Source organism: Natator depressus, chromosome 2 (genome assembly GCF_965152275.1).
Source record: "Natator depressus isolate rNatDep1 chromosome 2, rNatDep2.hap1, whole genome shotgun sequence".
Taxonomy (NCBI): domain Eukaryota; kingdom Metazoa; phylum Chordata; order Testudines; family Cheloniidae; genus Natator; species Natator depressus.
Genome location: NC_134235.1, coordinates 255,289,116 through 255,428,952, shown reverse-complemented (window position 1 = coordinate 255,428,952; position 139,837 = coordinate 255,289,116). Strand labels below are relative to the sequence as shown.

Genomic DNA, 139,837 nt, shown 5'->3' with positions numbered 1-139,837 from the left:
GTTAAAACAAATCTTTCTATTATTATCCTTTGTATTACCATAGCCCCTGCTGGTGCCAGCCAAGATCAGGGGCCCAGTGTGCAAGGTGCTGTACAAACATAGAGTGGGAGACAGTCCCTACCCTGAAGAGTTTACAATCTAAACAGACACAGGGTAAGAGGGGAAATGGAGACACATACAGATGAAGTGATTTGCCAAGATCCTACACGTGCTCCAGTACTGGGTCCTGCTCCAATACCCGAGCTGCTAGACCAATCCCTGACTTCCCTCACAAGGCTATTGCTGTGCTTAATTAGTAAAAGTTTATAAAGGGCTTTGAGATCCTCAGATGGGGAATGCTGTAGATATACCAAATATTGTAACAGGAAGAGATCTGGTCACTCTGCATTGCTAACAAGGCTTGCAGAGGGAGTGCCTTATTTACTGGCAGTCATGGGGCAGAGGCCTGTGGGCTTTCAATCACTTCTTGCTTGTTATATGGGCTGTCGGTATCCCTGCAAATGCAGCTTTGACTGCACCTGCTAATTACAAAAGGCCAGCAGTGACTCTGTGTAACAAGATTTAGAGCATGTCTCGGAGGGATATGCTCACTCACTTCCCCCTCATCTCATTCCCAAAGTCGGAGGTGGATTTTTTTTTTATTTTGTATCTCTTGTTCTGCTCTAATTTGCATGAGACTGAGTGGGTGGTGGGAATTTTTTTCTTTTTATTGTCATCTTTCAAAGGGAACGCGTTATGAAAGCAGATTTTATCCTGCTTTAGCTGGAAAGCGGGTCGTAAATATTCATATACAGAGATCCTGCCTCCAAAGCCTGAGGAAATGAACAGTGCTGAAATGACATAGGGCCCAACTCTGTCCCTTGGTTACATGCACTCATTGATCTCAGCGTATAACCTAAGGCTGAATTTGGCCCTTAGTGAACCACTCATGCATCCCCTGTGTTCTGCCATGAAGAAGCCTGCCTGGTCACTGGTGCACATTAGAGCAACCTCAGGGTTGCTCTAAATTATGCTATACTTCCCAGGGGCCAGCTGTAATGCAATGCATGCCAGCCATACCTCCAACAGGTCTGCGAGCAGGTACAGGTGCTGGGAGCAGCATAAAGGGTCGTTAGGGCCTGATTCTTGATTATCCTATGTCTTTCTACCTGTGTCTTAGTTACCTGCGCTCCTAGAAGCTCTGCTCTGCCGTTCTCATGCTGGCAAAATTCCCATTTCTTCAGTGGGCTCTTGCCTGGCATACGGTCTGCAGTTCGGGGCCCCTTGGGAGGAAGCTCAGGGAAGAATCCAAATTGACGCCACATTCACCAAAGGGGATTGCAGGCTGTGAAGGGTCACGTGCGTGTGTACAAAATAAACTGCAGGCAAATCTGCTTGATCATCTGAGCAAGGGCAAAGGAGTTCACTTAACACCCCCGCCCCCCCGAACGGCTCACAGTTACAGCCTGGTCTTCCCGTAGCTGAAACATCCAGTAGATCTAGGACAGAGAGTTAAAGAAATTGCTGCAACTCAATAGGAAATTGTTAGTAACACAGACAGCAGGAGCTGGAAAAGGCTATCTAGGCTAACATGCTTGCTCGCTTTTTGCTTTATCATAGTCCCACCTTCCTGACTTGTTTTAACCACACCCTTCTCCTGACACAAACATGGTTACGTCTTGCACATGTTTCGATTCTACTTTGCTTGTCCTGTGCAGTAACTTATTCCAGATGTGTTACTCTTTACATAATGTCATTCTAGCCACGTCCTGTACTTATTGTTTCCTGATTTAATTTGTTAAGTCCCTTTGTTTTTTTAACTCTGCTCCAGTGGAAGAAAAAAACCCGTTAGCGTTACTGATGGCTTTCACCATTCAGAAAACTTTATCGAGTCTTCCCATGAGAAATAGTTTGAACACATGCAGCAGCTTTCACTGTGGAAAAAAAAAAATCCAAAGTGCTTTGTAAGCTACATACAGACACATCACTGAAACGCAGCCTCCTCTGGGCTGTATGGTGGCAGCCAAGTAGTACAAGTGATGGTGAGGGAAAGTGTTAATGGTGCATGAGCCACCAGGGAATCCAGCTCATTCTGCCATGGCTATATGACCTCGGCAGGCTACAGAGCCAGCCCGAGGTATCCAACAAAATAATTCTCTTTGCCTCTTTATTATCACTCTTTAGATTGGAAAGCAGGTAGCTACAGCAAATACAAAGGAAGAGGCAGTTCCTGCCCTGAAGAGTTTTCATTCTAATCTCTCTTTTGTGGAAGAGGCAAAAAAAAAAAAGCATAAAATTATCAGGCACTCACACTTTACAATGATGCAACCCATCTGCCTTGATCCCCTGGCGTTAGGCATATTAGAAGACCACCACCAGAGTGAGGCATTGCCTTCCCAGGGTTACAGCCCTGCATGCCACCGTCCTTTTCTGAGAAATAGGACCATCAGAACATGCATTCTGCAGGGGTCTGATGCACTGGCTGGGCCACGGGCTTATTTTGCCTTACACGCTGGCTACACTGGTTGAGTCCCTGGTGGTTTTCCATGCGTGGATGTAGCACGTGCTGAGTTCATAAGCGAGCCCTGTGCTCAGCCTGGTGAGGCTCTGAGAAAGGGGAGACACAGTCCAGCACGGAGAATCAGGAGAGCTTCATTCTGTTCCTGTCAGGCTGATACTCTGGCCAAGTCACCGGCGAGTGTCCCTCTCTCTGAAATGGTGGGTTAATTCGTTCCTGTCCCTACAGCCCATGGGGATCCTCAGGGGTGAAGGGCAAAGCACTGGGATAAATGATGCAGCCTTGCTGGGTTATTCAAAGTCCTGTAGGATGTTGCTGAGATAGACTCAGGAGAAGTCCACCTCTATAGTCTAAGGCCTACAGTTTATAATGGCCTCTTCCTCCCTTCCCCGGCTTCGCACCAAGGGGTACGGAAAGCAGCTGCCTCAGAGGCCATGGCCAAGGCTGGTTCGCATGGGTCTGATGCCCCATCTGCACAGAAAACACACCCATGTCCTGGAAAGGGTTCCAAGGACCTGGTGATTTCCGGTGACACCATCTGACACAGCTGGGTTACCTGAATCCATTTTCAGAATCAGGCTCTCGAAAGCTGTTTCAAGACACAGCCTCGTTGCCTGGGCAGACAGGCCTACAAGCGGCTGGTGCTGTCCTCCCCCTCCCATGTGCTGGCATACAGCTCAGCCCCAGCCTGACCATGCAGGCGAGGGGGAGTTATCACCAATGTTTATACAAAAGGAAAGATTATGGCCCCAGCCTGGGAAGATGTCATTGCAATCTGAAAGGCTGCCATGAATGTCAAGTCTGTCCTCCCCCTGCTGCTAATCACAGCTCAGGCTGGCCCAGACTCTCGCTGTCTGAATGGGCAGCAGTGACCTCCCAACTCTGCTGGAGTCATATCTTATCGTAGGGGTTTATCCTGCTTCCATCTGAGCCCCTTCCACATAAAATTGAGTGATGGCCCCAGTGGACTCCATGTAGTGTCAGACACTTCTCCCTTTATGGGGTGAAAACAACTAGGGGAGAGGTTTTATTTTTGGAAGGGGAGAGTTACTGTTGTAATGGCCTGATTCTCAGATGCACTCAGCACCCCTGGCTACACTCAACACCCATTGGAGTGGGAGGTGCTCAGCAGCTCCAATTTAGTTTTAAGTGGCTGTTGTGTGTACGTCATTGTGCCTGCCAGCTGGCGGCCAGAGACTGGGGCGGATGTATCCAATAACAGGTTGGATTTATTGAAAGCTTTTTAGGATTGCAGGTTCTCTTTTCTATTTGAAGAGTTTTTAATGATTGTTTTTTACCCTGAGAAGCCAAGTTCAGGAAGCACAGGTCTGCCTTTAGGCATTCAAATCTATAGGTCATAGCGAGGGGACGAGCTGAATTAGTGGAAAAATTGGAAAATTTCTTGCCAAAAGTTTGGCTCTTCTTTTTCTCTCCATTGAAAAACTTCTGCATTGGAAATTTTCCAACCATCGGTCAGTCCAGACTCTGAGGATCCAAACAAAGAACCAATGTCTGGAAGTTGAAGCTAGACAAATTGAGACTGGAAATGAGGTGCAAATTTTAAAGTGAGGGTAATTTCCATTGGAACAATTTATCAAGGGTTGTGCTGGATTCCTCATCACTGGATATTTGAAAGTCAGGATTGGATTTGTTTGAAAGATCTGCTCTAGTTCAACCACTGCTACTGGACATGAAGCAGGCATTAATTCATGGAAGGCTTATGGCCTGTGTTCTGCATTAAGTCAGACTACCCAATCAGAATGATCCCTTCTGGCCCTAAAATCTAGGAATCTATAAAAAAAGGCATCTCCAGAGCAGAGACAAAATGAGCTAGGATTAAGCTCCAGGCTTGGAGGAGTGCCTGTTTGAACATTAAGACATTTAAAAAATATTTTTGTTCACATTTATAGCTGTTTTGACAAAGCTTTTATTTGCTGAGCTTTTACTGTCTTCTCCTTCCCACTAGTTTAACTACAAAGGAGACATCTGTGTACAATACCGCTCCTTCCAGCACAGAACAAATCAGAGACTGTGCTATGCGGCGGGGGCAGGGAGGGGGAGAGGCACTACAAAGCGGCTTGTATTTTATGTAGCTTCGCACTAGTTCATGTCCCTAAATTCACAATTGCTGACCAACAGAAAGGATCTTCTTTCTCTGCTTCTGTTTATATACCCTCATCTCTAGAGTATCCAAGCACCTCACAGTCATTAATGGATTTTATCCTTGCAGCATCCCTGTGAGCTGGGGATGTTTTATCCCCATTTTACAGATGGGGAACTGGGGCATAAGGTAGATTAAATGACTTGTCCAAGGTTCCACAGGAATTCTGTGGCACAGCTGGGAAATGAACCTGGACTCTTAAATCCCAGCCACACACAGATTATTAGATTAAGTGTCCTTCATGTTCTGCCATCCTGCTGTTTAAAATTAACAGCCACTTATTTGCTGTCATGAAGAGGTTTGATCTTTGTTGTTCCCTTTTTTACTCCCCAATTCAGCAAAGCACTTAAACCTGTGCTCAAGTCCATCCTTATTCGGCAAAGCAGTTAAGCATATGCTAAAGTCCCACTGATGACAGTGGGACTTGTGGCATGCTTAGGTCCCATGTCTTTAAAATTAATCATGTGCTTAAATACTTTGCTGAGTTGGGGCCTTAATGCAGCGACCAGCCACACTCACAGGCAAACCACAACTTTCCTCATTTTATATTTTTAAAAATGCCTCTCAATATCTATTATAGTGGATGCAGTAGCTGTTAGAAACTAAAATAAGTTGCTAGAAAGATCCATTCATAGTGCATAACAAGATTTATTCGTCCCACATAACTCAGGAACTATGCTACATATTCTTAAGTGGCACCTACTGGCATTTTATCTGTTAACTATTTACATATACACATACACATCTCATTTCCAGAGCACTGCTGTAATGTAGTGACCACTATAGTTAAGATTGCATGGCAGTTGCCATTCTAAGCTCCTGTCTTTAGTCTCTGAGGACTTATTGAAATGTTCCCCCGTCAGACTGAAATTTTTCTGTGTCATGGGCACACTTAAATTTTTGCGGGTTGTTTTTTGGAAAGCTAGAACAAAAATTCTTCAGCCATTTTGAAACAAGAGAGTGGGGAAAGTATATATATATATATTATATATAGGTTTCAGAGTAGCAGCCATGTTAATCTGTATCTGCAAAAAGATATATGTTATACATACACACACACACACACACAATTATAAAATAATTCTTGCATATTCTTTTTGAACAGCTTTGCAGCAGAAGCGAGATAGGAGTAAAAATCCAAAGTTTAGGCCCTGACCCTGCCATGAGATGATTTCAGTCATACCTTTCCACTCACGTAGAGGTGCTGGGACATAATCTCGTTGCAGGATTGGGGCCATAGTAGGGAAACAGCTCCCATTGAGAAGTGTCTTTCAGTGCTGTGATGAAAATTGTTTAGATGTCAATGAGTGATGAGCTGGTAGAATCTGCACTCTGCATACATGTGATGAATTTTGTAATAGGCTTTCTTGCTATGCTTATGTATGCGCTTATGTTACCCATACCCACTCAGGGTGGTGCTCTGTCCCCCTCTAGTGGTGGGTAGGCCACATATAGAGGTTGATGAGCCAGCTACAACCTTGGATAAGAGAAAGCTGAGTCTTTTAGCTCATGCAATAGAGCAGGCCTGCACAACTCGTAAAGCGGCGAGGGCCATATTACTCCAAAGAAAACAGCTGAGGGCCGAAACCCCCCGGCCCCACGGAAACAGCCCCCCCCCCACGCCGCCCACCCCGCGGAAACAAACCCTCCTTCCCCAGCGCCGCCCCACTGAAACAGCTGTAGGCTGAAAAGGAAGACTGGGTGGGGGTGATACTTTATTAAGAATTTTTCAATTAAAGCAAACAATTTTTTTAATTTTGTTTTTAATGAATCATGGAAAAATGAAAAACACCTGTTCCGTTGAAAGAAAACATTTGTACTTTTCAAAATTTCCTTGCAAATTTAATGAGAGATATTACATCTCTTTTTGGCAACAAGCTTGTCGTATTCAGGGGACATATTTGAAGTGGATATTTTCATAATGTCTTTCAAATGGTTGTCAGTCAGAGAAGAACGTTGCTTGTTTTTATTCGTGTTCATGATGGAAAATGTTTGTTCACATATGGAAGTGCTTCCAAAAAGGCTGAACGTTTTCAGTGCAACTTCGATAAGATTCTTGTATTTTTCATTGTCCAGACTTTTGTAGACGTCCCGCAGGCTGCTTTCTCTGTGCTTATTTCGGTAAACTGCCGAACACTGAAGTTCAATAACCTCCAGCTGCAAATCTAGTGGCACTTCCTCTGGATCCACAGAAAAGGGATCTTCAAATCAGCTTCAACTGGACGTCTTCTTCTTTAGACAAAGTAAGTCTTCTGTCAAATTCTTCAATCAAAAGATTAGTGTGCTTTGCATATTTTGCTCCTAACGCGGCGTGTTTGTGGTGAGGGATATGCTGTGCACAAGTGGGAAAGTGGCACATTTCGCCTTTTGACAGCTGACTTCTGAAAAGTTTCAATTTCATTTTGAAAGCTTTCACTGCTGCACACATTTGAAATATAGGTTGATTTTTTCCCCTGAAGTTGAATGTTGAGATCATTCCGGTGTGCTGTAATATCACAAAAGAAAAAGAGATCTTGACTCCAGGACTCATTTTCAAGCTCTGGGAATTTTATTGGCCCTTTTTCCAGGAATTTTGCTACCTCCTCTTTCAAAGCAACGAAACGCTGGAGCACTCTTCCTCGACTCAGCCACCTCACTTCCATATGGTAGATTAAGTCGCTGCACTCGACATCTACCCCTTCAAGAAAGGCTCGAAATGTCCTATGTTTCAGTCTTCTAGAACGGATGTAGTTTACAATGGAAAGTACCACTGATATTACACGCTCAAATTTTAAGACTTTGCTACACAAAACCGGCTGATGTATAATGCAGTGATGTTTGGTTATTTGTTTCCTGATAAATTCTTCGAGTAACTGCTCCAACATTATTGCCGCACATAGCTGGAGCCCCATCAGTACAAATGCCAAACGGCCACCAAGTGTGAGGGGGTGCAGGGGTCAGGGTGAGCGGGGGGGGGTGGGCTGGGGTCATGGGGGTGTTCCCGGCAGGGGCTGGAGGGGGTATGCCCCGATTCCAGCCCCTTCCCCAAGGCCACGCTCCCTCCTCCTCCCCAGAGCAGCAAGCGTGCTGAGGCTCCGCTCTTCCCCCTCCCTCCTGCTGGCAAACGGCTGATTGGTGGCAGGGAGGGGAGGGAAGGTAGCATGCTGGGGGAAGAGGTGGGGGAGGAGTTTGGCTGCCAGCAGAACCCTGCTGCAGCAGGAGCCCCAGCTGCCGGCAGCATCAAGCTTCTGCCCCCACAGGAGAGAGCAGGGGGACAGAGAGGAGCGGGCCGGGCTGGGACCCCGGCGCCAGGGGCGCCATGGTAAATCAGATATTGCCACCACTGCCCACCCGCCCGCTTGGCTCGTCATTTCCCCCCAAACCCCCTTGCCCGGCTCGCCTCCTCAGCCCCCCTCCCCCGCCGCCAGCTCACCTGGCCCCCCTCCACTGGCCTCTTCACCACCCTGCCCACCCGCCGGCCGGCCGGCCAGCCAGGCATTGGCTTGCCCCAGCCCGCCGTTGGCTTGCCCCAGCCTGCCTCTTGCCTACTCACCCCCCGCGGGCCCGGGGGCTGCATGCTGTGCAGGCCTGCAACGGAGGCTCATGCTTTAAGAACCAGTGGTACCAATGCGATCCCTGCCGCTGGCAATCCACCCAGGGGCACGGCCTTTAACTTAAAGCAAATATTTAAGTACTTGGCTGAAATGAAGTAGCAAAAGAAAGCAAAGCTGCTACTGTATGCTCAGAAATACTGGTTTCTCTTGTGTTGGTCGCTGAAAAATGCACTCTTTTCACAGTACCACATTCCTTTTGGGACAATTACACCCTCTTACCATTGCTGCTCCATACTATGACTTTTCACCCAAAACACTTTACATTTTTTGGGCGTTCTTCCATTTTCAAGATGAATGGAACATAGTCGCTTCAGAGGGAAGAAGAAAGAGAGGGGAAAATATGGTTGATTGTTCCTTATTGGGAGCCTTAGTTAGAAAACAAATCTTTAGGGACACAAGCCCCTCAAACCTGATATTTAAATAATGTTATAATTTGTTCAGGGAATGTCCTATCAATTGTAAATAAATTAAAATTAAGCCACTGCTTAACCACAGGAAAATAATAGGGGTTATCTGGGACCTACAATGGCTTTGCAGCAGTTCACTAAATTCATTGAGTTCTATACTGCTTTCTCTTTCTGTGTGTGTACAGGACCTAGGGCAATTGGCCCCTGTCCTTGGCTGGTCCCTAGGCACGACCATAATATCAAAGCAGGGGCCTATTCTAGTATTATGTTGGAAGAGGTTCCATCTATAGAACCCAAGGTTAGATGCATATTCTCATCACTATTTAAGCGTAGGACAATTTTAGCACAAAGTATTTGCAACAGTGGTTGCAAAACCTGACATCCTCCACTAGAAAGATCTAAGTTGGATTTCCTGCCTCCTAATACTTGTTCTTCTGCACATAGGGGAACGTATGATCCTAAATCATTAAACAACATTTATTGGTTCTCTTTTGACCATTCTAGTTTTTGCTATTTAATTGTCTCTGTAAAAACAATTGTAAAAACAGAACAGTTGAAGAGTTGAAATGTACCTAATGAACACTGAGTTTTTAGTATCCAAGTCTGTATTCACTTGGGCTCCAAAACTGCTGAAAGTGTTTGCTTGCAAATAAAAAATTCAGAACATAGACTAAAAGCTCTTAGAATCTGTGCTCCAAGTGACAATGTCTATTACTTCACCAAAATGGAAAATAATAGTGATGGGACAGGAACGTGATTGTTAATTGTTACTAAAAGTAGACTGCATTAGGGATACAGCCAACAATACATTTCAAGCCACTTAGGTCATTAAAGATCCCTTGCAATTTTTGTAAAAGCAGAGGTGTTTACCTCAGTGTATTGGCCATATTCCAGTTGCTGGGTAAAATGAAAGAAAAGTGCTATGACAAATAGGATTACAGGTAAGCAATCTTCACTTCTTTTTACACTTTCACATTTACAAATTGTAATCCTGATCTGCTGTCAACCTTGGGGCTGGAGTCATTAAAGAGGTCTGTGGACAACCTGCAGTATCCATAAAGATGACATCTCTAGTGTGTTTCCTTGGAATCTCTTATGTCAGATTATTGACAGTGATTCTAAAAGAGATATAAACCCACATGCATCAACTATAGCAGGTTACACTTCTCCAAGAACAGATTATCTCGTAACTGCCTACATCTGGGCTTTGTGCACCGTCCTCTGAAGCATCTGGTGTTGGCAGCTGTCAGATTGGATATTGGACTAGTTGGACCAGGGTCTGATCCAATAGGTCTCTGAACCCATATGCACAGAGATGTTAAATCTTCCCCTTGTTATAGATGTGCATATTGGGAGAGTAGGGAGCGGCACCTTGTTCCGGTCTAATTATCACTAAGCCTAAGATTTGGTCATGGGTAGTTTTAGTAAAAGTCACGGACAGGCCATGGGCAATAAACAAAAATTCAGGGAGTCCGTGACCTGCCTGTGATTTTACTAAAATTAACCGGGGGCACGGCTAAGTATGGGGAGAGGAATGGAGTCCCATGGGGGGGGGGCAGGGCATGATTGACAGGCCGAGACCCCCGCCATGGTGGGTGGCACAGCCCCAGCTCCAGCCGGGGGCGCAACCACGGGGGGTGCACAGCCCCCAGTCCAGAGCTGGCCGCAGCTGCAGGACAGGGGTGCACAGCCCATCTGTAGCCCTTGCTAAGCCTGGGCGGCAGCGGGGATAGAGGCACAGGGCTCTGGGAAGCCGAGAATGGGGCACACGGCACCCACTGCAGCCCTACAATACACAGACTCAGCTCCAGCCCCTGGCAGAAGCTGCAGGGCTGGGGCATATGGCCCGGCTGCAGCACAGCCCCAGCTGCAGCCCCTGGCCAAAGCTGCAGGGCTGGGGCGCAGCAGGGGATGCAGCAATGGGAAGGACGCGCAACCCCCACTCCGGAGCGGGCTGCAGCTGCGGGACAGGGGCACCCAGCCTGGCTGCAGCCCCCCTGCCTGCAGGCTGCAGGGCAGCAGCTGCAGGTTCCTGGTTCCAGCCATCCAGCCCCAGTTGCAGCAGGGCAGGGGCGCACAGTCCCGCCTCCTGCCCCAGCTGCAGCTGCTGAAAGCTGAAGCGGAAGAAGTCCCCGAGGGGTCCAGTAAACGCACAGAATCTGTGACTGCCATGACCAAATCGTAGGATTAATGATCACTTCCACCAGGTAGTGGCAGAGGTCTTTCAACCACCTCTCTGCCTTTGGAGACTTCTAGATCTTGCTGGACTCCCAAATTCTCTAGGGCAGCCAATGCACCAGTGAATTGATGGGCTGGAAGGGCATTAGAAACATCTGTTGTCATCAAAGCATTAGCTCTCAGATGTCCCCTTCCTTGGTCTTCACAAGACACCATGATTTATGGATGCCGAGACAGATACAGCACAAGAGGAAGCAGGGTCTAGTGTCTTTGCCTGGGACTCGGACAAACCTGGTTTCAATTCCTTGCTCTTCCACAGGCTGTGTGAACATGGGGTATGTGACACAATGTGTCTATGCCTCAGTATCTCCTCTGTAAAAAGGGAGCAATAAATAGCACTTCTCTACCTCACAGGGGTGTTGTGAAGTCGAATACATTAAAGATTGTGCAGATACTACGGTAATGGAGGCCACATTGACAGAGAGAGGGAAGGGGACAGGAACAGCGGCAGGGAGCACCGATTGCAGAACTGAGAGATTTTACAGTCGAAGGCCAGGGCTCTGGTGAGGACTTGGAGGTCTCGTCTCTCCTCTGTTACATAACAGCTGTGAATTCCCCAGCACCAGAACAGCCACAGACAGGGAGCCATCTGATTAAGCTGGGCTGTCTTCCCCAGGGCTCAGTCTAATATTTCCTGCCATCAGGAGCTTTCATCTTACTTTGCAGAGAAGATGGACCGGATTCATGACAGGGTCCCTATTGTCACTGTGGGGCAGCTCGAGGAGCCCTTAACTCATACGAGTGAGCACTTGGTTGGAATGGACTGACACCCATCAGTAAGTGATGATCACCAAAACAAAGGTTTCACAATTCAGCCGTTCGAGCAAACTAGAGCAAGCGCACTGAACAATTCAGGGGGAGTTGCAATCCTAAACCCTAGCAGCTCCTTTAATAATCCCAGCCACAGGTCCATCCCATTTCACAGCAGGGTAAGCAGGGGAAATCTGCTCTACTGGGTGTGATGATCTATTGCTCCATGACTGATGAAAGCTAATGAGAAATGCCTAGATCTACTGCTGATGCGGGGGATCATTAACATTTCCCTTAAAGATGGTTTAAAACTTTTACACTTTTTTTTTTTGGGGTGAACTTTAATTTCAGTGACAATTAACCCTTTGGTTACTCACTCTATGCATTAACTGAGGTTCTTTGAGATGGCTGTCCAATGGGTGCTCCTGCACTTGTAAACAGAGATTTGTAGTAGCAGTGCCTGGCTGGGTATCACATGTGCTGATCCCCTCTCACACCGTCTCTGGCGGTTACATAGCGCTGTGACACCAACTCCCACTCAGTTCCTTCTCTACCGCAGAGTCACTAGCATGAAAACTCCGAAGTAGAGGGGAGGAGGGAGGGTAGTGCAGCACCCACAGGGACAACCATCTCAAAGAATCTCAGTTACTGCACATGGTGAGTGTCCTTCTCTTCTTCTTCAAGGGATGTCCCTGCGGATGCTCCACTTTAGGTGACGGTAGAGCCGTGTCCCTCAGTGGAAGGGAGGGGCTTCGGAGTTGCAGTCGTGGCAGATGATAAAACCACTGATGTCGAGTGCTGCTCTGTGGCATAGTGCTGTGTGAACATACGAGCTGGTACCTAGGTTGCTGCTCTGAAGATGTCCACAATGGGCACATTGTTGAGGAAGGTGATTGATGTAGAGAGAGCTCTGGTGGAGCGTGTCCAGGTCCCCGGGGAGGGTTGTAGCCATTGATGGCGATAGCAAAAGTCAATGCAGCTGGAGATCCATTTCAACAGCCTTTGTCTGGATACGGCGTCTCCCTTAGATTGTTCTGTGATGGAAAGAAGTAACTTTGGTGACTTTCTGAAAGACTTTGTCCTTTCAATGTAAAAAGCTAGTGCCCTTCGGATGTCCAGAATATGAAGCATTGAGCTTGTTCCCGTGAGGATTTGGGAAGAACGATGGGAGATGGATGGGTTGATTCAAATGGAATGATGGAACTATTTTAGTTAGGAACTTGGAATGTAGTCATAGGGTAACTTTGTTTTTGAAAAAAATTGTGTATGGGGGATATGCCATGAGGGCCCCCAGTTCTCCCACTTGTCAGGCGTAGAGTTGCCAACTTTCTAAATGCACAAAACCAAATATGCTAGCCCCGCCCCTTCTGAGGCCCTGCCTCTTCTGCAAGTTCCTGCCCGCACTCACTCCAGCCCCCCTCCCTCTGTTGCTCGCTCTCCCCAACCCTCACTCACTTTCACTGGGATGGGACAGGGGGTTGGGGTGCGGGAGGTGAGGGTTCTAACTGGGGGCTCTGAGATGAGGCCAGAAATGAGGGGTTCAGGATGTGGGAGGGGGCTCCAGGCTGAGGCAGCGGGTTGGGGTGTGGGCTCCATCTGGGGGTGCGGGCTCTGGGGCAGAGGGGTTTGGGGTGTAGGACGGGGATCCCAGCTGGGGCAGAGGGGTTCAATGTGTGGGAGGGGGCTCTGGGTTGGGGCAGCGGATTGAGGTGCAGGGGGGTGAGGGCTCCGTCTGGGGATGCAAACTCTGCGGTGGGGCTGGGGATGAGAGGCTTGGGGTGGAGGGAGCTCTGGGTTTGGGGAGGGGGTGCTCTGGGCTGGGGCTTGGGCTTACCTCTTTGGTGGTTTATATAAAACATACAAGTGGCATTGTCTGTCAGCACCTTTATGACCTTGTCCCTTATCATGGGTAGGAAATGTGAACATGCACTGAGGACTGCCCAGAGTTGCAGTAGCTTTATGTGTAATGTTGCTTCCAAGGGGACCAACAGCCTTGGATCACGTGGTTGCACAGGTGTGGCCGCCCCTCCCCACCAGCAGAGAGACGTCTGTTGTGAGTATCATCGCTGGATGGGTCTGTGCGAAGGGAACTCCTGTATAGACGTTATGTGGTTGAGTCCACCAATGGAGAGATGATTTTTTATTTTTATTTTTTTACCTTGCTTGCCATTGTAAGATGCTTGTTTGTACTGTGTCTATGTGGAATATATACTGTCCTGAGCCATGCTTGCATTGCATGTGTAGTCTAGTATGCTGGATGACAAATGTCGTTCCTGACATACGGCCTAAGCGTTGGAGGAAGATCCTGGCCAATGTCTGTGGGCTGCTTGTGTTATAGCAATTAAGTTGACTAGAGTGGGCAATCTGTGCTGGGGCAGAGAGGCTGTTGCTTCCAGAGAGTCGAGGTAGGCCCCAGTGAACTCCAGTCTCTGCACAGGTGTGACCACTGATTTTTGTTTGTTTATCTTTAGACCCAGCTGTATGAAGAGAGCTACTGTCTTTTGGGTAGCTTCTAGGGTCTCTTCCTGAGTTGAGGCTTTGAGTAAGTAATCGTCCAGATAGAGGAATATTATGACCCCTTGTATGTGGAGGTGAACCGCCACCATCGTGAGGATTTTCGAGAATACCTGTGGAGCTGTAGACAAGTCAAATGGAAATAAGTTGTAGCAGTAGCGATCTTTGCCAGAACAAATTTGAGAAACCACCTGTGTGAAGAATGTATCATTATGTGGAAATATACATCCTGTAGATCGAGGGCCGAGAACCAGTCTCCTTGTTACAGTGCTGGAGTTATTATTGCTAGTGTGACCATCCTGAATTGCTGGGTCTTCATGAATTTGTTGAGTCTTCTTAAGTCGAGAATGAGCCTCCATCCTCTGGTTTTTTTCTGGGTGAGAAAATAATGGGAGTAGAAACCATTCCCTCTGTGTTATGTTGGTACTGGTTCTACTATGCCCAGGCATTTGAGATGGTTTACCTCCTGTCGTAGTAGATGTAGAGAAGAGTCCCTGGAGAGGGACGGGGAGGGATGATGGGTTGCGGGGATGGAGGTAAATTGGATGGAATAATCAGTCTCGATGATTTCTAGTACCCATTTATCTGATGTGATGTTTCGCCACATTGGGTGGATGGAGTCAGACAGTCTCTGAATGGGTGGATGGTATCGGATGATTCCAGCAATAGAAGACATGGGAGATGTTTCAGGTCCTTGACCAAAACCCTCAAAACTGTTGTTTAGAGGGAGGCTGTTGGGATGTCGAGGGCTGAGAAGGGAGTGGTCTCCTCTATTGGGTCTCTGCCTCTGTGGGTCATATTGCCTCTGAGGTTGGGGGTAGGGCACAGATTAGGTTTTTTACGCTGAGTAATATTTCCCCCGTTTTTTCCTTTTGAGCAGGTTTGTAAATACCCAAGGATCTGAGGGAAGCCCTGGAGTCCTTTAATGTGAAGCAACTCATCCGTCTTGGCTGCGAATAGCTTCAGGCCCTCAAACAGAAGATCCTTGAAGGTAGATTGTACCAATTTTGGGAAACCCAGAGATGGAGCCAGGAAGCTTATTGCATGACTATAGCCCTGGCAATGGAACGTGCTGCTGTGTCTACAGAGTCCAGTGAGGCTTGTAAGGCTGTTCAAGCAAGAAGGTGGGCCTCCAAGACGGTTGCTTTGAATTGCTCCTTTTTGTTCTCAGGTAGAAAAACCAATACATTCAGACATTTTTGAATAATTTGTGTAATTATATTTGGCGATCAATGCCTTGCAATTGGCAATCCTAAATTGTAGGTTGCTGACGAGCAGGCCTTATGTCCAAAAAGGTCCAACTGGTTCCAGTCCCCGTCATGTGGGGTGGTTCAGGAGTGTTGTCGTCTGTCCCTTTCTTTCATGGCCTCTACCACCAGAGAGTTTGGTTTGGGATGTGAACAAAAATTCCATGCCAGGGTCTGCCAGATGGTCTTGGTCAGGTCCACAAGAGCCTCACATATTGGTAGGGCAATCTTGGAAGAAGTTGAAGTCTGGAGGATGTCCAACAGCTTTTGTTGGGACTCTGCAACTTCTCCCAACATAAACTCTAATGAATCAGTGATCCTCAAACAATTCTGGAACTGTTTAAAGTCATTCCCAGTCATGGGTGGTGAGGGTATAATAGCTTCATCCGTAGAAGGAGGAGGAAAAATTGGTACCTGGGGTTACCTTCTTGATCCAAAGTCAACCCAGTTCCTCAACTGCCTCTTCTGGAGGTTCAAAGGGTCCAGGTACAGAGGGTGATGGGGAATACCTTACCCTCTCTCTCTCTCTCTCTGTATGTGAACTGGGAGGCTTAGCACAGAGTTGGTGGTATGCTGCCCATGGGCCGCAGTAAGGCCACTGTGATGGGAATGGCATTGGTGGTGGCATCCATGGGTGTCTGCAACATCCTGGAATTTCAGGTTTGGGTGGTATTCGTGGTGCTCTAGTGGACCTGGTCTGGTAGTTGTGTGGATAGACAAGGAGTGATGTGAGGAGTAGATTTCCCCTTCGTCATTATCATCCTCGTTGCTGGATAAAGGAAAGCCCGTCAGAAACCAGGATTGATGACCAGCAAATGAAGCAATATTTAAAACCTGGGGAGCTGGCCATGCCCCTTAGAATACGGTTTCTCCCATGAGGGAGGGTAACTTTTCTATACTATGAGGTGTCCTAATAACTGAAACTTAAATTCCTAAAGTTAAGAGGTTTTTTTTTAAATAAACGGGGAAGAGGTAGGGTAGTAAACTAAATTACTAATTAACAAACTAGTATTCTAAAGTTAAACTAGGATAAAGATAAAGCGCAGAGGCACTGCCAAATGCTCCATCTCAAACCAAGGGCGGGAGAGAAGGAATGAGGCGGGGTTGGTCACAGAGCACTATGTAACTGTCAGGGGGCGGCGCTAGGCGGGGACAGTGCATGTGTGACTCAGCTAGGTACTGCTGCTAAAAATCTCCGATTACAAGTGCAGATTCTCCTAAAGTGGAGCACCCACAGGGACATTCCTAGAAGAACAAACCTTTGTTAAAGAGTAACTGTACTACACGTAAGGTGCAAGTGCCAACAGTCTACATTCTCCAACAAGTCTTCCAGCAAAGCCAGGGAAGACCAGAGCTGCCGTTCCTGATGCCCTTAAAGGGCAAATTAAACAAACCAAAACCAAAACACACTTTAATAAACCCTGACTAGAATTTTCTACATCATGGGAAACACAAAAAGGGCCACTGACCTGTCTCCTCCATGTGCTTGTTTGCCTCAGCCACCTATTATGTCTTGTCTTTTAGATTATAAGCATTTTGGGGCAGGGACTTTCATTTTATATTTTTTACACAGCACTTAGCATAACGGGGGCTCAACATGGCTGGCCCCTGGGTACTATCAATGTTAAATAAGTGCAATTAAAAAAAAACATTTGCAGATCACCTTTAAGGGCTTTAAATATGACAGATTGCAAAATAGTAAGGAATTATATATATATATATATATACACACACACACACACACACACACCCTCCCCTCACCCAAGTACCAGTGTTTTAGCTTTATAAAACACTAGTACACATTCTAGCTGGTTATACCCATGCAATTCCATTGACTTCAGGTTGAATGGGTGTAATTAAAGGCAGAAATTGGTCCCTTTAATTAACAGTTTATAAAATTTTAATATGAGATTTAACCTCCTATAAATAAAAACTATCCTAAAATGCAGGTGGATAAGTGTGTTTCACAACCATATTAGTGCAAAAAGTTGTTGGTACTGGTGTATGACTGGAGGAAAATTTGATGCTTTATCTTCTTAGGATTAAATCCTAGGCAGCATTCATGTTGGAAATTACACCAGATGGGTTCCAGCACACTGCAGCTCAAGGTCATCTAAATGCTGCGTTCTGCTCCAAATGGTAAGCATGATCATGATGAACCACGTAAGGCCATCAACAGAAATTTAATACACTGTCAGACAGTGGATGATCCTCAGCTAGAGCATTTTAAAATGCTGCTTACCACCCAGAACAAGGACACAAATAGCCCTCATGTAAAGGTGATACTGGAGGAACTAAAGACCTCTTCATGTGCAAATCTATTTAAAAAAGAAAAACTGCATTTATGTTGCTGCTCTTTAAACTGTTTATAGCACAAGAGCTAGTTATTCATGTGATGGATTCCATTATGCCCAAAGTTGTTATTTTCCTCCCTTAGGCATATTAAAAAGGAAATTGCTTACCTGTAATTGTATATTCCTGAAGATAGTATCCTCTACAGAGCTACATTGCTAGAGTAGTCTGGATGCCATGTAGCTGATCATCTAATAAAAACAGCCAGAAATATGAAGACATAACCCACTGAACCAAATTTAGCTTTCTTTAAAATGGGGTTCTACTATATTTGAACATAGGTACTTACAAAGTACTTTGTAAGAGTGTTCTAGGGTTTTATATTTCAATTTTATGGAATGATGCCCTAAACTAACAATGCATCCCTGGATGACAACTACGTTATTTTTTTAAGCTGTAAAACCTACTCTGTCCACTGTTTATCTCCAGGTACCATTCTAATTTTATAAACAGTGGTTAAGGAGAAATAAATATGCAGGGCTGGATTCTGGTCTTATAGCAGTGTGCTTTTCAGAGTGGAAACAAAATGTAAATTTTTAACAGTGAGAGTAATTAATTGGTGGAACAATTTACCTAGGGTCATGAGGGATCTTCAATCACTAAATTTTCAAATCAAGATTGGATGTTTTTTGTAAAAGATCTACTCTAGGAATTATTTTGGGGAAGTTCTATGGCCTGTGTTATATAGGAGGTGAGATTAGATGATCACAGTGGTCCCGCCTGGCCACAGGATCTATGGATTCCACTGACTTTTGCTTGCAGTTTATACCAAAAGACAGAGATCATGTTTTGGCCCACAATGTAGAAAATGCAGGTCTGCCAGCTTGTGCCAGAGACTAGATCTAACACCACAGATGCATGCTGCTATTTGCCACTCCCTGCAGGAAATCCATTTTTACTATATACAGTGGCAATTAGCCTTTCCATTAAGACAAAGCTGATATTTCCAATAAAATCTAGTTTTTCTGGAACAGAAGTTCTAAAAGACTAGTGGCTTAGCAAACTAAGACATTATATCTGCTGACTACAGCTAATCCCCACGTTTCGAGTATTACACAAATGATATGGCAATGTGTATTTGGGAAAGAATATTTAGCTCAGCATTTAAAGTGAGACAATTTCAGCGAAGATCTGTTAAGTGTATTCTTTCACAAAGAATATGCACATTTTACATATCTTGATTTGGTGACTGACCACTTCCTCACTTCAAAACTTTTCAAAATATTTGTTCCTCATGCAGCTATTATGTAAATTCACTACACAGATGTAAGAATCCTTTCCTATATAGATCAGGAAGAGAAAAGACAACTTGTAGTCTTTGAGAGAAAAAACCACACAGATGGATATAGAACTTGAAGTATACGTTTAATTTCTTTAAGTTCCCCTCTTAAGTACTAGAGGAATTTTTTCAAATGTAAAGAAATCAGTGTTTGCATATATGTACAAAAATTCCATTGACATTTTTAACCACCACCTGCTTCTGAATAACAAATTTGCAGTAAGTAAACAGAACATTATAAAAACGCTCAATAGTGCATTTTCTATTAGGACAATTCGACGTAATACCATATTTAAAATAAAAATCCTAAAATACAGAGTGAATCCCTTTATAAAGCTGACAATTGCTGATGTGAACCATAAAAATATAACGTTCTAGCAGTATGCTTTGGACTTGTATAATTATTAGCTGACAGTATTTCTACTGCACCCCGTTTTTCTAGCTTTAAAAGTCAACTCTAGCATGAAACGCGACAAAAGTTATAGCCTGGGAACACTTTTTGTTTTTACCCCATGTGATATGGCAGTGTTTAAGATTTTGGATGCCTTATTTCATGTTTAGCACTCAAAATAAAGTGAAAATTTAATATGAATTAATCCCTTGCAAATAAGGTAACATATTCACTTACTTTTGCATTTAAAATGATGGATCTGCACCAAATAATGTTGTTGTTTTGAGTTAGCAATGACATATTCATTCATGATTCTGATTAGCAGGTTGCAACTTTATTAGAAAAATTTCTGTAAACCTGCATGACCTGCTAGAACACAACTCTTTTTAGCTTCAGTTGAATGTATATTTCAAGAACTTACAACATATGGATTTAAAAGATTGTGGGTGTGCTTTTTTTTTTAAAGCTACCATAAGTGTTAGAAGGGTTTAATCCTAACTTTTGGGATTAAGAACCTGATTTGAACCTATGTCTGAAAATTGGATATTCAGATCTCAATTAGTTCAGTTCTAGGTATCCCAGGACCTTGCAAACTAAATGCCCCCTCTTATCTATGCACAGAGGGTAAGTGGAGTATGACATTAAATTTTCAAGCTTCTTTTTGAATTTCCTTTGCATGTTTCAGTTGAGCGCCTGAAGACAAATTTTTAGTAATTTAATACTATCAAAAATTATTGTATTAACTAAGAAAAAAAGACAACTTTTTACAGTTCAAAGCTCCTGATGAGATACAAAAAAAATAATTTTCACTATTGCAAAACGTTTGAGAAAAGTAAACAATCTCAAAATATTACAGGAAGTTAATAAAGCAAGCTACTATAGTACATTGCAGTACTCATTAGCACTGCTAAAGCTGTATTTGTCAGCTTTTCCATTATAAACCCAGAGTTTATTACTGCCATTTCAATTAAAAAAAATCATTTCTTAGTATACAAATTCTTAAACAATGAAAAATGTATTTATTTACAAGTAATTTTAAATCAGTTGAACCAGAGTTTTGCAAAAAATTATTCAACACAACTTTTGCAAACCACTTGTCCATAATGTGGACTCACTTTTGGTATTAAAACTTCCAAAGTACGGTGGATACTTTTTATTAAGCATATCACTTTTATAGCAATGCCATATTACAGATTAATAAATAGTCCAAGAACCACACAATGACATCTCCCGAAGATGGAAGAGATACATCCTAACTTAGAAGACAATGTTTTACCCACAAACATTTTGGAATGGGCCAATATGATTTAATCTGTCAAAACTAATTTTCATGTTTATTTTCATGGACTCGTAATGTGACTCAAAGATTTATAATGTCCAACTTCAAAGACAAACTGATGTGCTCCACGCACAGCAGCATGAATTGAAATAGGACTGCCTAGAAGCAATTTTTTTCCTGGGGTCTTAAACATTGGGCTAATTATCACAAAGAAAATCACTTAAAAACATTTAAGTTCTTAGACAACAAGTTGGATATTAAGAATGAACTCTGATTCATCACCCTTTTCTTTGCACATTGTGCCTAATTATTACAATCGGCATGGTATACAATATCTCACCCGTTTCCTCATACCTCTGCAATAGCAAGGTACAAAGGGGTTGAGTGTTAAGACAGTGTGGCAGTCTGTTTTCATCACCTTGCTACTGTTAATCAAATCTATGTTTATAAGAAGTATGTACAAGACACCACTGAACTGACAGCCAGCTTTTAAAAATTAGCATTTTAATAAAATATACAGATGGCAACCTTTACAAATATTTTTCTTCAAAGTTTTATAGTTATCAGCATTTATTTCAAAATAATAGGCTGAGAGCCCTCCGGTATTTATAGGGATATTTTGAGACAGTACAGATTGCTGCACTCAGAAAAGGAATAACAGCAAATGTATATAAATGTAATTTCATGGCTTGGAAAATGTGATTCAATCAAATAAAGTTAGTCTTCATAGTTTGTTACAGTAGCATTTGGCATAAGGGAAAAAACCCAAAACCTTAGTGAGTTGTGCTCAAAATGTCCATTCGTCAATGCAGCCAGTCAAATGAATCCACTGCTAATAAGGAAGTTTCACCTCACTCAGTAAACATCCTTCACTTTCACTTGTGACACTGACAGAACAAAGGTATTACAACATTTACATAGAATTACTAAATACAATCTACATTGCTCAGGAGACATTTTCAGCTAGATCTGCTGCTTTCACTGGGGCTTCGGTTGTTAGAGTAACTGCGATCACTTTCACTGTCAGAGCCATAAGACCTACAATTTAAAAAAAAAAAGAAAAAAGATTAAAACTCCTTACAAATCAGATTTCCATCTTTTTGTTTCAAGTTCAAAATTGTGGCAATCCAAATCTTAGGAGATGAATATAGGTGAGAAGAAAAGAAATCTGCGGAAACTTCTACAGGAACACAATGTATATCCATTCTGAAGCACTTGGAGGAGAGGAAGGTGATCAGGAACAGTCAACATGGATTCACCAAGGACAAGTCATGCCTGACCAACCTGACTGCCTTCTAGGATGAGATAATTGGCTCTGTGGATATGGGGAAAGAGGTGGACATGATAGATCTTGACTTTAGCAAAGCTTTTGATATGGTCTCCCACAGTATTCTTGCCAGCAAGTTAAAAAAGTATGGATTGGATGAATGGACTATAAGGTGGATAGAAACCTGGCTAGATTGTTGGGCTCAACGGGTAGTGATCAACGGCTCGATGTCTAGCTGGCAGCTGGTATCAAGCGAAGTGTCCCATGGGTTGGTACTGGGGCCTGTTTTGTTCAACATCTTCATTAATGATCTGGATGATGGGATGGATTGCACCCTCAGCAAGTTTGCAGATTACACTAAACTGGGAGGAGTGGTAGATCCGGGGGAAGGTAGGGATAGGATACAGAGGGACGTAGGCAAATTAGAGGATTGGGCCAAAAGAAATCTGATGAAGTTCAACAAGGCCAAGTGCAGAGTCCTGCACTTAGGACAGAAGAATCCCATGCACTGTTACAGGCTGGGTACTGACTGGCTACGCGGCAGTTCTTCAGAAAAGGACCTGGGGATTACAGTGGATGAGAAGCTGGATACTAGTCAAAACAAGTGCCCTTGTGTTCAAGAAAGCTAGCGGAATATTGGACTGCATTCGTAGGAGGACTGCCAGTAGATCAAGGGAAGTGATTATTCCCCTCTATTCGGCACTCGTGAGTCCACATCTGGAGTACTACATCCAGTTTTGGGCCCCCACTACAGAAAGGATGTGGACAAACTAGAGAGAGTCCAGTGGAGGGCAACAAAAATTATTAGGGGGCTGGGGCACATGACTTACCAGGAGAGGCTGAAGGAACTGGGCTTATTAAGTCTGCAGAAAACAAAAGCGAGGGGGAGATTTGATAGCAGCCTTCAAGTATCTGAAGGGGGGTTCCAAAGAGGATGGAGCTTGGCTGTTCTCAGTGGTGGCAGATGACAGAACAAGGAGCAATGGTCTCAAGTTGGAGTGGGGGAGGTCGAGATTGGATATTAGGAAACACTATTTCACTCGGAGGGTGGTGAAGCATTGGAACGGGTTACCTAAGGAGGTGGTAGAATCTCCATCCTTAGAGGTTTTTAAGGCCCGGCTTGACAAAACCCTGGCTGGGATGATTTAGTTGGGGTTGGTCTTGCTTTGAACAGGGGGTTGGACTAGATGACCTCCTGAGGACTCTTCCAACTCGAATCTTCTATGATTCCATTGAAAATGTGATCATTTTGATAGAGCTTCATCATTTCTAAGCCTATTTGTTACATCCAAAACGTTGCTAAATTTCCACAGTGAAATCCTGTTTGCGGTGAGGTCAACAAGGCATTTGCCATTAACTTCAGTGTGGCCAGGATATCACGCACAGTAATTAAATTTTGGAAGCAGAACTAAAAAATATATTTTGTTTTGCTTCAGTTCAGTGAGCTAGCACAGGCTGAACAGGCAGTCTTTTTGAATGGATCCTTACAGTTCGTTTACTTGTGTTTTCTCCAAGGGCCTAATCCTGCAAAACCCTTACCTCATGTGAGCAGTATCAAATCAACAAGTGAGTAGGGGTTTGCAAGACTGGGCCCCCTGAAATGATAAAACTAGGTTTTGGAAATATCAGCATATCAAAATGAGAATAGGCACTTCCGGGCTGTATAAACCAGAAGTGTTGAATATTTGGCCATCGGCCAGGATGCAACTTGCTTGATGTTCTTTTTTGGCCCTTTTGGTTGTGAAGAAAACCTTCCAAATGCAAATAAATGTACCCTGATCCAATGTTGTCTTCCTGATGTTTGCAGGCAGCCTGAAACAATGATTCAGAGGGGTCTACTTCCCACTCTCCATTATCCTCATGAGGATGTCAACATTAATGCATAATGAAACTTAACTTTAACAGTGTGGTAATGCACACCAGTGGGGTGTCAATTCTAGTGTTGTGCACTAACTGACTGAGGTAGACCCTGTTGATGTGCACTATGTGTTCTCTAGTGCACAGTAGGAAACTTTGAGCTCACACCAGCAGGGTCTACACAGGCCAGTTAGCATGCAACACACTGGTGAATGTTAGAATTCATACCTCACTGATGTGCATTACTGCACTGTTTAGACAAGCCCTATGTCACCAATGGATGGGATGGGGAAGGGGTGGGAGTAATGTCCACAGGCTAGAAACGGAATTGTTACAAGGAGAGAAATACAGAGGAAACAAGAAAATTGGGGAATGAAAAAGAAAGGAAAATGCAGAAAGAAGAGAAACAGTGATAATGCTAAACACTGACACATTTTCCCACCAAGTGATGCTGGTTGAGAGAACAACTAAAACTTAAGTTACTACCAAAAGATCATATTCCACCCTTGATCTTTGTGCAAACCTCCCAAGGAATTCCATTGTGGATTGAGGGTGCTATATAGTCCCAAATTTATACCATGGACCACACTGTACAGACAGCAATACCAGCAAAGCACTAGACTTGTAGACAACGGTTCTTTTTTAAACATGTGCTAGGAATGTCACCTTTAACAGCAATTGGACTGTGAAGAATGTAGCCAAAGTCTATAGAAGTGTAACTGTAATTACACTCACAGTTACTTTAATTGTAGCTGTAATTACATTGCAGGAAGCATCATTTCGATTGTCATTCCTGTTAGCATAGTTATTTTTCATCTCCCATTCACAAGTTTTTTGTATTGACATTGAGGTCTAGCTAAAAAAGAAGATCTACCATCCAGTAGAATCTTGACACAAGGTAGTTTTCAGTCCTTTATACCTATGGCTTTTAAGCACAAGCATGGTTAAATTTAAATCCTGCAATTACTATTCCTGATTTAGCCAATGGGAATTAAGTGACAGATATTTAAAAAATACGTATATGCATGTGTAGAGATGAACATACCCACATACACACACAATGGATTACATATAATTGTACAATGATTTGTCTCTTCTCTTAAATTCCTCTGTGCTCCTCTTTCCTTTTGAATTCTTGAAGTAGGGATTGTGTGTGTTTGTGCTATCTTTTTATATTTCTGGTTCTTAATTTACCATAAAACGAATTTGCTAGTAACAGTACATTTTATACTTGAAAAAGACTGCATCTGTTGAAAGGTTGTTCCTTATAAACTTCCAATAAAGCACCTAAGGAAATTAATTGTGTACAGTTAAGTTTATGAAGTTGAGGCACTGAAAAATTACGTACCTGGACCGTCTGTCATAACTTCGAGATCTGCGGTAGCTGTCACTCCTCTGACTTCTACTTCGACTTCTGCTATAGTAACTATCATAAGTATATGACCTACTTTAACAGGAAAAAAATAATTGAAGACTTTGGAAAGTTCTTTTCTAAAATGATAAAAATTAGAATTTTGGATGTTTCTTGTGACGACATTTATATAAGGAAAGATTTTTGTTGCTACATTCCTATTACTACTTGAAAGATTTGGCAAATAAGCCAAAGTAATTGTAAATGTAATAAAATGTTTATCAGGAAGAGTATAAAGTTTCTTCACAACGCAGTGGTTTACCCAAATAAGTGGTTTACTTTTAAAAAATAATTCAATATATTTTAAAACAAAATAAAGAATTTTATAAACCTGTCTACAAATTTTGCACAAAGTATCAAGAATATCAAGCCTTGACTTCCCTCCTTGACCATACTCTTGTAAAATAAACAGCAGAAAAATTTGGGGGGATTTAAAATGGAGGACAAAAGAGTAGAAAACAGCAGTAAAGGGCACCAATCAATTCAATTCTTTCCAGCGCCTAATACCATGCCCATGCCTGTGATATCTGGATACTCTGATTGCTCTTTTCCTCTTTTAAAACAACCTGATTTAATTTCAGGAAATTAAGTTTGCTATATTATGGCTTACTATAAAGATGTACTTTGAACAATATCACTGTCTTAATATATTTGCTCATTATAAAAATTACTTTGTTCTCAGTGGTCGTGTAGTATCATAATCCATACCTGGATCGACCGTGATGATCATATGAACTGCTTCTGGATCGACTTCTACTATAGGTTCGACTGTGACACAATCAAAGAAATACATTTTAATCATTAAATTCAGACCAAGTACTGAATTAGAAAAAAATTTTAAGTGACTTGCTTGGATATTCCTTGTCCACATTGCATGACATTTAAACATATTCTTCAAAAATAAGCAGTTACAGTCTGTTTCTCTTCGTAAAAAGCATACATATTTCAGAGTAGATGGCTTCCAGGATGCACTTGCATAGCTACAACTCAACATCAAAAAAAGTAATTTAACTTACTAGGATGTGTCTGATTTGTAGTTTGTGATAAACACATACTCAGGGCGTTCTTATCTCTATCACAGAAACTTACCTATGATTAAGGTTAAGATTTTGTCACAGGAATTTTTCAAAGTCATGGACAGGTCATGGGCAATAAACAAAAATTCACAGAAGCCCATGACCTGCCGGTGGGTGGGGAAATGACAGCCCAAGCCCCGCTGCAGGGGGTGGGGCTGAGAGCCGCTTCAGCCCTGAGACTTCAAGAGGGGGGCAAAGAGCTGAAAGCCACACTACTCCAGACCGGGGGCGTGGGGAAAAAGAAGAGGGGCCTGATAAACGTTCCAGCCCTGCTGTTGTGGCAGGGCTGAAGCCAAAGATGTCACTGACATCCACTGAAGTCACAGAATCCATGACTTCTGTGACCTTCCTGACAAAATCATATCCTTACCTATGACTCTTGTAAGTGTGGTAAGATCTACTTCGACTTCTTGACCGATCTCTACTGTACCATCCTCTGCTTCGGCTTCTTGTATAGCTTCTTGATCTATAATTGATAAACAACTTTGAAAAGCATATACTGAATTATTATTAAAATGAATAGTGACGGAAACAGAATTAACACTTCAAAATAAACTTGAAAAATAAAATGCTTTACTGAAAATTAGTTAGTGAAGAGATATATTGCTAGTTTCTAGTTAGCACATTACTGTTGGAAAATGAGAGATCCTGTCAACACAGAACTTGCAGTTTTATCTCAAATTTGTTTGCTTACTGTTTAAGTAAAACAGTAGATTACTAAAACAGAGATTACATAACAAATTGCTAACCTATATGAGTAAGTGGAACTTCGTGATCGACTTCTTGAGTGACTATAGGATAGAGATCTTGTTCGATGTCTGGATTTAGATTCAGATTTACTTCGTGACCTACTTAGACTCCTGGATTGGCTGTTGTCATCTCTACTTGGAGGAGACTGTTCATCACTTGAACTCTCTTGGTTCCTTGGTCTCCGATTTAACCGTGCTGTCTTTCTAACTTCATCAAACAGAGATCCTGGCCTCACTTTATTTTTACTTTTTATTTCTATTCTTAAACCTTGTGGCTTAGAGTCAGGTGCTGACGTACTGTTTGTAACTTCTGCAGCACTGCTAGTAGTAGCAGATTGTAGATTACCTACACCCTGTAACGGTTTCCATTTATTATCTAGCATACTACTTTGTACATTTTCAGTTATTTCACTTTTCAAAGTGTTTTCCACAGTAGTGACCATGGTGACGGAGCTACTGTCTTGTATTCCTACTTTTTTGACTTCTTTAACATTGATCAATTGTTTAATACGGTTTCCTTGTTTGGCTGTATCTGGTCCAGGGTTCTCATTCTGTAAATCTTTGTTTGCATTAATATTTAAATTTTGAGATTTAGCACTCAGGATGACAGGAGACAAAACGTCCACAACCACCTTCCCAGGAGAGTTACGATCTGGAGTACAAATCTCCATGTTATCATCTGTCTGCATAACATCCTCTGATCCATTTTGTTTATTTTCTTCACTATGTTTAACACCTTTCTTTGAAGTAGCCACATTTATTTCTGAATTTAATGTACTGGCTGAATAGTTGTGATCACTGTTGTCTTTATTAAGGTGACTATGATCTGGCGATGTATCGCACGTAGTGTTTTTATTTGAGAGGTTCTCATCTTCACAAGACTTTTCACCATTTCCAGTTTTATCTTTGCACATTTTGTTGTTTTCATAAGCTTGTTGGTTTTTATCTTTACTGTCCCTGGTAAGTTGCTTTTGTTTTTTATCATCTCTGGTAACAGGCTTTTCATTCATGTCCTCATCTTCCTCCTCCCCAAACTCCAGTGGAGGCTGCCAGTGAAAAAGCTCTTTTTGTTTCTGAACCTTATGCTTCTTCTCTTTTTTATCCTTTGATTTCTCTTTGGCTTTTTTGGAATGTGACATTTTGAGGTTCTTTTTGGACCCATGTTTGTGTTTTTTTGACTTTCCTTTAATATTTGCCAAACTGGAGTGGGAATTCTCAGATGCAGAAGAGGAGGACTGTTGTTTGCTTGTTTTCCAAGTATGGTCAGAAGAATCCAGAAAACCTTCTGAAGAATTTGATTTAGTTTTCACCCTGCTTTTGGTAAGACTGAGCGCTGTTTCAGATCCTGATGTGGCCTCACCTTCCTCTTTACTGGATGAGGGCCTAGAATCTTCTCTACTATTTCTAGTCTCGCCTCTTTCTGAATTTGATTCTGAGTCCCATTTACTGCCTGAATAAGTCTTTCTTTTTGTCTTTGAACCACTTCTATGCTGTTCAGAAGTTTTCTCCCTCAAAGATTTCTTTTTTGAATGGTCACTGTCCCATTCAGACTTGGATTTCTCCTCACTTCTGTCAGCAGTCAAATTGTTTTTATTCTCTTTCTGGTTGTCTCCTTCTGGTTGAGAATGTCCTCCTTTTTCTTGGACTGGCTGTATTTTAACAGAATGCTCGCTATCTGTAGAAAAGTCTAAAGATGATCTTCTCTCACTCTCTTTTCGTCCTTGAGAAGACTCATCATAGGCTTTACTCTTCCTGACAACTGTGCTACTTTCAGAGCTACTCTCTTGCCTTTTCTTCAATGATTGGAAATTTTGCTCACTGGATTCAGATTTCCTTTTGCTTCCATGTCTATCGTCATCACTAAGAGAGTAATAAGATGATGAGCCACTATAACCTGACTGGTCACTGCGGTATCTATTTGGTGACCGAGATCTGCCAGTTGACCGAGATCTTGATCTTGAACTAGATGGACTCCTTGATCTTGAATAAGATCTAGAGTAGGATCTGCTTCGGGAAGACCTGCTCCTTGATCTTAGCCAACTATCCGAACTTCTCTCACTATGAGACCTTGAATAATCACTTCGATCACTATCTGAACTCTTTTGTCGCTTACGGGAGGAGGAGGAGGAAGGATTAACTTCTTTAATATTTGTTAAATTGTAGCTACTTTGGGTAGGCGTTACATGGGTTGTTTTAGCTTTCATTTCCTGAATTCGCTCATAGGATGGTTTCCAGGGCTTTTGTCCAGGTTTCCACCTAGAAGGTGGAGGACTGTCACTTAAGGGTATAACTGGAATATTTTCAGCTACAACAGGCTGTACTACAACTTTATCACTCTGTGGTATTACTGCTCTTACAGGTTCAGTCTTGTTTGGCTTATTTTCATTCAATTCTGCTGTAGTATTTCGTGGTGAATTTGAAACTGTCCTGTGGCGCCTGGAGTTAGTGCTAGATCTTGATCTGCTTCGAGAATGAGACAGTTTAGATGCTGTTCTTGATCTAGAACTTCTTCTGGAATAAGACCTTGATCTAGATCTGGATCTACACCTGGACTTGTAATATGATCGAGAGTCTCTGCTTGATAGAGTTGATGAACTCTGGTCATCTTTGTCAGATTTAGACCAGTCTCTTCTGGATGAGCGTCTAGAAGATAATGAGGAAGAAGGAGACTTCCTCTCACGATCCCGAGATGACTTTGTCCTCCTGATAGAAGAACGAGAGGATTCTACCTCTGATGAGGGTGAGGGTCTCTTTTTTTTAGTTTGTTTATGTTTCTTGAAATGCTTTTGCTTTTTGGCTTTCTTTCTGTGTTTTGTCTTCTTTTTCTCTTTTCGGTGCTTTTTGTGGTGGCTGGTATACCTCAGGGTACTGAGATCAGAATAGCCATTATGTGACCAAGACCTTGATCGCTGGGACAAACTTCTTTCATCCCATCTGCTTGAGCATGGGTCACTCAACCTTAAAAAAAAAAAAAAAGTACACAATATTAAAGGAAATTCCCTAAAAATTAGTTTGCTTATTTTCTACATCCGATATAGAATATCAGTACAATTGGATCTTCCGAGTGCTGAATGAAACTAGGTACAGGAAAATGCTATATTTGGTAATAAATAAGGGTTTCTGTCACAAGGGTACATATACATCTTTAAAAAAGCCTATTATACTATAAAAAAAATTCCCTTTCACATATGAAATGGCTTTATTAATTATGAAGTTATTAGATTGCTACTTCTCATCTGGGAGATAATAGCTATCAAATATCAGTTAAAATAATTAGTTTTACAGCATGCAGATAAACTAAATGATGTAAATGGCTTATATAGTGCACAATCTCACCATCCAAAAAAAAAATATGGTAGCTTACCAGTACAGTAACTGTTGTTCTTTGAAATGTATTGTGCCTATATACACTGCATGTGTTTGTGCACCCAGTGCACTTGAGTCAGACTTTTGCGAGGAGTATCACCAGGTGGAGCACGTGCTCTGCTCTCCTCATGCTCTAGGGTGAGGGCATGAAACAGGTATGGCTACTGCCTCCCTCTTTGTACAACAATGCGAAGGAACAAAATGTCCAAAGTAGCAGAGAAAGTGGCAGGGTCCTAGAATGTATATGTGCACAACACATCTCAAAGAACAACTGTTTTTTCTCTTTTGTGTGATTGTGCACATATACATTCCACTACAGGTGATGCATAAGCAGTTCCCTTACAGGTGGAGTGACTTCAGATCATCTGAACAGAGATTGCAACATTGACTTGCCAAAGTTGGCATTGTCACGAGATGCTTGAGAGATGGTGTAATGAGCACAAAAAATATGGACAGACAACCACATTGCTGCCTTGTAGACATCAGCAAATGCAACACTGCTCAGAAATGTTGATGAAGTAGACATGGAGTGAGAAGTTATTCCTGGTGGAGGAGAGACTTCAGCAAGATTGAAGCAGAACTTAATGCAGTCAAAAATGCAATGTGAGATTCACTCAGTTGACACTGATTGACCCTTAACTTGCTCAGCATAAGCTGTGAAAAGCCTGGGAGAACTCTAGTGAAATCCAAGTAGAACACCAAAGCTCTACGAACATCCAATGTACAAAGTGTTCTCAGCTTTAAAAGAGAGGTTTCAGGAAAAACTCTGGCAAATGAATAGATTGACTCAAATGGAAAGCTGACACAACCTTAGGGTGTGATCTAAAGGAAACTGTCTTAATGGAAGTCCATGAAAAGAGGATCAGCAAGAAAATTATGATGTTCTACAACCCTCTTAGCAGAAGTGACTGCCACCAGAAAGTACACTGTAACGGTAATGAGGTGGTAGCCAGAGACTCGGGGGGGGGGGGGGGGGGGGGGCTTATGGATTTGGAGAGGACTAGACTGAGATCTCATATAGGTACAGGATCAGGCATAGGAGGGTAAACACTGAATAGACCTTGCAAAAAAATTATGTCCAAGCCAGCTGCTCTCCCCATTACTTTAAACAAGACTAAGCTGAAATCCTGCCCCCACTTTAGTCAATGAAAAGCTTTCCTTGCCTTTAGTGGGGCAAGAATTGTACCCTAAGCTTTTCCAGTATTATTCACAAAAACTTTGAAGGTGCCTCCCAGCCCATGCCACTAGACTAGCACCCCTCAGCAGAAATCTTTCCAGCTGGGGAAGGAAAAGGGGGGAGGGGGGAATGTCAAAAAGCTGCCTCTGTGCATGTGCCAGTAAGCAGAGCTCCTCTATCAATCCAGATTCTGGATTGGTGAATGCACTTCTGACCGAAGCAATATACAGTAAGAGAAATTTTATTGCTGTTTTTTTTTCATCATATGCTTTAAGCTTCTGTTTGGTTGATTGCAACACTAGCTGTTCTTGTGCTTGGAAGTGAAGACAGGCTGTGGCTCTTTGTACAAAACATTTTTCTTCTGAAGGCGTATTTCCACAACTCTTTGGTAACTTTCCTTGGCATACTAAGGAACAGTGCTGTATTCACGTATGGATTAGTTCAGTCATCTCTATTATGCAGGGACTGAGAATACCAAAATAGCTTCTGAATTACAAGTTCTTTCAGAAAACTGCTATGCCCAGTTTTCTTAATTTAAAAAACTTTTTAAATTTTATAACATACAATTTTTAACTGATGTTCTTTCAGAAAACTGCTATGCCCAGTTTTCTTAATTTAAAAAACTTTTTAAATTTTATAACATACAATTTTTAACTGATGTTTACTAGGGATGTAAATAGCATGTAAAAATCCTACTCATGTAGCTGATTAAAATTCTATCGGTTAAACGTTTTACTGGAGAACTAGGGGGGATCCCGGCTGCTGGCCCCGCGCCCAGGGATCCCATGCACCGCTACAGACTAGGGACCGAATGGCTAGGCAGCAGTTCTGCAGAAAAGGACCTAGGGGTTACAGTGGATATGAGTCAACAGTGTGCCCTTGCTGCCAAGAAGGCCAATGGCATTTTGGGCTATATAAAAGTAGGGGCATTGCCTGCAGATTGAGGGACGTGATCGTTCACTTCTATCCGACATTGGTGAGGCCTCATGTGGAGTACTGTGTCCAGTTTTGGACCCCACTCTACAAGAAGGATGTGAAAAAATTGGAAAGCGTTCAGCGGAGGGCAACAAAAATGATTAGGGGACTGGAACACATGACATATGAGGAGAGGCTGAGGGAACTGGGATTGTTTAGTCTGCAGAAGAGAAGAATGAGGGGGGATTTGATAGCTGCTTTCAACTACCTGAAAGGGGGTTCCAAAGAGGATGGATCTAGACTTTTCTCAGTGGTAGCAGATGATAGAACAAGGAGTAATGGTCTCAAGTTGCAGTGGGAGAGGTTTAGGTTGGATATTAGGAAAAACTTTTTCACTAGGAGGGTGGTGAAGCACTGGAATGCGTTACCTTGGGAGGTGGTGGAATCTCCTTCCTTTGAAGTTTTTAAGGTCAGGCTTGACAAAGCCCTGGCTGGGATGATTTAGTTGGGTATTGGTCCTGCTTTGAGCAGGGGATTGGACTAGATGACCTCTTGAGGTCCCTTCCAACCCTAATATTCTATGATTCTAAAAGCAGGAAACGAGAGGGTTAGAGCAAATGGAACCCCCATCTACTGGTGGATATAGTGCAGAAATAGAAGCAGGTGAACTCTCACAGAACTAACTGAAAGCCTGACCATTTTGGGGGCAACAAGTACTCCAGTACATATGTAGCCTCTGTGTGAAGGGGTGATAAATGTTAAGATTGTGCCCAAATCAAAAACCTCTTCCATTTTCCTGCATATGTGGCTCTAGTGAATTCCTTTTTGCTGTTCACAAAGATGGTCTGAACCTCTCAAGAGCACAATTTCTCATGAGAATTCAACCAGAGATAATCCATGTCATGAGATCGAGAGATTGGAGGTTTGGATGTAGAGACTTACCTTGGTTCTGAGACAACAGATCCTCAACTAGAGTTGAAGTTAACGGAGCTCGAACAGAGAGCTGATGAAGGGCTGTGAACCAATGCTATCTTGGACGTGCTGGTGCATCAAGACTGAAGTTACTTTTCAGTTTTCTGAATACTCTCGGAATGAGAGAAATTGAAGGGAATGCACATAGAAGACAACTGGACCATGGAAAAAGAACAGAATCTGTGATGGAATCTGGGTTGCAGCCCATCCTGGAGCAAAATCTCATACACTTGTTGTTCAGGTTGGTTACAAACAAATGTGTTACTGGTGAAAAAATCTGGAAGAGAACGTCCTTCCTGATTGACCACTTATGTTGGTCTATGAAGGAATCTGCAAGTGTGTTTCTTAATCCTGGATGGTGAAAGGCCTCCAGGGAAACATCATGATGAATGCATAAATTCCATAGGAGCATAGCCTCCTGGCACAGTTGGGACAATCTTCCACCTCCCTGCTTCTTCAGCTAAAATATGGCGATGGTGCTGTATGTAAAATCTTGTACCACCTGGTTCTCGATGGTGGACATAAACATCTTGTAGGCAAATGAATAGCTTGTAGCTCTACACATCTATGTGGAGTGAAACTTCCCGGGGTGACCAAAGAGCTTGTGTCCAGAGTTGACCGAGATGGGCTCTCCAACCTTCGGCAGATGCATCTGTTATCAGAGTCATAGTCAGTTCTGGGGACAAGAATGGAATAATCTTGCACTCATTGTGGGGATCCAACAACCAAATGATAGACTGAAGCACTCACAGTAAGTACGCAAATCCGTATGTCCAGAGGGTTCTGGGAAGGACTATATATTAAATGGAACCAGGCCTGCAGATAGGTAAGGTGAAGTCTGGCTTGTAGAGTTATGTACATGCATGAGGCCGTGTGGCCCAGAGCTGAAGGCAGGCATACACTGTTGTCATTGGGTAGGAATTCAGGGTTTTGGAAAGGAAGGCTAAAGACTGATATCTTTTATGTGGAAGATAAGACTTGGCTGTCCTGGCATTAAGGTCTGCTCCTATGAAGGATATGCATTGATTATAATTGTGATTTGTCCAAATTTAGTTTCAGACCCAGATGGGAGAACAACTGCCTGATTAGAATGCTGTTTTGGACCTGGTCGCTTGATGCTCCACAAACTAGCCAATCATTATGGTAAGAAAATATCTGAACACCCCAGCACTAGAGATGGGCTGCTACAACTGCCATGCACTTGAAGACCCTTGGAGCTGATGATAGTTCAAAGGGAAACATTGCATACTGGTAATGATTGATGTCTGCTAAGAATCAAAGGTACTTCCTGTCAGGAATTTATCGCCACGTGGAAGTAAGTGTCTTGTAAACTGAGTGCTGCATACCAATCTCCAGGGAAGGGATAAAAGCAGTGAGGGTAACCAGCCTGATCTTGATTTTTTTTTTTTTTTTGATGAAATGGTTCAGCTTTCTTAGATCTAAAATGGGGTGAAGGCCACCAGATCTCTTTGGGACCAGGAAGTACCAGGAATAGAAACCTTTTCTTCTGTGTTGGTAAGGAACTTCTGTCACTCAATTCTAGAAGAGACTGGCGTTCTTGAAGTAACAGTCTTGTGAGACGAGTCACCGAAAAGGTACGCGGAAGGTGGGTTGGGAAAAGGAAGGGAGGTAAATTGGAGAACATATCCCTCCTTCACTCTGCTGAGCACCCACTTCTCTGAGGTGATGCTTTCCCAAGCACACTGAAAGCCGGACAGGTGTAATCCAGGGAGGAGATGTAGTTGGTGTGCTGTCCTCGACTAAGAAGTCAAAATGATTGCTTGGAGGATGAAGCTGCCTCGTGAGAAGGGTCTCCCACCGATTAAGATGGCTAGTTATGTCGGGAAGGGCTTGACCTTCTCTTGAACACATACTATGACCTCTGTTGGAAAGAGGATCTGGAGTAACACTGGGGCCTAAACAGTTTCCTCTTGGTAACCAGAATATAAATGCTTAATAAACCAAGTGTTGCATGACAGTCCCTCAGTGTGTGCATAGCGTCATCTGTTTTAGCAACAAACAGTTCAGAACTCTCCAAAGGCAAGTCCTCTATTATGTTCTGCAGCAACCTTGAAATGCCAGAAACCTGTAGCAAGAAAGAACACAGCATGGAGATTGCAATGCCTTTGGAACACAAAGCTGTATCAGCAGCATCCTGTAAGATGCCCCTGAAACCAGCACTAAAAACCATTCCTTATATTCTTCTGACAGCTTGTCAGCAAATTTAGAAATTGCAAAGAAATTAATAAAGTTATATTTTGACAAAACAGCCTGATAATTAGCAACTCTTATTTGAAGTGTGGCAGCGGAAGAAATATTTGGGCTGTATAAATCCAGCCTCTCATATTCTTTATCCTTGGGAGTAGCTAAGGGTGAGACTGATGGGACTGTTCATTAGCACCTGTGAACACCAAAGACTCAGGAATTGGATGGGTAAAGAAACAGTCAAAATCTTGTTGAGGGATTTGGTATTGTCTGTCCACTAGCTTGCCCATAAGTGGTATAGAGGCTGGAGTTTTCCAGAGAGTTTTCGCTACCTACAGTAATGCTTCATTGATGGGAAGTGCAACTCTTCCCGGGGGAGGGGGCTGTAAAGTAACTAGGACAGTGTGGTGGATTCTCTTGTACAAGTTTCTACTGCACCCCCCACAGAGAAGTGTCAACCCTCCTAATCAGGTCGTGAAAAACTCTGAAGTCCTTGGAGGGGAGATGAAGTCTCTGGTGTGACTGCCTTACCTGGTGAAGATGAAGAAATAGGAGAAGGAAGATCTAAGGATTCTTCCATTAATTCCTCCTCTTCTTCCATGGGATTCAGCACAGCAGGTTGAGGGATGGTAGCAGGACGATGAGTAGAGGTTTTTGGCAGCAAGGGAGTAGGAGACTTCTTTCTAGAGTGAGGGAGATCTAGAGTCTCTTGGAGCAGCACAAGACCAGTAAGGGGGACCCCAGGCAGGGATTTCCTTATAGGACGACAGATTCTTCCAAAGGTGAGACAGATTCTTCTCTTTTTGAGTCAGAAGAAATGTAAGCCATCTCATAATATGGAGGAGCAGTTCTCATTGGTGTTCTAGGTGGCCTGGATATGAGAGACATTGGGCTCCAAAGAAAGCAGGGGTTGGCAGAATGTAGATGAAGTGATCCATGCCAATGATGCCAGCATAACTCATAAGAACATAAGAATGGACACACTGCGTCAGACCAATGGTCCATCTAGCCCAGTATCCTGTCTTCCGACAGTGACCAATGCTAGCTGCCCCAGAGGGAAAGAACAGAACAGTTAATCATCAGCTGATCCATCCCCTGTCGCCCATTCCCATCTTCTGGCAAACAGAGGCTAGGGACATTTCAGAGTATGGTTTTGCATACAGTCATGATAGAGATGATTGTAACAGAGATAGTGCCCACAGTGCCAGGTACGCTGATGGCCCTGAAGACAGTGTCACTGGTTGCAGAAGAGGAGAGTCTGGCAGGGAAAAACAAAGGAGATCGCCTGAGGACAACAAGGCCTACATGGTGGAAGGTACCTCAGGTAAGTGTGTCAATAGTGCCAGTGGAGCACAGGCAGACTGAAACAGCTGAAAAGAGCTGATAAATTGTATAGTCAATTGCATGACCACATTTTGGTTCGTTATGAAATATACTCAAGAAACCAAATAACCAACCTTAGTCAAGTTTAACAACATGGTACAGGAAAAAGGTCCTATAGGATACCTCTGAAGAGCAGTCCCATGAAGCAATGTTATATTCATCTTATGCAGAAGGTGTGCCCCCCAAGTTACACATTTCAGCTGGTATTATTTATATGATTTTACAAGTTACACATTCTTACTACATGTAACCAAAATCCAACCCATCACTTTCTTCCACGTCCCTAACTTGTTATTCTGTTCCCTCCTTACTTTGGTTTTGGGTACTAGCATTCCAGGTACTGATCTGTGAAGGTATTTCCGTAGCTTGTACTGAAACACAAAACCAATATATCTTGATTTTGACAAGTTCCCTATCTGCTTGTGACAAATGCTGATTTCAGCAAATGCAAAGTGTTATGGGACACTTAGCATAGGAAGTGAACAAGATTATGGTAAAGGCCTGTTTAGGTTATATCACTGTTACAGTATTTGTGCTTAATGCATACCACACACACAATATTTACATGCTAACCAATATATATTAGTCAGCGAGAACAAAAGACCCATCATGGGTGAAGACACTGGACTTGACGGTGCTCCCTCATATGGAACTGGTGAGCACTTACATTTGTGAAGCCTCAAATGGGTACCAGAGGACTTACCAGAAGATTTTCTGGGGAAAGACCAAAACTTTGAGGTCTTGTTAGCATTGGAATGCCCAGGTCGCTTTGTTGAAGCTGACAGAGAAGACAAAGCATGATGTTTGTCAGTGGACTTGCGTTTTGAAACAGGAGGAGCTGGAGGGGCACTTCTGCCTGAATCTGAGTCCCCTGCCTCATGGTCAGGGCTCAACTATGATGCAAGATGCATGGCCTCTTTCACGAGGTGGACCTTAAGTCAAAAGTTCCTCTGTTTTTGGTCCTGGTGGGGAAGGAGGTACAAATAGAGCATTTGTCCCTCATCTAAACCAGACAAATCAAGCAGCTCTTGTGCCTATCTGTGACCGGGATAACGGCCCCACAGGTTGCACACCTGGGGATTTTTTCCATATCTTTTAGAGATGCTGGCTAATTGAAGCAAATGCTACAGGGAGTTCCAATGCTTACTGTGGGCAGTGAGAAGGAACTGAGAGGGAGGAGGTGGCCAGGCCCCTTTTATCTCTTTGCCTCAGAGAACAAGAACAGGGACACATGCACTGCATAGTGGGACTGCTGGCAAAAGTCTCTGACTCAAGTGCATTGCGCGCACGAACACCTGCATTGGAATGTATGTGTGCACAATCATTTGAAGGAGAACTATAGATTCATAAGCTATGTTGAAATCCAAGCTTAACCATTTTCTCATACTTTTTTTGTGCTTCTCTACCAAACAATCTTACAATATATTAACAGGCAGAAGGAATTCATAGCAATTGGGATGTTTTGTTTATGACGAATATGTTACTATTATTCAATAACCATCAGATACATAAACGCAGAAAACTGAATAAGACTATACTCTGATGGTATAACAAGATTCACACCACAGTTACCAAGCCATCAGAATTTTTTCATAGAGCTGCTTCTGTTGAAACATTTATAACTGTATAAGGACTATTTACAAGATCTGATATATTTCTTTTTGACTGTGCTTCCAAGAGAGACCGTGGCATAGTAACAATACGGAAAGGTTATGGAATAAGTCTTTTCTATTTTTATTATTCTGAACTTGAAGAGAGTATCTTCTCATTTTACAAGACAAATAACCTATATAACAATTTAAAATTTGTAGTAAAGATCTTACTTATCTCCTTTACTCCACTTCTCCCCACTGGGTGGTCTGTATGTTCTTAACCTCTGCATCTCCTCTTTCCAATGAGGAGGGGTTTCACTGCTCTCATCATCATCTGATTCAGAACAGGATCGTGATCGAGGTGGTGTGTGGTATCGCTGGAAGAGTACAAAAGCAGGCTTAAACAAAGGCAAAAAGGAAACCAAGTACCCTGCAGGAGAGAACTGAGGCAAAAGTATCATTCAGCAGGTCTCAATAACACAAGCAAAATCAGGAGTTTCTTCCATAAATTCATAGATTTTAAGGCCACACGCGACCATGGTGATCTAAATAGGCCTTGTCTACACTACTGCGGTAAGTCGACCTAAGTTATGATACTCCAGCTACATGAATAAAGTAGCTGGACTCAACGTAGCCTAGGTCGACTTACTGCAGTGTCTACACTGTGCTGCATCGATGGGAGACGCTCTCCTGTTGACTTACATTAATCTTCTTTTTCCGGTGGAGTACCAGAATCAACGGAGAGCACTCTGCAGTCAATTTAGCAGGTCTCTGCTAGACCCGGTAAATCGACCCCTGCTGCATCGATTGCAGCAGCGTAGACATGGCCTTAGTCTCACCTTCTCAATAACACAGGACAGACAACCTCACCCAGTAATCTCTGCATCATAAAGCCCATAAAGAACAGTTACTTACCGTACAGTAAGTGTCGTTCTTAAAGGTATGTTGTGCAGCAAAAGTGGAACCCATGTGGACATGTGTCCCTTGTGCATAAGGTCTGATTCGCTTGGTCAGCAGTATTCACTTGAGGGCCCCCATCGAACGGCATAATGGATTAAGCGAATCCAACTCTCTCAGTTTCTTTGCCAAAACAGAACCCAGAGCAGTAGGATTCCATAAAAGCAGAGAAGGAGGGAAGGTTGCGGAATCCATGCAGACAACACATCTCAAAGAACCACAGTTACTGCAGGATAACAAAACTTTCTTCTTTGAGTCTACATGTATTTCACTAACAAAGCAGTTGTCTGTTTGCTTGGAGGAGGGTGGTAGAAGTCCTATTTAAATTTGACTGCAGTACATCTCTTCCAAAATGAGCATCCAATCTGGAAGCCTATATTAAGGAATAGCATCTTGTAAATATGCAGACCAAGCTCAAAGTAGCTGTTCTACAAATTACAGACATAGGGCCATTTGTCAGATAGTCTGAGCTCTAGTGCAATGAGCTCCAATATGGCTAGCTAGATCAAACTTGACTAACTCATAACGTGTCTTTATACAGCCGGAGACCTCCTTAGATAACATGAGTGTATATAGGTTACTCCTTAGCTCTATCAGCAAAGGCCACAGATGATCTGGGCGGTGCTCCTGAACAATTTTATCTTGTCATTGTAAAGAGAAAGTGCCCCTTCTGTGTGAAGTTTAGCTTCTCCCACAGTTAAGTGAGACTTGGGAAAGAAAACTGGGAGATGAATGCAGTAGTTTATTTAGAACTCTGAGACAATCTTCCATTTAGCTTTGTAAGTCTGTCTGGTTGAAAATTTCCTGCTTTGGAGCAGAATATTCCAAACCTCAGCTGAACAGCTTCTTTTGGTGTGTGTCATGCAGCCAGGATCCAGCCTGTCAAATGTAACGAAGCTGGGTCTAAGAGGCTATTGCTCTGCAAGACTATAGCAGGCAGGGTCAGCAGAGTGGGGGGCGTTGTGTTAAAAGGTTTGTCAGATCTGAATACAAGAACTGCCTGGCCCATGCTGGGGCTATCATAATCTGAGTCTTGCCTCAGTTTCCTCAGTACCCTCAGTATCATGGGGATCGAGGAAAGGCATACATCAGTCTCAGCATACAGCGGATGAGGAATGCATCTATCAGGGAGCCTGGACTTGAACCCCTTCGGGAGCAAAATGTCTGACACTTCTTGTTCCTGGTCTCGGGCAAATAAGTCTATTTCTAGGAATCCACACTTGTGAACAATGTTCTACAGGATGAAGTCTGACAGAACGCCCCGGCTGTCTGAGGATGCCTGCTGAATTGATCTGCCAAGGTGTTCTGAAGGTTGAAAAGGTGGAGAGCCACCAGTTTGATCTGAGTCAGAATGCACCAACTACAGAGCCAAATGGTCTCCTGACAGAGCACAGACACAGTCTTTCTCCTTCTTGTCTGGATATATAATGCATAGCTATGGTGTTGTCTATAAGCACTACTATCGTGGATCTCCAGAGCAGAGAAAGGAATATTCTGCATGTGAGATGGACAGCTTTGAGCATTAAGACATTTAAATGGAAGCAAGCTTCCAGAGAGGTCAATAGGTCCTGAATTTTAAGGTGACCTCGATAAGCTGCCCATCTCTGAGTGATGGAGTCTGCCATCAGAGTCATGGTAGAGAGAAGTCTAGATAGGATACTCTGTTGCACACCTGAAGAGAGTCTCTTTCCACGAGCTTAACGAAGAGAGGACTTCTTGAGGGACTGTAATCACTATGTCCATTCAGTGTCTCTTGGGTAGATACAACGTGCATAGAACATAGGTGAAGTCTGGCAATCACTTCACATGGGTACATGAGACTGCATGTTCTAGAAGCCTGAGGCAGGTTTCCACTGATATTCTGGGTGATCCTGAAGTTGGTTCATGATACCTACTATCGCTTGGAATCTATTTTGTGGAAGGTACACTCTCCACTGATCTGGAGTCTACCAGTCCTCCTATTAACTCTATGCTCTGAGTCCAAGTCATTGTAGATTTTTGTCTGTTGACCTTGAGGCCCAGTGAGGCAAACAGGTGTGAATTACTTGAACTGAAAAGATGACCAGTTGGAGTGATCTGCCTCGAATTAGCCTGTCATTGAGGTAAAGGTAGAGTTGGATTCCTTGTCTTCTTAGGTGAGCTCCTATAACTGCCAAACACTTGGAGAACACCCATAGTACGGAAAGACCAGAGGGCCGGACTCTGTACTGGTAATTAAATGTCCCACAGGAAATATCTCAGATTTCTTGTAGGGCTAGCTGGCTATATGTAAACAGACAGCTTGCAGGCCACGAGCTCCAAACCAGTCTTGAAGACCTAATGAAGGAATTATGGGGGGTAGAATCACCATCCTGGACTTGAAATGGTGGATATAGATATTGAGATATCAAAGGTCCAGGAGGGGCCACCAACCTCCTTTCTTCTTTAGGATAAGAAAGTAATGGAAATCAAAACCCCAGCCCTGAACTCCAAGGGCAACTCCCTCCACTGGTCTGAGTTGAAGAAAGGAGTCTCTTACAACATTCAGGACCCACAGGTTCCAAATAATCCAAAGGGGTGGGGAATCTTAGAAAGTAAAAAATCCTTTAGTGGTTCTATTAGGCTCTCAACATTGGCATCAAACTTGATGTTTGGTGGAAGCCCAAGACTGTGAGGCAACAGATGAGGAGGCAGAGGGTCATCTGCGATGGCCTCTCTGGCCAATGGTAATACTGGGCAGAAGAATGCTGTCTGAAGGATGGCTGCAGCTGTGGCTACTTCATTCTTGGAGCTGAGTCATAACGACTCAAAGTATACTCAGTTACCTTTGAATCTTTCAAGGAGTAGAGGGCCTGAACAATTCCAAGGTTAAAAAGTTTGTTTGCCTCAAATGGGAGGATCCACAAGGGCGGAAGCATGACGACGGCCTCATAGCTATTGCCATGATCATAATATGCACCATGGTGCCATTCAAAGAACTTCTGTCTGAGTGATAGTATAGCTTCTAGAAAAATATCCAGTATTGATTTAGAGATTTACTGATGGAGAATCCAACATATCCCTATGCAAATTGCTGCAGTGGCTAATTACCTTCACTTAAAAATCTGCACCTTATTTCTAGTGTAAATTTGTCTAGCTTCAGTTCTAACAAACTTCTTATGCCTTTTTCTGCTAGATTAAAGAGCTCTCTATCATAACTCTCTTTCCCCACATAGGCTCTTGTAGACTGTGATCAAGTCACCTAAAACTTTTCTTGGATAAATAATGTATTTTGAGCTTCTGTGTCTCATTATAAAACATGTTTTTCCTAGACCTCAAACCATTCTTTCAGCTCTTCTCTGAACCCCCTTCTAATTTTTCAACTTTCATGACTAAATTATAGGTGAATGTGACTATGAGATATTGACCTTGCATTAAACAACATTAAACTTCACTTGTGGCTCATGTAACTCATTGCACAGTGGATCTAAGATGAGACCTATATTGACCAACTGACCTACAACTACATATGTCTCTTACTTTGGCTACCCAAACCCATCAAAATAGAGACTGAAAGGCTAATACATCCAAAGATCCTTCCCCCATACCACTGAATCCTCAGACCCCAACAATGTCACTCTACTTTCTCGACTACATATATACAGTAATCAGAAGAGCACAGTTACTACAACTGGAGACATGATCAACAGCCATCATAACAAAAGGCAAAAGAGACAGTACTTCCTTATCTCTGCACCTGACAATCCTGGGGTTCAACTAAGGCTATTGTGGGGCACCCTGACAAATGGAGAAAAGTAGCAGCTATTGTCATTGTGTCTGGCTGCTTCTGTAGTCTATCGTCCAAGGTGCCATAAGTTGGGATCCAGCGGTGATTATGGGATGAATCTAGCGGGCATTATTTACCCTCTAAGTATTTCATCCTTAAGTGATTTTGATACCCACTCATGACGAAGGGGCAAACATCCTGCTTTTCCCATCAATCTAATAGGTAAGCCTGTTTTTAGTGTAAGAGGTATAAAAATGTGAGGGTTTTACAAATACAGTTTTAATTTTGCTGCAACATTTCAACAGATCAACCAAGTAAGCTATGGTCCTTCAACCTCAGTTACAATAAAATCACATGCAAACCATTAGAGTTATTTAAAACTCTGGGAAGAAAGGGTGGGTAGGGGAAAGGGTGAGAGAAATACAAACATACGATTGTTCCTCTTCCTTTAATTTTCCTTCCAGATTTAGAGACTGACGGCTTCTGGTCAGTCAAAGCTGGTGCAACATCAAGAAGTTTCCTAAAATAAGAAGAAAAAATGGGTTTAATGTAACACAGTAATAAAAATATGAATTTGTTCCTCACAGATCATTGTTAAGCTAATAACATACAAAATATTCACCAAGAGGTCCAATAAAACAAATGGAGAAAGACTGAAAGTCAGTGTACTGAGAAAGCAATATTATGAGGAGAGAAAGAAAAAATAAGTGAATAGATAGCTTCCCTATGAAAGGTGGATCACTACCATAGTAATTTTCACCTAGCTAACAAGATTAGACTATCTACAGTAAATAATGCTGACTTACTAATGAACTTGCAAAATGATGTTAGAACAGTGCACCCTTTTTCTAGGACGCAGTCATTTTTATCACCTGTCTGCTAACCATATGTGCACTGAGTAATGCTTGGATCTCCGCGTCCACAAATATATTACTTTAAGGGCTTGTCTACACAGACATTTAATTCACAGCAAATTGGGGCATAACTCTAACCCACACTGCGCCTGCCAGACACTAAGGTCCATGTGTACCCTGACAATGCACACCGACTAGAGAACTGTAAGTGTACATCAGGACGGTCCACACTGACCCTTATCGTGCAGCAAGCTAGCATGGGATAGAATTACACCCCAGCTTGCCACAAATTAAACATTCATGTACACAAGCCCTAAGGGGCATCACTAGTTTGCCACCTATGGACAACTGACCAGTTCTAATGGTTTTTAGCAATGAAAGGCAATTCAACATTCCTGTAAATGCAATTCAACATTCCTGTAAATACACTTCAGTATGCTCAGTAGAAATGAATAATTGTCAAAGCTTGAAGAAATGATTTATCATTTCAAGCAGGGACTTATCTGATACTGTCAACTTTATTATGTTCCTGAATATTGTTTGAGTGTAAACAGGCTCTGTAGATGATTGACTAGTATTGTATATTAAGCCATTCAGCCCATTACACAGAGTATGCTATAGAAAGAGCATTTGAACTTTGTATAATATTTCTTTTATATTTAATTTGAAACTATTTTACAAATTCATGATTATTTGGTTTCTCTAGAAAGATAGCGTTTTTGGAAAATAGGGAGAAGCATATTAACATCAGGGTCTTGACCAAATTCCAACTGATCACAACACTGAAATCAAATTCCCCTTACTGTTTAAATTGGAAAGGTAATACTTCATTTTCCCTCTTAAACTACTCTGTTATATTGCTATGCACTGCTAAACAAATTACTGCATTTTATCCTGGGGTTTCATACAGAAGCAATGGATGAAGTAATCTATTTGTATTGTTTATATTTCAATTTAGGTTTGTAACACATTTGGGATCCTTCACAACGAGTGGCACAATGTAAAGTTATTACTAGGGATGTCAAGCAATTAAAAAAATTAATCTTGATTAATCAAGTGATTAATCGTGCTGTTAAACAATAACAGAATACCATTTATTTAAATATTTTGGATGTTTTGTACATTTTCAAATACATTGATTTCAATTACAACACAGAATACGAGGTGTACAGTGCTCACTTTATATTTATTTTTTATTACAAATACACTGTAAAAAACAAAAGAAATTGTATTTTTTAATTCACTTAGTACGAGCTCTGTAGTGCAATCTCTATCATGAAAGTTGAACTTATAAATGTACAATTATGTACAAAAAATAACTGCATTCAAAAATAAAACAGTATAAAACTTTAGCGCCTACAAGTCCACTCAGTCCCACTTCAGCCAATCACTCACTCAAACAAGTTTGGTTACAATTTGCGGGAGATAACACTGCCCGCTTCTCGGTTACATCACCTGAAAGTGAAAACAGGTGTTCACAAGGCACTGCTGTAGCCGGTATCACAAGATATTTACTTGCCAGATGCGCTAAAGATTCATATGTCCCTTCATGTTTCAACCACCTTTCCAGAGGACGTGTCCATGCTGATGATGGGTTCTGCTCAATAACAATCCAAAGCAGTGCAGACCGACGCATGTTCATTTTCATCATCTGACACAGATGCGACCAGCAGAAGGCCGATTTTCTTTTTTGGTGTTTCAGGTTCTGTAGTTTCCAGAACTTGAGTGTTGCTCTTTTAAGACTTCTGAAAACATGCTCCACACCTCGTCCCTCTCAGATTTTGGACGGCACTTCAGATTCTTAAACCTTGGGTTGTGTGCTGTAGCTATCTTTAGAAATCTCACATTGCTACTTTCTTTGCATTTTGTCATATCTGCTGTGAAAGTGTTCTTAAAACGAATATGTGCTGGGTCATTATCCGAGACTGCTATAATATGAAATATATGGCAGAATGCGGGTAAAACAGAACAGGAGATATACAATTCTCCCCCAAGGAGTTCAGTCACAAATTTAACTAGTGCATTAATTTTTTTAACAAGCATCATCAGCATGGAAGCATGTCCTTTGGAATGGTGGCCGAAGCATGAAGGGGCATACGAATGTTTACCATATCTGGCACGTAAATACCTTGCAACGCTGGCTACAAAAGTGCCATGCGAACACCTGTTCTCACTTTCAGGTGACACTGTAAATAAGAAGCAGGCAGCAGTATCTCCTGTAAATGTAAACAAACTTGTTTGTCTTAGGGATTGGCTAAACAAGATGTAGGACTGAGTGGACTTTTAGGCTCTAAAGTTTTACATTGTTTTGGTTTTGAGTGTAGTTATATAACAACAAAAATCTACATTTGTAAGTTACAGTTTCCCAATAAAAAGATTGCACTACAGTACTTGTATGAGGTGAATTGAAAAATAGTATTTTTGTATCATTTTTACAGTGCAAATATTTGTAATAAAAATAATATAAAGTGAGCACTGTACAATTTGTATTCTGTGTTATAATAGAAATAAATATATTTGAAAAGGTAGAAAAAATTCAAAAATATTTAATACATTTCAATTGGTATTCTATCGTTTAACAGTGCAATTAATCATGATTAATTTTATTAATCACGATTAATTTTTTTGAGTTAATCATATGAATAAACTGCGATTAATCGACAGCCCAAGTTATTACATAAGATTCGATCTGATGAGATTAGAGACACAGACTGAAGTGGAAATTCCAATGGAAAATGTTACAAGCAGCTAAGTTACTTAATGTTAAGAAACCTTACTTACACCACTGGGTGACCCTCCGAGAGTCAGTACAGAAAATCCTTTATTAATGGAAAGAACATCCCCACTAAGTTAATACTATAGTGTAACAAAAAAGGTTAAATCTGCAGCTTACGGCTCAGGTTCTACTTTGACAACAGGCACATCTCTTCTCAGCAAAAATCTATTTTCAGGCACTGGGGGAATTTCTTCAGGTCGAACCACAGGTTTGTCCCTTTTTGTGCTCAAGTCAATTGATTTTCTCTCATTTACATCACTCTTGTCAGAATGGCTGCTGAGGGGTAGGAGGGGGGAGAAAGCAATTTACAAAGCAAAACTATTATCTAAACCTAGGCTGAAAGACGTACAGATTCTCAAAACTGATTTAAAAAAAAATAACCGTAAGTGACATATCCAACATTAAGGATATGTCACATTGTTAACTCATCACATTGTTCTATCACATTGTTAACTCATTTAATTTTATGCCAACATCTACAAGTCAAGCTATCAAAGAACTAGAGAAACAAGGCTCCTTTCACATTTAACAGACAAAAGTTATATTTCCTTCTTGGATCATCAGTTAACTTATTACAGTGTCAACAGGTATCTTAATATTCTAAAATATAGGAAATCATAATTGAAAATAAATATCACATTTTAATATGAGCATCCTTAATACAGTACAGTAAATTTTCCTCTACTTTAAAAATGATCCCAAATAATTAAATCTTGTCTCCATGCATTAGTTTCTCCTTCCAATGTATGTAAATATATTACGTCCCAAATGGCTGTCAGTGTGCAGAGATGCAGTTTATTAGTTAAGTTATTAATAGCTTCTCTATATTTAGTAAGAAATCTTTAATTAAATCTACAGTAAACTTTAATTTTCAAGGACGAACAAAATCAAACTTCCAGAATTAAATACATCTTAATAATGTTTTCCATAAAGCACCTATATAATTAACATGGTAATTTCACACATGATTTCTTTGGGATTCTTAACAGATTAGTCACCCTCTTTGGTTTGATATCCGTTTGCACCTTGGCTCCTCTTTCTTTCTCTCTTCCCGTCTTCGCTTTCTTGATTGTTTTATTTTAGTTCTTCTCTTGCGCTTTCTTCTTCTACTTTTCTCATTTTCAGCTTCACTTTCCGATGAAGATTCTGAAGAGGTTGATGAGCTAGAGGAGGAATCTGAAGCTTCTGAGTGAGTAGACGCTTTCCTCTTTTTCTCTAAAACTTGAGACGACACTATTATAGAAACATGATTCTCCAAAAGAGCAGAGTGTAAACTATAAACAATCATCAGATCCCTTATTTCCCGATTAGCCACAACAGAAAAGAAACAGGACACTTAAATGTGCAATTACATTAAGTAAGTGTTCGGACCATACATATTAAATGAATGAAATATCAATGAAATGATTAACCTGAAGTATAATAATTTTTTATATCAGAGTAAGGATGAGTGTGGTAAAATTCTTCAGTTTCTACCAAGTGAACTATACAGCTCTCCAATTTACATCTCTCTACCCTAAAAAACAGAGTGTACCACTTTATAACCAACATTTCAATTATACATAACACAGGAGGATTTTTTAATATTTCAATAAACAAATTATAGTATATGAACAAGATGAAAAGCTTGCCATATCAACAAATAAGTGTTTTATAAAAAAATGTTAATAAGTAAATGTGTGGATATTTGGTCATATGAACAGAACAGTTAACTCATGCGATTAACTCAAAAAATTAATTGCGATTAATAACATTTATAATAGAATACCAATTGAAATTTATTAAATATTTTTGAATGTTTTTCTACATTTTCAATATTGATTTCCATTACAACACAGAATACAAAGTGCACAGTTCTCACTTTATATTATTATTTTTATTATAACTATATGCACTGTAAAAATGATAAACCAAATAGTATTTTTCAATTCACCTCATACAAGTATTGAAGTGCAATCTCTTTATCGTGAAAGTGTGCAGCATGCTTTCAGATGTCCTAAAAGAGCAACACTCTGATATGGAAACTACAGAACCCGAACCACAACCAAAAAAAAAAAAAAAATCAACCTTCTGCTGTTGGCATCTGACTCAGAGGATGAAAATGAGCATGTATCAGTCCGCACCACTTTGGCTCATTATAAAGCAGAATCCATCATCAGCCTGGACACATGTCCTCTGGAATGGTGGTTGAAGCAAGAAGGGACACATGAATCTTTATCGCATCTGGCATGTAAATATCTTGCAACACCAGCTACAACAGTGTCATGTGAACACCTGTTGTCACTTTCAGGTGACATTGTAAACATGAAGCAGGCAGCATTATCTCCCACAAATTGTAACCAGCCTTGTTTGTCTGAGTGATTGGCTGACCAAGAAGTAGGACTGAGTGGACTTCTAGGCTCTAAAGTTTCACATTGCATTCAAAAGTAAAACAGTTTTTGTTTTAACATAATTTTACATTTGTAAGTTCAACTTTCATGATAAAGAGATTGCACTATAGTACTTGTATGAGGTAAATTGAAAACTTTTGTTTTTTTAGTGTAAATATTTGTAATAAAAAATAAATATAAAGTGAGCACTGTACACTTTGTATTCTGTGTTGTAACTGAAATTTAATATATTTGAAAATGTAGTAAACATCCAAAATTATTTAAAATAAATGGAGGACTTGTGGCATCTTAGAGACTAACAAATTTATTTGAGCATAAGCTTTCGTGAGCTACAGCTCACTTCATCGGATGCATTCAGTGGAAAATACATGGGGGAGATTTATATACACAGAGAACATGAAACAATGGGTGTTACCATACACACTGTAACGACAGTGATCAGGTAAGGTGAGCTATTACCAGCAGGAGAGCCGGAGGGGGGTGCGGGGCGGCTTTTGTAGTGATAATCAAGGTGGGCCATTTCCAGCAGTTGACAAGAACGTCTGATTTCAGAGTAACAGCCGTGTTAGTCTGTATTTGCAAAAAGAAAAGGAGTACTTGTGGCACCTTAGAGACTAACCAATTTATTTGAGCATAAGCTTTCGTGAGCTACAGCTCACCATCCGATGAAGTGAGCTGTAGCTCACGAAAGCTTATGCTCAAATGAATTGGTTAGTCTCTAAGGTGCCACAAGAACGTCTGAGGAACAGCGGGGCGGTGGGGGGAAATAAACATTGGGAAATACTTTTACTTTGTGTAATGACCCATCCACTCCCCGTCTTTATTCGAGCCTAATTTAATTGTATCCAGTTTGCAAATTAATTCCAATTCAGCAGTCTCTCGTTGGAGTGGTCTGTAATTGAGTGACCTAAAAGTGGCAATTCTTCAACAAAAAAACTTCAAAAACAGATTCCAATCAGACATTCTTGCCAACTGCTGGAAATGGCCCACCTTGATTATCACTACAAAAGCCGCCCCGCACCCCCCTCCGGCTCTCCTGCTGGTAATAGCTCACCTTACCTGATCACTCTCGTTACAGTGTGTATGGTAACACCCATTGTTTCATGTTCTTTGGGTATATAAATCTCCCCCATGTATTTTCCACTGAATGCATCCGATGAAGTGAGCTGTAGCTCACAAAAGCTTATGCTCAAATAAATTTGTTAGTCTCTAAGGTGCCACAAGTCCTCCTGTTCTTTTTGCAGATACAGACTAACACGGCTGCTACTCTGAAACTTAAAATAAATGGTATTCTATTGTTGTTTAATTGCACGATTCATTTTTTTAATCCCTTGACTACTTTAAAATAAATTTTAGCTTGCAATACTGTGACTTCATGTCATTGGTTCTTCCTAGGACAAAAGAGAGAGATGAACAAGCACCATCCACATTCATCTTTTTTTTGTTTTTTTGTGACTCAAACATCTTAGATGATCAACGCACAAGTTACACTTAAAATCAATATCAAGACTCTCAGAGTCAGTCCCAATATCCACCTCTTCTCGTAGAAACCACATCAGTCTGCTCTATCATTCATCTTCATACTTGTATAGAATTTGTCCACTACCCTCTAAGACAGGGGTGGGCAAACTTTTTGGCCCAAGGGCCACATCAGGGTGCGAAACTGTATGGAGGGCCAGGTAGGGAAGGCTGTGCCCCCCAAACAGCCCCCCTGCCCCCTATTCGCCCCCTCCCACTTCCTGCCCCCTTACTGTCCCCCTCAAAACCCCCGACACATCCAACCCCCACTGCTCCTTGTCCCGACTGCCCCCTCCTGGGACCCCCTGCCCCAAACCTCCCCCTGGGACCCCATACCCTATCCAACCTCCCTACTCCCTGACTGCCCCGACCTATCCACATCCCCGCCCCCTGACAGGCCCCCCGGGACTCCCACGCCCTGTCCAACCCCCCGTGTTCCCTGACCCCTAATTGCCCCAGAACCTCCGCCCCATTCAACCTCCCCTGCTCCCTGTCCCCTAACCGCCCCCTTGGGATCCCCTACCCAACCCCCTCACTGCCGCCCCCTTACCATGCCGCTCAGAGCAGCAGGATCTCGCAGCCACTGCCTGCGCAGCAACCTGGCTGTGGGGTAGGGGAAGAACAGCGGGGGGAGGGGCCAGGGGCTAGCCTCCTGGGCCAGAAGCTCAGGAGCTGGATGTGGCCCATGGGCCATAGTTTGCCCACCTCTGCTCTAGGACCACACCCAATCAACTAGGGGGAAACGTTCACAAATGGGAATGTCACCCTCCTCTCCTCCTGCAGGAATACTGTAAGCTGTCCCTCAGGCAACAAGACCAAAGTCTCTTTGTTCTAACCCTTTGAAAATGAAGCTTCAAGAGAGAGTGTTTTTCCTCTCTCAGACCTGGTGTTCATTTTCCCAACCAAGCCAGGAAGACTCAACAAATCTCTGCTAATCTTCACAAGATGACAGAAGGAAGTCGCTGAACCAGCAGTCACATAAGAAAGACTTTCCCTCCAATTCAAAAATCCCTCCATCTTTCTTCCTCGGGTCAGTATCATGTGAAATATTTTTTTGCTATATTGTCTGCCCATCTGTAGTCTCTCATTCCATAACTCTTCACAATTTTAAACGTTTGCACCATTTTAAAAAAAACAACAAAATCTTATATTTCACTCAAAATTTAAAGGGACTCAGTTTAAATACACAAAATCAATTTTGTCCTTTTTCAATTTGGCAAGCTTATTATTGTAGTTTATTCTGGGTAATTCAGAAACCTATGCTGTCTTTAGTTTATTTGGCATGTAAAAACAATTTCATCGACACCAGCAAGAACGTATTTTGCACAAGTGTTTTGCAGAGCATTGAGGAAGTCTGCCTATCATATTTTGGTGTACTGTCACTAAAATGGTAAGTGGTTTTGGTTAAGTTCAATTAAGTTGTGGAGAATTGGTTGTGGGGGAGGAAGGGGATGGATGGATGGGAAAATATTTAGAAGCCGTAGGCCTACCCCCATCTTTTAACAGTTTTCAGAAAGGTCAAATCTCGGCCTATACAAATTTCCAGTGATGCTTTGGATATAATTTTTACAAGTTATGGGATACCCAGTAAAGTTTGGTCCTCATACATTTTCCTCCGATGATTTAAGGGGAAAAAAATTCTGTTAACATTAATTTCATGACTAGTTTTATGTTAACAGCTCAGATATCCTGAAAGGTCTATAGTTTGTGCAGTACCAAGGACTATATTTAGAGCTCCACCTCTCAAATACTGGGAGAGAAATCAGTGTTCAAGTTCAGTATGGCAGTTCACAAAAATAAATGTAAGCAATGTTGACAGGAAATGGGCATGCCCTTTTTCAAGTGAGAGAATCTTCAGTTTAGAAAAAAGTACCTAATTCTCAGACATCTTTAAATCCAAATTAAAACGCCAGAGAACCACTAAGTTTTTAGAAATAAGTAAAAATTTTGTAATCTTTGCATAAGACAATTTTCAATACGTTTCAAGCAACATGTTTGCTTACCATTTTTTGCTGATTTTGTAACAAGCACCCCACAGTCAATAACTCGCACGTCTGCATATGGCCTACTTGCAGTATCAGTTTTCAGATTTTCTATTTGTTCTATCACTTCAAAACCAGAAATAACCAGTCCAAAGACAACATGTACACTGCAGAAATACAAGATTCAGAAAGTACAACTGTTTAGGTATAGCTGGGATTCTTCTCCACTGACTTCTTCATAGACTGAAAGTCATATTCTTACATGGAATAATTCAGTTCCATCTGTATTACCAGGTTGTTTATGTCCAAAATTTAGGGTTAGTAAAACAATCTTTCAAAAAAAAAAAAAAAAAAACCCCACAAAAACACCCCAACATCATGTTATCAAAAATGTAAGGATTTCATGCACTATTTAAAAAAAAAAAAAAAAAGAGGGTCATGTCGTGCATAGCTTCTTCTGGAAGTCAACAGCAGCTTTGGAAGACAAATCCACCTTTGCATGTGCACTTTATTAGGCCAGAATTTTGCTCCTAATCACAATCAGGGGCAGCACCAGCCTCTTCTCACTGGAGGGGCTGAGATGGGCTGGATAGAAAATTGGGGGTGGGAGGAATGCTCCCTCCCTCGCCACAAGATTCTGCCCCCTCTTGTGAACCGACCCCCGGCTCCTCCTCAATTAAGTGCTGGCACTGCCTCCTCCTCCACCCCCCTGCAAGGTCTTGCCCCTGGCCAGGTCAGAGGCCAGAAGCCAAAGCTAGGCAGCTGCTGCCATGATGCAGGTGACTATGGCACTCCCCCATCTTCTCCTGCTGCTCAGGGCCCTGGGGCTGAAGCTGCTCCTCAGCTCCCCATTGTCCTTTGATGGGGTGGGGATGAGTTGGGGTTTAGTCCAGGGTTGAGGTGCTGCAGACTATGGCAGAGGGCAAATCCTTGGCACAAGGAGAGGCGGGGGGAGAATAGTTATCCTGATGGAGTGAGCCTCCTGCTGTGTTTGCAAAAATAGGGTGGGTGGCAGAGGGCCTTTTTTATTTCCCCTCTCATAGGGCCATATGTCTAAGCACCCACTTCCCAGGGCTGTGTCCTTAAAGACACAGGGCATCCCAATGCCTAGAAACAGCAGCTCTTCTCTATCTGATATAACATACTGAGGTGCTAAAGGAGACCCGATTCAGTGAAATATTTACATACACCCCTCAAAAATTGCATGTCACACATTGAGTGTTTAAAAGAGTCCCTTATTAGATCCCAGCCTGCCTAGCAAAAGGGTATAATGGCTCAGGAAGGTAGGGAAGGCACAGCCTGCTGAAAGAGGAGCACAATGACAACCCAGCAGACAGCTGTGTGGGTTGCCCTTGCCCCTGACAAGCCAAGGAAGAGTGGCATCATGGAGGCACCCTTCGGAGTGTTCGCAGGGCTCTAAATTGCCTTTATTGAGAGAACTATTCAATTTAGGTATTTGATATCTCAAGGCATTGACAAACTTATTTCTCACTGCATATCAGTAAGGTAGGTAATCATTATCACCATTTTAGACAGGAAACTAAAACAGAAGTTAAAGGGCTTGCCCAAAGACACATGGTAAATCAGCAATATAGATGGGATTATTCTTTACTCGCTATTCATTAGAGCACAATGACTTCTAAATTCTTCCTCCCATTTTCTAGTCCCATAATTAATATTTGCAGTGACTCTAAAGTATTTGGGGATACCATCTATATTGAAGACACTACAAGAAAATAAGTTTATTATAATTTTATTTTTATATTTTTAAACCCAGAGGCCCAAGGGTTAACAACAAAAGCTGGAAGTTAAAAAACAAAACAAAACAAAAAAACAAAACAAAAAAACCCCCAAAAACCCTAAGTTAAAAATAAAGAATTTGATTACATTCATGACTATGTAGGTTTTTTTTTTAAAGATAGTAAAAAAAAGCTGAAATGGCAACCCTCCGCCACATTTTTCTATCAAACCAACCAATTATTTTTTGTTTCTAAGTTCTGTCCACCTTTAAATTGAGATGTGAACTACTTATTCCTGAATATTAGAATTTTATTAACAGTACAAGTTAAAAATAGAAGTCTTACCCATCAAGATGAGGAGCAGGCTTTGTTGTTCTAATTTGACATACATCAACATGGATATGATGGTAAAAAATCAGGGATTCAGATGAAGAGGTAAAAAGCAGAATGGCAGAGGAAACAAAAAAGTGAAGGTAAAAGACAAAAAACAGTGAAAAAATCCAGTTAAAAATTTGATAAAAGTCTAAATAAAGATTAAAATCATACTAAGTACAGGGAATTGTGAACATTAGTATAAAAAATAATTTACATTAACGAGTACAACATTTACAAGTCCTATTTTAAAAAAATCATTAAATGCATGCAATAAACAATTTTTTCATGTATTAATGTCTGTATAAATATATACTCCAAGACATCTCATGGTAATATTTTTAAGGATAAAAAAACTATACCATTTGGCAATAAAAAAGACTGGGTGAAGTACTTCTGAAATTATTACAGTACAAGAATGTAACTATTATTTTTAAGTGAGTTCTATTAAGCAACACACAAACCAACCCCCCCGCCCCCCCGCAAAAAAAAACAAAACAAAAACAAAAACAGGAGTTACAATACAGGAAAGCACATTTTTCCTACTTTCTCATTCTCCTTCTATTTTGCTGGCTCCATGAATCAGCTTCCAAAACAATACATCTATATATAACATCAAGACTACAATACTGCCTCTCACATATTAAGTTTGCAGTTCTCCCTACAGCAGCAGATTGCTCTGCTGGGTAGGGAATCAGCTGTATAGTAACAGAAGCTAACATTATCCATGATTAATGCCTCATATAGATACCTCCATTCATTTAGGTTAGAAATAGCTGGGTGTGTAGGAGCCAACATAGAAACAGTCACTGCACTACATCCAGTACAACAGAGCTACGTCTGTCACATTTCTTATTTCCCTTCAAGATCAGAATATTAATTTTAAAAGATGTGACTCAAACAATTTTGTAAAAGAGATTTAATTTTATCATAAAGGATTGGAGTCACTCTTTAAATTCTCTCCCAGTGAGGAAAGGAAATTACTTCCAAGTTGCAAAACACTAGCATGACATAATACTTGCATCCAAGTTCAGTCTGTTCAAAGCAAGGCTGCATTAAAAGATGCAAGAGGAACTGCGCTATTTAGACACAGAAATTCAACTAGGGACATCATTTAAAACAAACAACAACCCACCATCACATTAATTTTACTCATCAGAGTATCAACATGACCTGTACGTGAATTTCTTTTCTCAAATTATTCCCTGAACCTACAGAAATCATGATTTTCCCTTTCTATGCCCCTTCCACCAATTCTTTTCAAATCCTGGGGGGTCCACAATAGATGTTCCATTTGAGGTTTCATTAAAGCAGACTTGGTATCAAGGATTCAGTACTTAAACTATCACTGAAAAGTTACTTTTTAATCAGACAGTTCAAAACTAGATTGGCGGCCATGATTCCGACCAATAAAATCAATGGGGTGTTGCAGCACTGGATCACATCTGCCAAAAGATGGAACTACAAAAAAATATTCATGCCTCACCTTTATTTGTGTCCAAACACCACCACTCCCCTCTTTCCCCACATTACATAGTGCAGGAAATCATTCTAATGTAACTCCAAGACATGAGCTGCTTACATGGAAGACATTTAATTTATTTTCCTGTTTTGTGTGTCCCTTCTGTTCGTTCATAAAATAAATCTTACTTTCTTGATGAAATATATTACTATGGATAAGCAATCTCTTATGGCCATTGTAGTTTGATAAACAAAAAAATTAATTACATTAACAATCTACATTCAAGTAAATATTTTATTTTAACCAAGTTTAATTATAAAACTGTTCTAAAAGATTGAAATTGAAACAAGCGGTTACTTTAGTGAAACCAGCACTGAAATGTATACTTTTAGTTTTTAGAAGTCAAGAAAATAATATGCAACAGTTTAAAACACAATGAATATACTAGTGACTACCGAGTGACAAGAAAGATTTAGATACTGATTTGGCAAAGCACTAAGATGGGCTCAGGTACTTTGTTGAACTGGGGCTTTAGAGTCTTGGATTAACAAAGAAAAGGGCAGCCATTGTGGCAAAACCTATCTAGGGGTTTTTCTCCCTTATTTCATTGGCAGTTTGAGCCTGCCAAAATGGATAAACGGTTTTCTTCATTTGCTTGCTCATGAAACGAAAAGAGGAAAAAGTCAAGGGGGAGATTTTCAAATGCACAAATGAAAGTCAGGTGAACAAAACACAGGCCTTTAATGAAAGCTGGGTGCCTAACTGTTCATTGCGCCATTGAATATCTCCTCACAAGACTACTTCAGATTAGATTTATTATACTTCAGTTAATTTTTTAAGGTCGGCTAATATTTCCATAGAAAGAATACTCTGAAATTTCATCTGTCTCATTTCTTGCACTATCACTTTTCAAGAGCAAGAAGCAGGCTCTGTCTATCCACAGCTGTGAATAGAATTCATTCCCCAAGAAACATTTAATTTCATATAGAGAACTGTATTTCTACATAACTTCATTTTACTAACAATTAAACAAATTTCAAAAACTGCCATATAAGAGACAGTATTATCCAAGTTAATATTTACAGAAAAAAGTAACCATAGTCAGTGAAGATAACTAGTAAATAGATTAAAAATATTATTGCCACACAGAAGAGAATCCTTCTGATAAAGCAAGTTTATTTGTATTCTTAAAAGGACTTCAGCACTAACATAGGATTCAATGCATGTAATAACATGATCAGAAAAAGACAAGAAAGAAAGAGAAAAACAAGAAGAGAAGAAAAGAAGAAAGGACAGAGCCTTAGAGGAATGAGACATTACCTTTGGAGCGCACGATGTAACACTGTTTCTGTAAATTTTACACAAAAATGGCAAGAAATAAATTGTAATACATTTTCAAACAAAATGGAGTCTGTTTTATTAAAATACAAATTTAAAGTATGCAAAACAAGGATGCTTTAAAAATAGAGGGCTCTAAATTTTCTATAGAACAAAAAGGTATTTGGAAAGCTAGAACAAGTTTTGTTTTTAAACACTAAAGAAATGCTCTGCTTGAGCACTGAATTACAAAGATAAACCATTGTGAAAATGGAATCCACTCATACCCTTAATTAAATCCTCAATCCAGCAAAGCACCTGAAAACAAGCATAATTTAGCAAATGAGTAGCTGATTTCAATGAGACTTCTCAGATGCTTATAGTTCCACAGGTGTTTAAGAGGTTTACTGAAGCAAGTCCTAATTCTATACTTTATAGGATGCCATACTACTACATTTCTTATATAAATAGGATACTGAAAACTACTGATTTACCAGTAAAACACATTAGAAATCTGTTAATCTACACTTTCACAAGTTCCAGCAACTGGCTAAGACCTCTCTCATGTTAATAAGTTTTCCTTAAAAAGGGAAAATAGACACTGTCATTAAAAAGCAAGGGAGGGCTATCATTTAACTAGAAATCTAACAAGGAAATCAAGATTGAAGATGCAAACGGAGGAAGTATTTTTACCCTATGACTTTACATTTTTGTTTTGACATACTTCTAAAACTGCAACATTATTTCAGTAATACAATTAACCTATTTGGAATAAAGAAGATATATTGAACAGCTAAATATTGCTTAGTTAAATTAATCTACAAATTAACAACTAAACAAAGAGCAGGTTTTTTTTTTTTACTCTGCCTTGACGCACATAGGCTATGATCCTGCAGTGCATAGGTATGTGCTAAACTTTACTCATGTGAGTCGTGCAAGTCAATGGGATTATTCATGTGTTAAAATTAAGCATGTATAAGCATTTTGAAGGACTGTGGTCAAAAACACTGAAATACTGAATCCCCTTTGATCTATTTAGTAGTTTAATATATTACTGTAAAATAGTACAAATAAAATTAAATAGAAAATTTTACTTCAAAGTAGTAATAATGGAAAAATTCTGAATGTTATTTGGGACACTCACATTATAAAACCTTAACTGAAAAGCTTAGTAATTAACTGTTTCCAATTAGTCATTAGTAATATACAGAAGTGGCTGTAACAGTGGTCATATAGCACAACCCTCAAAATGAGTTTTTTTCTTCTTCACTCAGGAGTTCAAAGATGTCTATTTATTCTATTTTTGTTACAAAACATGGCACTGTGCTTCAGAAATGTGACTTTCTGAAATGTTAAAATTCTACCAGGAATTAATTTGTCAGCATGAAAAAGTAGACACGTAATTCCTGTGGCTCACAGCATTAAACTGATACTAAGTAAGAGTTTTTCCTCAAATGATGTTTAGTGCAGAAACGAATGGCTTCAAAACTTCATAAACTAGCTCTAAGATATAAATGCAAAAATTCCAAACACTCAAAATAATGGGGAATAATATTTAGGACTTTTCACACATCTTCAAGAAGCTTTGGAAAAAAAAGTCACCTGAATTCTCAGTAGGCTAACTGGTTAGTTTAAAGAAATACTGACAAGATCACAATATGAAAAATGCGTACCTATTATTGTTACAAATAGTATCTAGACTACGATAACGAAGAGAAAATGTGTTTTCTAGCTTTTCAGTTTGGGATTTTTTTTTTTACTTTGGGCCTGATCCTGCAATCAAACACGTGCTTATCATACTATTTCAAGTAGTCCCACCAAAATTAATCAATGAGGTCTGTCTTTGGATTCTTGAACTCTCCCTCCCCCAACTGTGTATGAGAAAGGTAATGTTGCCAACAAGTGTTTGAAGGATCAGAGCCTTTGTGAATTTTATAACATTTTGTATGTACTCAGTTTCACTGTTTTGTTGATGGTCAGTTACACTTGTAGTCTCAAGTATTACTAATATAATTATTACCACATTATGCCCATGCACCACTCTAGGATGGCTCACACATGTTCTTCCCCAGGCGTTGCAAGACGATATTTACCAGTAACAGCAGCAGCACAGCTAAAACTGAGCAGGCACTGGGCAGTGAGGAGAAAGACGGGTAAGCCTAGTATATCCACTATTGATTTCTGTCCCATCCAAAAAACACTTCTGAATATCAGCATGGGATCAGGAAAATCTTTGTTTGTTTTTTTCAAGGTTTAAAAAAAAGTCAGGACAGACTATATTTAAAGGGTGTTCTCCCAGAACCCTGAATTATCTGAAAGTGGTTAATATAAAAAATTGAAGTTGGCAGTGGTCCTTTATGAGAAAAATATCAATGGGTAATTTTTAGCTTTACACTATTGCTTTATAATTTGTTTTCAACTTGTAACAGCCAAATCTAAGAACCTGCACCATAGTCTCATGAAATATTAGGAGTAACACCTTGAATATTTAAAATCAAATGGTATAGAAAGACTTCTTGAACATTTACTTAATTAAGCAACAACGTGCTTCAGTAACACTGGTGAACAGAATAACTCCTTTTAGTACATTTAAAGATTGGTTATTCCAATAAATGTGATCTTGTCTTCAGCTAAGTATTTTCAATTCATCCCAAATCATTCCCTGCATTTAATAATCATAATACAAAGTTAAATGGCAGAAAATTGTCTAACAATAAAAACGTTTTATTACCACTTGTGACACAGAGCACACTTCATTACGCTTCTGTGACCATGTCTTATTCTCTACTAAAGGGTTTTTTTGCCCTGTTTGTTCTTCTCTCAAATTGATCCTTAATTTTCCCCCCTAACCTATTTCTTCAGTCTTTTCCATTTAAACTTCTCTAGCAGTACTTGATAAGAGACCAGTTTCTCTGCCCTACTCATTCACACCCATGACATTCCAGATCAATAAACTACAACTGAAGTGGTCTGAAATTAGTAAAATTCTGTGCTTATAAGATCAGAGCATTGGTGTCCAGTATAATCAATTTCAAGTAACTCACAATATAATAATTCAACTTAAATTTGTTTCTCATTGGGCATTTGATGGAGCATCATACTGGACAGTAGCAACTGTGCGTTAATCCAGTCTACCAGCCAAAAGAATATTCACAGCCTCATAGGTTATTGAAAAGTCCACAGTTATACCAAACAGCACTAATGCCTGATAAGAGGAAAGGCCCTCTTAAAATGAGGCCAACAAATAAGTCATTTTGAACAACCATGTCTTTAAAGTTGTGCAATCCTTTATTTCTACTTAGGCTTCAGTCCTGCAAACACTTATGCTTAACTCCAAGCACTAATCCATGGTTTTAGAGTTCAGCACGTGCATAAACACTTGACAGACTGGGGCCTCAGTTTGTCTGGAGAAACAGGGTGGATAAATTTAAAAAAAAAAAAAATCAGATTTTTTTTAATATAAATTGGATTTTTTTTTATAAAATGCTTTTTGAGGAAAAAACCTATCTAAAGATAATTTTAATTAAGATACATTACAGCTCAAAGATATCTCATCATGGAATAGGGATTATTAATTCTAATTCTATAGTATGAGACAATATATTCATGTAATGTTTAAGAAAAGCTTTGTAAATGAGTTCCAATCGTTCCTGGATTAGGGACCCAATCTTATGGGGTTCCACAGGCTTCTGTATAGATTATTTAGGTTAATCTTTCTATTTACTCAGTGCTGAGTCTAGAAGATACCATCAGAGATGCTTAGTTTTGCAGTTCTCAGACTGTGGATTTGTGTCTCCAGAGGTAACATGCTTGTTAACAGCAAAAATGGTTTTAAATAATATATAGAGGTGAGAATAGTTAAATAAAACAATTGAAATGTCTGTCTGGTGATGGTCTCCTCCTAATACAACATGGCAAGAAAATCCTGTTGAATTGGAGATAGTTCACCTCCCAATGACTTCATAAATATCTGCTTCAATTACTTTTGGTAAATGAAATAACCAATCATTCATTTTCTGATATAGCTGTAAAACTAATCTGAAAAGTTTTCAAAATAAATCACTGTTTAAAAATGTGTGTACCTTCAAAAAATGAAACCTGCTTCTAATCTCTGAGCTGTGAAGAATATGTATTTAGGTTGTAACAACCAACAAGAGTGCACTTTTACGTAGAAAACCATGATTAAATCAAGTCTTCCTGACTAGTGATTTAAATCATGATTGAAAATCAATTTGATTTAAATCAAATCCACCCTATGGAGAAATATAAAGCTCTTGACATCAATACAAATATGTGCAATATCAGAATATGCTATCCAATCATGCACCAAACCCTGTCTGTGCAGGACTGAAAACAAAAATTAAGGAAGAGTTGACATATATCTCCTTCTATAAATCCAACAAGTTGGATGTATCATTTCAAAAAGGTATGACTGTGTTTTATTTAAAGTCTGAAAATGTCCTTTAAAACCTACCCAATAATCTTTGATTTGTCATCTTTGAAGAATTTAAATCCTTTTAGCTATATAAATGGAATTATAGATTTTAAAACGAACATTCTATTTAATATTAAATATTAAGATTATATTATATTATATTAATTTTGTCTCTCAAACAGCTTAAAGGATGAGGCCAGGAAAGGACTATTTTGGGTTTCAAGAATTGTATACTTTAATAAGGGTAAATCAGGCTGTACAAACTTAATGGCATTCAGCCTGGAGGAATACTGTAAGTTGAGGTAACTTTGCTGAGCAAGAGCAACTACTTTCATATATTACATTTTTAACTTTTAAACGATGAAATCATTGGGAGTGAAATCTGGAAACAATTACTTTTATGAGCTATCTAAATCTGAAACTGTGCATGTTAGAAGCTATCTTATGAGCAGTTGCTATGATTTGTGAGTTTATACACATAAAGGAGAGTTTGCATGAAAAGAAAGCCATGGTTGTAGTTTGTGGTCTTTCGTGACCCATTCTTGCCCAACCACAAATCAAATTACGAAAGACGACCCCGCCTCTGCAACTGATCATGCATAGCCATACTGCTGCACCTGTGTAGCGTTTCAATGCAACTTGTATGGTTGCAGCCATCCCGCCCTGTGAGCTATCAGTTGCAGGATTCACGCTTAACTGTAAAACTTTTTCTTTGAGAGAGAAACAAAAGTGATATCAATTAATGCAGTTTTTAAAATACACGTGCTCTTAAAAACATTTCATATGTTTGAAAAATATAATAGAAACGTTTCTTTAAATATTTATCTTTCAGTGATTAAATCAAATAATTTAAATTTTGTATTCAATGTTACCTTAATGTTCTTTTTTATTTAAAAAAAGTTAACCTAAACACACCAAACATTCAGCTTGTCTATTTAAGAAAATTTGATTCCCATATTATATTTAGATATGTGTAAGATAAAAGAAACTTTAGAGCCCTCAGATGGTAGCTTCTTGATTGATGTAGCTCATTAAATTTTCAAGTTTACAGTTCAGATAAACTCAAAAATGGAAAATTATGACTTGAGAATCAAAAAGCAAGTCACTATATATTACACTTAAAAGGAACAGTGAACTAACCTGTTTTAAATACTTATTTGTAAGTTATGTAATTTTATATATATGTAACATATGTTATATATACACAGCTAAATGTATAAAATGTACTGTATTCAGTAATACACAGCCATCTTCCAGCCAAACTGACAGAGATAACAGCAGGTGCCACCACAAAGCTGCAGCTTTTTGAGGAGCGGAGGGTTTGAGTGTAAAATCAGAAGTAAATCAATTTCCAAAGATTGCCTCTTGTGCTTCTGTTTTCCATTTTTAGGACATTCTTTAGGAAGTGACCTAAAAATGTCTCTTATCTGAACCTTATTAGATTACGTTGAAGAACTCTTTTCAGGCAAAGAAAATGGGCATCCTTTTGGACAATTTACACCTTTATTGAAGACAGTGAAGCGCCATTCATTCTTATCCATCAAGAAAGATAGCAAAGTAAACAAAGTTTTAATGTAGCAAACTATATGACTATTTAATTTCTGAAGAATAACAATGTAAAGATACTTCACAATGAAAACCTCCTCCCTAACATAAACCCAAAGTTAGAAAACAGATTTTTTTCAGATATGCATAGCTCAGTGGTTTGAGCAGTAGCCTGCTAAACCCAAGGTTGAGAGTTCAATCCTTGAGGGGGCCATTTAGGGATCTGGGGCAAAAACTGGCGATTTGTCCTGCTTTGAGCAGGGGGTTGGACTAAAGGATCTCCTGAGGTCCCTTCCCACCCTGATATTCTATAATTCTATGAAATGTTAAAAAGGGGGACAATTTTTAAAAAGATAGTGAAGTAGATGCATAGTCAAACATTAGCAAATTTTAAAGAGATATTAGTGAGCCTAAAATTTGATATCAGCCAAAACGTTAGTTATTTCTTTCAGTATAGAACAGTTATTCCTGTTAGAACTGTACTTTAGTCAAATATCTTGTATATTGTAACAGAAGCATGCTTATAAACTGGGGTGTTTTATAATAGAAATAACTGTACGAGAAGGGATCTTCTACAGTTCCTTCAACAAACACCCTTAATTTAAATCCAGTTTAACCAGTGTTGGCAGAAAAGCCATTTGTACACAGATATGTACAGTACTATGCAGCAACACAGAAGGAAGGTACTTCAGGGATAGACTAGAATAGTAAGTACGAATACCCCACAAAGACAGACCACATTTTGAAAACACATGCAACTGTTGACACTAAACTATCTATATATTAGACATCTTGTCCTTTTTCAAAGAAAATTTTGAAGTTTGGAGTTTACAGTTGCTCAATTATAATTTATTTCATGTGCATGATATTGAAGAAGAACACAAAGCAAAAACAATCTACCCCAGGGACACTAATGAACACAAAAGTCTAGGCCAATGTTATTTTAGAAAAACAAGCAATAAACAAGTAACATTCATATATGATCAATTCTCGTGCTCCAGGAAAACACAAATAAATTGAGACTATCATATTTAATGTTTCCTAATTACAACAGCTCACAAACAGCAGGTACCCATTGGATTCTAGTCAAACATCCATATATATATTTAATTTAGCAATACCATCTTTCTCATGAACAGCGCTTCTCTGTTTAAGAAAAGTTCAGCTCTCAAACTACATCTACTTACATGAAGAATTGGGAACCATTGGTATGTTTCCCTCGGTTTGCCATTGACAAAAGGAATGCTCTGTCATGTTTGAGAACAAAGTTTTCATCTGTTTGAAGGAAAAAAACCATGTCAGTCAGTTTCCCCCATAAATGAATACAAGTATAATTTTCTTAGCAGCACATGGACAGTACAATGAGAAATTCTTCTTCTGCTCACTAAGGAAACTTGAACACTTTAAAAAAAAAAGAATTCTATGCAAAATCTCTCAAAAATTAAGAGCGGAGACAGATTTATATTTGTTAAGTTAGAAATACCAAGTAAAGAACACAGGAGTTTATTTTTTTTTTCTTAAGTCACAACTGCTTTAGAAACAGTCTGAACCATATTGCTAAGAATAAATGTATTTAAAATGTTTTGTTATTGTCTTCCAAACAACTTGAACTCATCATACGCTTCCAAAAACTTAAACCCAACAGTGTCTCCTGAAAGAAAGCCACTTTGATAACAGACTCTCCCTCTCCCATCCTAAAACATGGCTGAACATATTCAATGCTATCATTTACACATAATGTTGAGTATTACTTAGGTAGGAAGACACAGTTAAACAACTTTTTCCCTGCCAGGGTGTTAACTTGTGTACTACATCAATCTGCGGAACTCAAACTTGAAGTTTCAAAATCCGAAAGGAAATTAATTTAATAGCGACACTTGCATGAGAGGAGTAAAACACGCCCTCCTCTTCAACCCAACTGTAAAAGACAGATTAGAGGTTGAAAAATAAGAATGTATTATTTAATCCAATAAACTAAGTAAAGAGGACCCATAGTTGTGCAGTCAAAATATTTTCAATCAGCAAAATGAAATAACTACACAACTAATTTACCACAGGCAAAATCGTATTAGACTTAAGATTGTACCATTAATGTTTAAAAATGCAGACAAATATACAGTACCAGATTTTTAGCACTTACCAATCCAAGTGTAATCTTTAGAAACAAGAGCTCAACTTTTTAGAGTAGGGATCTGTTCATATAGCTGCTTCTGATTAACAGCTGTAATATTCTGACATCTAACTATGCTTCCTTATTACATATTAAAGAAACTTCACAGCATGCACCTAACTACAAAGAATTGTTCACAGCACACAATACATGAAACACCCAACAGCTTATGTACAGGCTTGTGTCAAGACTGGAATAGCACAGTAACTTCCCATTTTTTACACTTAAAAATTATACTGTACCTTGTCTCCTAAAAGCACTGATTACCATTACAAACTCTCACACCTCTTTCTTTCCAAAAAAGCTTTAGAAAGAAGGTGAATGGTGTACATTTATCCACTCTGTGCAAATAAATTACTTGCACAGAGTATAAATACAGCCACATATTTTTAGAAACCAACACTAAACATACAAACCTCGGAGGGAAAAAATGGACAGTGTTTTTAAAGAAATAAGAATGGTTTTGAACTGGGAATAATTCCAAGTATTTATTCTCCAAATAATTAATTTTCCCTCAAAAAAGTTAGATACAGAATTCTCCACGTCTCCAAGCAACACAGATATCCATCCACAAACTGATACATTATCAGTTGTCCATATATTTACTAGGGAGGGTGCAAGGGAACAGAGTTTGAATTTGTGTTACTGAGCTTGTGTCTCTTACCTTTTCATTTTGCAAAAGACCACATTCTCTATAAACAAAAGAATATGTTGACAGTTTTAGGCAGGAAGATAGGAGTTTTCATGAATCAAGTTGCCTAACCTCCATGCTGAAAGTCATGTTTAACCAGTAAAGTTAGCCTTAATTAATTTTGTCAGTTAACATTAAATATCTCAATAAATGTATCTGAAATCCATGCATATAAAAATAACTGTCATGCAATATTAGTTTCATGCAAAAGATGACCTATAAGTAGACCTTTCCACATTAAATATCTTGGGAATCAAAACTTCTTTTATCTCCGAAATGAAGCAACAGACCATAAAGACATATTAGCCCTTACCTTTAAAATATCCACCATAAATAGATTCACCTCCTTTTCCATTACCTATGTAGTAAAAGCATGCATGAAATCTTATCAGAAGATTTTAAGTTTGCTTTATAAGCAAACAGTTTTAGAATAGTAAGTAACAAATTATTTTTAAAAGGTATCATTTGCAAATACACCTCTACCCCGATATAACGTGGTCCACGGGAGCCAAAAAATCTTACCGCGTTATAGGTGAAACTGCATTATATTGAACTTGCTTTGGCCTGGAGCATTTCTGTTATTAATACAGTATTTGACACAAGAAGTTTTATTCTTGGCATTGTTTTTAGAAAGGGCGCATCAGATGTCATCCTTCACATCAAGCCGGGGGTCGGGGCTCACAGCCCCGCACGCGATCGGCGCTCACAGCCATGCATCACAGTTGGGGCTCACAGGCCAGCGCAGGGGTCAGGGCTTGCGACCCCCCACATAACCGGGTTGCGACCCCCAAAGGGGTCACGAACCCCAGTTTGAGAACCAATGTTGTAGACAAGACAGAAAACCACTTTTGCTTTATCGCGTTATATCCGAATTCGTGTTATATCGAGGTAGAGGTATAATATGAATTAAAGGGATACACTCAAGTATATCAAATACCCAACATTTAGATTTTGTACAAAAGTTTTATAAAGTCTTACATGAAGAGTTTCTTTTAATTTCATGAAATATTTTTGTTTGGCTTTAAATATTCCCCTATGGAGTCTGCAACCCAGACCTTTGCACCAGTGATGTAGTTCACAGTCCAATAAAGCTCGCCCTGGGGTTGGAGGGGACTGGAAAAAACTCAAGTGAGGCTCCAAAGCAGTGGTGGGTAACTTGCGGCCCGTCAGGGTAATCCACTGGCGGGCCGTGAGACAATTTGTTTACATTGACCACCCACGGGCACAGCCGCCGGCAGCTCCCAGTGGCCGCGGTTTGCCGTTCCCGGACAATGAGAGCTGCAGGAAGTGATACGGGCCGCAGGGACATGCTGGCCGCCATTTCCCACAGCTCCCATTGACTGGGAACAGTGAGCCGCAGCCGCTGGGGGCCATGCTTGCGGACGGTCAGTGTAAAACTGTCTCGCAGCCAGCCTGCCACTGGATTACCATGACGGGCTGCAGGTTGCGCACCACTGCTCAAAAGGCTACTCCTCTCCCTTAGCACTTAAGGATCTCCAAACAGGAGGAAATAGGAAAAAGTAGCAGCAGGAATCAGAGAAGAGAGCTAACAAACAAGGTTGACAGCTTTCTACGCTCACAGAAATCCAGCTGTGGCTCAGATGCCACAGAAGTGAAAAAGTAGCTACCAGTTCTTTCAGAGCAACCCCGCTCTATATCTGTTCCCTAGCTTCTTCGTTGGTACAACGTACCTGCAGAGGCAGCCTTTTACCAGTTGAGAGAGTTCAATCTGCAAGGCCAGTAAGTAAGAGTGCAGCGGTAAAGAAAAATCCACTTTGGGGAGGGCAAACATTTTAAGGAAGGGCTGAGGGAGGGACCCTAAGTTGTGTGTATATTGGGAGAAAAGAAGCAGAACAAGTCCTTGTTGCTTTGAATTTACATTTGGAGGCTCATCCAATACGTATTTTCAATGCACCTATCACCATTGTACTTATTCACACAGTTACATCCCTTTAATGTAGTATTGTACCAGCACAAAAGAATCAGAGTTAACATTACCAGCATTGCCCACACTACGTAAAATGCAACAAGGAAAAGATTTAAAGTAAATTAGATTTAAGGTGTTTTCTTTAAACAACAAAAGATAGCATTAGCAACTCAGGCAAGGAAATCTGTGTTTTAAAACTATATATTTTTAACATCTAACAAGAACATTTTAGAACCTCAGTATCAAAAAATACCTAAAGGGATTCTTATGGTATTCCAAAAACTCCACAATATGTGCAATTCTAAATGTAATCTTAATAATAATATATAAGAATGAAAAATAATGTAATATTTGGTTTTAATATCTACAAAGTATAAAAACATTTAAGGAATTTTCTGGCAGTAATTTTAACTTCGTAAATTAGAACTTCAATTAAATCTCTTAGCACAGAGAAAGAATTTTCTGTTTTACCTTCACTGAAGTCTCCACCCTGAATCATGAAGTTTTTAACCACACGATGGAAAGTAGAGCCTTTGTAACACAGCTTTTTTCCAGTTGTTTTTCCAATTCCTTTTTCACCTGGTAAAAGGAAATGTAAAAAATAACTACCACCAATTTATTTGCTAAAAAAGTCATATTACTGCCCAAGCCCTTAAGCAGGGATTTTTTTTTCTGGGAAACTCAGAGCTTAAGAGAAGCCATCAAAATGGGGAACGTAAGACAGCCTCATACAGATAAGGAAAAAGGGATGAAGCCCCAGATACTATGACAATGCACACAGCATCTGGTCACAGCACAGACAGTGCACCAAAGAGTATTTTAAGGAGGCAGACCGAGGAGGACAGCAGCACTGAGCACTGCTCCAGACAGGAACTATCTGCAAAAAGGTGATCATCTCCAGAGAGTTCAGAACGGCCTTTGTAACAAAGAAAGGCAGTATAGGCAAAGCAGCTTTACAGAAGGCAGTTCAAGCAAGTACCGGTGCATTGGGCCCCTGCTGTAAAATGGGGCCTCCTCCCAGCACCCTGCAAAACCACAACAGGGCAGGGGAAACTCTCCTCTTGGGGTCCAAGGACCCATGGGAAAGAAATTGCAGGATGAATCCAGTTAGAGTCTGAAGCCTGCACAGCAGCTGCAGAAAGCAGGGACCAATGGACACTGATGTCAAACTGCTTTCTGCGGTTCTTTCTGAACATTATCTTCCTGTGCCGATTCCCTGTTTGCTCCAGTTCCCTCCCAACTGCCTTCCTCATGCTCTCCAACCCATTAATCCCCTCCTAACATAATCCCAAAGAATTTAAACACAAAACAAAAAAAAATTGCAGAACAAATATGATGGTAGTAGCCATTGTATTGCTCACTCTGCTTGTATATTTTATCCCTTTTCACTTACCCTTTGTCTGTCTTGTTTGGTCTCACTATAAGATATTCGAGGCAGGGAATGCCCCTTATTCTGTTTGTACAGTGTCTAGCATAATGAGTTCCTATTCTCAGTTGGTGCCAATGCACTACCATAATGATGATGATGAATTAATTAATTAAAATAAATAAATAGGAACTGGAGGGAGAAATACATGGGGCATCACTATGGATGGCTCAAAAAATTAAAGTTTTAAAGCTATCAGTTCTCCACCGGGCCACAGGTTGGAAGAATGAACCCAAGAGGAACAGAGATGGGTATTTTTGAAGAAAACAATTTTCTCAGCAGAAAACTATTCTAATCCAGAGTTTACTGTAAAAGATTAGAGTATAATCATGCCCTACCAAAGAGAGAAAAAAAGTGTGAAAAGTAATGCACAAATATGAAAATTAAAGGCCACGTTCCAATTTCCCCACTACCTTTGGCTAGGTGATTTTCGACCTCCCCTAAAGCATTTAACAATTCTAGATAACAACTGGCGTTTCTGGAGAATGTGCTAACCTCTAATATTAATAATAATGCTGGAGTTTCCCTATTGAGAGAGCATGCAAAGATGTCCCACTGAGGGGAAAAACCTGGTCAACAGAGTAGGTGTGCATGGCTAGGGCTCAACTCTGTGCTCTGAAATGAATTTGTCTAATGGAAGCAAGTAAGTCTTCAAAAAGACACTGTGTCTCAGGTTAACTAATCAGCTGTCTATTTAATTCCAAAAGAAAAAAAGGCAACTGAATCCAATCGTGTGAATGAAAAGTTCTACACTGCCGGCCAAATGAATACTCTTCTTGGTTAAAAAAAAAAAAAAAAAAGCAGTTAAGTGCACAGTAATCAGAAAAGCAGAAAAAGAGATGATAAAATACTAGAGGATTGCACACTTTACTGCTTACGTAGGACGAGCTGCACACCCAATGAGACAGCAGCATTTACACTGCTTCCTGTGATATGTACATGCATTGGGAGGGGGCACCAGAGAGATTCCTCTGTCTGCAGCACCAAATGGATACACTGGGGCCTGATATTCTTTTCACAGCAGTGGAAATTGGGCTTTCATTGACTTTGGTCAAAATCAACAGGGTTATGCCTACTGATGCCTAGAACATCCCCTAACATTTCAAAATTGATCTGATGTTCAGCACCACAACCCTTCAGGCCATGTTACTGCTAAGGAGTCAGCAGAATTGTATGTTACAGGCAGGTGGTGGGAGGGGCAGAAACAGAGTCTATCCCTGAACCCGAATGCCCTACCCTTAACCTTGTAGATTTCCACCCACATAAGAACCTAAAAGCACTTTATAGGGCTGAGGAAATTCACCTTCCTGCCTCCTTGGGCCAAGAGGAGAGAATGTAATAACACTTAATTTCCTGTCAGTTCCTGACACTTTGACCCCCTCATGTTCCCCCGTGTCCCCACTACCCAGACTTGTAACCTCAATGTTGCCTTTTACTCTCACACACATTCCCACCCCAAACATCCTGGCTGCCACTGAATCATCTTTATTCTCCATCACAAACACAATCCCAACAAATCCTGACAGTTCTGCTTATGTAGGCCAAGCTGTATACCCAACAAGAAAGAGCAGCCTATTAAGCTGCTGCCGGTGATGTGTGTACACAAGAAGCAGGGAGTGACAGAGATTTATGTCTGCAGCACCATATGGGCATTCTGTGGTACTGACTAGTGGAAATCCGGCTTTTCCAATTTTCACCAAACTCAGAGTTCTGCCCATTGATGCCTACAACATTCCTTGAAATTTTAGAATTGATTGGATGTGGTGTTCAAAAGTCATCACATTATATACACAGAAGGACATGCCCCTGAGCTGAGTACAGGGTCCCACTTTACTTAGCCAATAGGCCGTACAGATAAACATACTGTTAGCGAGAAAAAAGCTGATAGTTAATGTTAAAACACTGTCTTAAAATCTTCTTAGGAGGTTTATATATTCAAATATGTGAAAAATATCTATGTATTTCACACAGTGGGATGAGATTTCAGAATACACCTTTTGTCAATTGCTCCACTCAAGTTAGCTTTTCAACCCTCAAAAGCTGGAGCAGGAGTATATGCAGTCTCAACGAAACAGCAATGAGTTACTGAAAATGAGTAATTCATCTATGCTGCCATTCCCACCATAATATAAATGTGAGTAATGCTACATTGCTAGTGCTCTGATCTCCATTTTCAGCTGTCAAACCCATGCATAACCTTCCTATAGTCCCCAATCCATTCTCTGGTACCAAACCCTCACAATCTTTTATTCCCCCAACAAGCACCAGGCAATAACCCATCCGCAGTCCCCCCTTACCAATCTAGTATTCTGAATGTCCTGGAAAACTTCTAAAAACACACCTGTTCCACAAAACCTACCAGCGATAATATCCACTCACCACTGTCTGTTCTCTGTATGGTATGCATTTATGCATTTAGATTCTTAAATTTTGGGGGCTGGAATTGTGCTCTTTGTTCACGGTATTCTGCACATTACATACTATCAAACCAATTATGGTGCTGTAGTTAATACTAAGAAACAACTGTAATGATAATTAACAATAAATGATTGATAATAATGGGGAAAATTACTCACCTGAACATAAGCAAAGAAAGTTTTTGCAAGTTTTTGGACATACATCTGAGAACAGCTGAAACATAATTCGACCAACTGGAAGAAAATATAAGTATATGGTGTTACAAAGTTTTCAGTTTGCCAATTTTTTGTCATAATAAACAAGCAAGCATGATTTTTATTTACCATTTCACTGAAAATGTATTTTAACAAGTAGACTGCGAACTGAGCAAGTTCTGAAAATGTGGTATTAAAATAAGTGGCTGGAAAGAGAACAGTGACTGGAAAAATTTACCTGAAATTAAAAATTAAATAACTTCACCATATGTAATTTATGAAAAAATCCTAATCACTTAATATTGGCTTGAAATTAAGAAATAAAGGTCAAATTATATCTACAAAAATATTTTATCTTGTTTATAACAATGGTTTTGAAAAAAGGCACCTAAAAAAAAAAAAAAAAAAAGGCACCATAATTGCTTTATGCCTTAGATAAATATTTTCAGTATCACAGGGGCTGTGAGAATATTTTTTAAGGTAGCACACTTTGTACAAGGATAGATAAATTTGAAGCTGTAAAGGTTATTTATATTTCGTTATCACCCAGAGGCCTCAACTAGATCAGGGCCCCACTGCATGAACTACTGTACAGATGTAAATCACAATCTCTGGCCCAAAAAGCTGAGTGCAACACCTAACTAGCTGCTTTGAGACAGCTTTTCTCTTTTTGCAGAGAGCTGCACAACTTCCATTAACAATAATGGAAGAATCATGGAAACAGAATAGGACTTGAAGAGACCTTAAGACGTCATCTAGTTCAGTGTTTCTCAACAAATAGTCTGTGGAGCAGCAACGGTCCGTGGAAGCCTCCTTGCCGGTCCCTGAGATTTCCCTGACACAGTTTAGGAAGGCAGCAAGCTGGTCTCTGGTATCAAAAAGGCTGAGAAACACTGATCTAGTCCATCCCTCTATTCAGGCACAGGCCAGTCACACGCATTCTTAGAATTAGGGCTCAGAATAAGTGGTAACTTATGGTGCCTTATATCATTACTTTATCTAGGCACATATTAATATGTTCGAAGGCACAAAAAGTTTTTTTAAAAGAAGTTTTCATATTTCATTTTGTATATTCCAAGCTACCTGAAACTGCATTCTGTAAACCAAAGATCTGCAAACATTGTTTATGAACAGTATAATGAAACGCACAATTTGTGAAACAAAATTCACTTGATAGACTTTATTATAGCTTGTGAAATAAAAACCACAAAAACTAAATCATTGTCAAATGTTATACAGATCTTTGTGATAACCTATTAAAGAGTACCCTCTGGTGGTATAAAACAGTAACACTTCAACACTGACTGTAAAAGCAGCAAAAGATTGTATTGCTCCTAGTTTGCTGAAAAGCTACTATGGAATTAGTTCTACTGTCCTGCCATGAAAAGAGTCTCTTGAAATTGACACTGAAATTATTCCATACTGTGGCATCTAGGAATATTTTCAGATAACTTCCTTTCTAAGAAATTCATTAAGTTTTAATTCTGATTGTCTAAAAATATATGTAATTGTCAGAATGTCTTCCCAATAATTTACTGGTTTGGAAAGTCAGGAGATTCTCTACCTTAGTGTGGGCACAATGGTTCATCCAAGACAGATTGGAATGCCCCACCTCCCTCCCTTCTCCCACCAGCAGTCAAGGAAGAGAGGAGGGGAAAAAAGAAAGATGAGCTCACACTTCAGCAGAATTTCCCTCCCATTTGCTTGAAGTTCCCTCCACAGGACCAGAAGCTGCTCCTGAACCTGGTTAAGCGCCCTTTTTTTAATATTAACCCTAGCTAGAATGTTTTTAGCAATTTTTATTAACATTAGTTAATAAACTATTTTGCTTAGTTAAGAACACTTGTAAAAGTCTTGTATGTAACATTTACTGGTTAGTTTAATCTTAACCATCATTATGCAGTTCTTATTTTTAATTCCACATCCTTCGTGAGAACTGTCTCCCTTTCCGCATCATGACAAGGGCCAAGGAGATGTGTAAAAGAATTTGTTTAACACATTAAACTGTGGAACTCATCATCACAAGACACCACGGAGGTCAAGAGTTTAAATGGATTTGGAAAAAAAAAAAAAATCAACGTCCATAGTTACATTTGATAGTATAAATAAAATATTTCTAGAAGAAAAACACTTCCTATGGAGGTAAATTATTCCATAATTGTCCACAACAGCATTTTTTCCATCTTGAATCATCTGGTACTGACCACTGTTAGAAACAAGATACTGGACTAGATGGACCATTGGTCTGATGTGGTGTGGTAATTCTATGAATATTAGAGCTCAAAATTGAGAATTTATAATAGAAAAAAAGACTACCCATCCTCATTGTACCACTAGAATATATGTTAATGAATCTAACTCAACTACTGTATATCCCAAATTTTGAACATTTTTCTTCATCAGCTTCCAATATTACACCATGATTTTACTTTATTTGGAACACCTACAGTCAGACCAGTGGCTCTTCATAGTTGTAGACAGATATTAAAAATTACTTAAATAACTAAAGATAGAAAAAAACTGCATGGTTTGTAGCAACATAGATGTAAATGGTACCCAGCAAGGAAACAGTTTCATTCAAGCAGCATTTCAAACATAAAGGCAAAAACAAATATTGCACATTTCCCCTACCAGATAAAATGTTAAAATGCTCTTAAATGTTGAAGTAACTCTGTCCCAATAATTGTTTTTTTAAAAGAGTGCATAACAAGGGTATAATTAAAGACACATGGGGGAAGAATTGGGACATAAATAAGTCTCCTCCTTAGATAAGCCCTGTTCTAGGAGCTAAAAAGTCACGATGTTGGGCATAGTATAACAAAGCCTTGTATTGATTTGAACAGAACTTTAAAAAGCATCTGTCACGGAGTCCCCGGGCGATGCTCTGGGACTGCTCCCTACAAAGCCAGTCAGGACTCTGGGGAAGTCTCCTTCCTGTGAGCAGACTGTCTGCAGGACACACAGCTCACACAACTTCCACCTTCCTGGGTCTGACCTCGGAGCATTCAGCATCCTCTGCCGCTCCGTGCGCTTCCCATAGCGAGTCCGCCCAGGCGGGCTCCTGGGGAAGCCAGAGGGTCCTGCACCCCAACTTCGCAGTCAGACATGACTCTCAGCCAGCCAAGGTTTATTAGACGACAGGAACATGGTCTAACACAGAGCTTGTAGGTGCAGAGAACAGGACCCCTCAGCTGGGTCCATTGTGGGGGGCAGTGAGCCAGACAACCACGTCTGCACTTCACTCCATGTCCCCAGCCAGCCCCAAACTCAAACTCTCTCCAGCCCCTCCTCCTCCGGGCTTTGTCCCTTTCCCGGGCCAGGAGGTCACCTGATTCCTTTGTTCTCCAACCCCTTTAGCTCTCACCTTGCAGGGGGGAAGGGCCCAGGCCATCAGTTGCCAGGAAACAGGGTGTCGGCCATTCTTTGTGTCCAGACCCCTGCACACACTGCCCTGCAACGATCATACACCCTTATCCCACCACCTAGATACTTAAGAACTGCATAGGGGAAACCGAGGCACCCCCACACTATTCAGAGGAAACATTAAGAACAGTCCCGCTTCGTCACATCATCTATTATCTGGTTTAAGTGCCCTGCCACAAATTAAAAATTCATTTCTTAAAACAAACAGTCTCACGTCCATCCACAACACTGGACCAACCAAAACTATGGCAAACAAAGACAGCCCTCTTTCCCCATAAACACAATTCTCCCTGTATCTCCCCCAAACCTAATGAAAATAGCTGGGGATAGGAACAGGATGCAGTCAACTTGAAACAGCCAGGATGGGCAACTGTGATGGAAGGATATCTGCTCCAGGGCTCCCTGGGTATGTCTACACTGCAATAAAATACCCACAGCAGAGCCGCGGCTGGTCCAGGCCCGCTGACTTGGGCTTTTGGGGTTTGGGCTGCGGAGCTAAAAACTTCAGGGCTTGGGCTGAAGTCTGGTCTCTGAAATCCCACGAGGAGGGTCTCAGAGCCCAGGCTCCAGCTCGAGAGGGAATGCTGACACTGCAATTTTCAGCCTAGCAGCCCAAGCCCCTGAGTCAGCTGACCCAGGTTCTGAGACTCGGTGCTGTGAGTTTTTTATTGCGGTGTAGACACACCCCGAGGCCAGAAGGAGATCTGGGTCAAGGGCAAGCATTTTCTCTACCCTTCCAGGAATTCAACATTAATATTGGGAGATGGAAGAAAGACATACAAACTTTCCTCACCCTGCCAGTAACCCACTGAGGTTCACCAGCTAATGACTCAAGGAGCCAGAGCCAGAGGAGGGCATAGTTGAGGGATACTGTGAAGAGCACAGAGAGCAGGGGTGTTGAAACTGTCTCAACCAGCAAACTAAAGGAGATTCAACAAGAACAGAGCTGGTAGCAGTATTTTTAACACGCTCCTGTACTGTGAGGTCAATCTGAACAGTGTATGCAGCATCTCTGTCCATACTCACAAACAAGTGACTGAGTCTGGAATGACTGAAGCTCAGCTGTTGCCAAGCCCTGCAAAACTAAGGAGTTTCTGGAACATTACAGTACTTAGTCCTGCAAAATTCTCTGCTGTAGGTAATGCTAAAGGTGTCTTTGATGTCAAGACCACAAACCAATCCCATGGATTTAGAGCTCCTATAGCTGAGGCTGTCATAATACCCAATTTGCATTTTCAGATAAATTATTGAGAGCTCTCCAGAATAGGACAAAGTCCTCCAGTTCTCTTACGGATAAGAAGATAATGAAAGCATAACAACTCCCTTCTTCAATGCTTCTGAAGGACCATTTCTGTTGTAGAAGAAGTTTGAATTTGTCCCCTAGCAGATTCTTTATCAAATAGAGATCCGTGAAAAAGGAGTGTGTATTAATCTGGTGGTATGCAGTGGAACTGTATAGAATAGCCTCTCTGAATGATTTCAATTACGCACTTATCAAAGATCAGGCTAATCCAGGGATGGGCAAACTACGGCCCGCAGGCCACATCCAACCCACGAGACCGTCCTGCCCAGCCCCTGAGCTCCCGGCCCCTGCTGTCCCCCCTCCTCCGCAGCAACACTGCCGCGCAGGCAGCACAGCTTGCGCCCACCCACCTCCCAGGCTTTCAAATAAGCCTGTCCTGCCGCTGAGCAGCATGGTAAGGGTAAGGGTAAAGGGGGGGGGGTTGGATAAGGGGCAGAAGGCCCCGGGGGGCAGTCAGGGGACAGGGGGCGGTTGGATGGGGCAGAGGTTCCGGGGGGAGAGGGGTGGTCAGAAGACAGGGAACAGGGGTGGTTTGTATAGGGGGTGGGGCCCCAGGGGGGACAGGGAGCAAGGGGGTTGGATGGGGTGGGGTCCTGGGGGGGGGCAGTCAGGGGACAGGGAGCAGGGACGGTTGGATAGGCGTGGGAGTCCCAGGGGGCCTGTCAGGGGGCGGGAAGTGGGAGGGGGCGGATAGGGGGCGGGGCCAGGCTGTTTGGAAAGACACAGCCTTCCCTACCCAGCCCTCCATACCGTTTCGCAACCCCGATGTGGCCCTCGGGCCAAAAAGTTTGCCTACCCCTGGGCTAATCCACAATGCAGTAGAACCCCATTTATCCAACCCTCCATAATCCAGCTCTGTATTAAATGAACAATGAGCATACACAGGTCCAGAAGTGGGTGATCTCTCCTGTGACCTCTAGATGGCATTGCAGCTTCGTGCTTTCCCATTCTCCGGATTATTTGAATTTTTGATTATCTGTTCTGGCCTGGTCTCGATTAGATTGGATAAATGGAGTTCTGACACACCAAAATCAAGACAAAGGGTCCCCAAAAGGGGGCAGATGGAGAAAATAAACAAAGGGAAAAAATGCAGTGGTTGGTTCAGGGTTTTCAAGTGCATTTTCAAAGGTTTTGTTTGGAGATGGCTCTAAGGTCACAAAAGACGACAACCTGTGGGTCTGTTTACTGAATTTCAATTTTTTCCTTCTGAATTCTTTTCTGACAGTCCAGTGCTGGAGAAAGCTGACATGAACTGTGGTAAATAAAGGGTGCTCTTCTTTTAGAGGATTGTTTACACAGGTGCACGCATTTCAAAGTTGATCCAGGGTCCCTTGCTTTCTCCCAAGTCTGACTGTACAAGTTCTGAAGAAGCCAGATTCCTCTACTTCCACCTGTGTGTCCAGTGACTAACTGATGTGCATCAGTCTGTCAGCTCATTTTATGATAGCTCCAGAATAAACAGCTACGTGTCTGATGCAATGTAAGCTGCTCTTAGAAGAATGCCTCACTGCTTTCTGACCTTCCAGATATTATCTCCTCTACCTCTTCCTGTAGTTCTTCCAGAATACAGCTTGACAGATTGCCACACAACAGATAAATGGTAGCTGAATATGGCTTTTACTGTAGAAGATCCTTCTTCCTGACACCACTGTAGCCTGTGGTGGTTTTGATCTTGTTTTTTTCATTTGCCAGGGACATCAGAAGAAAAGGAGTCTGGGTATTGGGGGGGGGGAGGGGGAAGGGGGAATCCAATCCTCAAAGAAGGACTTGCTATAACAAATCTGTCTTCTGCTAAACTAGTGGGATGGACAGGTGTTATCCATAAACCCTTGTTAGGATCCATAAGGACTGCATTGAAAGGCAGGGTCAGTCTGCTGGTTGATGAAGTTTCAAGATCTTAAACTTATGAGCCCTCTCTTCAACTGTGGAAAATCTGAAATCCAATGGACCTTGTGAGCAGATCTTAGAAGGATTTAAATCTGCCATGATTGACGCTGATATCATCTCCAGCATAACACTCTCTAGAGAAGAAGAGGCCATTAAGATTATGGTTTACAACCTTGTCCCTAGGACAATTTCTTTGCCTATGGATTCTGAACGCATCCTCGACAAAATGCATAGGTGCTTTGGCAGGGTTCGAGGCTGACCTTACAATTGCTGATGCAGCATGCAGGAAGATACTCAAGAGCAATTATTTGTTTCTGCACTGATTCTTAGGTTGCTGACCTTATAACTGCAAATGCCATAAAGAGCCAAGTGACTCATAAAGAACAGCCTCCCCATAAGGATAAGAATGGAACAAATGATCCCAACTCTGCAAAAGCGCTCAGGGTGCTGAACAATTATTCATTAATAAAAGAACATCCCTCCCTCAACAAAATTATAGACAAAGTAGCTAAACAAAACAAAAAACAATAAATCAGTGGTCAGAAATCTTGTTCCTCTATCTGCAAACTAAGTACAATCAACTGTGCTCCAGACCATTAGAAATCCATGTCTGGAGGTTCCTGTTATCAACTTGGCTTTATTATGCAAAATAATAAGTGATAATACTTAGCTTTTACAGAGCACTTTACAAATATCATTACCCCCATTTTGCAGAAAGGCAAACCAAAATACAGGGAAATGAGGTGAGTTGCTCAAGGTCGCAGAGCAGGTCAATAGTAGGTCCAAGCTAGAATCCAGCTCACCTGACTCACAGTCCAACACCAATGCTGACTGCTTTTTGAAAAACATCCTACCCTCAGCCACAAACTGAGATGGTCTTTCACATTGCAAACCACTGCACTACATAGAGAAAAGTGGTCTAGTGGCTTAAAAGTCCCTGCTATGACTATGAATCCCTGTGGCCCTTGGCAAGTCAACTATGCCAAAATTTTCAAACCTGACTGCATAACTTTAGGCATCTAAATGCACATCTGAAAATGCTGGCCTTAAGGACTATTTGCTTCAGACTATCCATAAAATGAGCACAGAAATTTACCTGCCCACTTCACAGGGCCATTGGGAAAATACTCCTGGGGGAATTCTGTGCCAAAAAATTAAAAATTCTGCACACAATATTTTAAAATTCTGCATATTTTATTTGTCAAAATAACACAATATAATCACACCAGTTTCAATTATTGTTGGTAATTTATTTCAAAATATGTCAGCAAGTATGTCTGTAACAATACAGACAGCTAAAAAGATTCAGGAAATGCGTTTTGACAAATATATTTCTTACTAGGCATATTAATTTAACAGAACTCTGAGTAATAACTCATTTAAACTACAATACAGAACCGTATTTCCCATACCCTTCAGAAGCAGTGCAAAGGCTTGGGGAAGTCAGGGGTAATGGAGGTGCTGAGGGAGAGGGAAGTAATTGCTGGGAAGGAGCCGGGGTGTGAACTCTGAAGGTTGTTGGGTATGGGTGGGAAAAGTATGGAACAGGTTTTTTTGGTGGGGTGGGGAGGGATTGTTAGGGAGCTTCCCCCATGCAGACCCTGGCTGACCCATAGCTTCTCCCATTCAGTAAGGCACATGTGCCCCTGTCCCCATGTGTCTCTCCACCCCCATGTGTCCTTGCACCCCCGTCCACGTGTCTCTCCACCCCCAGACACCCCTTCCCCATGTGTCCCTGCACCCCCATCCATGTGTCTCTGTGCCCTCACTCAGCCACCCCCTTGTCCTCATGTGGCCCTGCACCTCCTTCCCCCTGTGCCTCCACTCCCATTCAGCCCCTGCCCCAGTCTGTCCTCCCCCACTAGCCCCGGTCTGTCACACTCTCCCCCCCACCCCCAGCATTCCCATGCTGTCTTCTCTCCCCACCCCTCCGCTATAGCCCCTGTCTCCTGACCTGGCCCAACAGGCACTGTGAAGAAGGCACTGCAGGCTCTCTCTCTTCCCTAGCTGGCCAGGAGCTACTGCTCTGTTCTATTGCCACAATGCCCTCTGGTGGGCAGAAGGCAGAACTTTAGCAACTTTCCAGCAGAAGCTATTTTCTGCGCAAAAAATTAAAAGTATGCACAGCTCATTAATTATTTGTGAGTGCAATGGTGCAGAATTCCCCCAGGAGTAGGAAAATAAGAACATTTACAAAGTTCTTTAAACAAAACTACTTCACAGATGTATTGTTGTCTTTAGCCCACAACCCAATTGAAAAAGTATATCAATTGCCTACATACAATTTAATGGTGTAGCCAATGCTGTGACCAAAAAAGCCTGGTTTTAACTATTAAAGTCCAATCTACACTAATTAGAGAAAACACATTTTCTGCTGGGATCCATGTAGATGAGTACGTACAGCGTCTTTCACAGCCTGTTCTACTCCTATGTTGCCATTTTCCTAACTGTATGGCTCAGCAACAAAGCTGACACTTTTCCTTTTAGGGCTTGTCTATACGATGAGTTAGTGTGTGCAGCAAGCTGGAGTGAAAACTTACAGAGCTCCGGTGTGCCACGCAATAACTGTCTGTGTGGACCCTGCTACTGCATACTGAAAGTTCCCTCATGTATTTTGATAGACTGCAGTACATGAAGCACATGAGGGAACTTTTAGTGTACAGCAGCAGGGTCCATGAAAGAGTTAGTGCCCAGCATGCTGTAGCACTGTAGATTTAAACCCATTTGCCATGCACTAACTCATTGTATAGACATGCCTACAGGCAGATGAATACAAAGAGGTATTTAATAGCTGTGCAATCCCCCCTAGTGAGCCTCACAGCCTGAAGGAATTTCAGGATATCACAGAGTTCTTAGCAGCAGCAAGATGTTGCAAAGTGCTGTCTTTCTGGGCATGACTGGAACGGTGCAGGAAAAAACCATAGATGGTAGCATGCTGCCCACAAAACATGTTCAATATGTGGAGAGTGGCATTTTAGTGCGTGACCACTTTGTGACGGTGCCCCCCATAAGACTTTATGGGAATATGCTTTTGAACATATATATGAGAGAGACATATGTTCGATGTTACATATATAGGACATAACTGGAATATGTTCTATGTTACATATGCCATGTAACATATCGCTGTAAAGGTTATGATCTACTGAATCTATTAATCCTATTTGTATGTATGTATCATTTTTGTATTCAAAGTTATGAATATTGGCAGTGTACTGGCTTGATTTTATACAGGGTAAAACGGATTTATTCAGGGTTTGGCCCTCATTGGGAATTGAGCACCTGAGTGTCAAGGACAAGACTACTTCTGATCCTGCTTTCCTGCCCAGTCAGCTTAGGACTTCAGTGCCCTGCCTCATTTGAGCCAGACCCGCTAGCCTGCTGCAAACCCAGACCCAGGTCTGAACCACATCCCCTAACAGCTGTAGACTTAACCGAAAGCAGGTTACAGAAGTGTGCCTGTCCTTGACACTCAGATGCCCAACTCCCAATGGGGTCCAAACGCTGAATCAGGGTCCCCAACGCAGCACCCCCCGGGGCAGTTCTGTGTGCCTGCAGGACACAGCACCGCTGAAATGGCTGCGGCCGCCGGAGAACTGCCCGCCGAAATTCCGCCAAGAAGCGTTGCCATTTCTCGGTGCTATTTCGGCTGAGCCGCTTCTTTACGCTTCTGCTTGTCAGCAGCATTTCGGTGGCGGAGTGTATGGCACCTGCCACAGTCTTCTGGGAATAGGAATGTACTATTCCCACAGAAAGGTTGGGGACCACTGCCCTGAATAAATCTGTTTTACCCTGTATAAAGCTTATACAGGGTAAACTCATAAATTGTTCGCCCTCTATAACACTGATAGAGAGAAATGCACAGCTGTTTCCCCCCCCCCCCCCCCGGTATTAATAGATACTCTGGGTTAATTAATAATTAAAAAGTGATTTTATTAAATACAGAAAGTAGGATTTAAGTGGTTCCAAGTAGTAACAGACAGAACAAAGTGAATTACCAAGCAAAATAAAATAGAACACACAAGTCTCTGTCTAATAAAACTGAAGACAGACAAAACCTCACCAGTTACAGTAAGCTTCCTTTTAGAGACTAATCTCCTTCTAGTCTGGGTCCAGCAATCACTCTCACCCCTGTAGTTACTGTCTTTTGTTCCAGTTATCCTTGGGGGTGGAGAGGCTCTCTCCTTAGCCAGCTGAAGACAAAATGGAGGGGTCCCCCACAGGCTTAAATAGACTCTCTCTTGTGGGTGGAGACCTCTCTCCTATGCAAAGTCCAGCTCCAGGATGGAGTTCTGGAGTCACGTGGGCAAGTCATATGTCCATGCATGATTCACAGTTTCTTACAGGCAGAAGCCATTGCCCACGTGGTATTTTGAATGTCTCCAGGAAGACTTATGTGGATTGGAGCATTCCAAGATGCATTGTTCCTTAAGTGCTTCTTGACTGGGCACTTAACTTTGCGAATTCCTTTCTCCAGGAACTGACCAAATGCTCTACTAATGTTATTTAGAAATCAAGCCAGCACATGGCCAATATTCATAACTTTGAATACAAACATGATACATGCATACAAATAGGATTAATAGATTCAGTAGATCATAACCTTTACATAGATATGTTACATGACATATGTAATATAGAACATATTCCATATATATTCATAAGCATATTTCCATAAAGCCTTATGGGGGGCACTGTCACACCCTCCTCCTGAGCTTACTGACAGAGACTTGGACACTGTCCATGGCGGAGGCAGTACATGTAAAATCCCTGTTTGTCTTTGGTCACACTCCTTTTCAGTACCTTTAAACCATACGATGTCATTCCTAAGGGTCCTAGCCAGTTTTGGGGTTCCTGGTCCCCAGATGCCTGAAAACAGGTTGGGGTGTAGTACTGTTAACCGAATGCGGACAGCAATATCTGTTAAAGTGTAGGTGTCTTGGCATTTAGCCACCAATGCCATGAGGCGGTGTACCTCAGTTTCCCCTTCTACATAGCAGCATGGGCCTGTTATGCTTTTGCTGCTGTGCCAAGCTTCCAGGCTGTTTATAGGTATAGGCTGAAAAGTAACATGCTTGTGGGGCTGTCCTGTCACCATCCCTAGCGTGTACAACAATTTCTTCCACAAATCAGGTATGTCCCACATCTTTAAAGGGTTAACCACTAATATGAATTCCTTTGTTTTATCCCATAGCTGAATTAGCAGAAGACACAAGGTTAACAGCAAATCTACGGTGGACAGGTTTTGTTCACTCAATTTGGCTTGTTTACTGTCAATGCATTTTCCCAGTTCTCTGTGCCCTCTGGTAGACACTCTGATGCAGATTCATCTGCCTCTTTGGAGAAGGCTTTTAATTCAGGCCTTTGTTTGAGGCTTTGTCAAGGAAGGGGTGTACTGCAACCATGCCTGCCACCGGCCCCTCCCTCTGGAATTTCTCTCGGCTGGACCCCACTCCCTTGTGAAGTTTTACCCATGCAGAGATTTTTCCCTTCCTGTCTTGGAGAGACAATTTTATCTCTTACAAGCATTGCAAGAACAACATCTTTCAATAGGGTACCTAGGATTGGTAAAACCCCTTTGGGCACCCTACTTGCTGTTCCCAACAGGTCAATTGGATGGACTCCCTCCTCCAGGAGATCTGACCCCCGGTTTTCCCTTAAAACCTGATCCAGAGGAGAGGGGTCTAGCATTTTAAAAGCAGATTTTTCACCCTCCTCCTGGGCAAGATCCTCCCTACAAAAGGTGGGTGGGCTCTCCGGCTCCCCCGCACCTTCCGTCTGGGCTTCACCCTCTGGGCTCACCTCTGGGCCAGACACTCCTGTGTTCCCCAGAAGGGAAGGTGACCCTGGTCCAGCTGTGGGCTCACAGCTACCAGCTAAAACAGACCCTTCACTGGCCAGCAAAATTCCCCCCTTTTCACTCAGGTTGGGCTTGGTTCCAGCTACAGAGCCCTTGGGGTCTGTACCCACCACAGCGGTCACCAGGACCCCAAGTCCCACTTTCAAGACACATATCTCTGTGCACCCCAGGGCAGGTCCTTCCCCCTGCTGACCTGCAACTTCCTGGCAGTCAGCAACTGGGGTGGCCCCCCTTTACAAAGTGGTACTTTCCCCTCCTCTGGGGAGATGATTACAGGACAAGAGCTGGCTTCCTTCAGCCCCTCCCTCTGGGACTTGCCTAGAGCCCCGGGGCTACAGGAGCTGGTTAGGATCATTCCTGCCCCCATAGCTGCATTCTTTACTGCTACAGAGGAATCTAAGAGACACCCTCCTATTCCCCCAGCAGTCCATATGACTTCACCCCCTCCCCCACCGGGGCTTTTAGCACAAGATTCCTTCTCACTGCTAACCAACCCTGGGACAGATTTTGCCACATTAAAGAAATCATTCCCCAGGAGAAATGGTGCAAAATTGCATACTACCATTGCAACAGTCAGTTCAGCCTGCAAATGACCAGTGTGCATGTGAACTTTAGCTAAAGGTGCAAGGACTTTGTAACCCCCCACCAGCTCTAATTCTGCCATTTTTTCTGGCAACAAATCCTTCTCCTAGATCAGGTCCCTCCTGACCACAGAAATCTCAGCACCTGTGTCCCTCAATCCAATAAGTACTTCCCCATTGATTTTAACAGCATGCATATGCTCATTGCTTGATTGCGTGGAAGCAAGCTTTACAAATCCTTTGTGGAAAGAGGCCACAGCCTAGGTCTGAGAAGTAGCAGGTTCATGTGTTTCTTGCTGCTTGTTTCCACTCAGCAAGGGACACTTATTCCTCAGGTGCTCAGTGGACTTACAATGACAGCACCTCTTGGGCTCCTCTGCTTGTATAGGAAATTTGAGACAAGTAACAGGGGAACGAGGAGGCGAACGCCCAGCCTCCTTTTTCCCAGGGGCAAAGTTACCAGAGTTACCAGATCACACATTCCTTCAAAGCTTGTAATGCCTTTCCCCCTCACCCACTTATCCACCAAATCTCTCATTTCATTTACATAAGCCATATTACTCAATCCAGATCCCCTCTTAAGACTCCTGAATTTAACCCTGTAGGTTTCAGGTGTAACCTGAAACTGTTCAGAACCAGTTCCTTAAATTTACCATAGTTTGAAGCATCATCAGTAGGCATCTTATTGAATATGTCCAGAGCTCTGCCAGTCAATTTCGTTATCAATGTGGTCATCTTTCGGTCTTCAGGGATCGCATGGAGGGTGCAGTCTCTCTCAAAGGTGATGAAATATTCAGCAATATCGCTGGATTCATCATACTGGGGACATAGTCGCTCCCATTTGTGGATTTTTGGGGAAGTGGAGCCAGCAGATGGAGGGATTTGTCTCAAACTCCATAACAGCCAGTTGATGCTTCTGGGCCTCCACAGCTCTCTTGTGGGCAGCCTCTTCTGCCTCGATAGCCCTCTTGTGAGCAGCTTCCACCCTGGCTGTTTCTGCCTCCGCAGCACTAATTTCTAATTGTCTTAATTCTATCTGTCTCTTATGGTCAATTTCTTTCTCTTTTGCTTCCAGTCTAGCCAGCTCTAGTTTATTAGCTACTTCACTGGCAGTTATTTTCCTGCTTCCTTGTGCTGGGCCACATCCCTCTGCAGTTCACTGAAACTGGGTTGCACTCAGCTCAGGGGATTCTTAGTTAACAGAGACTTTCACAGTGCCCAGTGTTCAGCCTTTCTGGGTAATTTGCAACCTTTGCGGTTCTAGCTTGTTCTGATCTTCACTCTTTACTTATTTTGCTTCCTTTTCTGTCCCTACTTCCCTTACCCGAAATAAGCAAACAGAAAATAACAAACCAGTAACCACTTTGTCTGTTCTCCAGCCACCACACTTAAAACTCAGTACCAGTATCTCAAAGCAATCAGCCGTGCACAGACCTTGCTCGCTGCGCCACTGTGATGGGTTGGTTCACAGAAACCCCCTGGGAGCTGCTACCTGATGTGCCAAGACTACTTCTGCTCCTGCTTTCCTGCCCAGTCAGCTTAGGACTTCAGTGCCCTGCTTGGTTTGAGCCAGACCCGGCTAGCCTGCTGCAAACCCAGACCCAGGTCTGAACCACGTCCCCTAACAGCTGTAGGCTTAACTGAAAGCAGCTTACAGAAGTGTGCCTGTCCTTGACACTCAGATGCCCAACTCCCAATGGGGTCCAAACCCTGAAAAAATCCATTTTACCCTGTATAAAGCTTATACAGGGTAAACTCATAAATTGTTTGCCCTCTATAACGCTGATAGAGATATATGCGCAGCTGTTTCTCCCCCCACAGGTATTAATACACACTCTGGGTTAATTAATAAGTAAAAAAGTGATCATCTGGTGTCAGGAAAACTTTTGCTTTACCTGAAGCTCTTGCATATTATAATGTATAACTTAAAACCGACATTCAGAATTAGGGTAAGGTGATCCCAGCAGTACTTTTAGCCATATACCCTTCCAAAAGCATTGTTTGCTGGATTGCCATGACTTTGAGGACTAGATTCACAAAGGAACTTACTCAGCATCGCTAGGCTTATCACCAGGCCTAACTTTTAATTGGCCAGAAAATCACCGGGATTCACAAAACCCGAGTTAGGTGCCTAGGCTCCATATATAATGGATGGAAAGGGCTAGACCCCTCAGAATAGGATTCACAAAAATGAACATTCTAGGTGGCTCCCCGCCTAAGTTAGCCAATGGGAGATGCAAAGGCAAGGCGTGGGTCTTAAGCCCCACCCTTCCCAAGGAGTTTGGCTCCTAAATCCAGGCTGCAGGGAGGTGCCTCCCTCTGCTGGAGATTCTCAGCAGCAAAACCTGTCTTGGAGTTAGGTGCCCGTGCAGTTTTGAGGAGAAGCAGCTTCTTCATAATTTTTAGCGTTTAGGGTACTCACTTGGTATGTGGGAGATCCCTGGTTTAAGCCCCCCTTCACCTGAGACACACCTTCACCACAGTGGATAAATACACCTCTAACCCCAATATAACAGTCCTCGGGAGACAAAAAAATCTCATTGTGTTACAGGTGAGACCACGTTATATCAAACTTGCTTTGGCCCCCCATTCCTTGTTCCCTGACCGCCCCCTCCAAAGACCCCCGTCCCTAGTCGACCCCACCCCCTACTCAGCCCCCCTGCTCCCTGACTGCTCTGACCCCTATCCACGCTCCCCTCTCCCTCACAGGTACTCACCGGCCCCAGCCCACTCCACTCCGCCACCTCCCAGCCACGGCGCTCCGCTTCCTGCCGCCGGTGAGTGCAGGGAGGTTGGGGAAAGGATGCCCTCCGCGCTCACTGGCAGCGGGAAGCAGAGCGACACGGCCCCAGCCCGCTCCGCTTTCCTTGCCCTGGCCCCAGCTGTGTCGCTTGGGGGAGGAGGGGGATTTGAGGAAAGGTCCCACACTCACCGGCGGCGGGAACCGGAGTGCTGCTGCTGGGAGCTGGCGGAGTGGAGCGGGCTGGGGTCGGGCTGCTCTGCTTCCGCCGCTGCTGCTGGTGAGCGCGGGGGGAATCCCTTCCCCCAAGCCCCCTCCCCCGAGCGACACGGCTGGGGCCGGGGCAAGGGAAGCGGAGTGGGCCACTCCTGGCCCCCCACTAATCCCCCGGGCCACTCTGGGACTGCGGGGCCCCCCAAAAAGTGCCCCCCCCACAGCTCCTGCCTCCCAGACCGGGGGGGGGGGGCAGAAGAGCCCCTGACCGCCCCAGAGACCCTCTACCCCTTATCCAACCTCTCTGCCCCAGCCCGGCCCCCTTAACATGCTGCTCAGAGCAGCGTGTCGGAGCTTTACCACGTTGTATGCGAACCCGCGTTATATCGAGTCGCGTTATATCGGGGTAGTGGTGTAATTTAAAAAGTCATTGGGCCAGAGAGAGTGCGAGCAAGCACAAACATGAGACCGACTCTGTAGTCTGGTGGCTTGATACTCACTTGGGAAGTGGGACACCCAGGATCGAGTCCTCCTGCTCCACTGGCTTTTTAATTATTTATCCACAGCAGAACAGCTTCAACAAGAGAGACTGAGGGATCACCCACAACAAAATATCCACTATCCGAAGGCTAGACCACTCACCTGAAAGGTGACAGATCCCAGTTCAAATCCCTTCTCCACCTCAGACAGAGGGGGACTTGAACCGGGAGTCTCCCACATCCCAGGTGTGTACCCTAACTACTGGGCTAAAAGTTCTCCTCGCTCCCCCTGTATGTTTTGTACAAATTCACCTATGAGGGCCTGATCTAGTAAGTGTACTCTGAGTGAGTTAGGCATTCCGCCACCTATCTTCCCCCAGTTCTTGCATCACACTGGGACTTAGGCGTCTGGATGCCTAGAATGAGGCTGCAGTGTACATATCCAGAGGCAAAAACATAGTCGCCTAGGGAACGTCTACTTGCAAAAATGTATACGCTGAGCAATTTTAGGCACCTGCAGGGTTTGGTGGCAGCTGAGCAGGGGTTTTGTGAATCCCAAAGGAGCCTGATTGTGGGATTTAGACACCTAACTCCTTTTGTGAAGGTAGCTCTGGGAGTCATACAGACACAGGTGAGTGTGCTCATAGTACATCTTTTCTATGTCAAAGGATAAGCTTGACCTAACACAACGTACAGTGACAATGAAAAAGGCTGTTGTCATAAACATACAGCTAAGGGTAGCATAAGATCCCTCCTTTACCTGTAAAGGGTTAAAAAGCTCAGATAACCTGGTTGGCACCTGACCAAAAGGACCAAAAAGGAGAGAAGTTACTTTCAAATCTGTGGAGGAAGGTTTTTGTTTTGTAGTTTTTGTGTGTGTTCTCTCGGGAGACAGAGAGGCACCCGGTCAGGGAAATCCATCTCCTCCACACAATCCTGAAACGAGTCTCTGATATTACAAAAAGTGTAAGTAAACAAGGCAAAGCGCGTTAGGTTATCTTTTGTTTTAGCTTGTCAATTTTCCCTTTGCTAGAGGGAGGTGTATTCCTGTTTTTTGAAACTTTGAAGTTAAACCTAGAGGGGAATTCCTCTGTGTTTTAAATCTTTTGTTACCCTGTAAAGTTACCTTTCATCCTGATTTTACAGAGGTGATTCTTTTACTTTTTTTTTTTTTTAATAAAATTCTTCTTTTAAGAATCTGATTGGTTTTTAGTGTCCTAAAAACGAAAGGGTCTGGTCTGTGCTCACCTGGTTTACCTATTTGGTTGGCAGATTATTCTCAAGCCTCCCCAGGAAAGGGGGTGAAGGGACTTGGGGGGATATTTTAGGGAAAGAGGAACTCCAAGTGGTCCTTTTCCTGAATCTTTGTCTAACTCACTTGGTGGTGGCAGCAGTACCCATCCAAGGACAATGAAAGATTTGAGCCTTAGGGAAGTTTTTAACCTACGCTGGTAGAAATAAGCTTAGGGGGTCTTTCATGCGGGTCCCCACATCTGTATCCTAGAGTTCAGAGTGGGGAGGGAACCCTGACAGCTCTCCTCCACATAAACTATGCTACAATTCACCCTGCTTTATCTAAATATATACCTTACTCTGATCGTGCATCATGCAGTTTTGTACACATCTAGGTATCCATCGGGGGGCGGATGGGGGTCCTCAGCACTTATCTGTCTGGTAACATATCATACAAGTTGCACAGGTTTTACCACTTGTCAATGTGAAAAAAAGAGCCCCCACCAATGCAGGCAAATAAGTGAGTCAGACAAGGATCTTACAGCAACCTTCACAGCTAGGACAATACACATAAATGTACACACAATTATTGGTATGAATTTAACAAGCGAAAATTGTACGTGAAATCTGTTTGATAGCTAATAAACTTAGCTTTTATCTTTCTCTCTCCCTGAGACAGGAAGGAACCCATTTTAAACCCAGAGTCCACAGCCATATATAAGGCTCTCTTTCTTGCAAAGTAGGTAAGAAAATGTTTAGTGTCCTCAATTTTCCTAGGCCTATCAACTTTCTGAAGTGCTCCCTCCTTCTTTCGGACTGAATCAACACCCCAAAAATGTATTTAACTTCTCTTCTTGTTATAAATATTAGATCATCCAATTGGAGAACAGAAAACATGCCACGACTCTGGGGACTAACCACAGAGCTTGAATAGCAAATTATGGATATTGAAGGATTATTTACTATGAACAAACAGTTTGTGAACAACATATAAAGCCTATCTGAACAAGTAAAAATAAGTTAGCTAAATATGAACTGTTTACAAAAAAATCTGCAATGACTATTTCAGCCAGTTTTAGTTAGGTGGTCCTTCAGAGCTTTCACTTGATACCTACAGCACAATGGGGGTCATTGTCCATCACTAGGGCTCCTAGGTGCTATAGTAATATAAATACATAAGAAAGAATGTTGAGGATCTAGTTGCTTTTTTCTCCAAGTGAACTCCCTCATCCAATCTAAGCTGCAAATCTCCGTTACCCACCTTTCAAAACCTTCTTGGACCAAACAGAGTACTGGGAAAATTACAGCACACTCATACTACCATTAATAGGAGGCTCATAATAAAATACAGGCTCCCAATGTTAAGACAGTGGTATACAACCTCTGCTGCATTGAGTGTGTAATGATGCCAGAAGCCTGAAGACCACATACAATTTGAAGCTAAGTTTAAATTATTTAATAAAAAAAGATGCATGATCACAAATCCCTCAGAGTTTGAAATTCATGGGAATAAAAGTTTAACCAAAACAAAAAATTTTAAACTGCAATAAAAGTGAAAGGGTGGCTACTTTTCTTTTTACACAATAAGTTATTCTATTAAGAGAAATGAATAGCTTTGTTATTTAAATTATTAGTTAAAAAAAAATTTGTCTCCCTCAAGCCCCACAAAAACTTCTTCCTTCCTCAGAGCTAACCCCATCCCCAATAAATGTGTCTGTCTTCTGTGCTGCCCACAAACATAAATGTATTTGAGTACTACCTGAAGGTGATTAGGACTGTCAAAAATTACTCTTTTGCTGAATAACTGAATAAATTAGGTGGGAGACCATAGTAATCAATCTTCTCCAAGCCCTAGTTTCTGCTTAAACCTCTGATTAATTTGGTGCCTTCAGTCTGCTGTGTTCCTAACCACAATTTGCTTTAGGCTTCATTTCAAATCTCTATGGTCTTTCACTAAACACTAACAGTGAGCAAAGCTCTATATAAAACAGTGAAAGATATCGTGCTTGCCCCAAAGATTTATCAAGTCAGCTCAGAAAGGAGACCACCCCATCCCATCTCTTTCATTCTATACTATAAGTGAGGGAATGAATGAAGAGAAAACACATGGGAGAGAGATTGAGAAAAGAGAACATTAATAAGGAAAGTTCAGTAGAATTTAAGGGAGAGAGCAGAAGTGAGACAGAGCAAATAAGAATAGCAAATACAGTAGGTTTTCTTGAGGATGAAGGGATTGTGGTCATAAGTATTAAGTTTGGGCTTATTCAGCTTTAAATTCACCACTCGGGGGAAAAATAAATCAGAGGAAACATTGCTCTGCCCTGCCATATAAGTTACTGAAACCTGTGAGTGTATAAAAAAAGAAAAACCCCACCACACACACACTCCTATCCAGAGCTTTGCAAACCTTTGACATGTTTAAAACAAACACCACAATGTTAAATGGAGTTATTCAACTGTGCATGTGCTGGTATACCAGACTATTTGGGTAAACAGGTACCAGACTATTTGGGAAAACAGGTATTGCAACTAGTCTGTCCCTATAAATACATATTTTGCACTATTTAAAAAGTGTTTTTTCCATGACATTTGCAAAAAAGGTAAAAAGTATACCAAGAACAAATACACTACACTATTAACAGCTCTCTGCGCTACTGTCAAACGCAAATTTCTCAAAACTTGCTTATATTTCCAATTTATTTTGCAATTAGTGCTGAAAAAAAGAAATACCAGAGAAAACTTAGTTTGAGTAACTACAGTTTCAGGTTGTACTGAAAAAACACTAATTTCCAAAGCATGCTAATAAAGTCCACCACACAGCACAATACAAATACATGGATTAAAAAGCTGCGTTTCAAGATCCTGTAGCTAAAATAAAAATAGGACATAGCTACTTGTACAGAGCCATACTATCTATCTATATAGGAGATCAAGGCCCTCCCACCAATGTACTGTGTACTATAATAGATCTAATAGTGTGGCAGAGAACCCCACTCAAATTCTGTCCCCACCACATTGCCTTCCAGACCAATCAATACAGTATCCTTTATTTTTATATTAAACTCAATTTTTGTTTTATACTGTTCCCATATCTTAAACTGCTGCAGTCATCATGACAATAAGTAACTGCCTTGTAGTATATGTCAGGGGAAAGCTGAAGGTTTTGAATGTGTGGACAGTTTGGGGCTTTGGGTACCCAGGAAAGCTTGGGAAGTTATTATAGGTTTTAGTACCCAGAAGGCAACCAAGACTTCTGGTACTATGCAAAGGATGCTTCTCATCTTATCCTCCCTGTTTTCAGCAAAGGCAGAGATCACTTTAAAATGTCTATATATGTTTGTGGGTAGGGAATGATTTCTTGCTCTCCACCACAGCAACCTTTGACAATAATTAGGTGTGTCATTACACCCTGCTCCAACATCTCTGCTATATCCAATAATGATGAATAAGCACACTAACCTGATATTTTTCTAAAATCATCCACAGCTAAGCAGATAATGTTGACGTTTAAACAGTCATCAGATTTCTGAATTAATATCTCACTGATATGAACAAGGCAGGGCAGTGCATATCTCTGAGAGCCATTGTTTCAAGCCATCTGCAGATTCAGGCAGACATCACTGTGTAGTTTACATTTAATTCAGATTTTGAATGTCATAAAAAGGGCTACAGAGAATAAATAGGTACTGGATTTCTAAGGGTGACATGGTATTACAAATAAATGCAATATTTATCTAATCTCAAATAATAGCCCATAACAGTCTCACACACCAATACTGCAATTGGGATCTTCACTGCTAGAAAGCACTAGTGTCGTTCATTTTTATAAGGGTGTTGCATATGGTTGAATGGTTTAGAGCAGGAGTCCCCAATGCGGTGCCCATGGGCACAATGGCACCCGCCGGGGCAGTTGTGTGCACCCGCAGGACACCACGCTGCCGAAATGCCGCCGCTGAGCGCGGCCGCTGGAGAACCGCCAGCCAAAATGCCGCCAAGAAGCGTTGCCGTCTCTCGGCGGCATTTCGGTGGCGACGCTTCTTGCCGGCATTTCGGCAGCAAGGTGTCTGGCGCCCGCCACAGTCTTCTGGGAATAGGAATATGCTATTCCCACAGAAAGGTTGGGGACCACTGGTTTAGAGAGACAACAAATCCTGCATCTTGGCAGGGGGTTAGACTAGATGACCTTTTTGGTCTCTTCTAACCCTATGGGTCTATGACTTAGCTTTCATTTTAAAAGGTTAACATTCTGAAGTACAATTAAGTGATAAATTCAAAAAGAATAATTATGTACCAATATATAGTGCAGACTAATCACATTATACATCATTCCTGATCTTAATGTTAGCACAATTTATAAGTCAGCATGGTTGGCATTTGCACAGGAAAATATTAACCAATCGCAATAAATACAGCAGAGCTTTAAAATTGTTGTGCAGTTGTGAGGATTGTTCAACTTTAAAGATGGAACAAGTTACATCATACCACTCAAAGAGGTCAAAGCCCCACCTCTGCTCAGTGCAGCCAAACATCTGAGTTGAACAAGAATGGATTAATACCTAACCTTCCTCCATTTGCACCAGCAATATGAAGTAATCTCTAAGAGAGGAGCAGCAGTTTAGGTCTCCATTAGCTTGACAGCCACATTGGCAGTCTACCTCCTCTTGTGGATGCAAACAAATGGCTGAGGACGGGGCCAGAAAGCAAACAAGAAACAGGTGGAGTTGGGATCAGAAGACTGAACAAGGTAGGGGAAATTAGGGGAAGGGATCAAAAACAAAACACACAAGATGAGGTCCAAAATAAAATCCCAGGATAGGAGAAATGAAGAGGGAAGAGAACTTAGAATCAATAAGCAAAAGTTTTTGGGTGGAAATTGCATCGTGTTTCTTTCTTGTGCAAATCCATTTAACTAATGCATTTAGACTGCAAAAAGAAAAGGAGTACTTGTGGCACCTTAGAGACTAACAAATTTATTTGAGCATAAGCTTTCATAAGCTACAGCTCACTTCATCGGATGCTGTAGCTCACGAAAGCTTATGCTCAAATAAATTTGTTAGTCTCAAAGGTGCCACAAGTACTCCTTTTCTTTTTGTGGATACAGAGTAACACGGCTGCTACTCTGAAACCTGGCATTTAGACTGGAAACCAAAGATGCAGAATTGTAACCTTCCCTCCACGATCTATTTCTGAGTTTGATTTTTTGAATGCTCCCATCCTATGACAAGAGCGGATTTAAAGTTGTGGAGAATTGTGACTTTTGTATTACAACTGAAGCTCTGGTTTTTATTTCTATTCAGACACAGAGTTTAGAAAATGTACAGTAGTATGAACTTCTAACAATACAGCTGTGAGTTATGTTGCAGTGAACTTATTCTTGTAACAAGCTATTGAAAACAGTTAATCTTTGCTCCTGAAGAACCATAGAATATCAGGGTTGGAAGGGACCTTAGGAGGTCATCTAGTCCAACCCCCTGCTCAAAGCAGGACCAATCCCCAGTTTTTTCCCCAGATCCCTAAATAGCCCCCTCAAGGATTGAACTCACAACCCTGGGTTTAGCAGGCCAAGGCTCAAACCACTGAGCTATCCCTCCCCCGCAAGAGTTTATGGAAGAGTGAAAGAAAGCAAAATGGCTTCAATATACACCTGAGTATGACAGAAATTTGAAAGTATAAACAGATAAACTTTTATTTCAGTGACACGTCTAAACTTAAAGGCTTTCAGGGAAATGGGAGATAGAAAATGAAAGTAAAAGGAGCCATCGCCCTTTAAAATGTTTATTTTTGGGTGTGTGTTGGGGCAGTGAACAGTAGTAACACAACATTTGAACAGCACTTTACAAGTTCAAAGTGCTTTACAAACATTAATTCTCATAACAGTGAGGTAGACACAAATACTACCACTTTACAGATCAGGAAATTGAGACAGACAGTGAAGACTGTGCAGCAACTCACATAGCATAACTGGGACTGGAACTCAGACCTCCCAATACTGGCAGACTATACTGCTTCTCATAGGGAACCATGAGCTAGGTATGGAAGAGATGTTTTAGACCATCCACTAATGGCACTTACATATAAGTGATAAGCCTTTAAGAACTGTAACAAATAAAGCTCCATCATCCTGCCCAATCCCCTCATCAGTTTTATCCATTTTCTATAGTTTGTTTTGTTTGTACAAACAATCTTGAAGATACAACAAAACACACATGATGCTATATTTGTATTCATTTCAACTGGTTAGCACTTATACCATACAGTCCTTTTCACCTTCCAATTACTGAGCATTTATTAACCCTACTAAACCCCTGTAGGGAAAAACCTGGTTAAAGAAAAATTCCACAGTACTATGAAAGACATTCTAAACACAACATCAAATTTCAAAGAATATTAAACTACTAGAAATATTAAGTATTTTAGGTATAATTGATCAAACCCACAAGAAACATGCCGATTGCCTAAATCAGTGGTAAGAGCCTATCCAATATCTAAAGCAGAAAACTGAGCAAACATAAATAAATAAATAGTTGTCACACAAAGCCCCAAATCTTACCTGGTTCCCGATTTATTTCTATATCAAAGAAGCACTGAGGCCGGTCCTGAGCCCCCATGGCAGCAGGGAGCTCCAGCCCCTCTCCTCCTCGCCACCTTGACACAGAAGAGAAAGAATAAACCAGGAGACATGCAGCACATCTTAAGATCCCGCCCCAGTGAGGGACTCTATCCTATTCTAGTCAAGTCCTTGTATTACAGTCCCCAAACTGAGCCAGGGCTCCCTCCCATCCCAAGAAGGGAAAGAAACAACAACATTGTATCATTTCCAATCCTGAAAACAACAGCACCCCACATCTCCCATCCTCCAAAAGCAGCCAATAATGACTCGTGCTTTAATGAGATGAGACAAAATGAAAAAGGTTTATTATTATTAATAATGATATCTCTCACTGACAAGTAGGGAGCGAAGTGGGCCCTTGCCCTCTTACCCACCCCAGGGAACTGGAATGGAAGAACAGACTCCTTTTTGATCACTGGAAATTCGGAGGAGCAAAGAATGTAAACTCCTGCCCTCAAATCATTCAGAATTGAGGGCAAGTTTGGGAAACCAGCTCCACTTTGGTACAAATATTGCAAAAGATGGGTGAGAACTCTGCTTACTGCCCCTTCCTCGGAAATTTGGGGTGGGGAAGCGAGGAATCTGGGTACATGGGGATGCTAAGTCCTTCCCTGCTGCTTCCCATACTTTAGGGGGAATGTGTGTGGGGGGGGGTTAAGATCTTTCCCTATCCCCCCACTTTTTTGGTGAATTTGGAGGGAGAGTTCAACTCCTACCCTGCTGCACCCTTTTGGGGGAAATCTGGAGGGGAGTTAAGATCATTCCCTGCTGCCCCAATTCTGTCGGAGGTAGGATGGTGAGTTAGGTCCCTCCCCCACACACCTTTTAGGGGAATTTGAGAGGAGTGAGCCCCCTGCCTTGCTGTCCCCCCTTATAGGAATGTGTATGGAGCTTAGGGAATACACTGCCCCACTTGGGAATGTGTCATTGAAGAGTTGGGGAGGCCCTTTCCTGCTGCCTCCCCCTTACAGAAATGCAGGGATATGCACAGGGGAAGGAGGGGGGAGGAAGGGACACACCCCTGCCCCAATAATCATCAGCGGCACAGAACTTCTCCAGCCCCATGGTGGCGGCCTGGGCTGCTGGGAGGAGAACAAGCGCCTCCTGGAGCGAGGGGGAGCAGAGGAGGGAAAAGCGAGCTCCTATGTACTGGAGCTGGGGGCAGCAGGGGAGGGAAGAGTGAGCTCCTGCTGGAGGTGGAGGGGGTTCTACAGAAAGGGGTTAAAGTTAAATTTCTCTGCATGCCCCTGCAGGAAGGTGGGGGTGATGACCCCACCAACCCTCAGTTTTGGCTGAAATGGTGACATTGCCTCACTGAGAATTTGGGGTGACCCCATAGGAACTAGTAGGCCTCCCTCCCCCACCGGGCAGAATTAGCAGTAGCTGCATCGTTCCATGGCAGCTCCTGCTCTTTATTCCCATTCCCCCCCGCTCCCCCCCGAGGAGCTGCAGCTCCAGCCACTAGCCCCAAACACCATTAACTGGCTGACTTAACCCCCAGTCCTCCTTCCACCTCCCACTCCTGTGTGTCCCCACTGTTCCACACACACTCTCCTCTCATCACAGGCACTGGGCTCACCACCATACCCTGCACCTGTACCCAGGAGGGACGTGCCGTGCCCTCCACTCTCTCCTCCTTGAGCACACCAGGAGAGGAGAGAGCAGATTCCAACTGTAATCCTGTGAGAATACCCATCTCATGTTTTCCACCCTCACCATGATGTGGCAGTAAAAGGGAAGGGGTAATAAATAAATGGATATTGCTGGTGCAGGTTTCAACTCAGCACTCCCCCATTCACACACACGCTGCCCCCTCTAGTGCCCTGCATGCTCCCCCTGGCACGGGCTCATTCTCCTCATATACAAACACCCCCTCTCCCGTGCTGTCCCACCTGACATCACTCAAGGTCAGCGCCTCTCCCCCACACAAGCACCACCCTTCCCCCAGCAGGCTGGACCCCTCCCACTCCAAGAAGGGATAGAAACAATCACACTGTCTCACTGCCAACCCCAGGCACAGCAACACCCTCCTCTACCCCACAGCAATGACTAGTGCTGTACCCAGATGAGACACAGCATCAGATAAAGGTTTACTGTTCTGAACAGAAAAGAGCACCTCTCCCTGGCAAATAGGGGGCAAGAGGGCCCCTGCCCTCTGACCCACCCCAGTGAATTAGAAGTGGGGAGCAGACACCACTTAGATCACTGGGAATTGGGGGGGACGGACAAAGACCCTAGACTCCTGCCCCCACATCAGTGGCAATAGGGGGCAAGTTTGGGGACCCTGCTCCCACTTTGGTAAAGACACTGCGGAGGAAGAGCGAGGGCTCTGCTTGCCGACCCCTCCTCCTTCTCCCTTAGGAATTGGGGGTGGGGGGGAAGCAAGGAATCTGGGTTTCTGGGGAGGTTATGCTTTGTCCTCGCTGCCCCCTTTGAAGGATTAAAGATGTTGGGAGTTAATATCTTCCCCTACTGCTGCCCTTCTCCCCCCATTTTGAATAATTTGGGTGGTGGTAGGGGGGATACAGCAGAGTCCTTGATTGTTCCTTACTCAGGGAACCTGACCATACCCAGTTATCTACATGTGTGGTCACACCACCAGCCCCACTTCCCTATTATTCACAAGGGGGGGGAGAGGGGGAGTGTCCCTTTGTTAGCCTCCTTAACTCTCTCTCCAGCTGGGGATCAAAATGGAAGTCACAAACACCCCACACTTTCGGGGATACTCTCTCCCTGAGGTCTCAGAAGAAGGGAGGTAGTGAGTCTACAGTGCTGCCAACAACCCAGTCACTTAAGTTATGGGTTTGGGGGGTAAATCGCTCTGGTTGGGTCTCTGTGGCAAGCTCAGCCTATCTGTCTTACCCTGGGAGTCTGCTGTACTCTTCTCGGGGTCACGGAGAAGGTCTCCTGCCTAAGTCTTCCCTCTGCACCATTGGCAACAGCTCCTGCAGTCTGATGCTTTAGGGCGATCTTTCCCCTCTTCCATGCATGATTGACAAGGCAGGCGATGTGGGGCTAGACCTACCAAGGTCTCTCTGGCCTCTTCCTCACCCCTAGGGACTACATCCTGTCACAAGGGGGTTAAAATAATTTCTTGCTGCTCCTACCTTGTGGGAGTTGGAGGGAGAGTCAGGACTCTTCTCCACACACCCTTCAGGGGAATTTAGGAGGGAGGGAGTGCCCTGCCTTACTGCCCCTCCCCTTATAGGAGCACATATAGAGCTAGGGGAAGACACTACCTCCTATGAAAAAAGAATGAGGAGTACTTGTGGCACCTTAGAGACTAACAAATTTAGTCTTTTCGGTGCCAAAAGTACTCCTCGTTCTTTTTGCTGATACAGACTAACAGGGCTACCACTCTGAAACTACCTCCTATGGGAATGTGTCATGTGGGGGGAGGGAGGAGGGCCTTTTCCCAATACCTCTTCCATAGGAATCCCACCCTCCCTCTGTGTGGTGACTGGAGGGGTCACCCCCAATCGGAATTAGGGGGTGACCCCGTGGGAACGAATAGGCCTCCCCACTGGGAAAAAGGGAGTGACCCCGTGGGACCCATCTAGCTGACATAAACTGGCTGGCTAGCCCCACTCCATCGCGTCCCCTCGGGGTCACAGGCACTGCGCGCGCGCGCCCTCCCGGCGAGGCGCGCCCCCGCCCCCGCCCGGATTCCACGCTGTAATCCCGCGAGAACACGCCCGCGTCCCGTTTGCCGCCCGGCCCGTGATGTGGCGGCGCGAGGAAGGGAGGTGGCTCGGGTGGCTGTCTCGCGAGCAGCGCTCCTTCCACGCACGCCCTGCCCCCGCAGGGCTCGTTTTCCTCCTCTACGAACACCCGGCCCGACAGCGCCCCAAGTCAGCGCCCCCCCGCCCAGAAGGGACGGAAACAACGCCAGTGTCACAGCAGCACGCCCCCTCCCCAACCCTCCCAGCAGTGGGGACCCGCCCCTCGGTAAAGGTTTACTGTGAACCACAACGAGCACCTCCCCCTGGCGAGGAGGGGGGGAGGCCCCCGAGCCCTGCCCCAGCCCACCCCAGTGAATGAGCAGTGGGGAGCAGGCACCGCTTGGCCAATGGGAATTGGGGGGACGGGGGTGGCGGCGAAGACCCTCGACTCCTGCCCCCACGTCACGGGAAGCAGGTTTGGGGGATCCTGCTCCCACGTCGGCGCTGACATTGTGGAGGAAGAGTGAGGGGCTCCGCCTGCTGCCCCCGCCTCCTTCCCCGGCAGTTGGGGATGGGGGAGAGCGAGGACGCTGGGGGCCGGGGGGCGGTCGGTATGGTCCTGCTGCCCCACCCCCACTTCGGGGAAGTTTGGGTGCCTGTGTGTGTGTCGGGGGGGGGGGCAGGGGAAGCTCTTCCCCGGTTGCTCCCTCCGGGGGAGTGAAGAACCAGACCCTTTCCAGCTCTCACACCCCTTAGGGGGATCCGGGGGGAGCGAGCCCCTGCCTTGCTGCCCCCCCCCCGGCCATGGGAACATGTGTGGAGCTGGAGAAGACCCCGCCCCCGACAGTAATGGGGGGGCACTTTCCTGCTGTCTCCCCCCCACAAGAAGGGGGAGCGAGGACCCCACCCTCCGTGGTGACTAGAAGGGCGACCCCGTGGGAACTAACAGGCCTCCCGAGCCCCACCAGCAATTAGGGGGGTGACCCCGTGGGAACTAGGAGGTCTCCCCTCCCCATTAGGGGGAGATTAGCCGCAGCTGCGTCCTTACCTGGCCTCTCCTTCGCTTTGTTTCCCTTCCCCGGTTCCTCCCCCCCCCGCCCGTGTGAGGAGCCACAGCCGGAGCCACGGGCCCCAAACGTCATTAACGGGCTGACTCCCCTCCCCTCTCCCGCGCGTCCCCGCCCCCTTCCTTCTTCACGTGCGCGGCGCTCGCCACCGCGCCCGGCCTGCCTGCGCACGCGCCCGGGGCCAGAGGCAAGCTCGCGCTTCGCCCCCCCGGGCCCCGCCCCCCGCCGCGCCCGCGCGCCTCTGCCCAACGGTCGCTCCCGCCCCTGCGGGGAGCAGTGGCAGGGCCGGGGGCGAGAAGCAGTAAAGGGAGGTGGCGTGGCTGGGGGCAGGTTCCGTAAGCGCCCCTCCCCCGGTGCACACCCGCCGCCCCTTCTCGTGCCCCACCTCGTCCCCCGGCCTGGGCTCGTTCTCCTCGCCTACAAACACAACCCGTTCTTTCCACCCCCACTTTTGGGGGAAATTGGGGGGCAATGAGCTTATGATCCTTCTCTGCGCCCCCCCCTTGGGGGGAAATTTGGATGTGGGGGGTAAGATTCTTCCTGTTGCCCCTTCTCTGTGGGAGCGAGGGTGGAGGGCCCACACCCTTTATGGGCATTTGGGGGGAGTGATCGCCCTGCCCTGCTGCCCCCTTCTTACGGGAAGGTGCAGGGGGTGGCCCCCGCCCTCCCCCTCAGTGGTGGCTGGAAGGGCGCATCACCCCCACTGGGAACTTGGGGGTGCCTGGGGGAACTGGCAGGCCATCCTCCCCTTGCCCATTGGGTGGGGGTAGCAATAGCTGCGATCTTACCTGGCAGCCCCTATCATTTTGTTCCCTTTCCTCCTCCCCGTCCCCTCACCCCCGAAGCAGCCCCATAAACGCCAGTAACTGCTTGATGGATCAGCAAAGCAGGGACTGCAACTCCCCTCAGCAAAGGAGGGTCTGTGTTTCCCACCAGCCTAGGGTGACCAGATGTCCCGTTTTTATAGGGACAGTCCCGTTTTTGGGGACTTTTTCTTATATAGGTGCCTATTGCCCACTGTCCTGTTTTTTCACAGTTGCTATCTGGTCAACCTACACCAGCCCCTTCCCTGTTACACATCCCTTTCCCCTGGCCAAGGGAAGGGTAAGGTCCTGAACCCGGGCGCAGCTGGGCTCTGTTGGGTGTGAGAGCCATAGGGCAGCATGGAGCTGTAGAGAAACCCTGGGGACTGTGGACAAAGCTGCATGTGGACCAGGGTGTGTGTGACTGCAGGCCATCACAGCCACGTACAGGTCTGTGTGGGGCTTATGGGGGAGCAGCAGCAGCAGCTGGGCAGGGAGGCACTGCAAAGGACCCAAAGCAGAGACACTAAAGCCTGGCTTGGAAACCCACAAATGTTGAATAGAGACTGGACTGGAGAGGATACCCAAAGCTCTAGGCCTGGAGAGCCCTGACTCTCCCTTGGGCTGGCCTGAGCCCAGTCTGGAATTGTTCTTGCTCACTTTGAACTGTAGCTGTTTAAACCTCTGTATCTGGGGTGTCTGCAACGTTCCCTGTCTTGCCACCCCTAGTAAATACCTTTCCTTCAGCCATGTGTCTGAGTGATAATTGGGATCCACCAGGGCTAGTGTCTGTAAAACCAAGCTGCTGAACCACCTGCAGTGTTTGCCTCCAAGACGCAATACACTGGGCATACTACTGACACTCTAGGGGGTTGGGGTACAGAGTAACCCCAATAATTACAGCTGGCTGACTTACTGTCCTCTTCCCATTCCCATGCAACCCTGCACTGCCAGGCTCACCCCTCCCCCCCCCCCCCCCGCTGGTCCAGCCTTCTCTCATGGGCACTGCACTAGCTACTTTGCCCAGCAGCCCTCCCCCGCCCATGAGACACACGTACATAGAGACAGAGTAAAGCCTGTACTTTGCCCCCCTCTCCCTCCATTTTGCCCGTGCCCCAGGCCAAGGGTCAGTCCTTTATCCCCAGCTATTACCACTCTGTTTCAATTCACACTAATGGTGGGGAGGGGAGAGGAGGGGGAGTGTGACGTTCCCCTCTGGTTCTATCCGGCCTGGTGATCTGCTAGGTCACTCCAATTCTTGACTCTGGGAGCCAGCCTTACCCTGCTCTGCTATGAGAACCCCCACTCCTGGGCTGGTCACGCACAGCCCCTGGCATGTAAGCTGCTCCCAGCTACTTGCAACTGAATGACACTAGCCAGTATCTCCGGTCCCAGACACAACCCTAGGAACCTCCATCTTGCAGTATCCAGTTATGTCTGCGTGAGGATCATGCCTTGTTGGTGTAAAATAGAGCCAGTTGAGTCCCTTATTCTTTGTTTATGGCTGTTTATTTGGGAAGAATAAGCACTTTTACAAATCATTACCGTCCGTGCACCAAAATTACAGCATTGTTAACAGTTGCCCTGAATGTATCATTGCTTGTATTGTTCCTAATGTTTTCCTATGAGATCTATGATCTTGTCAATGTGGGGAGAGGGGAGGGTGAGTTGTACCAACATAGCTGTACGTGTGCAAAGCCCTGTGTAAGTGCTCTGCACAAGTACAAGATGAGGCTTCTACTGATGCACCTTATTCCAGTAGGTTACAAGCCCTGTTTTATACCAAAAACACTGTGTTCACGTTAGGGATTTGACTGGTGTAGTTACACCAGTGCAAGTTTCCCGAGTCTAGACAGGCCCTACGTTTTTATACTATGCTGTTACTAAACCCCACTGCCAACTCTTATCTTCTTAGTCCTCTCTTTGTGTGTTCCCGTATCAGCCCACTCATATGTCCAGAAAGAGCTGCTTCATAATGGGAATGCTCAGAGACTAAATGTAGGTATAAGCATAGACTCCCATATTTATTCCATCATTTCATCTGTACAGTCACATGCATCACAGTATCTTGATTCCTATTCTTACAGTGACCAACACCTTGTATTGCACCCAGAAAGAAGTAACCAGGGCAGAGCTCTGAGCACTGATGAAATATGCTCACAGTAATAACCACACCATCTGAGAGGTGAGCTTTTGCCTTCGCACTTGGTGACCCCCTTCCAGATGCTCTTCAAAGGTAGCACAAATGAGAGCCCATTGTAGAATCTAGCCTGGAGATGAGAACTGTTTTGAAGTTCACATTGGAGAGGAGGGTTCAGAAATCTCCTGGCAACCTTAGATAACAAACATACTAGGAGTGAACAGTGGCAAGATGGAAACAAAAAGATACTTTAGAAGTCAGAAATAAAAGTGTGACAGAATTTGTTGGATTTTGGTTATGTACAGGCTTTATGGCCTTCATCACTATTTCTGAGCACCTCACTAAACAAAAAATCAGATTTTTTCATCTTGACTCATGTTTAGTGATACATTACTTTGCACTGTAGTCCCACTGGGGATTCAATTGTTGTGTACTTTTACAGGTTTGTAAGACCATTGGGGCTACTTGCAAAGTATCATTTCACTAAACATGAGTAAATATGATAAAATCTGGCCCTAATGGATCTATCTGCACAACAACCCCAGTGAGGTAGGGAAGCAATATTACCCCAGTATTATAGATGGAGAACTGAGATACAGAGTGATTAAATGCCTTGCCCCAGGTCACACAGGAAGTCTGTGGCTGAGCCAGGATTGGAACCCAGATCATAGAATCATAGAATATCAGGGTTGGAAGGGACCCCAGAAGGTCATCTAGTCCAACCCCCTGCTCGAAGCAGGACCAATTCCCAGTTAAATCATCCCAGCCAGGGCTTTGTCAAGCCTGACCTTAAAAACCTCTAAGGAAGGAGATTCTACCACCTCCCTAGGTAACGCATTCCAGTGTTTCACCACCCTCTTAGTGAAAAAGTTTTTCCTAATATCCAATCTAAACCTCCCCCATTGCAACTTGAGACCATTACTCCTCGTTCTGTCATCTGCTACCATTGAGAACAGTCTAGAGCCATCCTCTTTGGAACCCCCTTTCAGGTAGTTGAAAGCAGCTATCAAATCCCCCCTCATTCTTCTCTTCTGCAGACTAAACAATCCCAGCTCCCTCAGCCTCTCCTCATAAGTCATGTGCTCTAGACCCCTAATCATTTTTGTTGCCCTTCGCTGGACTCTCTCCAATTTATCCACATCCTTCTTGTAGTGTGGGGCCCAAAACTGGACACAGTACTCCAGATGAGGCCTCACCAGTGTCGAATAGAGGGGAACGATCACGTCCCTCGATCTGCTCGCTATGCCCCTACTTATACATCCCAAAACGCCATTGGCCTTCTTGGCAACAAGGGCACACTGTTGACTCACTGTTGATCTGACTGTTGACTGACTGTTGATCACTTTGCTCTCCTTTATCTTTCTAAAGTAACAAACATCACTGGGTATTATTCTTTTCTTCATAATTGAAGTACATCTGTACTAATTCATTTCTCCCTTCCTACATTATCTGATCTTCCAATTTTATTGGAACTTAAACTCTTGGCTAAGAGCAAACAAACAAATTAAAAACACACACACAAAAGACTTGGAAATATGCTAATTATTCTTAATGCAGGTAGCAAAGGATTTCCAGCCATTAAAAAAAAAAAGTCAAGCCCCAATTACTTGAATAAAGAACTAAATTAAGAAGGTCTGGTGCTCTGGGAAATGAACTCTCATAATCAAATCTAGGACAGAAGCTGATAAATATGCAGCTCAGTGGAGGAAAATATGTTACATGAAGAAAAAAGTTTGCTAAGCAGTTTTGAGGCCATTCTTTTGAACCAGATCATGAAATATGTACACCAGTTGCAAATAATTATTTGTTCATGTTATTCCAATGCTAGATGCTACTGCAGATGCTGCTTTAGTTGAATTAGGGTCTGATCCTGTGCCCACTGAAATTAGTAACAAAGCCCGGGGCCCTATTGATTTCAATGGGCACAGGGCCAGGCTCCTAGAGGAAGAGAGTACACTCAGTGGTTCATCTCTACAGATAAGGCTGCATAATTGTCTTTGTTATAAATCTTGTTTTTGTTTGTCATAAATTCCTGAAACATGAAATTTCTGGTTGAAATTTTCCAGGCTTAGGCCCCAGTCCTGCAAACACCCATGCACAAGAGTAGTCCCACTGGCAAATGTGCCTGAAGGTGAATTTTTTTGAGAGATTAAACAAACTCGGTTCAGCTATTTTTGAGAAAAAGGAGGGTGCAAAAATTACACTTTCCCCATTATAATACATACCTTTCCACCATTTATTGAACAGCTGTGCAGCCAAAACAGCTGGGGTTAGAAGGTTTAAATTTGGAAGCTATTCCTCATTGTAGGAAGTGCCTTTGATCTGGTGACCATTGGTTTAGATATGACCGCAGGAGGGTAGCTAAATAGTTTTAGCTTCTGGAATTTTTTCCATCTTTTTGGAAATTTTGTACAAAAAAAGCATTGTGTTAAATTTAAAAAGAACAGCAACTTGTCAAATAGTGCTTGCTCTTAAATTTTCCATTGCAGTTAGATAACTTTACTGAATTATATGTGGTATTACACAGACTTCTCTGAGCCTACTGTGCTTGTGGTTTGTTTATTGGATGCCGCATAAGGATCCATATAGAATTTGCACTTGGAGTGCTTCTTAGCTACATAGGGCAGACAAGGAAATGTTTGGACATGGCCTTACAATACCTGAAATTTATCTGTGTAGGGCCCAAATCACGTATATGAGGCTGGTTCATAACTGCATATTCTGTAGCTGCTCTACACATAAAAGGCCAGATCCTCATCTGATATCAATCAATATAGCTTCATTGAATTCAGTGGAACTAAGTCGATCTGCACCAAGTGAGGAACTGACCTAGAACTCTCAGTGAGGCCCAGTGAAAGTACAGAATACCAAGGAGAGAACATACCGGACAATAGGAGTTGAAGTTTCATAGCTAAATCTGAAAACTTGCATAACAAAGAAGATCAAAGCAAAATTCAGTGTGTTGCCCTTAATTGTTTAGTCATGCAAAAACAGTTTTTTAATTTCTTCTTTCTGGAATGATAATATTGCAGTGCAGAATAACTTAAAAAGTACTTTAATTAGCAAATGCTTCGCTTCTGAGCAAACAAGCAGTTAAGAGCAAAAAGCCAGCAGGCAGTTATCCATTAAGCAAATTCAAACAATGAAAAGGAACTTAATTAAAAATATCCTTGCCAGCTCTTGTTTTAGGAGTTCAGAATTTTAAAGGAAACTAAATGACTTTGGGGTTGGCTCTTTCTTTCTTTCATATGGCAATTTGAAAAGCAACATTAAAAGTCAACATCCAGGTTTATCCTCTAATCTGTTTCAGAGTAGCAGCCGTGTTAGTCTGTATTCGCAAAAAGAAAAGGAGTACTTGTGGCAATGAAGTGAGCTGTAGCTCACGAAAGCTTATGCTCAAATAAATTTGTTAGTCTCTAAGGTGCCACAAGTACTCCTTTTCTTTCGTCTAATCTGTGGTTTCTGTTGACATGGAATGAATCAAGGCTGTCCATCCAGACAAGGATCTTAGAGGACAGCAGTTCACTAGATGTTCCATGGTTTGGATGTCTTCTCCACATTGTCATATTCAGCTGTCCTTCATTTTCCATTTGTGTAGTAGGTAATTATATTGGCTATCCTCACCTGGTTTAGCCCACTCATTGAAGCAGTTTACCAGGGTGTGGCCACTGTCCTATGCAAACAGCTACTTGGAGCCACAGGTGAGAGCTGGGTGTAGGTGAGGGCCAAAGCAGATGAACTAATCCCTAAGAAGCATGACAGGTTCCTCCAACAGAGGTACTACCTTTTCCTCTTATCCCCCATATAGCTCATACACCATGAGGGCAGCCGATGGGTCTTTTGCCCTCAGCGAGATAGGGAAACTGCCTTTTTCTAGCATGTGAAGACTGTTCTGGTGGACAGGGTGGGGGAAATCAATTTGTGATTCAATGGCCATGTAGGTGGTTCAGCAACGTGCTGTGGCGCGTGTAGAGCATGACAAGGCATAGAAGATGTCCTGGTCACCCACTGCAGCTAAGGAAGTCCCCAGCCATAACAATTCTTCATGCTGCTGGAATCTGACTTCCACAGCCAAGAGAGTGTGCAACGGTTTTCTCGCTCAAAAGTTTCCTGCACAGATTTTCTCCCAACTCTCATTCCATTAACATCTTATCAAATCTCATCATCATTATCATTTTATCATTAATTCAAGTCCTGTGGCGATGGGGGCCTGGAAAAGCAACAGATGGAGATAAACTGGCAGTTGTAGCCACAATCCTGCACGTAGGTGGCCTTATGCCATTCAGCTCTGTCCCCGGGGCAGCAGAGAAGTTCATCAGCATCCTAGATTACTGAGCAGCCCTTTTTAGGATAGCACTGCTCACCCTTTTTAAGGGACGGGCCTAGAAAAGGTGCCCAAAACATTGCCTGCCCCATAACATCTGGCCAGACTACCATGGCTGGCAGATCATCCTACAGCGGTTGAAAAACAATAAAGAAGAAAAGACTCACTCTGGGAGCATGGAATGTCCACACCCTTGTGGATGGAGACAATGCACAAAGGCCTGAGAGAAGAACAGCTCTTGTCTCCAGAGAACTTGTCCACTATAATATTGATATTGCAGCACTGCAAGAGACTAGATTGGACAGAGAAGGTTCCATCAGTGAGCTAGGAAGCAATTAAAATTTCTTTTGGAAAGAAAAAGCAGAGGATGAAGACAGGATCCATGGAGTCAGATTTTCAATAAGACCTTCACCTCTGAAACAACTTCCTGACCTCTCTGTTGGCCTGAATGAATGGCTCATGAAACTTCGATTTCCCCTGAATCCTCTACGGCATGTCACTATCATCAGTGCCTGTGCACCTACACTGTCCAGCACAGAGGAAAGCAAGGAGCAGTTCTACTCTGACCTGGACTTCGTCATCAGATCAACTCCTGCATATGACAAGCTCATCCTGCTGGGAGACTTTAACATTAGGGTTGGTAGAGAAGTAGTGACTGGAGAGGCGTGATAGGATGAAATGGAGTGGGAGAGATAAACAGCAATGGACTCCTCCTCTTGAGTAAATGTGTAGAACACAGTCTACTCATCACTAACACTGTCTTTAGGCAAAATTATAAATATAAAATGACATGGATGCACCCACACTCCAACCAATGGCACCTGATTGACTATGTTATCACCCGCCAATGAGACATCCGCGATGTCAGAATTACCAGAGCTATATTTGGCATGGAATGCTGGACAGACCACAAATTGGTAAGAGCAATGCTGAACTTGCATATAGACCCTTCACAGCACATGTGTCCCAAACTTAATAGAACAGCCTTCAGCATAGCAAAGCTCAAGCACTCCAACTATCAGGCACACTTTCAGCAGTCACTTGATGACAAGCTTTTTTCATGCCTGCCAATCACCGGCAACCCAACAGAAAAATGGAAACAGTTGAAACGTGATTATTGATACAGCTAAATCAGTTCTGGGGCCAAAGAAAAGGATACACCAGGATGGTTTGATGAGAACAACAAGGACATCTCCAAACTCCTAAGTGACAAGAAGAAAGCATTTGGTGAACAGCAGTATAAACTCACTTCCATCTCACAGAAAAATAGGTTTAAGTCCTACAGTGCAAAGCCTAGTCTGAACTAAGGAGAATGCAGTTTGAGTGGTGGGAGAGAAAAGCTGCAGAAGTCCAGCATTACACAGAAAAAAACAATGCAAAGATGTTCTTTGACTCTCTCAAAGCAGTCTACGGACCATCTAACTCTGGCACAGCCCTCTTGAAGTCGGCAGATGACACAACCCTCATCAAAGACAAGGAGGGAATCGTACGGAGATGGGCTGAACACTTCAATAGTCTGCTCAATAGATATCCACGGTCGATCAGCGTGTCCTTGATCATTTACCTGAGAAACCCATCAAAGAGGATCTTGATCTCCCTCCATCAGCTGAAGAAGTTATAAAAGCCATCAAAAAACTGAACTCTGGCAAAGCATCTGGAAAGGATGATATTCCAGCAGAATTGTATAAAGGATCAGGCCCAAAGGCTATTGAGGTGTTTCATGACATCTTGAGTAGCATTTAGGAGGAAGAAGAAATGCCACAGGACTTCAAAGATGCTATTATTGTATCACTGTTCAAAAACAAATGCAGAAAAGCTAACTGTGGAAACTACAGAGGCATTGTTCTCCTCTGTACAGCAGGCAAAATTCTAGCTCACATTCTACTGAACAGACTCATCGCAAACATATCTGAGGAGATTCTGCCAGAAGTGCAGTGTGGTTTCAGACCAGGTCATAGTACTATGGACGTGATCTTTGTCATAAGGGAGGTCCAGGAAAAATGTTTAGAGCAGAACATGGACCTGTATGCAGTTTTCATCGATTTGACCAAAGCTTTTGATACGGTCAACAGAGAGGGTCTATGGGCTATTCTACATAAACTGGGCTGCCCAAGAAGATTCATACAAATCATCCATCTGTTCCACGGTGACTTTTCTGATGCATTCAAAATCTTGAATGGAGAGAAGCAAGGCTGCATACTTGGTCCAGTGCTGTTCAACTTGTTCTTTGCCTGTGTCCTCAGACACGCAACAAGGGACTTGGATCAGGGGATATACATCCACTACCGACTCAATGGCTCCCTCTTTGAGCTTCAAAGACTCAATGCTAAGACTAAGACACTGGAGAGATTTCTCGTCGAGGCACTTTTTGCGGATGACTGCACCTTGATGGCCCATAGACATGACGACCTTCAGGTCATCGTTGATAGATTTTCTAAAGCATCCCAGCTCTTTGGCCTCACCATCAGTCTTGGGAAGACAGAGGTCTTGTTCCAATCAGCACCTCATTCCAATGACCAAGTGCCAGCCCTCTTCATCCAAGGCACACAGTTTAAAATGTAGATCAGTTCAAGTTTTTGGGCAGTAACATCTCGAGTGACGGTTCCCTTGATAAGGAAATTTCCTCCAGAATTAGTAAAGCCAGCCAGGCCCTTGGCCGACTCCGAACAAAAGTTCTTAACTGACACAACATCTGTCTCTCCCCCAAATTGAAGATCTACAGTGCTGTGCTTCTAAGTTCTTTCCTGTATGGATCTGAGATGTGGACTTTTTATAGATGTCACACTAAACAGCTTGAGCAATTTCACATGCACTCCCCTCCGCTCAGTAACGAGCATTCGTTGGCAGGACAGAGTGACCAATATTAAGGTCCTTGAGAGAGGAAACTCAACAAAATGTTATGGAGAGCACAACTTACATGGACCTGACATGTCATCAGAATGGAAGACCACCATCTCCTAAAATAGATCTTGTATGGGAGGCTGAGTCAGGGCAAACGAAAGAAGTGTTGTCCCTATCAGCACTTCAAAGATAATCTGAAGAGCAGTCTCCAGTGGCCTGGCATCAATCTGAAAGAACTTGAGCAAATGGCTCAGAACAGGACTCACTGGCGGTCTCTGACAAGATCAGCATGTGACAAGTTTGAGCGGGATCAACAAAATCATCTCCAGGCTGCACGTGAAAGGCACCACAGATCTGCATCATCAAACATCATAGATACAGACTTCCCATGCCCCAGTGCGGCTTACTCTGTGCATCAGGGTTCGGACTGCGGAGTCATTTGCGCAGCCATATATGAGAACTGCGACAATATCAGCAGCAGCAGCAGCGATGGACTACCAACAACAGTAGGTAATTGCAGCATCTGTATGAGGTTCTGATGTGGTTCTCTATGATCCATATTTTACATGGCTTGGTGAAGCCAAGTGGTTGGTCTATAGGATCTATGATCAGGTCTTGATTCTTGACCCTGCTGTTTTCCTGCAGTCTCCATCTCTTGTCTTTTGATAGTTGTCCTAAGGTTTTAAGAGCTTTGGCTGCTAACTAGACTGGACTTAAGGTGGCATCACAGAGGTGGTCAGATATCTTTGTAGATGGGCACGTCCTGGTTCATTATCTCACAGTCATATTCTCATATTATTGCTGCTTCTCTTCTGAGGGATGGTTGCAAGATATGTATGAGGATGGGAAGTCAAATTGTCAGTATAGACCACGTCATATACAATTGTCATAGTAGTGTCCAATTGGATGTGGACAAGTTTAATATGTATGCTACCTGCTCATACTGGCATGCAATATTCATCTACTGAGAAGACGAGGGCCAATGTGGTTGTCCACAAGGTGTGAGTATCTGGTCCTCAACTGGTACGAGCTAATTTGTGGATAATATTGTTCCTAACCTTTATGTTAGTGGTGGTCTTTGTTATATGTTGGCTACAAGCCAACCTTTCCAAGATATTTTTGGAAATCCTCATGCCCACATCCCTAAAGAGCAATCCAGTTTTAGACCAGAACACCTGTGATTAGATAATTGCACCTGTGATTAGATGATTGCACTGATGACCCATACCAAAACCAGCTATCAAGGTGGGCTCAAAACAGTTGCAGCGTATGTGGACCTGTCCTTGGCATATGACTCAGTTTGGTAGAACAGCCTGTTTCTGAAGGTGTTGAAAATAGTGTGGTGCAGAACAACATTGCTCCTACTGACAGTTATGCTCACCAACCACAAGTTTTGTGTACATTTAACAGACCTGCAGGTCTTGTCTATTGAATAATGGGCTCCCACAGGGATCTGTCTTGGCACCATCACTATTTAATATTTATATCAGCGAGCTGGGAATGGAAACTTGGATATGCAGATGATTTTATGCTTGCCATCCCAGCGAGCAGTTTCACCCAAGAGGAATGCATCATCACAGAAGATCTGAAAAAAACTGGAGGAATGCGTTGGTTATTGTGATTCCAACCAAACCCTCAAAAAACAGCTGTCTCCACATTCCACCTGAGCAACCAAGATGCAGAAAGGCACTTGAATGTCACCTTCAGTGACACCAAATTTGGGGTTGGTAAGAGAAAATAAAATCTGTCAACCCTAGGCAGCTGATTCAAATCCAGCTCAAGTGTCTGTAAGTTATTACTGACAACTATTCAGTGGACTGTGTAACATGAGTTTGCTGGTCTTTCCCCAGATCTTAGTGGACAATTGTCCATGTCACAAAAACCATTACCACCATGGCCACTAATTGGGAATCACAGAAGAGAGAGAGAATAGAAACAATAATGCTATCTGATTTCAGAAGGCTACGTCAGGGTTGAAGCACTTTTATGGGGGAAGCTCGCATTGTTGTTGCCCTTGCTTTTACTGTCCTGTGGATGAACAGACCAAAAGAGATTATTTTATACAATATATAATTAACCTGTGAAACTCAGTGCCACAGGATATTATGAAGATTAATAACTTTAAACCTGTGGGAGTGATGTGCCACAGAGCGACAACACAAGTGAGCATTAATTTATTCTCAGAACAGGATTAGACAGTTTGTCTCATTGTTTTCTTGAATTCCCCAATCTGTCTCTTGATGTCCAGCTGTTGTCTCTTTTCTTATATTTAGAGTGTAAGATTTTTGAGCAAGGGACCATCTTTTGGTTCTCTGTTTGTACAGCACCTAGCACAATGGGGTCCGGGTTCATGTAAAGACAGAAGACTACTTTGGTTCCTATCCAAGTCAGGGACATGAGGTTCAGACAAAATCCATCCAGACTTCCCTATCATGGTGTTTTTCCCCACTGAAAAGTTGTGGTATCCCAGAACACATACTTTGTTTCTGAGCCGTACCACCTTTTCACTCTCTTTGACTAGTCGGACCCAATCTCTCTTGCTTGTGGTCAAGTTCATCTTGCCAAGAATTCACAGAACCATCTGTAAACCATTTGTTTACAGCAGACTGTGTTTATTTTATTTCCTCCTTGTGTTGCCATCTTCACTCTGGGATACTGCTGTTTATATGTCCCACTCTCTATTGTATGCATGCTTTTAACATACACCAACTCTTTAGGAATCCCTGTCCATCTAGGAATAGCAGTTATAATTGGCACAGTTGAATTATTAATTTCACGTGGTGACCAGTGTCCAGGACCTTTAGCCTTGCAAATTTTCTTCTCCATTATTATCAATTATTAATCAGTGTGCTGTTTAACAGTCTTGTCCATTCCCCCCTCTTTATTTCTCCTATTCCCTGAGTTAAATGCAAAACAAATTTAGTGCCATATATGCTGCAAGCAATTGATTGAGAAACATTATTATTATTCAGTGAATCAAGTACAGTATATACAGATATATTAATAATGTCTGCAGGATTCCATAGGGAGATTCCCAGCTCCAGTGCCACCCAGTATGGTTCCCACTGGGTCCCTCTTGCCTCTACAGTTTCTGTGTCTATGAAATATGCCTCCCACCAGATCCTGGCATAATCAAATGTGTGCCTTATAATTTAACTGAATCATTTCTTACATGGGGCCAGGCAGGTTGCAAGCAATATGTAGTTTGTAAAATTTAAAATGTGTGGGAGGTATATCCATTTTACATCTTCCACCCCTGTTTCCTGGGTGTATAAAAATAACATGTTCTGGCCATGGAGTCACTGGACATAAAGGAAGAGTGTAATATTTATGGTGGTCAACGGCAGGGGTACTCATTTCAGGCTGGGATGTGAGATGGGCCTACAAGGAGAGATCTTGCCCAAGAAGTAGGGGAGAGACTGACAGGCCCTCAGGGAAGATGGGGCTATGCCCAGTTGAAACTGGGGTGAAGACTGCATGAGTTTGTGTTTTGTTTTGAAAGACTTTGTGTTGGACTACTGGGAGAGACACTGAACTAGAGGGCCATTGGGCACCTGAGGAATAAATAAATGAGACCCTTCTGGGGATTGTTTGAATTCCTTTTTGAGTCTCAGTTTGCTTAAGGAGCCCTGAAGCAGGGGAAAACAGAGACATGGCTCCATAGCGATGTCTGGTCATGAGGGGGCGCTCTGATGGCAGCCAACCCTGCTACAAGTCCAAAAAGAGGTGGCTGAAGAGATCTCCAGCCCGCTGATGTTAATTTTTAATAAACCTTCGAATACAGGAGAAATTCCAAAAGACTGGAAGAGTTCTAATGTTGTGCTTATATTCAAAAAGAGCAAGCAAGATGACCTGGATAACTATTGGTTGGCTAGGTTGACATCAATCACAGACACAATAATGGAAGAACTGATACAGGATCCAAGTGATAAAGAGTTAAAGGATAGGAATATAATTAATGCCAGTCAACATGGTTTTATGAAAAATAGATTTTGTCACACAAACCTGATTTCATTCTTTGGTGAGATTACAAGTTTGATTGAAAAAGAACAGCACAGATGTGATATACTTAGAGTTTTGTAAGTCATTTGACTTAGTACTGCATGACATTCTGATACAAAAGTTAGCCCTATACAATATCAGTAAAGATAAATGGATTAAAAATGGGCTAACGGACAGCTCAGAAAGTAGTCCTCAGTGGGGAATCATAATCGAATGAGGGTGTTTTTATTGGCGTTCCACAGGTATTGGTACTAGGTCAAAGACTGGCGGAATGGTAAGTAATGATGAATACAGGTCAGTCATACAGAGCGATCTGAATCACTTGATAAGCTGGGCCCATTCAAACAAAATGCATTTTAATAAACCCAGTGCAAACCTATACATCTAGGAACAAGGAATGCAGGTCATATCTACAGAATGGGTGACTGTATCCCGTAAAGCAGAAACTATTAAAAGGATTTAGGGTTCATAGTGGACAAGCAACTGAACATGAGCACCCAGTGTTATACTGTGGCAAAAAGGGCTAATGCGATCCTTGGATGTATAAGCAGGGGATCAGGGAGTAGAAACGGGGATGTGGTTGTACCTCTGTAGATGGCATGGGTGAGACTGATACTGGATTACTGCGTACCATTCTGGAGTCCACATTTTAAAAAGGATGTTGAGAAATTAGAGATGGTAAAGAAAACAGCCACAAAAACGATTCAAAGGCTGGAGAAGAAGACTTACTGTGAGATGCTTAAAGAGCTCAACCTACAGGTCATCAGAAAGAAGACTGAGAGGTGACTTGATGGTATACCTTCAGGGGGAAAGTACTGGGTACTAAAGAGCAATTTAACATAGCAGAGAAAGGCAGAACAAGAACTGATGGCTGGGAGATGAAGCCAGACAAATTCAAATCAGAAATAAAACACCATTTTTTAACAGTGAGGATGATTAACCATTGAAACAAACTCCTAAGGGAAGTGATGGTTTCTCCATCTCTTGATATCTTGAAGTCAAGCCTGGATTCCTTTCTGGGAGATATGCTTTAGCCAAACACAAGTTATTGGGCTCAATATAGGGGTAACTGGGCAAAAGTTGTTAGCCTGTGATAGGAGGTCAAACTAGATGACCTATTAGACTCTTCTGGCCTTATACATTCGTAGATGCATAGAGTTTGACTGGCACTACTGCAATAAATAAATAATAATTGGATGTAATTATCCACAGATCAAAGAACAAGTTGATATCCGCCAGCAATATCTTCCAGCATAACAATACCCTGCCCCATCTCAAGTTCTCCCCATCCTACCAAGAGAGTTTCAGATGTTGGCACCAGAGTGACATCTCCCAGACAGGAAAAAAATAATAATAATGATGCATGGGGGGGAGACACATACATGCAAGAGCCCCTGGCATGATGGATCAGGGGAAAAGAGTTGCAGGGAGACTCTGAACTAGAGAGGGAGGGGAGGGTCGCATACAGAGAGCTTCTGGGGGGAATGGAGGAATACTAGAAGCCCATGGCATGTGCAGTGAACTTGTCCAACAGAAGCAGTGAAGTGTGCAACCATTTGACAGTAGTAGTGATCATTGTTATTAATAATAATATGAATAAATAAGACTAGTGTAAAATTATGATCAGTTTGTTGTATGCTCCTATTGTTGTTTGTTGTATGATCCCATTGTTTGGGAGTGAACAATTATAAGCAGAGTGCGCGTGTGTGTGTTCATGCAGGGGACTAGACTAGATGACCTATCGGGGTCCCTTCCAGTCCTTCATTTCTATGATTCTGTGCAGTGTGTGTGTGTTCTCCTCCGTTGTTTTGGAGTGAACAAATAGATGTGGAGAGAGAGAGAGAGAGAGTGTGTGTGTGTATGTGCATGCGCCTATTCTCCTCCATTGTTTGGGAGTGAACAATCAGATGGTTTCAGAGTAGTAGCCGTGTTAGTCTGTATCTGCAAAAAGAAAAGGAGTACTTGTGGCACCTTAGAGACTAACACATTTATTTGAGCATAAGCTTTCGTGAGCTACAGCTCACTTCATCGGATGGTTGGTGTTGGTCCTGCTTTGAGCAGGGGGTTGGACTAGATGACCTCCTGATGTCTCTTCCAACCCTAATCTTCTATGATTCTATGGGGTGTGTGTGTTTTCCATTGTTTGGGGGTGTAGCGGGCTGGTCACCCCGCTCCGGCCCTGAAGGGGTTAAAACAGCCTGGGAGAGCCAATAGTAAAAGCAGCCCTGGAGAGGGCTGTGGTTGGGAAAAGGGATTAAGAACAGCTGGGGGAAGCTGACTATGTACCTGACCACAGGTGTGGCTGGCTTAATCAGGGCCCTGCTGGTCCTTATCAGAGGGCTGTGGGCCAGAAGCTGTAGGAGCTTCACTTTAGCTTTGGAGTGGGAAGGGCTAGCTGTTGGGAAGTAAGGCACAAAAGTGAAGTAATGCTGGGCAAGGGCTGGGGAGCTCCAGCCTGGAAAATGTCCTAGGCTGCAGGCCTTGCTAAAGGTCAGAAAAGGTACTGGGGCTACAAAGGTGTAGCCTGGGAATAGGCAGAGGCAGCTGGTCCTACCTCCTTGCCAATGATGCATGGCCATTACAGACTGCAGTCTGCCCCAGGGAGTGGGGGTTAGATGATGACTGTTAGTAGCCACTGAGGCAAGGTGGGTTTAGAGGGTTGGGGGTTCCCCTGGGGAGGGGAGATCCAGAGTGTGGGGGCACTGCCAGGGGTTAACACCTCAAGGTAAAGGGGGATTGGGGTCTGGGAGGGACATGGGGGGGGCAGTGACAAGTGAGACACTGGCCTGCAGAGGGTGCTTTGGGTTGGAAGAGCTAATTCCCAAGACAACCAGCAGGAGGTGCTGCACTGGTGAGTCTTTGTTTTTCTATAGGGGGTGAACACAATTAGGTGTAGAAAGTGTGTGTGCAGGGAGGCTATAGGGCAGTGGTTCTCAAACTTTTGTACTGGTGACCCCTTTCACATAGCAAGCCTCTGAGTGTGATGCCCCCCCTTATAAATTAAAACAACTTTTAAATATATTTAACACCATTATAAATGCTGGAGGCAAAGCAGGGTTTGGGGTAGAGGCTGACAGCTTGTGACCCCCCCCCATGTAATAACCTGGTGACCCCCTGAGGGGTCCTGACCCCCAGTTTGAGAGCCCCTGCTATAGGGTCTTCTGAAGCATTCAACAATGGCCATTGTCAGAGGCAGGATACTGTATTGATCTGTTTGGGAATGACAGTTTCTGTATTTTGCAGCAATAGCAAAATACTCATTCAGGGAGTTCAGAAGCCTTGACTGCACTTAATTTGATACTAAAAGATCCTTTTGGGGGGCAGAAAAACATAAAATTGTCAACATGCTCTAGTGAGAACCTGTTTATGTCCCTGCATAGGAACAATTTGTCTGATTAAGCAGAAGCTGAAAATAAAATCTAAATGAGAAGATAAGATGACTGGTATTTACTTGACACTGTAAATTCTGGATCCCAAAATATATGCAACCAACTTAAGAGTCAGCATCTGAAATGTAGTCTGGGCTTCTGTGGGTTTGTTCCAACATAGCGCAATGCTAATAATGCCAAAGAAATTGTAATCAATGCTGCCAGTCTCCTTCAGCAGATTGCATTTGTTATAAATGAGCAATAATTGCTTAGGCTTTTAAAATGTATTGCAAATGTACTTTTTACATAGAATTGCGTTTTCTATGGCAGTAGCTATAGCATCTTTCACTCTAATCAAATTACAGTATGGAGGCAATTTTCTAAGTAATGAGGTTTCTAATTGTAACTTATTTTTTTGCAGTATGCACATAGATCTGATTCTGCTCCCACTGAAGTTAATGATAAAACTCCCTTTGACTTCAGTGGGATCAGGATTTGCCACATATGGAGCAGGACTGGACCTTTGATATTGCAAGAAGGGACTTTCAGTTTCCTTGGTGTAAATCCAGGTACACACTGGTGTAACTGAGGAAAAATATTGGCCCTAACCATGTGTTGTTAACCCATGGGTTTATCATAATTCAGCTAGTAATAAGTGAAAAAAAATCCCATGGCCTGGATCCTTTATTTGGCTATAATTTCTGTAGCATCAATAAGAGCTAGTGACTCCAAGTATAAACACAGAGCTGAAGGTAACCTGTGCCTTTTGCATACACTTCAAAAAGGTATCCTGATTGAGTAGTGTGCCTCTGTCAGTCAAAGATAAATGCTGCTATTCTGTAAAGGTGATTATAGATCAATTGAGATATTAGCTGTGTTATAGTCCCCTACAGGCAGTCTTGGTTATGCTGGAAAACATTTATCTGGAGGTACCCACTAGTCCTTGTGAGAAGAATAATGAATAAACAGACTTTTTACTATTACCAGTAATAAATGAAGTGCTAACGGTGTATTAAAGAACAAACCATGTGGAAATTCAGCCATGCAGTTATTAGTGTCAACTGGAATCATACTATATAGCCAGATCTGTAAAACCTAATGTCACTAGATGTGTCTGAATGATATAATGGTGGAACAGCAATAAAAATAAATACAATATCAGACTGTATATATCCTGAAGTTGAATGCAATGGCTTTGCCTCTATGGTGTTTCATTTGTTTGATCAAGTGAACAAAGTCCCAAAGCCTTAATCACATTCTAAACATGTTCCGATATCTTTCTGTTGCAGAGACTTCACCAACTTCTAAGTTATGTGCATTTATTTTAGGGGTGGGAGACATGTTTGCTGTACCAAGGCTAAGATAAATCACTTCCCTACATGCAAAAAAAATCCAAATTTAAATTATCTAGCCAGTGATTTATTTGCAGGAGGAAGCCAGGAATATTCAGTTCCTTGGCTATTTTCCCCACATTCTTTTAAACTGAGCTTGAATGTCAGTAGCCAGCATCTGCATTCAGTACAAGAGAAGCAGGTTTAAAGTGTGTTTTCAGAATCAGATGTTGTCATGGCTAAGTCTGATCTAAACATCCTGGCCAAAGTTTTGATCAACACTCACTGAGGTCAACTGGAGTCTTTCCATCAACTTCAATAATCCTTGGATCAGGCCCATTATTTGTTCAGATTCGGATGTTTTCCAAATAGGACTCAGCCTCCTGGAGTTGACAAGGGACCAGATTCCCTGGTGGTGGCACACCATTGGGTCAAATTCCTACTGCAATGTAAATGAGAGAATATGTCCCATAATTGACACCCAATGTATGTACTAAAAACAACTGCTCACCCACTAAAACATCTGCCTATACCTCACTTTGTATCCTCTTTCTGGTTTATCCTACCAGTTTCTTCCCACTCTCTCCTTTGCCAGAGTACTAAATCAATCTTTCTGCTTCCTCAAAGGCTCCCTCCATGGGAGATTTGTCCCCCAACAGCTGCATGATGACACTTACTATTAGAGAAGATTTTCTGCTTCCTTGCATTTGTTGAACTGGAACTGTGCCACAGACTCACTAAACTTCTCTCTGCACACCATTTCTCTGTCCCAGTTACAGCAAAATAAAGGATCAAACAAATGATTGTGCATCTTTGCAGCATCCTTAGGGAACAAACCACTCAAAGGAAGAGTCCTGAACAAGCACAATCAAACAGGAGAACTCCAGAACTAATATGAAAACTTAGTGTGAGACACATGGTAATTAGGGCAGCACATAGAAAAGTTTGAGCAGAGCAAAGCAAATGCTGAATTCAATGGATGTATCCTCATTTTCTATTTGTGGGGCTTTGAGATTTTTTTTTTCCATTTTGGTTTGTTTGAAATGATTTTCAGAAAATCTTCTCCCAATCAGCCTCAGTCTGTATATTGCTCATGAACAGCTAATTGTTGGTATTTGATATCCAAACACTGAACTGGGTTGGCTGGTTTTGATTAGACATACAGGTCAGAGGTATTGGGTCTGTACCTTGACTCTGTGACCTTGACTCTTATTTCTGGATGCGCAGCTTAGAGGGAACTTAGGTCCCAAATACCTGGGCTCTGTGCAGGAAGACTGAGGAGTCCTCCACTGCTGTTCCAGCTCACAGGAACTGCATGTTTGCATGTGATGCTGGAGCTGCACGAGCCATGTAAGTGTAGATTTGTGGTCATTTCCTTGGCCCATCCCAGCCTAGTACCCACAAAGTGGCCTTCTGTTGGGGGTGGGCATGGAGAACACTTCTGTAGCATGCAGAGGGTGTGCATGTTCCCCTGTGTGGCCACTCAGCAGGCAGATCTTCCAAGGAGCCCTTACATAAGTGATGTGGGGAGTCTTGAGCCATGAAAATTTCACTCTCTGTGCATAGTCTCTGTTTGTTGATTCCATGAGCATTTGCGTCAGGAAACTCATTTGCTAGAGTATTTGTGGGTAACGTGTGTAGGGTGTAAATGCCCAGCTCCCAGGAACTAGTTCCTTTCACATCGTCTTATTAAGATGTGTCACTTTATGCAGATGGTAAAACCTGCTGTAAAGCTGCTCCTTCCCCCCCCCTCCCCCCCGCAAAGAAGGTGGCAAACTGATTCTCATAAAAGAGATGAGTCACCTGAACTCTGCATACCCTCTCCCAATGTTCACTGTCAGTATTGACAGCCCCAAGTGTTTAAAACTCACGAGACAGATCCCAGAAAATTGTGAGATTGGCTTAAAAATCATGACACTTTAACAATAATAAATGCTGGGTTCTTTTTTATTTCATTTCTGTTTTTGAGCACTTAGGATTCAAATTTTCAAGCTTAAGTCCAGGAATGAGCCACGTAACCCCCTCTCTTTTCTCTCCCTGACAGCTGGAGCATGGTCTAATTTCAGACACCTTATCTGGAAGCTGTAAAAATGACACACCTATTCCATAAGGGTAACAGTAGCTGTAAACTGGACTGCAATTCAGTTGATCAGTCAGAGCGGCCACTGCAATTGTTAAACTAAAGCTTTTTCCTTTAAGGGGCTTCTGCACTGGGAGTTGAGAGTACTTTGCAGGATTGAGCTTTTAGTCTGCTGAACTGCTGTTGAAAAGACCCATGTGTCTGACAGCCTGTGCATGTTTACTTCCTGCAATGCTTCAGATAAAAGCACCACACATTGATTCTTGAGTGAAACATAGATAAAAGGCTGCAAGAGGATTTTGTCTTTTCACTGCATCAAATCACTTCTATTATTTAGAGACATTCCAGCATAGGCAGGGACTTTGTTAGCTTGTACAAGCTAACAAACAAGGATGGTGCTTGTAAAGCAGACCTCCAAGGAAACTCAAAGGGGGGGTTGGTGATTCAACAGGGGGATGCTCTTCTCAATGAGTCTCTACTGAAGCATAGTGTCAGGGGGAGCAGCCAGAGGTGCCATCTTTCAGATGGGATGCGCAAGTTAATGAATGCTTATGTTTGTCAAATAGCCTCAGACAGATAGGGATGCTTGCTCTGGCGTCCTTGCCACATTCCAATGTGAGTAACAACATTCTGCTTATTGGAATTCCCTCTGCAATTTTAACTGGACATGTTTGTTTTTTTTCACTTCCAGTCCTAAAGTGTTTTTTGTGCACTGTTGTATTACAAATGAGACTGCATTTAAGTGGCAGGTGAAGTTGTTTCTCTCCAGGAGATCTAAGCGCTAAGATCTTTTAGGAAGGAAGGTGCTAAATGAGTGTAAAATCTTATAATCTTCTTCTACACAGCTCTACAGAACACTGTTTTTGTACTATTAACGCCGCCAGTTTGAGTCTTTCTGGAGACTAGTGGGAACAGATTGAGTCCAGGTGGAGGAAAGTTAACATTAGAAACAGACAGCTTTCTGAAACCAAGTGAGAGATCTTTTTGGCTGTGGAGGAGACAGATAATGTCTAAATGCATTCATTCAGTAGAGAGCTATCTAACAGTGCTGCGGGGGACACTCGGATGCCTGGGAACCAAGGTCACTGCAACCTCCTTTTAATTATAGTGTTCCAGGCTGGTACAAAGTAGCAAATTGTACAAAGTGTACATGCTTTAGGCCTTCCAAAAAGCCAGATCAGGAAGCAATCATGGTCAGAAGTGTGTAAGAAGCAAAAGTACCAGTACCATAACAGAAGGCACCATCTGTCATGAACCTGGCTGTGGGCAGTGACGCCCAGTGGTTGGCACAGAAGGCAAGATTACCAGTTGGGGTAGGAGCCAGGCCTAGTGTGTATAGCATGATTTGGGCTAACAGAGGAAAGAAAAATCCCCATCCATGGTGGACAAAGAAGCAGAGCTTCAAAGAGTCCTAGCAATGGCTGCTGCTTTGCATCGTGAAAACTGGACAAGAGCCATTTTAGGCATCTGTTTTTCACTCTGGTTGTTACGACATCACTTTCCAGGCCATAGTATGGACTGGGCCATTCCTCCCAGAGGTGTTACCTCTGCTGAGAGATGCTTCAAGGCACCTAGGAAAAATCTTGAGGTTTTTGTGGGGAAAGAATGAGGCACATTCTTCTTTTCTTCAAACAAGCCATAGAGATCCCTAGATGTCTGGTGACTCAAGATTTTTTTCAGACTAACTCCCCACAAAGCCTCATAAAAACCAATATTAAAGCTTGTTGATGCTGATAAAGTTAACTGACATAGCATGCTTGATATTATACTGCAGTTAACCAAGCTGGTAAACGTAACTTATGTTCACTTAAACTGCCAGGGAAACCTGTTTGTTCTGTGCCCTTACATTGTAACAAACAATGTAATTTATTGTGGAAGATAAACAACATGATTTTTGGCTGGGAGTCAAACCCCTCCAAAAGGGCCAACCAGTAGAGGAACTGGATTTAGTCCTTTACCCCTAGATCAGAGGACTTTGCCACTGTCAGACGGGAAGAGAGGAGTTGGGTCTGGGCTGGAAAGCAGAGATTTCTATATTTTTCTGTTTCCTCTGTTCTCTTCCATATGGCATTGTGTTCACAAACTAAGTAACTTGGAATTGGATGATCAATACCAACAGAAACGATGGCTGGGTCATTGCTCACAAGTATGTATTTTTAAAATGTAGCACATACAGTGCTCACAGCTGCTAAAATATTCCAAACAGATGTTCATCTGAGAGTCCTAGCATAAATGAGATACGGTAGAGGGTTAAAAATAAGGGGGTGTGCTGAGAAGTAAGTTGATATAGGTGGTGTGCGTCTACTCTTAAATCGTTAAATGGGAAGTGGAAGAACAAACAGGGAGCACAGAGTGTCTGCATTTGCTGTTCAGGAATGAAAAGAGTTAGAATGAATCCTTCATGGGAGACAGGTTATCCCACATCTGCCTACTACGGATCACCTCTGAAGCATTTGGTACTGGCCACTGTTGAAGACAGGATATGGGACTATATGGACCATGGATCTGATCCAGTCCACTAACTAGACCTTTACATTGGTCCAAGATGCATCGTCAGGTGACTAGTATGTCTTTCCAAATCAGCAATATGGAATACCTAACTTTCTGTTTGAAAGAACCATCACATAAAATGGGGAAGGAGAGGGGAAATGAGCTGTAAGGTAACATCCTGTATCAACAGGACAAATTTCTCATTAAATCAGAGATGAGAGATTCACAAAATATCCCGGATATGAACATTGTATAGGCTTTGCAGCAGCAGGGTTTAAATAATATGTTGTGATAGTTTGAGGAACAGGCAGGGCTTAATTTGTGCCAGGGCTGAGCCCTGCTACCTCTAGACTTGGCACTTCATAGCCCCGGCATCTCTGGGCTTGCTGCGTCAGATATGAACATAAAAAAAATTGCTTGAGCCATGGCATCTCTTTAATTTCAAATTAAGCACTGGGAATGGGCTCATGGAAACAATCCAGGTAAATCCAGAAAACAAAACATATGCAAAAAGATCTAGCATATATTTAATAATTTCTTACTCAACATGCCTCAGTGGATCAAGTAACTGCAGAACTTATTAATTTTACTTGCTGCATCCTGTCTAAAATTAGCCTCTGATTCTGTAAATGCTTAGTCACATAAGTAACTTTATTCTGTCTGTGAATAGATCCATTGACTTCAGTGCAACTACTCAAATAAATAAAGTTAAGTGAGTTTGTAAGTGTTTGCAGGATTAAGGCCTTAGGTTAAATTTTTGGGACAAGGATTGGGTCTGTCTTTGTGTTCCATAGAGCACCTAGAAAACTTCTGGTTGCTGTAAAAATAATAAAATAACAAAAAATGGCTATCCAACAGGTTAAGAAACTGATATGCCAAATCTCCAGATTGTGGAAAATACACAGATCCAGCTCCTTTATTTTGTGGTTGGTCTCAAACGATGTTTTGGGAAGTAATGGTGAAGGGAATATGACCAGAAATGATCATTGTAATACGATCAGGCACTGGCCTCAGTATTTGTGCTTGTCTGTCAGACCACAGCACTCAACAAATGTATCCTGCATCCAATGTATGCACGCTCCCAGTCTCTTAATCCTTTTTCTTACAATAGCCTTTGCTCTGGGTATCTCAAATGGCAGCATGGGAAAGAAAGATGGGAGCTGCTGAAAGACCTGTTGAAGACCTAGAACCTGAATTTACCCTAGCTCCTCCAGGAGGTCAGACTAGATGATCACAATGGTCCCTTCTGATCTTAGAATTTATGAATGCTCCATCATTACTAGGAGAACATCAGCACAAAGTATCAGGTAAGGTCAGTAATGCACACTTTCAACATCATGTCATTTCTGAAAGACATAGAATTAGGCCCTAATCCCGCAAAGCCTGACACATGCTTAACTTTACACACCGTGAGTAGTCCTAGTGATTTGAAGAGAACTATTTTCAATGCATAACATTAAGCTTGTGTGCAAGTCTTTGTGGGATTGAGGCCTTACATACTGTGACAGGGTCAGGCCAGATGGCTATGGGAGAGTAATAGAAGGCAGACATATTAGCCCCAGGTTAAATAGGTACCTTACCCAGGGAACCTTCAGGAGACAAGTAAGACAGACTGACTGCAGGTGCTCTAATCAGCCTATCAAGAAGCTGTTAGAATCAATTAAGGCAGGCTAATCAGGGCACCTGGGTTTAAAAAGGAGCTCACTTCAGTTTGTGGTGTGCATGTGAGGAGCTGGGAGCAAGAGGCACTAAGAACTGAAAGTGAGAACACAGACTGTTGGAGGACTGAGGAGTACAAGCATTATCAGATACCAGGAGGAAGGTCCTATGGTGAGAATAAAGAAGGTACTGGGAGGAGGCCATGGGGAAGTAGCCCAGGGAATTGTAACTGTCACACAGCTGTTCCAGGAGGCACTCTAGACAGCTGCATTCCACAGGGCCCTGGGCTGGAACCCTGAGTAGAGGGCGGGCCTGGGTTCCCCCCCAAACCTCCCAACTCCTGGTCAGACACAGGAGTCGTCGAACTGGATTGTGGGTTCAGAAAAACGGCCAAGCTGAGGGCTGCTGTGAAGCTCCAACGCGAGCAAATCTGCCAATAAGCGCAAGACCCACCAAAGTAGAGGAGGAACTTTGTCACAATACTTTGATATATTTGAAATTATTATGTCTACTACCTAGCTACCTATGTAATATACAGAGATGATATCCATGTGATAAATGTATTTATCACTCATCTTTGACTGTCTCACCTGAACTCTACCTGTTAATCCATCTTCCAGACACTTGTTCTAATGCTCAAAGCCCATGAGGAGCTTCAAATAGGTGCCCTTTTAAAAAACAAACCTAAAAGCTGGCAAAGTGGGTCAGACCATGCTCCTTACCCAGTAGCCTGTCTTTGACAGTGGCCAGTATCGGAGCTTCAGAGATAGTAGACAGATCAGGGCAATTTTGGAGTGATCCATCCCTGTCTTCCATTCCAGGCTTCTGGCAGTCAGTGGTTTAGGGTTGCGTCCCTGACCATCTTGGCTAATAGCCATTGATGGACTACCCTTTAACTTATCTAGTTCTTTTCTGAAGCCAGTTATACTCTTGCTCTCCTTCTCACACCTATGGAATTTCCTCCCAAAATTACACCTGTTCAAGGACCAAGACAGGCAAGAATCAGTCCTGGGCCAGAGACAGGTGTTCCCTACATCAATGTCATGCTTTTGAAGTCTAATATTTCATGGCTCTGCAGGGCTAGAAGTGGGGACTTTATGCCATTTGTAAGGGGAGAATTCCCATTTTCCTATCGGCACCCACAGCACTTGCTTCTAACCTTAGAGGGAACTGAGATAATATACCGTAAGGGCCTAATCCAACACCCACTGAGTCAGTAGGACACTGTCCATTGACTTCATTGGGCTTTAGATTAGGTTTATAAAACATAATGTCTTAACTAAACTTTACAGAAGAAAGAAATAGCATGCATTGGGTCAGATTCTATGCTGGTGTAAATTGGTGTAGCTCTAGGCACTATGCTGACTTACATTATCAGAACTATAACATTTGCATGTCTTGACTTTTTAGTAAATTTAACTGAATATACTTAACGGTGTATGAACACACCTTTTTTCCCAATCTTTCTTTAAAAGAGATTAAGAGAAAATATCTGGAACTACGTAGCCTGTGGAGTGTAGAAGATATTGCCTTCATGCAATTTCTAACTATTGTAATTGTGTTAAATCAAAAATAATTTGTTTTTCAAACAAAGCAAAACCACTAGTCAATGAGGATTATGTCGATGGCTCATATTCAAACTTCAGTCATTTTTATTATAGCCAAGTCTAAAAGTGTGGTTAGTGTCAAGGTGTCCTGCAGTGATTCAAGAATGTAAGTACCAACCTCAGGTCAGACTGTTATGGACAAGGGCACAAACCCCAAATTGGTTGTGAGCTCTACTTAGATTTCACCAATCAATTAAGTGTAAACTCCTCAGGCACTACAACAGCCTAAACATGGAGTCACAGACAGTCCCCTTGGGTACTCTGATTTGTCTCACCATACAGGTGAGCCTATCTTTGTGATAGATGGTCCCTTACACCAAGAGCAAGTCTAAACTACAAAATTAAGCTGACCTAAGTTAGATCGACTTACAGCTACCACAGTAATTAAACTGCTTTTGCATGTCTACACTACACTCCTTGTGTCAGCGGTGCGGGTCCTCACCAGGAGTGCTTGCACTGATTTAACTGTCAGTGTGGGGCATTGTGGGATGGCACTGTGAGTAATGAGGAGTTGCCCCCTTTTCAAATCATGACATCATACTGTTAGGGGAAAAAGGGAATTAAGGGGGGGGGGTATTAAAGGACCCCTGCTAATGATGGAAATTCAGATTATCCCTGATTAAGGTCTGTCACCTATGGTCTCAGTGAAACAGAACAACAAGATTAAAGGTGAACAAAAAGACAGTTTATTAGGTACAGGTAAGTAAAGAATACTCGGTGGTTTGGAATCAAGGGCATGAAGCCCAGGCCCTCTAGCCCTTACAGATGTTATGGACTAACAGTCAAGAAATCTATACTTTACAGATGAAACGTCAGTCATGGAGGGAGGGTCGTGTCTGACCACTTACCTCAGCTCTAGTGCGATGGAGCAACCAGACCTTCTGCTGTGCCTGGTGATGTGCACAGGAGGAACATGGATCAAATCGGCTGCTGAACCAGAATCCCTCAATCTCAGGTAAGTAGAGGTGAGTTGATGTGTTGCCTCTCGGAGACTGCTCACGACTACTGCTGACTGATGTGGACACTGCTGCCACCATGATGGACAGCACCCTATAGGCTATGGGGAACTTATATACTCTCTTGTCTCTGGGCAGAACTGCCGGATTACGTGACCAATCTTTTCCCGCCTTACAGAAAAAGGTAATCCCCAGCCCATTAACACCAGACCTAGAGTATGTTCAGGCCCTTTCTTCAGGGAACCATTTACTGGTTGCACAAACGATCTTCAGGAAATCCCAAAATTCAACAGTTCAGCATAAATCCAACAGCTACTTTTCCCTGGAGCTTCCTTGCCAGATCCTCTCTGCTTCTGATAGTTCTTCCCTAATCATCCCACAGTCTATCCACTTGGGAGACCAAGTCTTCTCTCAAACTCTGCTACAGGGCCTGTCACAGGAGCCAACCTGCACTGTAGCTGTAGCTCTCCCTTCCCCACCAGCTGAGTTCTGACCCCTTCTCAGCTGGGTCTGATAATCCCCCTCTACTAAACTAAACACCTGTTCTTAAAAGGGTTCCACCTTAAGGACAGGGCTGCCTGACTCAAGTCCACCTGGCTTATAAAGGGGCAGACCTCTCTGTCACACATGCATTCCAAATAATTTCAATAGACATGTATATGGCCCCCACTGCAGCACAAGTAGTTCACTCTCCTTTTCCTCAGCACTCCATGAGTAGCACTCCTAGAGGCACCTTCAAAACATCCTGTATTTGCTCAGGGAAATCAGGGAAGTAAATAACTTTTTTCTTTCTCAACAACAGTCAGGATTTCATAGACCTCCATTGTATTCCCCTTTTAGTTATCTCTTTTCCAGGTTGGAAAGTCCTAGTCTTGTTAAACTTTTCTTATAAAGTTGTTCAGACCCTTGATTATTTTTTCCTGTGGTGTGTTTTTTTTAGTTATGGCTATTGCACATTAAGTGAATGTTTTTAGGGATCTATACACAATGATTCCAGAACCTTTTTTCTTTTGGATGCTAGCAGCTAATTTAGACCCCATTCTTTTATATGTATAGTTGTAATTATGTTTTTTCAACATTCATTACTTTGCATTTGTCAGTATTGAATTTCATCTGCTTCGTCACCTAGTTTTGTAAGATCCCTTTGCAACTCTTTAAAGTCTGTTTTGGACTTGACTATCTTAAAATTTTGTATCATCGGCAAATTTTTGCCACTTCATTGTTTGCCTTTTTATATGTAGATCATTTAACAGTACTGCCTCTTTCCAGTACAGACGCCCTGGAAATATCACTGTTTAACTCTCTCCATTCTGAAAACTAATCAGTTATTTTTGCCTTTTGTCTCCTCCTTTTGACCAATTATTGATCCTTAAAGGACTTTCTCTCTCTCTCATCCTATAACAGCTCACCTTGCCTAAAAATCTTCAATAAGGGTTCTATATCCTTGTTAGTCCTTTGAAAGAATTCTAGTAAACTAATCTTTACTAGAATTTCTTACCTGTAAAGATGAATGCAAATTTCTTTAGTTCTTCTATATTGGCTTCATTCTTCTTGGGTGTTCCAAGGTGCTAAGGAAACCTTAATTACCCAGTGGCCTCACAGGTTGTGTAGTAGACTTCCTGCTTTTGATATACTATCAGTATAGGAAAATCTCATAATCTGAAAGCAGCCTCCAGGCTTAATTCTCTGAGGACGGGAAAGTTTTTAAAAAAGCTTTTGGAAAGTCTAAATTCACCAGACCCTCACTAGAATGTGGGGTTCAGGATCCATGCGCAGTACCACATTAACACGGGGACCATGCTATAGCAGGGGCCAGGTTACCATGGATCCCAATTTAAACTTGGGATCCATCGCCACAACCACGCTATATGCAAATGCGTGCTATAGCGATGTGCGCTCTAGCGAGGGTCCGCTGTTCCAGTATTGGGATAGATAACAGTGCAGATTTAATCAAAGTCCTAGCCAGAGTAAGTTTTACTGTGGGCAACAACTTGAAGCCAACCTGTGGAAAAAAGTCCTGTTAGAGTTGTTTCCCTGATTATTCTAGCAACATTTATTTCACTAGGATCAAAGGGGGGAAAAGGCTAAAAGAAAGCAAAGTAAAAGAATAAAAAAACTGTATCCAGGTAACTTATTTTCCAGTATTTAAAAACTCTCCACAACTCAAAGGAATATCAAGTTGCTTAACCCGGTAAAGGGGATGATAAGAAGGAAAACTGTGGAAGATGGGGAAACCTGGAACTCTGTGGTAACAGAATCTGTCATTCCCTTTGAGGCCATAAAAAACACTCGGGGAATGTGGACATTTCATGTACCAATAAGGCATGTATTTCTGTGTGGGTACAGGGATTAACATCCAAGATGTTCTTGCAAAAGGGTGGCAAGAAACTTCAGGAAAACACTCTTTAGTAGTTAAGAGGGAATATAATCCAACTAACAAAAGGTGTTTAGGGACCTCAAGTGTAACAAATGGTGCATATGCATTGGGGGACAATATATCCCAAGCAATTAACAAAATTGGGGATTTGTGGGACTCACATAAAGAAACCCCTAAGACACACCATCAGGAAAAAGCACCCCAAGAATATAGAATTCAAGGGGTTTAGTTTAAAAATTAAAATTCCAGTCATAAATACAGAATCAACTGTAAAAGTGTATAATATCACTAAGCATATGAAAATGTGTCAATAAAAATGTAATTGGTGCACATAACACATGTTTACTGGGGTATGGTAATACATCTGTATTTAAAGTGTCCAAACAAAAGTACCCTAACATAAATGCGCTTTAAGATGCCATACCTCATATGGGGACAATATGTAATACATGGAAGGATAAACATGAGTTAATGTCACCAAATCAACACACAAACATCACAATGTTCCTAAACATATAAAATGGTTAATTCCGGATTGTAATCTCTCTCTGTGTGTATACATACAAACAACAAATCTAAATTTAAGATTTCTGTAATCTTAGTCCCTAAGGAGTAGATAATCAACAGTTTGTCACAGTTCATCAGGCTAATGCTCTCTAAAAAGTTAGTCAAAACCCTGGTAAGACATGCCTCCCCTCACACTGTTGCCAGGGCAAAAAAGCCTAAGTGGTCTTGGCATTCCTGTGTCTGACCTCTGGGCATTTGGCATCCTTGCAGTGAGTCCGCCTGGGCGTGGCTCCTGGGGAAGCTAACTGGCCCTGAGCTTCAACTCTGTAGTCAGCTCTAACTCTCAGCCAACATTGTAAAACGAGGGGGTTATTAATTAACAGGTACACAAGGTGGAACAGACTGGTTGGCATGGGAATTGGTAACATTTAGCCAAATCCATCTTGGACTCCCTGCCTCTTTCCCAGCCACAGACTGTCCAGCTTCTAGTGACCCGACCTCCAACATTCCCATTGCTCCTCCTCCTGGTCTTTGGCTCCCTTCCCAGGGAAAGTGTCACCTGGTCACATCTCCCCTCCTAGGTTTTAGGTTATGAAGAGCACCTTCTATAGCTTGCATGCAGGCAACTGGAGTAGCCTAACCTGTCCTCAAGGGTCTTAGCAAGTCACACACCCTTGTTCCTACCACCTAAGCATTGGTGCAACATGTAGGAAAATTAAGGCATCACACAGTATTCATGCAAAACAGTCAAAACTCGTAGACTCACTTACAACAAAAAGTGTACCAGGTAATATATGCCCGCACCTGGAAAATAAAACCAGAAGGAAATAGATTTTAGTGAATACCCAAAGTGAAATGGAAACAGTAAGAACAGGGCACCTTAATCACAGAACGAAATGGAAATTTGGATTAAAAAGGAGGTAACCTTACCATAAATTTACAATTTAAAAAAAAAAAAGGGTTGGTGGGAATTAAACCAACACATGCTGGTATTGAAAGAAAAAGGGTCATGCAGTAATAACCTGGCCTATGGACCAAGGAATGTAATAGACTCATGAAGATATAACTCATTTCCAGTACAAACAATATCAATGCCACCCTCAGAAAACTAAAACCTTTGACTTACCCTAGATCAACATTGCCAAATTTGAGGAAAATAAAGTGAAATGATACAGATTGGGATATGAAAATACAAACTAATCAAGGCACACTAGACCAAATAGAATGGTTAACTAGACTGTAAAAGGTATGCTTTTGCAAAAGTATAAAATTGTTTTAGTAAAAGTATAAAAGGCTGTAGAAAAAATTTCAAATGTGTGCTTGGTATAATGTTGTATGTCAGGTAACAGCATAAAATGGAGTTAAATGGGCAATGTTGTTTTGGGTTTGTAAAACTGCAGTGTTACTACTTTTGTTTCTATTTTGGATGCCAAATGTGTAAGCAATATTAAAAAAAAACCATAAGATTGAGTTGTTGAATTATGCTACTAATAATCGTATGATAATGCTTTAAGTTTTATAAAACCCCAAAAAGGAGACACATGATCTAATAGTTAGTGAGGCATGATTTCCCTTTAGAAAAACTGAGTTGACTCTTTGCCAACATATGTTCATCTAGGTGTCTGATTACTTAAAGTTGGGAATCCAGGATGCCCCATCATCTCAGGCATTGGCACCCTGACAACAGGATTGTCTGGCTATGTAGACTCCCTCCTCAGGCCCTACGCTACCAGCACTCCCAGCTATCTTTGAGACACCACTGACTTCCTGAGGAAACTACAATCCATTGGTGATCTTCCAGAAAACACCATCCTAGGCATTATGGATGTAGAAGCCCCCTACACCAACATTCCACACAAAGATGGACTACAAGCCATCAGGAACAGCATCCCCGATAACGTCATGGCAAACCTGGTGGCTGAGCTTTGTGACTTTTTGTCCTCACCCACAACTATTTCAGATTTGGGGACCATTATATCTTCAAGTCAGCAGCACTGCCATGGGTACCCGCATGACCCTACAGTATGCCAACATTTTTATGGCTAACTTAGAACAACGCTTCCTCAGCTCTCGTCCCCTAATGCTCCTACTCGCGCTACATTGATGACATCTTCATCATCTGGACCCATGGAAAAGAAGCCCTTGTTGAAATCCTGGTGCATTTCCTCAATTGCCACCCCACCATCAACCTCAGCCTGGACCAGTCCACACAAGAGATCCACTTCCTGGACACACACACCACCCTATACCAGCAAACCTACTGACCGCTATACTTACCTACATGCCCCCAGCTTTTATCCAGACCACACCACATGATCCATTGTCTACAGCCAAGCCCTAAGATACAACCGCATTTGCTCCAATCCCTCAGAGAGACCAATACCCCCAGGATCTCTGTCAAGCGTTCTTAAAATTACAATACCCACCTGGGGAAGTGAAGAAACAGATTGACAGAGCCAGAAGGGTACCCAGAAGTCATCTACTACAGGACAGGCCCAACAAAAAGTAACAGAGCGCCACTAGCCATCGCCTACAGCCCCCAACTAAAACCTCTCCAGTACATCATCAAGGATCTACAACCTATCCTGAAAGACAATCCCTCACTCTCAGATCTTGGGAGACAGGCCAGCCCTTATTTGCTTCAGGTTGAGGGGCTGTCTGTAAGCACTCACCAGCAACTACACACACACAACAAACACTAACTCAGGAACCAATCCCTACAACAAACCCCACTGCCAACTGTCTGCATATCTATTCAAGGGACACCATCATAAGATCTAACCACATCAGCCACACCAAGAGGGGCTTGTTCACTGCACATCTACCAATATGATATGCCAGCAGTGCCCCTCTGCCACGTACATTGGCCAAACCAGACAGTCTCTATGCAAAAGAATAAATGGACACAAATCGGACATCAAGAATTGTAACCTTCAAAAACCAGTAGGAGAGCACTTCGATCTCCCTGGACACTCAATAACAGACTTAAGTGGCCATTCTTCAACAAAAAAAACTTCAAAAACAGACTTCAATGAAACTGCAGAACTGGAATTAATTTGTAAACTTGACACCATCAAATTAGGCCTGAATAAAGACTGGGAGTGGCCAGGTCACTACAAAAATTTTTCCCTCTGATACTCAACCTTCTTGTCAACTGTTGGGAATGGGCTACATCCACCATGATTGAATTGGCCTTGTTACCACTGGCCACCCCACATGGTAAGGCAACTTCCATCTTTTCATGTGCTGTATATTTATACCTACCTACTTTTTTTTTCCACTCCACGCATCTGATGAAGTGGGTTATAGCCCACAAAAGCTTATGACCAAATTTGTTAGTCTCTAACGTGCCACAAGGACTCCTCATTGTGTGTGTATGTGTGGTTTTTTTTTTTTTTTCCCCCTTTACTATAGTTTCAACCAATTTGCCTGGGCCTGAAGTTAGGTTTACCAGGCTGTAATTGCCAGGATTGCCTCTGGAGTATTTTTTTTTTTTTTTTTTAAATCAGCATTACATTAGCTACCCTCCAGTCATCTGTTACAAAGGCTAATTTAAGCAATGGATTACAAATGACCGCTCATAATTCTGCAATGTAATTTGAGTTCCTTCAGAACTCTTGGGTGAATACCCTCTGGTCCTGGTGACTTATTACTGTTTGTTTTTTTAATCAGTTTTATCCAGAACCTCCTCTACTGACACCTCAAGTCAATTTGGGGCAGTTCCTCAGATTTGTTACCTAAAATGAATGGCTTGAATATGGAGATCACTGCAGCAGATGTGGGGGAGAAAACCAATGCAAATAATTCATTTAGGTTTTTTTTCACAATACCTTTGTCTTCCTTGAGTGCTCCTTTAGCACCTAAGTGGCCAATGTAGTCCAATGGCCCCACTGATTGTTTGGCAGGCATCCTGCTTCTGATGTACTTAAAACATTTTTTGCTGTGGTGTTTGTGTGTTGTGTGTGGTTTTTTTTTTTTTTTTTTTTTTTTTTTCCTTTTGGTGTGTCTTTGGGTAGTTGCTCTTCAAATTCTTTCTTGGCCTGCCTTATACTTTTACACTTGACTTGCCAGAGTTTATGCTCCTTTCTATTTTCCTCTCTTGGATTTGACTTTTTGCCTCTAATCGCCTTTTACTCTGTTTAGCTATGGTATTTTTTTTTTTGGTCCTCTGCTTTATTTTTAACTTGGAATATACATTTAGTTTGAACCTCTATTTTGATGTTTTTTAATAGTTTCCATGCAGCTTGCAGGCATTTTACTCTTGTGACTGTTCCTTTTAATTTCTGTTTAACTAGCTTCCTTATTTTTGTGTAGTTCCCCTTTTTAGAAGATAAATGCTACTGTGTTGGGTTACTTTCGTATTCCTCCCCACCAAGGACATTAAATTTAATTTAATGATGGTCACTATTACCAAGTGGTTCAGCTATATTCACCTCTTGGACCAAATCCTGTGTTCCACTTAGGACTAAATAAAAAATTGCCTCTCCCCTTGTGGGCTCCAGGACTAGCTGCTCAAAGAAGCAGTCATTACTGGTGTCTAGAAATTATATCTCTGAATCCCTTCTGAGGTGACATGTGCCCACTCAATATAAGGATAGTTGAAATCCCCCATTATTATTGCTTTGTCCGCTTTTGTAGCCTCTCATATCTCCCTGAGGATTTCACAACCACCATCAGTCAGGTGGTCAGTAGTATATTCCTACTGCTGTACTCTTATTGTTCAAGGATGGAATTTCTATCCATAGAGATTCTATGGTAAAGTTTGATTCATTTAAGATTTTTACTTTATTTGATTCTATGCTTTCTTTATGCCACTCCTCCACCAGCACAACCTTCTGTCATTCCTATATATTTTGTACCCTGGTATTACTGTGCCCCATTGATTATCTTTATTCCACCAAGTTTTCATGATGCCTATTATATTAATATCCTCCTTTTAATCTTCAGTTCTCATTGATCTTGATGGCAGGGGTGGGGACACAGCCCTTCTCAAGATGTGGTTCAATTTATGTAGAAATTACTCTTACCCACTAGTGAAATGCAGTTACTGGTAATAGAGCACAGCAAAAGGTATGCATAGCTTAAAATTGAAATTGAGGAATGCAACAGCCAGTTAAAACAGTCACAGTTCACCCCTCTTTTGGAAATAAAGTGCTGTGTGATCAGGACATTAATTTTAAGGTTTCATCTAAACACATGCCATTTCCAGTAGCACTGCACCCTCTAACATCTCCCTGGGGCATTGCTTCCGTATGGACTCAGAGCAGGGACTGCTGCTACCTATTATATCATCAGCACTTGTGTCTGCTGTTGAGTCTTGCTTTTTAGGATACTGTCAGATTCCTAACTAACATCTATGATGGAATAAAATATATACAACATATTATAAATGTCTCTGTTTAACATGAATGTTTCCCAATCTGCTAACATCAAACAGAAATAAAGGCTAATGTAGTGCACTGAAGAAGACTACCTGAGCCCTGCAAATAATCTACATTATCGATGATTTCCAATGCAATAGATAAACACAGACTTGGAAACACTTTGGGCAAAATTCAGCCTTCATGGATTTGGCCCACTGGTGTCAATAAGAATATTGCCTGAGAATGGACTGACTTGAGTAGGGACTCTTAAAGTCAGTGGACAAGATCAGAAAGTACAGTTATTTCTAATATTTTACATTGTCATTATCAGTCAGGGAATAAAGCCACACTATTTTTCACCCTATTATGTTTACATGTAGGGGTTATTGAATTTGGTCTTTAAATGGTCTCATTTAAGGAGCACCAATGGATGGAAGGAGGCAATTTTTATAAGCGAAAAAGTCACTAAGGCCCCATCTAAAAGGCCTGTTTTGTTATCTTCAGTGGTTTTTTGTATTTGACACCCATGATGAATTGCTGCATGAAGAGTTTACCTGATGCAGCCTGTACCACAGGGGTTCTCAAACTGGGGGTTGGGACCCCTCACAGGGTCATGAGGTTATTACATGGGGGGTCACAGGCTGTCAGCCTCCACCCCAAACCTTGCTTTGCACTCAGCATTTATAATGGTGTTAAATATATTAAACGTGTTTTTAATTTATAAGGGGGTCGCACTCAGAGGCTTGCTATGTGAAAGGGGTCACCAGTAAAAAAAGTTTGAGAGCCACTGCTGTAGCACTTTGAGTCTGCTAGTTCCAACTGCCTTGCCGACTTCCTGCCCCAAGAAGGGAAGAATGTGCTGTGGCCAGAATGTTTTGTCTTTGAGTCCAGGTCTAGACACTTTTCTGATGCTGACAGGTCTTCTATCAAAGACCTCATTGGCCTCTGTTTCTCTGGTCCCCCTGGGCCTGATACAGGATTGAAGTAGGACATGCTCCAGTTGGGGGCATTGGCCACCACATCCCTGTCATTGCCCTAGAGACCCTTGGGGGAAACTTTCTAAAGTGTCCCTCTGGACTTGCTGACCCACATAAAGTTCTAATTAGAACTGGGGGAAGTTTTTCATCCAAAATGTTTTTGGGGGCAAAAAAGGAAGGTTGGCAACACCAAAATGCTTCATGAATTTGTGTCTACTTCACTGAATTGTTCATCTCATTTCCCCCCCTACAAATCAAAACATGTCATTTTGACATTTTTAAAACAATGTCTGGATTTTTTGGGTCAAAACCACTTTTTGTTTTGGATTTTTCTTTTTTTTTTTTTAAAAAAAAATCATAAAAATGTAAAAAAACCCACTCAAAAACGAACAAAATGTTTGAGACCCAAAATGACATTTAAAATTTTTTCGATTTGCCAAAAATTCTGAAAAACATTGTTTTCAAGTTGACCCAAACAATTTTTTTAAACAAACAAAAGAAATCATTATTTACATAGCTCTAGTTCTAATCTGATTCAGGGATATGCTTAAAATAGGATAAAGTTGTCTGCATTAGAAGAGTCAATTTGTTCCTCTGACATTGTTTTAACAATCTTATAACCAGGTCTCCTCAGAAATTGGAAACTGTCCAGTACATCAGAGCGAACAACAAAGCTCTAGCAAAAAATTGTCTTGGAATCTTTAATTACCCCATATGATCACGCACTCAATTTTACACATCCCATGAGTGCCCTTACCACTATGTTCTGCAACTGGTTCAGTGTTGACTCTCAGGGGAAAAGTACTACCTGCTGAAATCCTACCAGTTTCCTTGAACACCTGGTCTTTCTTTTGAGCTCTCCCCTTCAAGCACTGATCCAATCTTACTCTGATTAGTTTATGAAGATTAAGGACATAGTCCAAGATAGTATGGCTTGATCTTTTTCTATCAATAACATAATGTGCTTGTCAGTAATAAGATAAAGCTATCAGCTCAGCTTTTAATCTTAGCTGTTGGATGGATTTTGATTATGCTGTTCAGCCACTCTTTGTTAATTTTTCTTCCACAGCTACAAAATATGGGATCATCAGCTGCTGAACATGGTGCCAGATATTTCCTACGCCATTTTTCTCTGATTTTAAATGGCCTGACCATAGTAAATGCCACAACAATTTTGGGGTTTGTGGCCTGACTCAGTAAGCCTGGTTGACTTCTTTGGGAGCTTTCTCTCCTAAAGCTATCTGCACAGCACCTCGCACAATGGGGTCCCGATCCACGACTAGGCCTCCTATGCGGTAAAGTAATATAGTAAAATAATATCATTTAAGCATGAGAATTGCTAGAATTTTAGACTGACA

At 42.4% G+C, this 139,837-nt stretch overlaps 1 protein-coding gene across 1 annotated transcript; it reads right to left on the bottom strand.

The window, feature by feature from the left end:
- Positions 1 to 19,207: 19,207 nt before the first annotated feature.
- Positions 19,208 to 101,653, bottom strand: NKTR (natural killer cell triggering receptor). Its single transcript, XM_074946405.1, has 17 exons — positions 101,636 to 101,653; positions 96,866 to 96,960; positions 72,561 to 72,635; positions 69,030 to 69,137; positions 66,945 to 66,989; positions 64,958 to 65,045; positions 54,985 to 55,014; positions 52,922 to 53,067; positions 48,009 to 48,243; positions 47,128 to 47,286; positions 43,813 to 43,900; positions 38,910 to 39,055; positions 27,069 to 30,026; positions 26,690 to 26,785; positions 25,952 to 26,011; positions 25,181 to 25,279; positions 19,208 to 21,746 (listed from the first exon to the last, which is right to left on the bottom strand). The coding sequence occupies exons 2-17, from the start codon at positions 96,921 to 96,923 to the stop codon at positions 21,668 to 21,670; spliced, it is 4,470 nt and encodes a 1,489-aa protein (XP_074802506.1). The 5' UTR covers positions 96,924 to 96,960; positions 101,636 to 101,653; the 3' UTR covers positions 19,208 to 21,667.
- Between the last annotated feature and the right edge of the window lie 38,184 nt (positions 101,654 to 139,837).

What these genes read in the sequence shown, in the direction of transcription:
- NKTR (XM_074946405.1), bottom strand. Translation starts at nt 96,923, where the DNA reads ATGGGGGCTCAGGACCGGCCTCAGTGCTTCTTTGATATAGAAATAAAT. An exon ending in AATGGTTCCCAATTCTTCAT is followed by an intron (nt 55,015 to 64,957) that starts GTAAGTAGATGT and finishes ATGTCAAATTAG; the next exon opens with AACAACAAAGCCTGCTCCTC. An exon ending in CACACTTACAAGAGTCATAG is followed by an intron (nt 26,012 to 26,689) that starts GTAAGGATATGA and finishes ATTGTGTCACAG; the next exon opens with TCGAACCTATAGTAGAAGTC.